This window comes from Dipodomys merriami, unplaced genomic scaffold (genome assembly GCF_024711535.1).
Source record: "Dipodomys merriami isolate MVZ:Mamm:240054 unplaced genomic scaffold, mDipMer1.0.p SCAF_1668, whole genome shotgun sequence".
Taxonomy (NCBI): Eukaryota; Metazoa; Chordata; class Mammalia; order Rodentia; family Heteromyidae; genus Dipodomys; species Dipodomys merriami.
In genome coordinates, this window is record NW_027203013.1 from 1 (window position 1) to 117921 (window position 117921).

At 43.4% G+C, this 117921-nt stretch overlaps 2 pseudogenes; both read right to left on the reverse strand.

The window, feature by feature from the left end:
• Window positions 1-6278: 6278 nt before the first annotated feature.
• Window positions 6279-44557, reverse strand: LOC138828886 (chromodomain Y-like protein; annotated as a pseudogene).
• Window positions 44558-47340: 2783 nt separating this feature from the next.
• Window positions 47341-54689, reverse strand: LOC138828887 (tubulin beta-2 chain-like; annotated as a pseudogene).
• Between the last annotated feature and the right edge of the window lie 63232 nt (window positions 54690-117921).

Genomic DNA, 117921 nt, shown 5'->3' on the forward strand with positions numbered 1-117921 from the left:
AAGACCACACTAAAGCTACCAGCACGACTATGTTTATTGCAGCACTATTTACTATAGCTAAGATATGGAACCAACCCAGATGCCCTTCAGTAGATGAATGGATCAAGAAAATGTGGTATATATACACAATAGAATTCTATGCCTCCATCAGAAAGAATGACATTGCCCCATTTATTAAGAAATGGAAAGACTTGGAAAAAATTATATTAAGTGAAGTAAGCCAGGTCCAAAGAAATATAGGTCCCATTGTTGCCCTTATTTGTAATATCTAGTGTATGTCTGAGTCAAGCAGAAAAGTTCAGATAAGGTGGTGATAGGGAAATGAACCCATTGTTTGTCTTATTTGTAATATCTAGTGTATGTCTGAGTCAAGCAGAAAAGGTCAGATTAGGTGGTGATAGTGAAATGAACCCTAAGATATGTACTCAAATGTGTTTTTTTCTTTCTTGAGATTTTTTCTAACACGTTTATAAGATTATTTCTTTGTTGCTTTGTACGTCCCTTCCCCACAGTATAACTCCTGCTTTCACTGTATTTGATGTTGGTATAATTTGTGGAGGGGAAGGGGAAAAACAAATCGTTTAAATAGGGATACAGGTGGACCCATTGCAAAACTGAGATGTACAAGTCATTATGTCGAAAATGAACTTTACAACTTTGGTGCAGCAGAGGCGGGGGGGGAGCGGGGAGGATTGTGGGGGGGGCTGGGAGGAGGATGGGAAGGGATGGGATGGGGAAACAAAGGAGGAGGCTACAATGCTTGATAAGAAATGTACTCATTATCTTGCCCATGTAATTGTAACCCCTCTGTACACTATTTGCAAAATAAAAAATGGAAAATAAATGAATAAAACAAAAATGCAGTAAATAACCACAACAAACAGGATATGGACTGACCATTTATACATAAGTACAAATCCTACCTTTATAATGTATATAAATAGAATGTTTCCTGGGTGGGTACTTGAATTCAAGCCTAGGGACCAGGCCTTACTTTCTTGTCTTCAAGCATGGTGAGCTTCCCCTTCATCCACAGTGCTTCAGAGTTACCCAGGCCTTAAGTTCAAATTCAAAGGTAGGAGAAACGGCGTGAATTGCAAGCCAGGGAGCTATATATATATATATATATATATATATATATATATATATATATATATATATTGCTTTTTTTGCCAAACACGGTCTTGAACTCAGGTCATGGCAACCGTGCCTCAGCTTTCATCACCATAGTCTGGGGTGCTGCTGCTGGAAACACAGCCTATCCTGAGATCCTAGAACTTCAGGCCTTGTGCGGGGGTTGGGGGGGTGGGGGTGGGGGGAATGCACAGAAAAAAAGTGGCGGGATGGCATTTTAACATTTTCTTCCTTTCCACCGTGGCCATCTGGGTCTGAGTGATCCGGCTCCAAAGGATACTTCATCTTGCATTGCTGAAGGCTTGCAGGCTACTGGGGAAGCCATAATCCTGAACAATGATTAGCCAGGCCTCTTTCCTGGTGACCAATGGGCCATTAGATGTCCCTTGAGTTTGGGCCAACTCCCTGCAGCCTCTGCCTTACCCTACCTCCAGTTTAACCTTCCCGTTGCCCTACAGATGGAGGCCTGAGAGAAAGCCACTTGGCCACCTATTTCTGGTAGCTGCCAAGGCTTTTGAGAGTCAGTATGTCACAAAGAGAGTCATCATTCGCCACATTCTCAGATCTCAGCTTCCTGAGTAGCTAGGATAACAAGCATGAGCCACCAGTGCCCAGTATGTGATGCCTTTTGAAGGCATCTTGGCGAGTCTGTAAAGGAGCCCCAAAGGGCCTGGATAGACCATGACCCAATCAAGGAGCTGGGAGGGGGGAAGGTTGACCTTCTAGCCATTCTGTTCCCCCAAAATTGAAGATGCCAGGTGATGTTGTATGCACCAAACACCTAGGCCAGCAGCCACCAGGCTTAGTGGGGGAAAAGTAGAGAATACTCAAAGACTGTAGTGTTGAAATCTCTGATTTTGCATGCATGGTGTGTGTGTGTGTGTGTTTGTGTGAGAGAGAGAGAGAGAGAGAGAGAGAGAGACAGAGAGAGAGAGAGACAGAGAGAGAGAGAGAGAGACAGAGAGAGAGAGAGAGAGAGAGAGAGAGAGAGAGAGAGAGAGAGAGAGAGAGAGAGAGAGAGAGAGAACTCAGGGCCTAGGCTCTATCCCTCTATCCCTGAGTTTTCTTGCTCAAGGCTAGTGCTGTGCCACTTGAGCCACAGCCCCACTTGCTTTTTGATGGTTAATTGTAGGTAAGAGTCTCAAGGACTTTCCTCTCCAGGGTGGCTTTGAATCATAATGGGGGCCCCAGGGAAGCAAAAGTAAACACAACTCACAAGTACTATCCCTATGGTGGGCTACTCTTGCCCCCTGGTGGCCACACGCGGAACATGCGGCCCGGTGCCATTATCCCCTAGAGTTCAATTTGGGGCAGTGACCAGGGCCAAGCTGACTTTTGCTCACCCTGATTGCTGATGCCAGAGCAGGTCTGTTCAACCCTAGGCCAAGAGAGCTCCAGGAAGCCCAGCTTTCCAGGCTCACAAGGAAGGAAGAGGTCAGCTCCAGGCTGAGCTAAGAGCCTTTTCTCACAGATACCCCAACTTGGCCTTACTTATCACCATAAGACCTGTCAAAGAATAACTCCAAATAAACAAAATTGGAGCTGTGACTTCAAGTGGTAGAGCTCTAGCATTGAACCAAAGAGCTCAGCGACAGAGCCCTCAAGCTTTGAGTTCAAGACCCCCAGCTGACCTTACCCCATAAAACATAGGCTGTCTAAATGTGAACTAGTAGGATTTGTGCAGTGTTTCTGAAGAATGGTGATACTGAAGAAAGCACCCTAATTCTGATGACAGCTGAACTTGTGACATACAGCTATGTGCTGAGTCCTTCACAGGGCGCTATTTACTGGGTCCTTCCCACATGGGGGTTTTGTGCTGTTTGGTGAGTCATCCCAAAGGGTGCTATGTGCTGAGTCCCTGAGAAGAGTGGGCCGTCCTGGGTTTTTCAAAGTGTGCTGTGTGATGAGTCCATTACACAACGCACTGCATGCTGAGTCCTTCAAAAGGTGTGGTGTGCTAATACATCCCAAAGGCTCCTGCTATGTTCTGAGCCCTTGAGAAGAGAGGGATGAGGTGTTTTTTGAGTGCTGTGTGCTGAGTCCTTTACACAGGGTGCTCTGTACTGTCCTTCAAATGGTGCTGTGTGCTGGGTCCTTCCACAGTGTGTATGTGCTGAGTACTTCAAAATTGTTCTGTGTGCTGAGTTTTTTGAAGGATGCTGTGCACTGGGTGTTTTACACGGCGTGCTTCAACACAGGGTGTGATGAGTCCCTGGGAAATAGTGCTATGTGCTGAGTTTTTCAAAGTATGCCATGCACTGAGTCCTTTACCTTGGGGGCTATGGACTCCCTCCTTCAAAGGGTGCTGTGTGCTGAGTACACTACACAGCATACTACATGCTGATTCCTTCAAAGGGAGCTGTGTGCTGAGTCATTTACACAGGGTGCTTTGTGTTGATTTTGGAAGAGTGCTGTGTGTTGAGTCATTCCAAAGGGTGCTATGTTCTGAGTCCTTGAGTGGTGGTTATCCCCAACACACACACACACACACACAAACACAAACACAAATACACAAACGAGTGTCACCATGCACCTTCTTGGTGTGTGGTGTGGAGGGGGATGGAGGGGTGGGGCTGAGGGGAGATTGGATCCACTGAGCCGGTACTGGGGATGGGGGGTAGTGCTTAGCTGAGGTAAGGCTGCAATTGCCATGGTCTAGAAACCTCAGGGCCCAGTCAGTGCTGCAATTGTTGCCAGGGGTGGGGGGCGGGACCCAGAGGAGGAGGGGGCGGGGCCCAGGAGTGTACTTTATTGGCAGCAATGGCCAGGAGCCCAAGGGGGCAGGGGTCTGTGCTCAAAAGGGGCGGGGTGGCCCAGGAGAGGAGTGTGGGTCCAAGAGAGTGCTGGGAGAAGAGCGAGCATGAGCACAAGCACCAATGGAAACGGCTTCAGTGGCTGGTGGCTGCTCCAATCATAGCGTGGGTCCTGGCTGGGAGTGCAGAGCATGTGGAGCCTGCATGGCAGGCACATCGCCAAACGCAGCCCCTCGGAGGCACCCAGCCATGGTCGCCCTGAATCTGAGGTCCCGGTGCGGGGAGCACGGCAGAGGCAGTGGCTGCTGAGGCAGCGGCGGCCACAGGTTAGGAGGCCGCTGAGGCTGCGGTGGTAGTTGAGGAGGAACAGAGTCTGCGTGCAGCCCCACCACTAGCCCGCGCTGCTTTTCAAACATGGCGCTGCTGGCTCGGACCCGCCGAGCTGGTGCGCCCCTGGCCTGCTTGTGCCCCCGACTTGATTCCAGCCCTCGGCTCTCAGACTCCCAGCCCGCACCCGGAGTCCCAACCTACAGCTTCTCGCAGCAGCTCACGTGAGTGGCCAACCTGCACTCCCACACTCCACGACCCCCCTTGTAAATCCCGTCCCCCACTCTACCCTTCCTCCCCACTCTCTCGGACCTGGACCCTTGCCTCTCCCCTCCCAGTCCAGTCCAGCCTGCGCCTCCTCCATGCCCCATAGTATGTCCTGCCTCTGCCACAAATGCACCCCAAGGGTGGGGTTTGGAGGTGGGTGTCCACCCAGGTATCGCACTCTCATCCCTAGTGGCCAGTGTCCCGGAAAAGGGGAGCTGCAGGGATGGGTGAGGAGGGGGCACCACAGAGCCCTAGGCCTGGAGCAGTGGGAGCCACACAGCCTTGCATCTGCATCCTTTCTCTCCCTGGTGGGAACCTGGTGGCTTTAGTCAGAGGTGGGGAGCTGCACCCCACACCTGCCTTCTTAGGTCTTTTCCTTTTTGCTGGGGAGGGGGGTGTTGGATACAGAAGATAGGCCCCCCTTGCTGTGTGAGCCCTTGTCTTCTGTGCTCAGTTACCCTTTCACCTGAGGACATTCCCAGAAGAGCCCACTAGAGAGGTGAGGGCACTGGGGTCAGATAGAAGGTGGATATTTGGGAGAAAAACACACCCCCTCTGACACACATACAACTGGCCTGTACCCCCAACCCCAGCTGTCAACAGTTCTGACTGGGTGATCACATTTCCCAGTTCTGCCAGCTTCTTCTAGTGCTCCCAGTCCATCTGGTCTCCTTGTCCTCGCCAAGAATCTGCCAAGTCACCCAGAAGTATGTAGGAGGGAAGTAGGGAGTCCATCCATGTCTATAGCCTTTAGGACCCCATCAAAGTCCCCAACAACGCCCCCACCCCAGGTCAGATACCTCTCTGGAGGCACCATGACCCCCTGCTTTGTTTTCTGTCCAGGCTCTGAGGAGCCACGTGTCTCAGGACTCCTTCACCCAGAGTCCTAGACTAGGGTTTTGGTGAATGGGTAGTCAAGGCTGGTTGTTCCCAATGGGAAGGGTCTGGCCCTGGAGAAAGGGGGAGGCAGGGTGGTTCTGTGTTATTAGAGCATTGTTCCCCTTGGGTAGTTGCCCCTGGTTCTGACAAGGGAACCCCAGTGCTTGAGCTGGTATATTGCCTAGATGAGAAACCAACAAATTCAGGAGAGGCACTGCTCTGAGTCAGTGTGTATGAGAGAGAGAAAGAGAGAGAGAGAGAGAGAGAGAGAGACAGAGACAGAGACAGAGACAGAGACAGAGACAGAGACAGAGACAGAGAGAGAGATCATCTTTCTCATTGTACAGTCAGTATGTCTAAAAAGAGCAAAAGCATTTTGGGGGGGGGTTCTGGTTGTGGGATCTGAACTCTGGGCCTGTGCCCTGTCCCTCAGCTCTTGAGCTCAAGCTAGCACTCTACCACTTGAGCCACAGCGCCACTTCCAACTTTTTCTTTTTGCTTACGTGGTGCTGAGGAATGGAACTCAGGGCCTCGTGCATGCAAGGAAAGCGCTCTACCACACAGTCACCTTTCTAGCCCAAGCGAAAGCATTTTATTTGTGGGCATGTGTGTATTTGTTGTTCTTTTTTCATTAATGCCCAGTATGAGCCCAGCCACAATTTTAGTTTTCTCTTTCACCGTTTCATGGCTCCTTTAGAGAAGGTTTCAATAGATATTCCTTCCCACCACTTTCTCCCCCTTTCCTGCAGCCCAAAGTAACTGCTGGGCCTGCGTGGGTCTCTTCTAGGAGGCCTGTGTGAACCGCAGACCAGCGTGGATACCTTCCCTTCTGTCTTTAGCCAGAAGGCTCGAGAGGCTACTGTGACCACAGCCACACTCTTCCAGCCAGAGAGTCTGCTCTCATGTGTATAGTTGGAGCTAATTCAAAGTTGGGAATGTATCTGCCAAACATAAATAGGGAAGGAGATAGGGGGAGTAGGACAGGGTCTATGAAGCTATGAGGGTCTGGAAAGTGATGAACGGTGTGACATGGCAGATGGTTCACCACGACCGAGGATGAGAGGGGAATCTTACGCAGGGCATTGACGGTGTCCATGGGCATCAGAGCAGGGGGTGTTGGGCTGCCAATGTTGGCATGGATTTCCTCCCAGGGCAGTGCACTGGTGGGCAGTCCTCCCTGGAGTCCTGCAGACTCCAATCTATGTCCTTCCTGAGCTGTTTCCAGCTGGGCAATGGTAGGCAAGTGTGTTCCCCCTGCTGGAGCCTGCTTGGGATCAGGACATGGCAGTTAGCTAAGGCTCTCTGAATGCCATTTTCTGTAACCTGCTGAAGGCTATCTAGAAGGAAAAGGGGACTACTGATTTTGGAACTCATTAAGTTTGATTGGGACAAGTGAAATGCCAGCTTTTCCAGGGTTTTTTCTTGAAGCTGGCAATTTCTACTAACGCCTGGGATTCTGGGTCAAATTAGATGGACCATTTCAGCCACCAAACAATGACTTTCAAAGCGGCACAGGCAGAGTTTCCGAGACAGATGATTTCCTGCTACGAACGTCGTGCCTTGACTACCTTTCTCCAGCAGCTGCTGATTATTCCCTGGCTCTCTCTAGGGTGACCACCACAGTTGAGGATGTCTTGGGGAGCAGAGATTGTGACCTCACCATCCACAGCCAGCCAGCTGTGAGCAGAGAATTCCCAGCACCTGCACCGGAATCTGGGAGAATCAGAGACCTAGGATGCCTCAAGGATCCTTTCTCTGCAACATGAAACTTGGGGGCCGGATATAGTGGACCATCCTCTCTGCCCCAGGGAGTGGAGTGGAGGTCCCTTGAGCCTGGTGTTTACCTCTCAGCAACCTTGTTCACACCTGAGTGGAGAATGGAGTGCCACAGAGCTGGTCAGTGGCTGGACAGAGATCTTTAAGAAGATAAGCGTCTCAGAGGCCCTGGAATCCAGTGAGGACATCATGGCTCATGTCCTTGGAACCAAAACAGTTAAGTGCGGTGGCACCAGGAGGGTGGGAAGAGGGAGGAGGAAGAACTTTTGGAGAGCTACATCAGGCTTTGCCCCCACCCAGGATGCTTACCTGAATTAGATGGGACTTTTCTGTAGTATTGTCATAGACAGATGCTCATTTATTTATCCAACAAACCGTTATAGTGTGTGCCAAGCCTTGGGGGGGGGGGGATCATACAAGATGAAAGGTTCCAGTGCTGGTTCCAGGGCACATGAAGAAATCTTGGTTTGAGCTGGATACCATTGCTTCACTCCTGTCATCCTAGCTACTTAGGAGCCTGAGATGGGAGGGTTTAGGCTTAAAGCCCATGCAGGAAAGCCTATAAGACTCTTATCTCCAACTAACTACCAAAAAGAAAATGCCAGAAGTGGATGAGTGGCTCAAGCCATAGACTGTTGGCCTTGAGTAAAAAGGCTCAGGGACAACACCCAGTCTCTGATTTTAAGGCCCAGGAGTGACACGAATAGAGTAAAGAGAAAGGAGGGAAGGACGGAAGGAGAAAAGGAGGAAAGGAAGGAAGAAGGGATCATGCAGGCCTTGGTTTGGAGTTCTTGGATCAAGGGAGCCAACCATTCACAATCTCTGTGGAGACATTGTCAGAGCCCAAAGCCAGTATGTAGGAGCAAGCCACTGTTCCCTCAGCAACTTCATGGCATCCAGGATCTGAGTGGTCGCTGACTGCAGAGGGAAACAGCCTGGGGTAGACCCTAGTGCTCAGGGTGGGCCATGGAGTTTCAATCTCCCCTGGCTCACTGAGTTTATTTTCTGATCATTTAAGAAGAAAGTGTCCAAAGGCTAGGGAGGATAGGGAGAGGGAGTGTCCAGAGGGTGGTGGCAAGCGATAAGCAGGAAGATGAAGAGGGAGGACAATCTCAGATCAGGTGTGTCAGGCCATTGAAGCCATGACCTCATCTGATAACCTAGACCATCAGTGATAGAGCTTTCAACCCAGCCCCATGGCTATTAAAAGTCCTGGCACTCTGAGTTCACCGTTGACGACCTTGCTGTCGTCCTCTGCAGTATGCCTGTGCAGTACATCCTTGGGGACTGTAATTTTTGCTGGGTCAATCTTAAGATGACACCCCAGAGCTCATTCCTCGATCAGAGACAGAGGTAACCAGGCCACTGGCACAGGACAGCCTGTGAGGGCAGGAGTCAGACCCGTGTTGCCCCCAGACTTCTTCTATGGGACTCTAGGGCCCCGTGACTGCCATTCTCAGAGGTAGAGGTGGGTCTCCTTGCTGGCTCAGCCTTTAGTCTAGAGGGCATATGTGGGATTTAGAGAAGGTTGACTGAAGGTCGAGGCTGGTGAGAAAACCAGAGGCACTGGGCTCTGAGCAGGGTTGTTTCTTTGAGGATACTCAAACCCAGGAATATTGCTGAGATGGATCAGCCCTTTCCTCCTACCCAAGAGAGAGGGACCTAGAGCCCTCCAGTCTGCATTCCTTGGCTGAGAAATTCATTCATTCCTATATCCTTTGGTTGGATAACTAGATCTCACCTGACTGCCCAGTGTCAAGGCAGGACAGTGAGAGTTCTTGAGTCCTGGATGAGGTCACGGGATTCTCAGTATGAGATTGTACTTGAATGTCCTGACTTGGTGCATGGTCAGTCCCATTTAAGACTGCCATGACCTAGGACATAGAATCTAGAGACACAGAGCAGGATGGGATCTATTCTGTGAGTCTGGAGTATTATGTGTGAGCTTTGAGTTCCCGTGTGCTCACCTGCTTCCTTTTCTTGGGTGGGTCTATGCTAGAAAAAGCTTAAAACTAGGGCCTGGGTCCCATCCCTGGTTTCATGCTCAAAGCTAGCACTCTACCATTTGAGCCAGAGCTTCACTTGCAATGTTTTTGGGTGTTTAATTGGAGATAAGAGTTCTCAATGACTTTGCTGCCAAGAGTGGCATTTAATTGCAGTCATCAGATCTCAGTCTCCTGAGGGGATAGGATGACAGGTATGGAAAAGCATCTTTGGCTGGGTGCCAGTGGCTCATGGCTGTCATCCTAAGTACTCAGGAGCTGAATCTTAGGATCATGGGTAAAAGCCAGCTTGGGCAGGAAAGACCCTCAACTCTTCTCTCCAATAAAGCACCAGAAAACCGGAAGTGGTGCTGTGGCTCAAGTAGTAGAGTGCTGGACTTGAGCCGAAGAGCTCAGGGATAGCACCCAGGCCCAGAGTTCAAGCCCCACAACCAACAAAAAGAAAAAAAGTAAAACATCTTTGCCTGAAAAGGATGGTGGAGGTGTGTTTGTGTGCGTGTGTCATCATTTTAGATGGATTGTCCCAAACTCTTAGTTCACGGCAGCCGATTCTTCACCACAGGTGAAGCTCTGGGTTGGATGTTGACCATCAGCCCTCAGTTTCCTCACGGGACAGTTGTGAGGAAATAAGGAGGGATCTTCGGAGCAGTGCCAGGCACAGAGGGAGCAGGTGTCAGATACAGTTCTCAACAATTCTGTGATTATATGACAGGAAGTTACCAGAAAGGACTCAGATGGAGTCTGTTTTTAATTGTGCAACAGGTGTGGGAATATGAAACAAAACATGTCTCTCTTTCATCATTACCCTATTCCCATGAGGAAGGGGATCCTTCACTGTATTCAGTCTTGCAGCTGGGGAAAATGAGTCATAGTGAAGCCAGGTGAACTACTCATGACCCCCAGCTGACAGGAAGCTTGACCTGATTTACCTGCCATGCTTCCTAGGACAGTGGGTGTTATTCAGTCCACTTCTTGTCGTGCAAAGTCCACTTCTTGTCATTTGTGGGGTTTGAATTCTGGATCTGGATGCTTTCCCTGATCTCCTCAGGTCAAGGCTAGCGCTCTACCACATGAGCCACCGCATCACTTCCGGTTTTCTGTTGGTTCTTTGAGGATAAGTGTCTCACAGATCTTCCTGCCAGGGCCAGCTATGAGCCATGATCTTCATATCTCAGCCTCCTGTGTAGGTAGGATTATAGGCCTGAGCCACAGGCACCTGGTTAAGTGTAAATCTGGTCCTCTCTCTCTCTCTCTCTCTCTCTCTCTCTCTCTCTCTCTCTCTCTCTCTCTCTCTCTCTCTCTCTCTCTCTCTCTCCCTCTCCCTCTCCCTCTCCCTCTCCCTCTCTCTTCCCCTCCCCCCTCTCTCTCCCTCTCCTTCTCTTTCTCTCTCTCCTTCTCTCTTTCTCTCTCTCAGGAACTGGTTGAATGGGTGCTGGAGGAGGTAGCCCAGCATCCCCATGTGGCTGGAACCCACAGTGACCCTCTCATTCTGGGGGTGGGCTGTGATTCAGGAGTTGTTTTGCTCAGCCTGTTGAACCAGCTTCATGAGGTAAGCCCCTCCTTCCCCCGGCTAGACCATGACAGTTATTCATTGTCCATCTCATGAGTCATTCCCCACATCCCTCTGGTACACCATTGAAGTAAAGTGCATGAGAAGGTGTCAACTTGTCCCCCTGCCCAGCACAATCCAGGGCCTCTGACCTATACCCCCACTTATCTGACAAGACCCTGGCTATAAGACAATAAAAACACTCTGAGTGTACTACCCTTTGCTGGAGAGTGTCATTTTGATTAGGGGGGAGGGGTTCAGAGGAAATACCCCAGACCTGACACCTTCCAGGGGACATTTGTTCTTGTGACAGAGCCAAGTCATTGCTGTGGATAAGGATAAAGCCTCCATCAGACTGACCCAGAACAATGCTCAAAGATAGGTAGGCTGTTGAAGTATCAAACCCACTCATGTCTGCTTCCTACTCCCACAAAGGAGGTGTAGTGTGGGTGACCCAGCCCTGGGCCTAAGGGATTATAAATGGATCGTGGCAGTCAGGAGCTCATGGCTCCCACCCATCATCCTGGCTCTTTGGGAGGCTGAGGTCTGATGGTTGTGGCTCAGAGTAACCCGGGCAGGAAAGTGCGTGAGAATCTTATCTCCCATAAACCACCTAGCTCCCCAAAACCACACACAAAAAAGCCAGATGTAGTGCTGAGACTCAAGTGGTAGAGCCTCAGCCTTGAACAAAAGAAGCATCATAAAATAAATGAACAGTGTACACCTTTTATCTGACTATGAAGAAAGATGGATACAGTCTTCTGCTGGTACTTGTAGCCAAAGGTAAGGGGCTCCCCTTGTTGTTCCCCTAAACCTCTCCTTCTCTCCTTTATCTGTCTAGGCTTAGGCTGCAGGACAGAATTCCGATCATCCCCCTGGATGTGACCTTAGGTACCCTGCCCCCCCCCTTCCTTGGGGTCAGGATCCTGGATGCACTCCCTACTAGGAGGATGAGGCACCGCAGAGATGAGGGTAGGTATCCTGGACACTTTTACACACACACACACACACACACACACACACACACACACACACACAAACACATATGAACACACAAACACCCCTAAGCCAACTCAGAGTAGCCTTTTTCAAAGACACTTTATCTCCTTGGATTAACTGACCTAGGAGAGAGTTTTGTTCCCCTGTAACTGATTATTTTAAATTGGGCTTGCTAGTTGACAGGAGATAAACAGGAGCAAAACAAAAAGCCTTTGGTGCCCATCACCTGAGGCTCAGGCTCATGCCTGTCATCCTGGCTACTCAGGAGGCTGAGATCTGAGGGTCACAGCTTGAAGCCAGCCATACGCTGGAAAGCCCGTGGGACTCTACATTCCATGGAACCACCAAAAAGCTAGAAGTGGAGCTGTGGCTCAAGTGGTAGAGCACCAGCCTTGAACAATAAAACTCAGAGAGAGAGCTCCCAGATCCTCAGCTCAAGCCCACATGGAGAAATGGCCCCATCTTATGGCCCACAGATTGCCCTGGCCACGAGCCCCCACTCATGGAGTGTGATACAACACCTGTCCCTGGGTGGTGTATCAGGGCCTTCAGAAATCCGGTGATGGAATCCACGCCTTTCCCTTCGTGCACTATCAACCCACACTGGCTGGAAGGCAGAGCCTGACAAGGCTGGCAGCTCTGCCAAGGTGATCAGAATGGTCTTCTTGGAGGCATCACTTGAAAAGGGGGTCTCGCTTAACAAGGAGGATCTGCCCGGAAGCACAGAGAGCAAAAGTGCTGAATATGATGGACAACACAGCAGAGCATGCTCATTTCCAGCCAGGGCTGCTGGTGAGAGACTCGGTATAGATGTGTGACTTGGGATAGATGTGTGAGACTATCCCGAGATAGTTCTGAGGGGTCATAGAAGAACAGTTATCCAGGGCTGGGATTGTATCTTAAAAGTAGAGGGCTCACCTAGCACGCAGGAAAGCACAGGTTGGATTCCAAGGTCCTGCATACACAGAAAAAGCTGGAAGTGGCACCACGGCTCAGGTGAAAGAGCACTCCCCTTGAGACAAAGAAAGTCGGGGACATCGCTGGGCCCCAATGTCAGGCCCCAGGGCTGTCACCATAAAACAGTTCTCTAAGGGACCTTGGTGACAGGTGGATGGCTATGCCCTGAAGCTCTCAGTAGATCCATCTGTGCTTTGTGTCTCCTTTGACAGAGGGGAGATGGATACTCCTTTTTTCCCTGGGCACCCCTGTGCCCGGTTATCAGCAAACCTCCCAAGGTCTTCCACTGGCACATGGAGCAGCTGGCCCTAGAAATCCTCAGGTATCGGTTGGGTGGGGCAGGAGGATATAGGGCAGGCCCCAGAACTCCTTGTGGGTCTGATCTGCCCTGGAAGACCAGGCAATCAGGAGGAGGCAGATGGGAGCTTAGAGAGGGCTAGTGATGTGAGGGGGCCCTTTAATCCCCATGGCCCCACCCAGATTCTGAGCCTTCCTTTGCTGTCCCTGAGGGAGGTAGAGGGGTGTCTAGGTGGTAGCTTCTAGGAGGAGTAGGTGGAAATTCTGAAGGACTAGACACCTTAAGCCAGTCGCTCACCCCTCTCCTCCCACACCTGTCATCCTGGCCACTCGGGAGGCTGAGATCCAGAGGATCTCATTTCCCAACCCAGGCAAGAAAGTACCATGAGAGGCTCATCTCCAATCCAACTGGAATTGGCACTGTGGCTCAAGTGGTAGAGTACTGGCCTTAAAGAAAAATCGACCTCAGGGATAGTATCCAAGCCCTGAGTTCAAGCCCCTCAAACAAGAAAGAAGAAAAATAAAAGAAAACAGAAAAAAAAAACAGGAAAGAAAGAAAGGCATCCCTTCCTTGCTTGCAAGAGATGTTGAAGCAGTGGGGTTGCTATGGTTGGGAGACCAGATGCTAGCCTCCCTGGGTTTGCTCCAGTATGAAGCTGTAACAGGGTGGGTGGTGCCTTACCAAGAACACCAGAGGTTGTGGCCTGTGGCAGGCATGGAGTGGGTGAATGGGAGCAGGCGTGGGATCGCAGTGTCAATTATATGCTCTCCATTCATGGTTTTGGATGCTGGTGACAAAGTCTGAAATGTAGGGTTACATGTGGTTTATGTCTTGATGAGTTGGGTTTTCCCTTGGTATTAGAAGGTGGCTGAAGCCGGTCGTTGCCCGTGACTCACAACTGTCATCCTAGCTACTCAGGAGGCTGAGATCTGAGGATCATGGTTCAAAGCCAGCTTGGGCAGGAAAATATGTGAGACTTTATCTCCAGTGAACCACTAGAAAGCCTGAAGTGGTACTGTGGCTTCAGTGGTAGAGCGCCCACCTTCAGCTCAAGAGCTAAGGGACTGCGTGCAGTCCCAGAGTTCAAACCCCATGACTGACAACCAAAAAAAAAGTAGCTGAGTTTTCTGCATAGTGGTATGTACATTTAGGAAATACCAAGATGTGTTATGAGCCATTCCAGATGTGTGAGATGTCCTGAGTTTTGTCTACACTTGGTCTGAGGATGGTAGTGCCATCTTCTTGGGTGTGGGATGTTCAGGGTGCTCATGGACTGCTGAGGCCTTGGGCTGTGTGTGTGTGTGTGTGTGTGTGTGTGTATTTTTCCTTCATCTCTCTCTGTCTCCTTCCTGGGTGCCTGTCTGCCTCTTTCTGACCTTGGATGGTGCCCCTCCTCCACACTGACCTTGCCCTTTAGCCCCCTATCAGGGTCTACAATGAGTCCTAAATTGCCAGAGGCCTGCATTCCAGTTTTTCTTTGGGGCCCAAGTCTGGCCTGTCCAAATCTTTGGGCACCTCCAGGGGATTCTGGATTCTGGATCAGCATGGCCAGCTAGCATAGGGTCTCTCCTGCCTCTGGGAGGCCTCAGTCATGCGATGTCTTGCCTTTTCCTCAGCTGGGTCTCTGGCTGCACGTCCCTCCCTGCACGCTGGCAGTAGTGTGGGGGATGGAAGTTTTCCGGTGGATCTGGCCAACTCGAGCTTGATAGCTGATTGAAGGCCATCCAAGCAAGGAGGATCCGGGGCTACATGTGAGGTGAGGCCAAGGTGGCTTGGAAGTATCCATCAGTGTCTAGGAAATATCAACATACCTTGTCACAGGAAAGTCTATTCCCCACCCCCTCCCCACAGCTTGGCTGCTCAGGTCCTTCTAGAGAATTCTGGATGCCCAGAATACAGATGCACACATTTAGATTCTAGGTCCAGGGAACTGGGGCATGAGAGACTAGTATGGCCAATACCTCAATGTTCTGGGTCATTAGCCTTGACCTGGCTATGTCCCCCTTGTTGTACGTTCACTTCTTTTTTAAAAAAAAAAATTATTGTAAAGATACTATACAGAGGGTTACAGTTACATGAGTGAGGTAATGAGTACACTTCCTCTTGAACATTGTTACCTCCCCCATTATTTTCCCCCTACCATCCCCTCCCTCCCTCCCTTCCCCGAGGTTCTTTTTTTTTTTTTGATTGTGATTAAGTGATTACATAATTTCCGGAAATTCACAGTATTGTGGAATAATGATGCTCATTTAAAGTCACAAGTTCATTCTAACTTTCCTGGAGCAAATTGTCTATCACAGTCTGTAATATATAACGGTGCTCACATGTTATATACCATATATGTGATCAGCAGCATGGGGATATTTGGTAGTGGTTCAACCAGATGAGTGGGACTTCTTTGTTTCTTAAGTCCTGTTAGTTTTGACATATCACCTAACATTTTGGATTTAGCATCCACTTATCAGGGAGACCATGTACTGTTTGTCTCTTCGTTCTTGGCTTACCTCGCTCAACATGATTCCTTCTAGCTCCATCCATTTCCCTGCAAATGCCATTATTTTGTCATTTCTAATGGCTGCATAATATTCCATTGTGTATAGATACCACAATTTTTGGATCCATTCGTCTGTGGTGGGGCATCTAGGTTGTTTCCATATCCTAGCTATTGTGAACAGTGCTGCAATAAACATGGAGGTGCACGTGTCCTTGTATATTGGTTCCTGTTGTTCAGGGTAGATGCCTAGAAGTGGTATGACTGGGTCGTAAGGGAGGTCAAACTTTAGCTTTCTAAGGACACTCCAGACTGCTTTCCAAAGTGGTTGTATAAGTGTACATTCCCACCAGCAGTGTAATAGCGTTCCTCGTTCTCCACATCCCCTCCAGCATTTGTCGTTGGCTGATTTGTGGATGTGGGACATTCTGACTGGGGTAAGGTGGTATCTCAGGGTTGTCTTTATTTGCATTTCCTTCACCACCAGGGATGATGAACATTTCCTCATGTGTTTCTTTGCCATTTTTATTTCTTCATTTGAGAAGTCCCTCTTTAGTTCCCTTGCCCATTTAGTAATTGGTTTGTTAGGTTTGGGAGGGATTAGTTTCTTGAGTTCCCTGTATATACAGGGTGTTAACCCCTTGTCTGATATATTGCTGGTAAATATTTTTTCCCAATTAGTTGGTTGTCTTTCTAGCTTGGTTGCAATAGCTTTATCTGTGCAGAAGCTTTTTATTTTAAGGTAGTCCCATTTGTCGAGTCTCTCTCCAACTTGTTGTGACCCTGGGACTCTGTTCAGGAAGTTCCTTCCTGTGCCTATTAGTTCAAGTGTCTCTCCTACTCTGTCCTGCAGTAGTTTCAGAGATTCAGGTTTAATGTTAAGGTCTTTAATCCATTTTGAGTTGATGTTGGTGCATGGTGATAGGCTGGGGTCCACTTTTAGTTTTCTGCATGTGGCTGCCCAGTTTTCCCAGCACCAGCGGTTGAAGAGGCTGTGTTTCTTCCATTGTATGTCTTTGGCTCCTTTGTCGAATATCAGCTGGCTGTAGGCCTGTGGATTTATTTCTGGATCTTCTATTCTGTTCCATTGGTCTTCGGGTCTGTTTTTGTGCCAGTACCATGCTATCTTTGTTATTATACCTCTGTAGTAGAGTTTGAAGTTCGGCATGGATAGCCCTCCCATATTGTCTTTATGCCCTAGAATTGTTTTGGCTATTCTAGGTCTTTTGTTGTTCCATATGAATTTTTGGACTGTTTTCTGTATTTCAGTGATGTACGTCATTGGGATTTTAATAGGAATTGCGTTGAATTTGTATATTAGTTTTGGAAGTATTACCATCTTTACTATATTAAGTCAGCCTATCCAGGAGCATGGGAGGTCTTTCCATTTCCTAGTGTCTTCTGCAATTTCTTTCTTTAACTTTTTATAGTTCTCATTAAATAGTTCTTTTACATCTTTGGTCAGGTTAATTCCTAAATATTTTATTTTTTGGGAGGTTATTGTGAATGGGGTTGCTCCCTTTATTTCCCTCTCTTCCTGTACATTATCAGTGTATAGGAAGGCAACTGATTTTTGTGGGTTTATTTTGTATCCTGCTATTTTGCCGAAGTGATTTATGATTTCTAAGAGTTTGGGGATGGAGTTTTTGGGATCGTGGAGGTATAGTATCATGTGGTCTGCAAAAAGGGATAGTTTAACTTCTTCTTTCCCTATGCGGATCCCTTTAATGTCTTTTTCTTGCCTTATTGCCCTGGCTAAGGGTTCTAGGACTATATTGAAGAGGAGTGGAGAAAGTGGGCATCCTTGCCTTGTTCCTGATTTTAGGAGAATTGGTTGTAGCTTTTCTCCATTAAGTATAATATTGGCTATTGGTCTGTCATAAATGGCTTTTATTGTTTTTAGAAATGTTCCTTCTATTCCTATTTTCTCCAGAGCTTTTAGCATGAATGAATGTTGAATTTTGTCAAAGACCTTTTCTGCATCTGTGGCGATAATCATGTGATTCTTGACCTTGGCTCTGTTGATATGTTGAATTACATTTATTGACTTACGTATGTTAAACCATCCCTGTGTCTCTGGGATGAAGCCTACCTGGTCATAGTGAATTTTTTTTTTATGTGTTTCTGGATTCTGTTAGCTAGAATCTTTTAAGGATCTTTGCATCTGTGTTCATCAAGGAGATTGGCCTGTAGTTCTCCTTTTTGGTTGGGTCTTTGCCTGGTTTGGGGATGAGTGTGATATTGGCTTTGTAGAATGAGTTTGGGATAGCTCCCTCCTTCTCTATTTCTCTGAAGAGCTTGAGGAGTATGGGTATTAGTTCTTATTTAAAGGTCTTATAGAATTCTGCTGTGAATCCATCTGGTCCTGGGCTTTTTTTTGTTGGAAGACTTTTGATAGCTTCCTGTATCTCATTATAGGATATTGGCTTATTTAATTGGTTAACTTCTTCTTTGCTCAGTTTGGGCAACTTGTATTTCTCTAAAAATGCATCCATTTCTGCCCAATTTTCTTCCTTTAGAGAGTATAGCTTTTGAAAGTAGTCTGTTAGAATTGTTTGGATATCTTGGGTACGTGTTGTAATGTTTCCCGTGGCATCCCTAATCCTATTAATATGCGTTTCCTCTCTTCTTTTTTTAATTAATCTAGCCAATGGGCCATCAATTTTGTTTATTTTTTCAAAGAACCAGCTTTTTGTTTGGTTTATTTTGGTTATGGTTTTCTGATTTTCTAATTGGTTAATCTCTGCTTTTAATTTGGTTATCTGGCTTCATCTAGTAGCTTTAGGTCCCATTTTTTCTTGTTTTTCTAGCTGTTTTAATTGCAACATGAGATTATTTACTTGGTTGGTCTCCATTCTCTTGATGTGGGCACTGAGGGCAATAAATTTGCCCCTCAGGACTGCTTTTGCTGTGTCCCACAAGTTTCTTTGTGAGGTGTTTTCATTTTCATTGAGTTGTAGGAAATGCTTTATTTCTTCTCTGATCTCTTCTGTTATCCAGGCATTGTAAAGGAGTGTGCTGTTCAATTTCCATGTATTAGAGAAATTTCTGCGGTATGCTTTGTTATTGAGAGCTAGCTTGATTCCACTGTGGTCAGATAGGATACAGGGGATTATGTCGATCCCTTTGTATTTGCTTAAGTTCCTTGCATGAACTATGATATGGTCTATTTTGGAGAAAGTTCCGTGAGCTGCTGAGAAGAATGTGTACTGTGTTGTTTTAGGGTGAAATACTCAGTAGATGTCAGTTAATTCCGCTTGGAGTATGGCCTCTCTTAATTCGGTGGCTTCTTTGCCAATACTCTGGTTGGTAGACCTGTCCTTTGGTGAGAGTGGTGTGTTAAAGTCTCCTAGTATTATCGTATTGGGATCTATTTTATTCTGTAAGTTTGAGAGCATTTGTTTGACATATCTGGGTGCACCAATATTTGGGGCATATAAGTTGATGATGGTTATATCCTCCTCTTGGATTGTTCCCTTTATTAATATGTAGTGTCCGTCCTTGTCTTTCTGTACTGATTTTAATGAAAAGTTTATTTTGTCAGATATCAGGATAGCTACACCTGCTTTCTTACTGGGGGCGTTTGATTGGTAGATCCTTTTCCACCCCTTCACTCTGAGTTTGTTTGTATGTTTGGCTGAGAGGTGGGTCTCCTGAAGGCAACAGATGGATGGGTCTTGTTTTCTGATCCAATCCTCAGTTCGTTTTCTTTTAATTGGCGAATTCAGCCCATTTATATTAAGAGAAAGTATAGAGAGATGCATTGTTGTCCCTGCCATTCCGTTTTCCTAAGTTTTTCTTCTTTCCTTTCCTCCTGTGCTTGCTCAGTTAGACTTTGAGTAACGCCTGTTTGGGGCAGGCCCCAGTTCCTGGTTGCTTTCTTCAGGTTGTGTCCCCCCTCTTAGAATTCTTTGTAATGCTACGTTCACTTCTTAATCCAGTGCTGTCCCCACACCGACCCTTGTGGCAGTGCTGTGAAAGTGGCAGGAGTGGAAGTGAGATCCAGGGTGCCCAAAATCTGGATTTATGGCCTGATTGGGGGTGGAGTGGGGGCAAAGGGTGTCTTAAAAAAATCTTATAGTTGGAACTCAGGGCCTAGGCACTGTCCTTGAGCTTCCCTTGCTCAAAGCTAACACTCTACCACTTGAACCACAGCTCACCTTTCATCTTTTTTAGTAGTTTAGTGGAGAGAAGAGTCTCACAGACTTTCCTGCCTGGGCTGGCTTCAAGCTGCCATCCTAAGAGCTCAGCTTCTTACGTAGCTAGGATTGCTGGTATAAGACATTGGGACCTACTAAGGATGTTTTTGTGTGTGCTTTGTGTGTGTGTGTGTGTGTGTGTGTGTGTGTGTGTGTGTGTGTGTGTGTGTGTGTGTTTGTGAATTTACCGGGGCTTGAACTCAGAGCCTAGGTGGTATCCTTTAGCTTGTTTACATAAGATTGGTGCTCTACCACTTGAACTACAGTACACTTCAGCTCCCAGAAGACCCTGACTATGTGGAGAGCATAAAGCTCAAACCTGATCATATTTCTTCGACCTCAGGGTAGGATATGACTCCTCTGCAGCCTGGAGGAGTAGGGGTGGAGTAGGAGTGGTAACTGTAGATGGGTGCTAGGCTGGTAGAGAGGTACTCTGTCTTTTGCCAAGAAGGATAGTGATAGCTCAAGCTCTCATTTTCCTAGCTATTCAGGAGGCTGAGATCTGGGCCAGGAGGGGCAAAAGCTGCAAGATGGCACGGCAGGTAATGCCCGCTCATGCAGGGATCACAAGAGTGCAAATCTGTCAGGCACACCTCGGGGGAGGGGATATTGAGTTGGGCTCATGAAAGATTTGTGTGCTTACAAATCCACAGCCAGCTAGCTGCTACTTCTAGAAGCAACCTGGAGTTCCAGGACTCAGAGCCCTTCTTTCCTCACCAGTGTTTGGGGGCAAATGAAGGTCTGCAATCATGGGCCAACTACAAAGGAGCATTTGTAGTGTTCTTTTCCTTGGTCCTGTGGCCCCATGCATGGATGGAGGGGCGGGTTCCCTGGAACTTACTGCCTTGGCCCAGACCCCTCAGCCCAAGAAGGACTTAGGGAGAAACCACATGATCTGGCTTGAGAGTTTACTATGACTATGCCTCAGGACTTCCCCCAGTTCTGACTCAGCTCATCATTACCACCTTCCTGTGTGTGTGGGTGCATCTTGGTACTAGGGCTTGAACTCAGGTCCTGGGCTCTGTCCCTCAGTTTTTTTCATTCAAGGCTAGCACTCTACCACTTGAGTCCCAGAAGAATATGTCTCACCAGGCTCACTTTTTTTTTTTTTTTTGCCGGTCATCAGGCTTGAACTCAGGGTCTGGGCATGCTCCTGAGCTTCTTTTGCTCAAGGCTAGCCACAGTGCCACTTTTGGCTTTCTCTGTTTCTGTGGTACTGAGAAATCGAACCCAGAGCTTTGTGCGTGCTAGGTAAGCACTCTACCGCTAAGCCACATTTGCAGCCCAAGGCTGAATTGTAACAAGAGTTATGAGGGTGGGATTTATTGGCTTACCCCATTTGGCATAGAAATCGCTGACTATTTCATATCTTTGCCGAGATTTGGGACCAGTCTGTGACTCGGCAATGAGGAATGATGAATGAATGAGAGCCACCAGGCCCCACAGTTCTAGGCTCACATACTACAGAAGGATAGATAATATAGATCCAGAACCTTCGACCATTCCTACAGCCTAGGAACTCTGAGGGCTTGTCCCAGCTTGCCCAAGTTGGGTGGGCTGAGCATGGACATCCTGCTGAATGCCCATCATCCATCCATACACAGAGACATGGAGTTACTGCTGCCTTTTTTTGGACAGGGGGCAGGTCTGGGGTTGAACTATGAACCTAGGCCCTGTCCCTGAGTTCCTTTTGCTCAAGGGCAGTACTCTGCAACTTGAGTCATGATCCCACTCATGTTTTTTTTTTCCCTGTGATCTCTTAGAAATAAGTGTCGCCTACTTTCCTGCCCTGGCTGAATTCAAGTTGGCATTCTCTACATCTGAGCCTCCTGAGGAGCTAGGATTACAGGCAGAAGCCGCTGACACCTAGCTTTCTTTTCTTGTTCTTTTTTAACCATGACAATCTGAAATCTTCACTGTGTCATTCCAATGGTTTGCATACGATGTAAACTACCCTGGAGTTCGATTGCTAGGATTGCCACCCACAAATGGAGGGAGATCCTGACAAACTCATTCCTATTCGTGTGAATTCTAATGAAATATTATAAAAGTAATAATTAAATTTGCAGTTAATTCATGATTCTATTTTAGAATGCCACACAAATATTATTGGATTTATATCTTCCATTCTAGCACCATGGTATGATTCCCCTAATTGAAGGATTTTGACTAATTTTTAAGTAATGTGTATATAAGTATTCAACCATGATACTTCATTAAATGGTGGCATAATGTAATAACTAATAATCGATAATTATATATATATAATTTAATATCATCACATTCCCTCTCAGTATATATCTATATCTATATACATATATATACACACACACACATATATACATATACATATCTATTAATGTATATATTGGGCACTACTGTGGCTTGATCAAAGGTCTTCAGAACTTCCTGGCAGCTCTGTTTTCTGGAGGCTGGTGTGCTAAGACTGTGACCCCATTTATGGATTGGGCATTGTAGGCCATGAGTTGAAATCCCAGCATGGCCAAATATTTATTCGTGGAGTAAGAAGCCAACTTTGACACATTTTTTTCCTTTTGTGTGAAAGTCCTGGGTCTCAGTATAATGTATAATCCATATGCAAATATAATCTAGGTGATATGATGTAATAAATGAAGTGTTATATGTGTAACAATACTAAATAAATAAGGGTAGTAAACGTCATATGCAGTAAACCCATGTATGTAAATAGATCTCACATATGAATATTATTTTTTCCAGTGCTGAGGCTTGAATTCAGGCCCTGGGACCTGATTTGAATTTCTTATCTTCAAGGACAATGCCACAGAGTTACCCAGGCCCTGAGTTAAAATCCCAGGCCTGCCAGAAAAATGGTGTAAATTCCAAGCCAGGGCCTTATTATTTATTTTTTTTTATTTTATTTTATTTTATTTTATTTTATTTTATTTTTTTGGCCAAGCACTTAGGTCTTGGCACCTCTGCCACAGCTGACTCTGGGATCCTAGGACCCGAGTTCAAATCTGGGGCTGGCAAAAAAAAAAAATAAAAATAAGGAGAAGGATAAAACTGAGAAGTTCAAGGAGGTGGTTTTACTAATTTTTTTCCTTTGTGTTGTAACCATCCTGGGTCTAAATGACAAGGCCCAGAAAGTGCAAATGACCTTGCATTGCTGATGTTTGGCGGGCTATTAGGGAAGCCATAGCCAAAACTGGCAACCTAGGCCTGGAGGTCAAATCCCAGGACTGCCACTAATGAATGGTGGGAGGTTCAAAGAAATACATTCCAATGATACATCCGTACAAATGGAATGTTATGAAAGCAACAATTAAATTAGAAGTTAGTGTATGATTTTCATATTATAAGATTATACACAATTATACTACATTAACTAATTTTCAATTACTACTTTATTATGTATTCAATCATGATACTTAAAAAAGGAAGGAATAATTTAGTTGCCAATAGTAGTAATATCATATATGCAATTTCATAATATACAGGCATCACTCTTGTTTTATACATATACATCTATCTATCTATCTATCTATCTATCTATCTATCTATCTATTTATCTATCTATCTATCTATCTATCTATCTATCTATCTATCTACCAATCTACACATTTATTTGTTTATAAACTTGTCACTCCTGGGGCTCAGTGGTAGAGTGCTCCCTAGTACATACAAAGCCCTGGTTTCTATTCCTCACTACCACATGCACAGAAAAATTCAGAAGTCGTGCTGTCGCTCAAGCAGTTGAGCACTAGCTTTGAGCATAAAAGCTTAGGGACTGTGTCTAGACACTTACTCAAGACCCAAGACTGGCACCAAAGAAAAGAATGTTCTGAGCACAATGATATAAGGATAGGACTGCAAATACCTCACCACAGAGCAAGCTGGCAGTCTGGTGTTGAGAGCTTCCATCTAACCTGACTTAGCCAGAGATAAACCACTGCAACCCAGCTCCATGGAACCAGATGCTACTGGCTCATTCACTCCTGTCATCTAAGATACCCGGGGTCTGAGATCTGACACTGGTGAGTTTAAAACCCAGCCCTGGCAGGAAGTCTGAGAAACTCTGAGCTGTGGCTCAAAGTGTTAGAGCTGTAGCCTTGAGCTAAAGATCTTAGGACAGTAGCCCCAACTTTGAGTGCAATCCCCATGGCTAACTCCCCCCACACACACAAAACTCCCCACCACTTTAAACCATTAGATGTGAACTTTGTGCAGTTTGTGACATGTTTCTGAAAGAATGGTGATACTGATGAAAACACCCTAATTCTAATGACAGCTTGTGGGATACAGCTATGTGATGAGAACTTCATGATGTATTTTGTGCTGAGTCTTTCACAGGGTGCATTCTTTCATCTGGTCCTTGTAAGAGCTCCACAAGTAAGATGATTGTGCACATGAGAAAGTTGAGGCTCAAATATGTCCCCATGTCAGGGCCAAAATTATGTATGTATTGAACTCTAATGAGTTTTCTCCTGGATTATTTTTCTCGGTTGTGAATGTTGAACTCAGGGTCTAGGCACTGACCCTTCCCTATTGGGCTCATGGCTAGTGCCCTATCATGTAGAGCCAAGGACCCTAGGTATCTGTAGCTGAGGTCTGTCATCCTGCCTACTCAGGAAGCTGAGATCTGAGGATCTGGGTTCAAAACTATCCCGGACACAAAAGGTCCCATGAGACTATTATCTCCTACTCACCACTTAGCAACTTGAAGTGGAAGCCAGCACTGCTGACTCGTGCCTGTCATCCTAGCTACTCAGGAGGCAGAGAGCTGAGGATCACATTCCAAACCAGCCTGGGCAGGAAATTCCTTGAGATAGTTATCTCCAGTGAACCACCAGAAAGCCTGAAGGAGTGCTGTAGCTCAAGTGGTAGAGCTTGAGCTGAAGAGCTCAGAGACATCACCCAGGCCTGCCATGGGAGGTGGCACAAATGAAAACTTCCTGTCAAAACACAGCACTGGGGAGAGAAAGACCTTGGGGTACAAAGAGACCTTTTTCTCCTGGACTTCAGAGCCCACCCATATTCATCCTCACCAATTGCCCCCAGATGAATTGTTACAAAGCTGTACAGGAGTGAGGCTTTTTGTCTGCCTGTTCCAGCAATGAGGCAGACTTCCTCCAGCAGCCTGGGGTGCACAGAAACATTCAGGCTACACTGGGAACAGTGAGGGGAGCCCCGGCACATGCACTGTTTTGAAAGCCCTCTCTGTGCTATGAAATCATTCTATTCAAAGCAAATTTCCTAGCTGGGTGCTTTTCTTCATAGAGAATCTGGATGTTCACCAATAGAAATACGTGCATTCATACACAGACACATGGAGTTACTGGCTCTTTTTTTGTGTTGCAGGTCCTGAGGCTTGAACTGTGAACCTAGACATTTTCCCTGAGCTCTTTTTGCTCAAGGAAGCATTTTATTGTGCCTTAAACCATGATTACTCTAGGCTGGGGTGCAGCTTTTACACCCACAGATGATCCAGGGATCCTAGGACCCAAGTTCAACTCCCAGCACTGGTAAAAAAAATCAAACCAACACAAATTCAGGAGGAAAAAACCAGGAGGTTTTACATAACTGTTTTACCTTGTTTCCTTTGCACTGTGACCATCCTGGGTCTCAATGACTTGGCTTGAAAATTGAACGTGACCTTGCATGACTGAAGGCTGGTGGGCTGTTAATGAAGCTCAACTCACACACCTAGGCCCTGAGTTGGATTCTGGGACTGGCACCTACACACTGCTGAAGATCCTAGGAAAATTGTTCCATGTATAGGAACACTAATAGGATGTTTGAAATGTACTAATTGAATTACTGATTAGCTAGTCATTCTATAAGTTTGTATGCAATAAAAACAGGTCATTGATTAATTTAATATTTATTAAGTTTTGTACTGTGATTAATTAATGGAGGCATAATTTTAGACCAAATAATTGGTAGTAGTAGAATATATAAAAGTAAGATATAGACATCACTTTATATAGAGTTATACACTAGAATCTACATAAATGTCTATCTGTCTCTGCATACATTTATGGATGCATATACATACGTAAATACACACATACACTGAAATCTACACATCTATGTGTTTATATAGTGGCCACTCCTAGGGCTTGATCTCAGGTCCTCAAAGTTGCCCCATAACTTCACTTGCATCAGACTGGTGTGCTAATATTGACCCATTCATAAAGTGGGCCTTCTAGGCCCAGAGTTCAAATCACAGAACTGCCAAAAACTTAATCCTGATGGAAGAAGCCAATTGTCCCACTTGTTTTCCTAATTGGTGAAAATCCGGGGTCTCAGGAATGATGTCTAATACACAGGCAAATCTATGTCCTATGTAATAGGATGTAAAAAATATTATATGTGTAATCATACTCACTAAAATATATAATAAATAAAACAAAATAAAATGAATAACTACACTAACTGCAATATGCAGTAAACATGTGTATGTAAATATAAATCATGTATTTAAAATGTATACGAGTGCTAGGACTTGAATTCAGGCTCTGGAGACAGGCCTGACTTTCTTGTCTTCCAGCATGATGACCTCCCCCTTCCCCCACAATGCTGCAGATTTACCCAGACCCTGAGTTCAAATCCCAGGCCTGGCAGAAAAAAATGGCATGAATTCCAAGCCAAGGAGCCTCAAAAAATATTTTAGATATTTTAATGTATGTATGTATGCATATATGTATGTATGTATGTATGTATGTATGTATGTATGTATGTATATATGTATGCATTTTTATTTTGTCAAGCACAGGGCTTGGACTCAGGTCGCAGCAACTCTGCCTCAGCTTCAATCACTCTAGGCTAGGGTGCAGCCACTGGACCCACAGCCAAACCTGGGTTCCTGGGCCCCAAAGGCTGACAGGAAAAAAAAAAAAAAAAAAAAAAAAAAAAAACACTAGAAAAAAAAAACTCGGCAACTTGCATACGGCTGCAAGTTTTACATTTGTTTTCTTTGCAAGGTGACCTTCCTGGGTCTGAATGACACAGTTGAAAAGTGTTAGTAACCTAGCATTGCTGAAGGCTGGCGGGCTATCAGGGAAGCCATAGGCCAACATGGCAACATAGGCCCTGGGTGGGAAGCCCGGTCCTGACCCTTACCAATGGTGGGAGATCCTAAAAGTCTCGTTCCTATTCATAGGAATACTGATGGAAGGTTATGAATGTCAAGGTTAGAGTGATTTTAGGAGGCCAATGGAGTTTAATGAATATTTTTGGCACACTAAAAGAATACTATTAATTACATGGATGCAATTATTTTGGGACAGTGGTTGATTTAATTAATAATTCATTAAGGATGAAAACAATATTAATTACATGGAGGCATAATAAGTACCCAAGAATTGGTAGGAATGTAGCATATATAACTGAATATTGTATAGACATCTCTGGCACTCTATAAAGATCTATATTTATTTGTGCACTACCATCTGCATGTTAATCTGTTCTTATTTTTCAAACCCTGGGGCTCGATCTCAGGTGATGGAAACTACTTGTGGGCTCAATATGCACCAGGCTAGCATGCTGACACTCACCCATTCATGAATTGGGCCTTGTAGGCTGTGAGTTCAGATGCCAGCACTCACAAAAATTGAATTGTGGAGTAAGAAGCCCATGGCGACACATGTTTTCCTTTTCTGTGAAAGTCCTGGATGTCAGATGTGAAGTTTCATACACAGGCAAATCTATATCCTCTGTAATAAATGTAATAAATATTCCATGTGTAATAACAGTCAATAAAATAAATGGCAAATAGATGAATGAAACAAAAAATTTAATGAATAGCTACACTAAGCACAATATTGAGTCAACAGATGGGGCTCTATTTCAGGGTCTGGCAACTGGCTAGGAGCTGAATTGGCTGCTGTGCTTACTATCACCCATTCATGAACTTCTAGGCCCTGAATTTAGATCCCAGCACTGCCAAAAGTATAATCTTGGAGTGAGAAGCTAAGCATGACATGTTTTCTTTTTCTTTGAAAGTGCTCAGTGTCAGGTAGGATGTATAATTTGGATGCAAATCTATATGCTATGTAATAGGATGTCATAAATGTAATAAATGTCATAGGTGGAATAATTGTCACTACAATAAATGATAAAGGGTTGAATTAGTGAATCATTCTATATTAAATTAGATGCAACAATTATAGGAAGTATATTAAGTTTTATTAATATTTTATTAAGCATTACCAGAATAAAAAATTACATGGAGACATAATTAAATATCGAATAATAGGTAGTGACACATGATGCATAATTTAATTATATAAGACATCTGTCTCATTCTATAAAGTATGTAAATATATATGTGTATATGTACATATATGATAAACAATAATGGGATATTCAGTAATTATTAATTAATGCTTTATTAATTGTTCAACTGGGACACATCATTAAATGGAGACATAATTTAATATCTAATAATTGGCAGTAATCCCTGCAACTACTGCTGCCTCCTTCTTGCCCTCATCGCTGGCCTGTCAGTGCCAAAAAAGGCCTCCAGGAGAACCCCTCCACCCCTGCACCAATGTGTCCTGTACTTCCAGTGACTCCTGGTGGTCTGTATGATCTACATGACCACAGAAGAGCATGAGGATATATGTTACACACAGACATGAAGAACTAGTATGATGGCTTGACCTTCATGGCCTCTGAAAATGGAGCTTTGACCTGCATAAGTTTTGCTTCACTATGAATTTTCTATTTTCACACTGAACACCATATACTTTCCTTGTGATTCCTTTATTGGTTTTTGTCTTATTCTCTCATAGGCTGATACTATGTCTCTGGTGATGGCACCAGCAGATCCAAGTGGAAAAGGAAGTGGGACATAGAGTACCCATCCTTTTCAAAAGAGTCCACCACAGGTCAGAAGAACAAGTCTTAGGAGAATGGGCACAGCTGATGCTTCCCTCTCTGAAGCATGGCTCAAGTTTGGAGAGGAATTTCAAGACATCTGAAATATTGAATTATTGAAATATTGAATTATCTCCAAGACCAAAGAAACAACCACATCTAGTAATTGAGCTCACAAGTATACCATGGAGATCCAGTGAAAATGATCAATCAGATGAAGATAGGACACTGTTTAAAATACAGAGAAACAATGGGATTGGCACTATTGGCAGGAACAATTTGTGTACAGAAAGAAGATAGGGCCAAGGGAGATGAACTGCAGTTGATTGACTAGAAAATGGACAGTGACAGAGAAGAAACCAGTAAAGGCAGTGAATGTGAAGATGGAGAGGGTGCCATGGAAATTTCAGATGGTGCTGCTAGTGCAAGTAGTTATTCTTTGGCAAGTGATAGTAGGAAACCTGAGCTTCCTAAGGCAGGACCTGACTTTATTGCCTAGCTGGACTAAAAGTGAAGATCCTCCTGCCTCACATTCCAGAGTTCTAGGATTACAGTCATGCATTACCACATTCCTGTTTGAAACATTTAACTTCCATGTTAGATTATTTCTTTTTCACCTGTGGCCTTTATAAGCCTGACTTCGACATTTTTGGACCTTGGCGTGAACATTTGTCTGGATTATGAGGAAACAATAATTATTCCAACAGTTTTCCATATTGAAACACCCACTCCTTGGGTACTTGTCAACTCACTGTGTTCATCTGGCCTGTGTGGAGATTGTCCTTTCTGCTCTGGTCCTTAAGAGGTCTGCAAGATTCTCAGCTGTGTACTAGAAGAACACAGAGATGGAGAGTTTTAGATAGCAATGAGAAAAAAGAAATTTACTTCACTGAAACTCTATTATTTGCCTTATTTTTGCCTGTCATATTTACCTTGCTCACAGTTTACATTCTTTTATGGTATAATGAAGTAATAACATTTATTTTCCTCAGCATTTAATTTTAATTCTTTGTTTTCATTGAGACAAACTTCTAAGAAAGAACAACTAATCTCATGTTCATTTCCATAAATGGATGTTTTTATTTTCATATTCCCTTGTAAGACAATAATTCTTGGTGTGGCAAGTCAGGAAATAGAAATAGATTAAAATTTTAAACATGATACATTTATTTGTGATGTCAGTAAGCTTTGGAATTTTAGTCACTAAAATGTGTGTGACTACTACGTTTATTCTTGCCCACTCTGGTGAGAGCATCCTTAATTACTAAGTTATTAACAAGTGAATGGATTGCCAGACAAACTTTGAGAGTTGTTGTTTTCTTGGCAGACCATTAAACATTTCTTTAGAGGAAAAAATACCACACTATTTCTGCTCTTCATTGAGTCTACTATACTTCAGTTAATTCATCTGTAACTATTAGCATACAACTGAATGTATTTGCTTTTGGGTTTATTGGAACATTCTAGCAGCCACAAATAAGGGAAACCATGCAGCTTGTGTTCTCTGGGTCTGGATTACTTCCCATAATATAATTCTTTCCCAGTCTTTCCACATTATTACAAATGGTAGTCTATCATGCTCTCTGATGGATGAGTGGGATTTCTCTCTGTTTGTGTGTGTGTGTGTGTGTGTGTGTGTGTGTTCATACATACATTTATATATATGTATATATGTACATATACACACATATATATGTATATATATTTATATCTATATATACATATATGTATATAAAATGTGGTATACATGTATGTAACCTCATACATACATACATATATATATATATGTATGTAACCTCATACATACATACATACATATATATATATGTGTGTAACCTCATACATGTATACCACATTTTATTGATCCATTCACCATTTTAGGGTTTTCTGGGTACTGGAAAGTGAGAGACAGGAGCCTTATCCCTCTGTTTGTGGGAAGACATGAACTCTTGTAGCAACAGTCCTGAGCCTTGGTACCCTTTTTTATGGCCTGAAGTGGTAAAAGCTGATCGACAATTTGTTCACTTTTGCAATTCCTGGGGCCTGAACTCAGTGCCTGTGCACTGTCCCTAAGCATTTTTTGCTTAAAGCTAGCATACTAACACTTGAGCCACTGCAACACTTCCAGCTTTTTCTGGATATGTGGTTACTGAAGAATCAAACTCAGGGCTTCATGCATGCTAGGCAAGCACTCTACCACTAGGCCACCTTCCCAACCCAAGGTTTTATTTTTTTAAAAACTAACATGTAAAAGAAACAACTACATGAACAACTGTATTACAGGAAGCAAGCTCCATGACTAGAACCATGACTTCCCTGGCCAGAAACCTGGGAGACCAGGCCTTTGCCACAAGTCTCCTGTGAGGTCAGCTTCCAACCACTGAGCATCATTTCATTGGCCTGAAAGGAAGGAGAGTGTTGAGATGTGAAACATGATGCAAGCAGACAGAGGGAGCCTCATCCCCCAATGTCAACAATGAGGATGGTTACTCTCAAACCCCAGATCCTGTGACATATGTGCTAGTAGACACTAATTATGAATTGTGTAGAGTCATGATCCAATGGGCAGATGGGTTGAGCTATTATGAGAAAGACATAACCTCATTCAGAATCATATGGACTCCAAAAATGTGAACTAGAAAAGGTCTACTTTGTGTTTGAGGTTATTGTTTTAACTTCCTTTATCTGCACTCTATCCTCTAAAGCCAGCTCCCATGTGTGAACTCTTCATATGCAAGAAAATGAGCCATAAATAAGGCCAAGTAATTGTTAATCTTATGGAAGTGAGCCAGCCATAGAATGGCTGTCTGGGGTTTCTTTTCCTCTGTGAGTTACAAAAAGTGACTTGTTCCTGAGACAGAGCCCATGTTCTAATGGCTAAGCTATTACTGCTGGATATCACATTTCACCATGTGGATATAACTATAAGAGACAAAGCAGCCAGGACTTTGATGTTCCCAAAATTATTGCCATGCTGAGTGAGTCTGACACATGACTTCGAATGACTGCATGAAGGAAGTGAACATTCTTTTGTTTTTACATGTAATAGTGTATAAATCGATACATGCTTATTCACTTTACACTGACTTTAATTTTGTCCCAGGTTTTCATTTTGGTTTCAGAGGAAAGTGTCTGGATTTACCATTCCAACAACAGGCTCCCAGATGCTCATGCAGGGTGAGGAGGGGAGAATGGGTCGAAATGATGACTTCCTTCTGTGTTTCCCTGGCAGTGCTGAAAACCAGACCCAGAGCTTCTGGGCTCCAGGTAAACAAGCAGTGGGTAGAGTCTCCCTTCTCAAGAGATGAAATCTTCATGAAAATTGCCCACAGGACACTACAGTTTCCACTGCTTTTTTACTTCCACGCAGTGCACATAGCACACGAGCTAATGCTGGAGGGCACAGGTATGGCTGACTCACCACCCTTCAAGAGAGGCAAGAAGGATGAACACAGTGGCAGGGGACCTGTTCCTCAGCAGAAAGCCTTGCAAGGTTCTGAACATCACCCTAAGTGAGGCTGGCATTTGAGCACAGTCTTGGACAGGTCATAAGCATCTGAAGAGTGTGGAATGTTCTGCTAATCCACAGGTTGACTAAGCAGCCTCTCCTGGGGGGAAAAGGATCTACTATAAGTAAACATTTATCAGAAATCTCACTAAACCTTGTTCTTTATATTAAGTCAGTTCTTCAAGGCAGACAAGTGAGAGTGGATAAAGGAGAAGGGCCCTAGGACCACTGAATTTTCCCATCTTAGAGCATCATTTTCTTTCTCAACATATAGTAGGGAAGCCACAGCCTAGTCCTGCTAGCCAATAGAAGTATATTCTCAATGGTATATGCCAACATGTTCAGGTCCAGATAACTCAGTGATAGTGGTTCCACTCTGTTCTCTCAGTAACTTCTCTTTTTTGAGATAGGGTCTAATCTAAGTAAGACTTTGGGCTAAGCTACCTTTGTATGCAGATCATAGGCATGTACCACCATGCCTAGTCTCATTACTTCTTTTTTTTTCTGCCCTTTGAAAGTCAGCCAATAGCTCTAACATCTTTCTCTTCCATTACATTCTATTCATGCCCTTATCTGGTTCTCTCCATCTGGTCTAACTGGAGCCATCTGTCTCTAGCCAGCACACTGTCATGGTGGTCCATCTTCCCAGCTAGCTCCATACACATCTGTTTGTTACTAGGGAGTCTTTCCTGACTTGTGTTTTCACTTTTCCAAATGACTGGATGTGCAAGACAATAAAAGGAGTTCCTGAATTTTGCCAAGAGTGTGAATGACATGACTGATTCAAGGCTGTTAACCATTTTCTTTTCTTTTCTTTTCTTTCTTTTTTTTTTGGTCCGGTTGTAGGGCCTGAACTCTGGGCCTGGGCGCTGTCCCTCAGCTCTTCAGCTCAAGGCTAGTGCTCTACCATTTGAGCCACAGCGCCACTTCCGGCTTTTTTTCTTTTTGCTTATGTGGTGCTGGGGAATCGAACCCAGGGCCTCATGCATGCAAGGCAAGCACTCTACCACTGAACCACCTTCCCAGCCCCCTGTTAACCATTTTCCACTTAAACACACAATCAGTGGGCCAGGATTGGTGGCTCATACCTGTGATCTTAGCTAATAGGTAGGCTTAAATCTGGAGGATGGTGGCTCTGAGACCAGCCTAAGCAGAAAAGTCTTGAGATCCCACCTTCAAAATAATCGCAAAAGAAGGGCTGGAAGTATGGCTTACGGTGAGCATACAATATGAGCAAGAGCTGTCATAGTATAGGTCACCTTGTGCTGCTTGTAGCACAGGTCCTTTAGTCCCAGGTCTGTACTAATAACATCTCTTCAATTCCAACTTTGTGTATGTGTGTGTATGTGTACAACTTCACGTACTCATGCACTTGTTGTGTACACTGATAATATTAAGTTGCACGTGCTTATGTTGCAGAGACTTCAAACCAATTTTTATCTTTCCAAACACAATGAGCCATCAAGAATTCTACCACTGTCAACATTCATTACAAAGATTCCACTTCCAAAATGCCATTTGGTTAGATGGTGTTTACCTATCCATATTTACTTAGTCTTTCCTCTAGTTGACCCTCATCCTCCCATACCATTGCACCTCCACACATTCCCCCAGATTATTGTTTACAATGATCTTAACATTTTCCTGGAAATAAGGATTCTTTAGTGGTAGAATTAGCATTTAATTGCTAGCAAGTCACCTTCTTCAGTAATAACTCACAATGAGCTTAAAGATCTACCCTTAATCAGGTAGGGATAGGTGGACACAGCATAGTAAAATGGACAAAAAAGCATTTGAATGCCAGGTGGACCGCTATGGGACCTGATGCGATACCATCATGTGCTAAACATGGACATCCCAGGTGAGGGCAGAATACTCTCTTGTACGTGTAGGACTCCTGGATATCAGGAAAGTAGGAGGCTGAGACCTGAGTCCAACCCTTACTCTTCTCAAATTGCTGGCAAAGTTTCAGAAAAACTCAGTAATCTGCCCAAGGAAGGTATGCTAGACTACAGGTGAATAAAGACAGGAGCCTAAAACATGGCATGCAATTTCTGAGAAGACACCTTCATACTTACTAAGAACTTATGAGCTTATAGAAATTGATTTGTTGTGGTCAGACAGTGTGGGTATGCAAACCAAGGAGGGGACTGGCCACTTCCTTAGAGTATCATCCTATAGTGACAAGAAGAGGAAAATAACCCCAAATGGGACTGCACTGGTCATCTACTTGATGTCAAAGTATTGGGGCTGAACAGTACTGAGTGTTAACCTGGACTGCTGGTCAGAGAGCTGGAAAAGTAGGGAGTAGGATGTGAATTGAATGATAAATAGAGGGATGGGTTGATGGAAAGAATTGTCAACTGCAACATCACATTCAGATCTACCAGAGATCTCTCATAAAGGGCCAGTACAGTCAACCATATGAACCCATTAGCACTGGTCATTCTTGTTTGCTAGCAATCACTTTCTGACTTATCAGACATATACACACACCAAATGGCCATGGTTTGGTGGACACAGAGGGCTAGAATATAAATGTCAGTAAATGCCTGGCATGTTAGCAGAGAGTATCAAAGTTTAGCCACCCTGCATTGTTCATTCCCAAGATTCTCAGCCTGTTAGGTCCTTGTGGCAAACTCAGTGCTCCAATGGGAAGAGATGCTGCCTCCAGGCCTCCCTTTCTTATCCTCCAGGTCTCAGAAGTCCCCAAAAGGCTGGTCTGGAGGTGTGGGGGAATAATGCAGGCAAAGCCCAAGTGTTGGAGACTCCAATTCATAGCAATGATAGGGTGCTGCAGAGCTCTGGATTGTGTTGTGCCTCCAAGGGAAGGAGGCACTGTTGGCACATGAGTGCATCAGGGCTTCCTGATCCTCCCTGCCCAACAGCAGCTGTTCTGGATTGAGCAGCACACTGGGATGGGGTATGAGGCACCCTGGGGACAAGTACCCACCAGTAGAGGGATGGATAGGGCAGGTAAATCTACAGAGAACAGTGCCAGTACTGGGCAGCTGTGCTCTTTTATCAACTTCTCCACATTTCAGTTTTCAAAAACAACTTAGACTTTAGAGTAAGTTTCAACCTATGGAAAATTTACACAAGTGTGTTTCCCTCACTGCCCTAGCTCTCCCTTGATTCACATGTCATAAAACATGTTAATCAAAGTCAGAACATTTCCACTGAAGCCATATTAGTCATTAAACACAAACCCCGTACCAACCTCAACATTGCCTCCTTCTGCCCTTCTCTCACTCAGGAGTCCATCTGGTCCTGCAGATCGTTGCTCTCCTCCCCTTTGAGGGGCCAAAGTTCCAACTAAACCTCCATCCTTGGCCATCGTGAGGGGTTCTGCTCAGCATTTGCTGTCTTGGTAGGCATAGATTGAGGGATGTCGATGGACTGTTCCTCTTTGGCAGGAGCCTACAGAGCAACAGATGCTGCAGCAATCTCAGTGAATCACACTGGGGCACCGAGGTCACCATGCTTAACCTTGTTCATGGTACTCGTGTTAGAACTCAGAGTATTGTACTTGCTAGGTAGGTGAGCTATATGCCTATTTTGTGCTGGTCATTTTTTAGTTATGGTCTTGCTTCCTATCCAGGTACATGCCTGGGCCTGGACTCACCTATTTTAAGCTTCCTGTTGTAGTGAAGTTGATATTAATTGATAGCTTAAGAGGAGATGTCACCCAGTTTTTGGCTTGGGCTGGCCCTGAATAATGATCATCCAAATCTCAGCATCTTAAATAGTTAGGATTACACATGTGACTCCCAGCTCCAATGTGCCTTCCTTCTCAACCCTACCAACTCAGCAGTGACTGACAGCTTCCTCTCCTCAGTTACTCTTACCCTCTGGAATTTCAGAGAGGAGACACACATTTTCTTCTTCATTGTACTCTAATTGCTCCCAAGATTGCCTGAAATTGTACTATCTCCCCTCATTGTAGGCTCCCCAAGGAAGTAATACCCTTGGATACTGGATATTTCTACATGAGGAAGTAAACTTAGCTGTGAACCCCAAAGGGAGATCCTGTTACTTCAGCTGTGGGCTGTCAGTTCCTTCCGCAACTCCCTCAGCTACAGTCATTTTCCATGACACAATGGTCTTCCTGAACTCCCCACACTGATGGGTACAAAGACAGCATCATGCCAATTGGCCAGGTCAAACTATGGGACACTCAGTGGTGGAGCTGGAGGAGTTGCACTTGTCCCCTATCCAATCTGACATCCAGTCCCTCTCTTCAACAGAATTCAATCTTTGTGGATTCTCCTCTCTGCCAACACTCTCAGTCTGTCTCTAGAACTAAGGAACAAGGTATATGTAATTGAGAAAACACAAACACAATCTCTCATCATGAATGGACCAATTTAAATAGTGAAAAAATGAGCCACAAAATTATACTGAACCCCTCTCCCTGCTTCTTTTATTTGTGCAAGTTTGCTCCCTAATTGCTTTTGTGTGTTTGTTGGGGAAGGTGTGTGGGTACGGGTGCAGGGGATATTGTGTATAATAGGACTTGAACTCAGGGCCTTTGGCTCTTAACCTAGCTCTTTTTTGTTCAAAGCTGGCACTCTACCATTCCAGCCACTGATCCCTAGTGGCTTTTTCCAGGCTAATTGCAATAAGAATCTCTTGGGTTTCTCTGCCTACAATGGCTTCAAACTGCAATTCTGGTATCAGCCTCCCAAAAGGCTAGTGTGTGAGCCACTAGTGCATGGCCTCCCACTGCTACATTAAAAGGGCAGATTTTAAAGTGAAGTAAAAGAAAATTCTTGATTGAAAACTGGGTATCAGTGTGATTTAGGTAAATCTGGAGGCTCCTCATGGGAGGAAAGGCCTTCTCCTGGGAAGTATTACAGCACTACATGAACCAAGTGGGTTTGATGAAATGTCCCCAGAGAACACACAAGATACCCTGAGTGAAACAACACCCAAAGCACAGGTTCTTAGGACATTGTCTAAAATAAGTTTTTAACCAACGTGCTCACAGATGTGCCTCCCATATCCATGGGAAAGATATCAGTAGAGCAGCCATCTGGATTCTGTCCTATGGGGGTACAAGGTGTTTGGAACCAAGCCTTTTCCTTAGTCCAAACCACATCACAAAGAGGCCATGTGGATGCTCCTAGTCCAATGGCTGGGCCTTTTACTGCTACAAAATTAGGCTTCTTAAACTGGATGAAAGTATTTACTAAGTTTCTAAAGTTAAAAAAGTACACAGGGAAAAGTAAAAACATTGCATATGTGAGCAGATGACAAAAATCTATTCTAGATTGGAAGTTGCCAAGCAGAAACTATGCAAATCATAAAAATTAAGATTTCTTAAAAAGCCTCCTCCCAGAAAAGGTAGACTGTGGATCTACCTGCTGCAGGTTGTAAAGGCTTACCTACAGCCTGGATATTACACAGGTGTCGCTGCTACCACCAGTTGTAGGTGACATAGCCAGAAGGGCTTTCATATTTACAGTGGCTCTTGGCCACTCTGACTATTGCATATAGCATTTCCAACTTTCTCTCATTGAAGACCCAAGGATCATACTGACTTTAGGGAGTTCTTGTATCCAAGAAAAGGGAAAATTCAGAGTGAACTTGGCACTAAGATTGTCTGGTACTGACTGAAGGGTTATTGACTAAGGGATATAACCTGCCCCTGCAAGAAGACTTTACACATTGAATTGGAAACACGTATTTTCTTAGGTCTTATAAACTGGACTAAATTAACTTATGGACATGGAGATAAGCTAATTTAAGACATAAGGTTGGAAATAAAGATCAGCAAGCATCTCAATGCCTGTATCCCATTATGTGTTGTTGGATGCTATTGCCACAGGAAATTGGAGAGCAAAGCAGACATGGGAGAGGGAGGCCTTTGCAGGGGACAAGAACTTGCCATAAAACACAACCAATGCTGTGCTGGAGTTTGTTTTATAGGCTTTGTAGTTCCAGGGAGGTTGATGCTATACTATATAGGGAATCTGCTTCTTCCTCCCCACCATACAGCTGATTCTGTTTTCAGAGGTAGTCTCTTGTTCTGATTTCACAGAGTAGATCAAAGCATAAACTTATACCTACATACATATAAAGTGATTTTGTATAGGTAGTTTGAGCCTGACCATTGAAGAATAACTAAAACTTTTCATATACAGAGTTCTAAGCCAGAGCTTGACTGACAACAGCTATTGAGGCACTTCCTACTAGTTCCTCATCCTCTGAATACTATCAAGATGGAATATAGTGCTGCATCTCCCCTCCCCCTCCCTCCCCCCCCCCCCTGTGCAAGTCCTGCAGTTGAATTCAGGGTCTTCTGCTTAGTTGGCTGGCACTTGAATACTTGAATCACACTTTCAGTACTGTTTGTACTAATCATTGGAGGCTCAATTTTAACAGACTTTTCTAATTGATCTGGTCTTAACACAAATCCTCTGGATGTATCTCAGACTTTTGAGTAGCTAGAATTACAGATGTGAGTCACTGCTTCCAGCTAGATTATATTGTAAGGAGGGAGGTTGGGAGGTTTGTAAGGAACACAGGAGAACAGGGCTTGCAGATGCAGATTCCAGCAATTGGTGTGAGGTGTAGTCCATTAGGTGAGGCCAACCTCATCTCAGCCTTGCCAATTGCCCCCAAGGTAAGTAATGTTTTGCATTATGCAAGAATTGATCCTTTAAAAGAATAAGCCACACTAATATCTAAGGTTTCTAAATGAGATGGCCCAAGGCATTATTTGAAAGCTCACAATGGAGTTTAACGATAAAGCTGTGGTACATGAAAACATAAGAATAAAAAAACTGTCCATGATTCCATGCTTCTCCCATGATATATTTGTACATACATAAAAAATTCTCATCTCAAGCCCAAAGAAACACAGGTGCCATGGTTTCCCTTATTTGCAATGACTAGTATATGTCTGAGACAAGCAGAAATGTTCAGAGGAGTTGATGTTAGGTGAAATGAATCCCAAGATAAGGACTCATATTTTTTCTTTCTTGCTATTGTTTTAAACATATTTATAAGATGATTGCTTTGTGTTTTTTTATGTCCCTCCTCCTCAGTATAATCCCTGTTTTCACTGTATTTGATGTTGCTATAATTTGTGGAGGGGAAGGGAAAAAAACAAATTGTTTAAACAGGGATACAGGTGAACCCATTGCAACAATGAGATGTACAAGATGTTATGTCGAAAAATGAATTTTACAACTCTGGCGTGGTATGGGGAGGGAGATGGGAAGGGATGGTAAGGGAAACAAAGGTGGAGGGAACAATGCTTGATAAGAAATGTACTCATTTGGGCTGGGAAGGTGGCTCAGTGGTACAGAGCTTGCCTTGCATGCATGAGGCCCTGGGTTTGATTCCTCAGCACCACAGAAGCAGAAATAAAAAGCTGGAAGTGGTGCTGTGGCTCAAGTGGTTGAGAGCTAGCCTTGAGGTGAAATGCTGAGGGACAGCGACCAGGCCCAGAGTTCAGGCCCACGACCGGACTCCCCACCCCCCAAAAAAGAAATGTACTCATTACCTTGCTCGTGTAATTGTAACCCCTCTGTACTACATTTTCAAGATTAAAAAAAATTCTGGTTTCAAAGTCTTTGAGGAAAATCAATACCAGGATTTCAATAGGATTGATACATTGTTTTATAACTGGAATTTCAATTTTTGCCTGGAATGATAATAATGTCAAATGAAATTATGTCTCTATTTCAGAGGTCCATGCTAAATTCATCAGCAGCCCTGCTCAGAGGAAGGGTGCAATGATGATGTGTAAACTCATTTGTAAACATGAGTTGAACAGAAACTCAGTTTGTTAAAACACAGCCACCCACCAAATCTTTGTAGAAATAACCTGTCAGGAGAGACCTCTCCAGTCCACAAAGCTGTACCATCATGTACTAGCAGTGTGGCTAGTGGTAGGAGATCATGATGGACCTAAAGAGGAAATGTGTACAGTTTTGTTAAGTATACATGCGGTTGTGTTTGCTAGCCATGGGGCTTGAACATAGGGCCTGTGCACTGTCTCTGAGCCTCTTTGTGCTCAAGGCTAGTGTTCTACCAACTAAATCCCAACACCACTTCCAGCTTTTTCTTAGTAGTTTATTGGAGATAAGAGTCTCATGGACTTTCTTGTCTCAGCTGGCTTCAAACTACAATCCTCAGATTTCAGCACCCTGAGTAGCTAGGATTACAGGCATGAACCAGCAGGCTCCTGGTTTTTATACTTATCTTTTAAAACTTAATATTAAAGCCCATAAACATTAATAGGTGTACAATGCAGCATACTCAATTTGTATTTGTTCCCACTGGATTATCTGTGAACTGAGTTAAAGGCTGTCTTAGATATGGAAGGAAAGGAAAGATTTTCCACAAAGTTAGTTTTTGAAGACATTATTATTCAATAGAATTCCTTCTGAGAAGACACTTGACAAGATCAGATGTTAGGTCACACCCTCATGGAAGGGTGTAGGAATTGTCTGGGGAAACCAGGCAACAAAATTTGAATTAGGAGGTAGTGTGCTTCCTTCCTCAGCTTACTCAACTTTATTATCTGAAGAAGAAAGGAATGAGTAGGAAGAGGTCAAGTTCTAGGGCCAGTTTATGGGTTTGTTTTGTTCTCTCTCCAAATCCTGTAATATAGGAGTGATGAGTAATAGCCTCTTCCTTTGGAAAGTCTGCACATTATCTCACTCTATCATGAGAGGAGACCTCACTTCTGTGGAGATAAGCTTGCTCTTGGGTCCTTCAGACACATAGTATGCAGACATCAAAAGTCCAATGCTATAAAGGGAACCCAAAATACTCAGTTTTATCAATGATGTAAGGGCCATTTCATGACAATGAATCTGCAAACTGGGTATCATCAATTCCAATAGTGGAAATAGCAGCCCTGGACAGTGGATGATGGGATGATGTAAGATGTTAATTGATCTCCATTCTGACTTCCCTTTCCTTCCATTCTGAATATTTGCCACAATGAAGATCTTTGCCTCAAAAAGTTTAAGGAATTTGAGTCATGATACCACAGAAACAAGCAAAAATACAATACATAGAAAGATTGTTTTGTGTAATGTCCCTCATAGGCATATAAAGTTAATTTAAATAAACTGAGTAAGAGAAAGGTTAAGTGAAACTGCTTTAAATAAGTAGTTTTTTCTGATTCTCCCATATTCCATTAAGCAAAATTATTGCTGATAAAAATACATTTACTCAAAGCAGCAGCAATGCAGGTTTAACAGAAGCACAATGTTTCAGTTTCCTATAATATCAGCTGAGCCTTCTGTGGAATCCAGGAGAAGGACATGGCATTGGGAGGCTGGGAGAAGTAATAGGAGTGAGGATCTGATGAAAACAAGCATCTAAAATCACCTAAAAGTGCAAGAGATGAGGTTTCTACTTAAATATCTGTATCTATCTTTTCTCTTTCTCTAATCCCAGTACTACAAGCCTCAGCCACTGTCAAGGGCAGAGACTGGACACCTGAGGAGGGAGAAGACTGGAGAGCAGCAAGATTGGTAAGAAAAGCTCTAAGATGCATAAGAGAGGACTCAGGAGGTCTCACAGAAGATGTACAAAGTCACCACTGAAGACAATGGTATGTGTGTGTGTTTGTGTGTATGTGTGTGCATGTGTGTGTGTGTGTGTGTGTGTGTGTGTGTGTGTGTGTGTGTGTGTGTGTGTGTAAAAAGTGAGGCTTAAAGACATGCAACATATCCTGAACTATGATTTAACAATGAGCAGTGTCTACACTTTGATATGAGGTTCTGATAGTCTAGAGCAGAATTATGTCCACTGATGAAGGTTTATAATTTCAAGTCAAGTAAGAAGGCAATGCCTTCTAGCACCACATCTGAGAACTCAGAATAATAATGGGATTATAATATTTCAAACCATAGGTATGTTATTTTGGGGAATAACAGAGATGGGGGGGACTGAGATCCAAGGCTAGTCTAGGCAAAGTTTTAGCAAGCAGACCTTATCTCAACAAATTATTCTGGCTAGGTGGTTCATTCCTGAAATCCCAGCTCTGTGGGAGGTGTATGTGAGGGAAGAGCAAAGCCCAAAAATTACTTAAAATACTTAAAGCAAGAAGGGGGCAGGAGGTGTGGTAGAATGCATGCCTAGCATGTATGAGGCTTTGAGTCCAATCAAACCATAGTACTATTAAAACAACCCAACAGATGTAAGATGTGTTCATTAGCTGATTCAGCTTTTTTCCTCTCTACTAGAAATATTTAGAATTCGGGGAAGCATAGGAGAAGTGTACAGCACAAGTACCATGCAGCTGTACATTATCTATACAGCACTCTTATCCAACATGCCGAGCACTTGCTGGGTTTCAGTTGTTGGCCTCTGATAAGCAGTCATTAATGTCAGACTCATAGAAAGAGCAGATGAGTTAATTGAGTCAACTCACTTAAATGACTGACATTGAAGCCTATGCAGGGCTGTGATCTTCAGTTCTAGTACTTGGAAAACTAACCCCAACCCCGATGCAAACACATTGGCTCTGCAAACCTGATTGCATCTGCCATCTTGGTGCCTTTTCTCTTTCTATCATCTGTGAGATGGTCTATGAAGTAAATTAAGTCCAGGCCACAATAGAAGATGCTGCCGGGTGCACTGAGATAGACCTGCTGTCATTGGCAGTGGCTGTTTTCAGGGCACTCAGGACTTCTTTTATCACCGGGAAGTCACCATAAGTTCCAATGATAAGGACCACTTTGGGTACAGACTACTATAAGCATTTTAAAGACCCCTCTGTATGGTATTTTCACAATAATAATCATAATAATAAAAAGAAAGCCTTTGTTTCTCTGAAGGTTACAAGAAATGGGTATTTCTGCAGTTTGAACAGCAGGTGGCACTTTTAACTTTTAACTTTTAACTTTTAACTTTTACAAGTGAGTCCAGTCTGTTGTTTTTGTTATTGTTGTTGCTGATTTAGCTTAGGATAGAAACCTAAGTGATATGGTGAGAGGGCAAAAAATCATTTAAAATGATCTTGGAAACATTAAAAAACCTCACCAGTGAAGAGCTTGAAGTCTAAAAATGTACCAAAAATCAAGCCCTGAACTGCTTGTTCTGTATGAGTGTAGCTAGCACACAGACCTTCTGTAGGTAGCTTTCCTTGTCTGGAACAACCTACTCAAGCTGTGTACAAAGGAAAAGAAACAACACTAGAACTTAAAATTTGGAAATGCCCAGTGCAAGTTGAGATGTATGCATTTCCAGAGCCTTCCTAGCACTAGGGGCTTTTGAACAACAATCTCTTCAACAACAATCTCCTTGGCCTTTGCAAGCTGCCTTTTCAGGTATTAGTCAATATGCATGCATAGAAAGCCCCCTTGCTGTGTGCTCTGCCACAACACTAAGACCATCAGTGTTGTAGGATGATAGGGAAACTTCTCCCAGGACAGAATGCAGCCATTGTTATGTTTAGCAAATAATTAACCTGTCAAACTGGGCACCAGTGGCCCTTGACTGTAAACCTAGCTACTCAGGAGGCAGAGATCTGAGTATGCCAGTAAAAAACCAGCTTGGGCAGGAAAGGCCTTGAGACACTTATCTCCAAGAAACCACCAGAAAACTGGAAGTGGCACTGTGGCTCAAGTGATAGAAAGCTAGACTTGAGTTGAAGAACAGAGAGACAGCCCCTAGGCCTAGATTTCAAGTCCCATGACCAACAAAATAAAGAAAAAGAAAGAAAGAAAGAAAGAAAGAAAGAAAGAAAGAAAGAAAGAACGAAAGAAAGAAAGAAAGAAAGAAAGAAAGAAAGAAAGAAAGAAAGAAAGAAAGAAAGAAAGAAAGGAAGAAAGGAAGAAAGGAAGAAAGGAAGAAAGAAAGGAAGGAAGGAAGGCAGGAAGGAAGGCAGGAAGGAAGGAAGAAAGAAAGAAAGAAAGAAAGAAAGAAAGAAAGAAAGAAAGAAAGAAAGAAAGAAAGAAAGAAAGAAAGAAAGAAAGAAAGAAAGAAAGCAAGAAAGCAAGAAAGCAAGAAAGAAAGAACCTGTCATGATGAGAGATATGGCAAAGCTCAAGCCTTTGCAGATAAAGACATACTAACCTGGGAGATGGCTCAAAAACAGAGGCACTGTTACCTTCTCCTGGTAAGAACCAAAGCTCCCACTGGAGCCCATACCATTAGAATAGAGCAGATCCCCAGCACATGCCTACAGCCCCAAGTCAGTGTGGCCAGAGTGATTAGCAGCCAAGCTTCCAAGTCCCCTTTGATTCCTGCCTCCTGGGCACATTGTGGGCCAGCTCAGAAGGAGGTTTCAGAAGAGCATAAAGAGCCATGAAGCAAAGCAGTCGTGTAGAAATGCAAAGCACATGACTCTCATCTCTGGGATTCCAGAGTTATTCTCAGATTATTTTGTGGATAAGAAGATGTGAGTGAATCATCTTGCTTCCTGAAAAATATCTCTGTATAGGTAGGTACTCTTTGCCTCACACTGAAAGGCAACCACTTGTCCAAAGGCTGGTCTCATCTGTGGCCAATAAATTTCCTTTTCCCGGCCATCACCCCTTTAACAGACATTTGTATGTTGGCTGATAGCACATCCATGAATGGAGATGTACCTGCAAAGGGTTTGAAACCATAGTGGTCCATGATGTCCTATCACCATTTCTCTCCCACTGTCATCTCAGAATTAGACCAGAAGCTGGTTGCAATCACCGCACATATCAACACAAGACTGTCAATACCAGAACCTTGTCAAAGTCTACTTCAAAGATACCTTTCAGTTTCAATCTATGTCTGACAGAGTATCTACCCCATACTTTTTTGGTCTAGGATATGTGCACCTATAAACTGGGAGACTTTTAGAGAATAAGATTAGAGAGAACGGGTCTCCTGGACAGGATCTGCTATAGGTACGACAAGTTGGAAGGAAAAGGGAAACAGCATAAGGAAATATCATTAACATGGCCAAAGTGGTCAAAAGACATCTCTCCAATGCAAGAATGTCTTTCTGACAAACCTGTTCTTGTTGGGCCATGGCCTGGTATGGTAGTGCCACTTTACACTCTGGTCCCATTAAAGTAACATACATGTCATGGCTTCTTCCTTCCATGGCCTAGGCTGACTACCAGAGGTTCATTCCCTGTTTCTACCTCTGCTTTCTAAAAGGTACACATATCAAGGGGCTCTCTTCTTTCCCCCTACAAATATTCTACCAATGTCCCCTCATTTCACAATTCCTCATTGCCAATCTGGGTGCTGCTTTTCTATGAGTTCTAATGTATCCTCTCCTGAGCCTAACATTTGTTGCCTTTCCTCCTTTTGGTGCTGGGGACTGAACTGAGAGTCATGTGCATGCCAGGGATGTACTCTACCACTGAGCTGCATCTTCACCTCTGAATTTTGTTTATCATACTTGTCAAGAACTCTATTAAGTATTTGATACAATTACTAAGGTACATGAGAATAAGGGAGATGCTGCACTTAGCAATTGGACAAAAAATCACCTATCTATAGGAATCACCTCCACATTAGCTTGTGTGGCAATGAATGCAGAGCTCTGGCTAGGAGAAAACAAAAGTCATGCCTGAGAAATACATGTTGGTCTACTGGTAAAATTATCAACAGGAGTTTTCTAAGGAGTGAGGGATTAGTCATTAATTATGAACCAAGAACTACTTCTTAAAAAGTGTAAAGAAATAAGCCAAAGCCACCAGAAAAGACTCATGAAAAGACTCATAAATGAGTACTTAAGAGAAAACAAAAATGTTCTTAGTCAAACACTGGTAGAAAGGATGGGTGGTGCCTCCATCACAGCTTGGCCTCAATCCTTAACCCACTGAGGAATGAGAGTGCCTTGGCCAGGCCTGCCTTCAGTTCTGACCCAGCAGCCTTAGAAGATTTGAGGTCATCCAACCTGGTCAGTTCTAGGACTAGAGACCCAGGGGTGTCAACACTTCCTCCCTAGAACTCCCACAATGGAAGCTATTTGCACTTTGATCTCCCTGGGGCAAGGACACAAAACAACCTGCTTCTAGTCACAGATCACTCTCTGGGACAGTTTACTTTCTAATGAGTGAGATCAGCTTGGCTTAAAGAGCTCTATCCCACCCCTCCCCACCCTACCCCAACCTCAGGCCTGGTAGAGGAAAACTTACGGAACTTACCATCTCCCAACTTTACTAGCAACAAGGGACTTGCACCTCACCCAGAAGTACCTTTTCCTTAGAGCTTTCTATAAGTTGCAGTATTCCCATAGCCCTGTTTCTGAAGAAAAAGGTACTCTTACAGGTTATTGGTGGCCATGGAGGAATGCTTGGCACAGACAACCTGCCTAGAGCCTCACTGAAAGAAGAGTGAAAGATTCTGGCAAAAAGAACCAGTGACTGATTTGGCCTCCAGTGAAAACAGAAGTGTTTACCCTCTTCCTGGCTATTGTAGATTCTAAGCAATTGAGATTTCTGTTTCACTCATGTAAAGTAAACATACCCAACAGGCTAGATCCATCCATCCCTTATATCCTTACAACACCCTGTGGGCCTCAGACAGCTTTGACTGCTGGAAAAATGAACATGAGAATGGGTAATTGGGACAGGCCATGTTTCCCCTCCTCTCCTTGACTTGGAAGTACTGTGTCAAGCAGTTCTTTATACACTATGGGACTGGTCAGCTTCTCAGCCTCTCACTCCCTCAAACAGCTAGAGTCACTTCTGTACTTAAAGCTGACAGACAACTTGAGAAACTTCCCTGGCAACCAGGAACTTGCACTCATCCTGTGAGCACTGCTTCATTGCCAATTGAACTCTAAACACAGGGATCAATGTTCCTGATACTGTTTCTGGGGAATGTGACTGAAATCCCTCTGATGGGACATGAGATAAGAACCTGTGGTTGTCTGAAGGAGAAGTAGCATCTGGATCTAGTTTTCTTTTTCTTCAAACTGCTTTTTTGCTACTTGCATGCTTTCGAGATATTGAAAACTATAAAACTGGGCCAGGGGGAAAAACAACAACATTGGCACTTGTCATCCTCTTCTTCAAAATAGCAGAAAAACCATGAATTTAATACTCCTCTTCAGTACCAGTCCTATATTGCTAAGATTAAATCCTTCTGGCCAAATTTATATTTCAAATACACTGAAAGAATAAAAAGGATTCTAAAGAAGAAAAAGGGCTCAGGGTATAAAATGTATACTTCTTTATTTATACAAATAGGGTTTTAAAACAATCATTTAAAAGAAATCTGCATTTTTACATTCACCGTCAGTGAGTTCCTGACAGAGAAGGCTGAGCATGATGATACATAGCAAGGTCCCACTGCAGGACAACAGTAGCTCAGGAAAGCACCATTTATTTGAGAAGCAGTAGGCATGCTCTGGCATTCCTGTTGCACTGCTAGCAATGGGAAGTCTTAAACCTCTTCTTCCACAAGACTTCTTCAAATTCCCCCTGTTCATCAGCAGTGGCATCTTTGCATTGCTGGTACTTGGACACTGGGTCGTTGATGTTGCTCTCAACCTCAGTGAACTCCATCTCATCCATGCCCTTGCCTGTATACCAGTGCAAGAATGCCTTGTGCATTGAACTGTTCTGAAGTGTGCTTGAAGGGTTCCTGGATGGCCGTGTTGTTGCCAATGAATGTGGCCAACATCGTGAGGCTATGTGGGGGGATGTCACACACAAGTGTCTTCACGTTGTTGGGGATCCATTCTGCAAAGTAGCTGCTGTATTTGTTCTGCAAGTTGAGCATCTGCTCATCCACCTCCTTCATGGACATGCGGCCTCGGAAGATGGCAGCCGCTATCAGGTAGCAGCCATGGTGGGGATCACAGGTGATCATCGTGTTCTTGGTGTCAAACGTCTGCTGGGTGAGCTTGGGCAGTGAAAGAGCATTGTATTGCTGGCTGGCACGGCTAGTCAGGGGTGCAAGGCCAGGCATGAAGAAGTGCAGGCAGGGGAAGGACACCGTGTTCTCGGCCAGCTTGCGCAGGTCTGCATTCAGCTGGGCAGGGAAGCACAGGCAGGTGGTGACCTTGCTCATGGTAGCCAACACCAGGTGGTTCAGGTCTCCATAGGTGGGCATGAGCAGCTTCAGGGTGCAAAAGCAGATGTCATACAGGGCCTCGTTGTCAATGCAGAATGTTTCATCTGCATTTTCCACCAACTGGTGGACAGACAAGATGGTGTTGTAGGGTTAGGTGAGGATGATAGGGTTAGGTGGATAAAGGCTCAGCCCAGCACTGGGAACTAGTGTCTGGATGTTAGGGAGGAGGGGGTGCCTGTTAGCCATCTCCTATGGACTATGATGACATATCAAATATGAAGTTGTCTGGTCTGAAACTCTGGCCAAATGGTTCCGATCTCACTGAGTCTAAGGTGCCAGTGTCCAACATCTTGGGCAAGGGCATGACACTGAAGGTGTTCATGATGCTGTCTGGGAACTCCTCTCGGATCTTATTGAGAATCAGGGTGCCCATGCCTGACCTGGTGCCACCTCCCAGGGAGTAGGGCAGCCAGAAACCCTGGAGACAGCCACACCTTTCTGCTCACCACTTCCAACACTGACTCCACCAGCTCGGCTCCCTCTGTGTAGTGGCCCTTGGCCCAGTTATTGCCTGCCCTGTTCTGGCCTATCAGACACAAAGACACATACTCCAGGAATAATGACTGTGCTATATACATTGTGCAGACTATAGGCTCCTCTGAGCAACTTTGGCTATTATTTTAGATACACTTTGGTGAAATAAAGGAAATGTTTTCTTTTTTTGGGTCCAGTCATGGGCCTGAACTCTGGGCCTGGGTGCTGTCCCTCAGCTCTTCAGCTCAAGGCTAGTGCTCTACCACTTAAGCCACAGCACCACTTCTGGCTTTTTTTTTCCTGCTTATATGGTGCTGAGGAATCGAACCCAGGGCCTCATGCATGCAAGGCAAGCACTGTACTGCTGAGCCACCTTCCTAGCCCTCAGGAAATGTTTTCAATGTGTCTGGGACCCTACAAATCACCCAGGTTCTAAAGAAAGTAAAGACAATGTGGAGGAAGATACATTTTAACCCAAACCACGTGCGTACTTCTAAAAATGAGCAGAGCCTGGGGATGGGAAGGGGTCTCAGTGGTACAGTGCTTGCCTCACATGCACAATGCCGTGGGATCGATTCCTCAACACCACATAAACAGAAAAAGCCAGAAGAGATGCTGTGGTTCAAGCGGTAGAGTGCTTGCCTTGAGCTGAAGAGCTGAGTTACAGTGCTCAGGCCCAGAGTTCAAGCCCCACGACCGACCAAAAAAAAAAAATGAACAGAGCCTGCCTCAAGACTGGAAAAGTACTTACTTTCACAGGAGGAACAGGAGAACAGAATGGTAAGAGGGAAGCTAAGCTGCAGGCACGTGTCTGCACCTTGCTCATACATAGCTGTGCTTTGATTTCTGGTGTCCTGAAGTGGTTCCCTGTTATTGCCAGGTATTTGAAATGGCCAGCAGCGCTGAAACCTTGTTGGAGGCATTCCCTGCTCGCTGTTCATTCCCTTCAGAGGCTGTTTGCAGACTGGCATTTATCTGTGCTGATTGAGTGGCCAGGGACATGACTCCCATGGACTGAAATAGGTAGGTTAGGTGAGGATGATATCTAGATGGATAAAGGCTCAGCTCAGCTCTGGGAACTGGAGTGCCTGGATGTTAGGAAGGAGGAGTGCCTGTTAGCCATCTTCCATGGACCATGCTGACCTACTAAATATGAAGTGTCTGGTCTGAAACTCTATGGTTCCAATCTTACTGAGTCTAAGGTGCCAGGCTCTACGTCCACCATGATGGCCCGAGGAACATATTTGTTGCCTGTGGGAACAAGAGTTGACTTAGGCCTATACTTGACAAGGAACTTAGGGGCAGAGCTTATGATTCTAAGTGGCTCTCAGCATTCATTACAGAAATTACAGCATTTCAGACATGGAAACAGAAAAGATATCTTGAGAATGAATCACCATGCAAGAGGCTTCAGCAACTTTAAGGACGTTTGCAGTTGTCTATTTCCATGCATTTCATTCCTTTGCTTTGGGCATGGTGGCTGAAATCTCAGTTACTCAGGAGGCAAAGATGAGCATCAGGCTTTGAGTCTAATGGGGCAAAAGAAAGATGACAACACCTTTTCTTGTTGTTGTTGTTCATGGTGGGGCTTGAACTCTGAGCCTGGGCACTGTCCCTCAGCTCTTCAGCTCAAGGCTAGCACTCTATCACTTGAGCCACAGTCCCACTTTCAGTTTTCTGAGTTGTTTATTGTAGATAAGGGTCTCAGGGGCTTTCCTGCCCAGGCTGAATTTGAACCATGATTCTCATTTCTCAGCCTCCTGAGTAGCTAGGATTACTGGTGTGAGTCATCATTGCCTAACAGCAAGAACCTTTCTCTTTTTTTGTTAATTTTATTTTTATTGTAAAGGTGCTGTATAGAGGAGTTATAGTTACATGAGTAAGGAAAAGAGAACATTTATTGTTGAACATTGTTACCCACTCCTTTGTTGTTCTCCCTTTCCTTCCCCAATTAAAAGTAGCTAGGTGCACAGCACCATTGGCTCATGCCTATAATCATAGCAACTGTGGATTTGGAGATCAGAGGATCGCTGTTCAAAGCCAGCCTCGGCAGGAAAGTCTGTGAGACTCTTATCTCCAATAAACTAATAGAAAACCAGAAATGGCACTGTGGCTTAAGTGGTATGGCTGCTTGTCTTGAACAGAAGAGTTGGGGCACAGTGCATAGGCCCAGAGTTTAAGCGCCACTGCCGAAAAAAAAAAAAACAAACAAAACAAAAGAGCCAGGTGTGGCTCTTTTGTAGAGGAATTCAAGTATAATGCTTTCCTAGGGAAATACATAAAATACATATTTCTTGTGTTATAATGTTTCAATAATTGTTATCAAATAGCACATTTCCCTGTATGCAAATACTCAGAGCAACCTTGGGCGATTACTTGCAATTTGCCATTTAACCTGATTTTTCAAAAGGGATATCAGTTAAAATGATATAAACATGAGTTTGAGATTGCCCCCTTCCTAAACAATCACATGAAGAAAACTGGCCATCCAGCCTGATATGCAGGGGTTCCGGGAAGATGGCGGAGGAGAAGCTGGAATCTGAACAAGCTCTCGAATAGAAAGCAGTTTTAGAGTTCCAGTGAACAGTCCTAAGCCAGAGAATCACACCAAGTGTGCCATCACAGGACAGAGAGTTAGACAAGAGAGGGGAAACCAAGGAGACACATCTGAGCCAGCCAGCAGCTGCCGCTGCGGCGGCAGAGTCGCGACGGCGACCACCGCCGTGGGGCCATACCTGAGACACAGAGAGTCCAGGACGAAGGAGCCAGACGCAGCCGACGAGCGGATTCTACTCAACACCAACAAGAACCGACAAGGAGCGGACATCTTCATCCTGCTGTTTGCAGACCAGAGACGACCCAGGATCCAAGACTCGGCGTGAGTACAAGCCCGACGTCCTCACCCCTTCTCAGGGAGCAGAGGAGGGAAGGCCACCCCTCCCCCCCCAGCACCGGTGATCTCCATCTTGGATACCGACAAAGTTCGGAGGAGCTGCTAGCTCCAGCTCAGGCCTTGGAATAAAACGAGTCATTTAGCAGGTCACAAGAACTTAACGGCGAAGTGACCTGCCAGACTCAGCTCCATCCAGGGAAAAGTCACCCAGCTCAGGCGCCAGCCATTGGAGTGGCTCGCCACACTGGGTAACCAGAGCCAGAGGCTGCCCCTCCCTCTAGCAGCCACCACAATCAATTGAAAAACAGAAACCCTGAGAATGGCTCCAGGCTGGGCGCTGTGAGCTTTATCACAAAATAGCCCCAGGGAAAAGCTACTGTTTGTTGAAAGGCCTCAACTCTACTCAGAACCTAGCCTCATCCCCACATCCCCCTCTTTTGTGATTCTCAAAGCAGATCACCCTCCCAGAAAACTAACCTGGGAGGGGGATCTCAAAATCTTGGGTAAAGCAGAGCATTTTTCTGCCTCTTCCAACAAACCAGCCTGATATGCAGGATCTAATAAAGACACAACATAAAATACTGTTCATAGGAGTGACACAATCCCACACAACAACTCTCAACCAAGGAACCACAAGATTAAAGTCTTATATCTTACTTAAGCAATATTAACACAAAATACCAAGGTGAGGACATCCCCAAATGTAGATCCATAAAACTCAAATACATTAAATAGCTCTGTCCTTTTGTTTGCACTTTTTCATTGGTTTATTACACAGGAAAACCAATTATCTACGATTCTGTTTGTATACAATAATGTAGAACGGAAACTCTTTATATAAAATTAAATGAATTTCACATTGACAGTTACAAAAACTGAAAATCTACTCTGTAGACTTCAGTAAGGTTGTTTGTATTAGGAAAGACAATATGAATCATTTAAAAGCAGTGTTTACACATTATTATTGGGTTTTTCTACATCACAACAATGTTTTTTACTTTAAAAACCTTAAAAAGAATTTATTGTTGGCTAAGTATTCATATTCAAAATGCTGAAGTCCAGAAGTGTTATAGATTTCAGGGTGAGACACTTTATGCTTTGTGATTTGGACTATTCACATATATATTAGTGACTGAACATCCCTCTTTGAAATTTTAAAATTTTCAATTTCAAAAAAATTTTTTTTAGAAATTTAATCTGTATTTTAAAGAGGGCAATGCAACTGGGCTCTGGTTGCTGAAGGGTGAAATTCTAGCTACTCAAAAGTCTGAGATCTTAGGATCGCAGATTGAAGCCAGCTGGGGCAGGAAATTCTGGGAGACTCTTATCTCCAAGAAACTACCTGAAATAGTTGGTGCCATGCCACCTCCTATGGAGTCTGCATGAGATCGTGTTAGACAAAGAGCTTTAAGGAAGCATGCCTGCAGGAAGAGGGTGTTGGTTCAAGGCATCCCATACACTTGGCTGCACCTTTATAGCCTCTACTACCTTTATTCTTACTATATTCTTCTTGGCTGTACATTCGTTGCTTTTATTCTCGTTTTGGCTATTTTTCTATTGATCCGTGAACAGAGCATGTTGTTTCTTTCCAGTCCAATGGAGATGACTTCTCTAAATAATAAAGACTAGGACCAAAGATTAAATGTGGCCTTGCCCCAATCAATCTATCATCTGATGTGACGCTGCCTCCAAAAACTCCTACAACTTCACAAGCGGTTTTGCAGCTCACGCATAGTAAACATAAAAACTTAAAATTTCCAAATATGTTACAACAAGCAGAATTAATGAATTAAACTAAGCTAGAAGGAGTTATCCCAGAAGCCTAGAGAGTTCTGAAAAAAGGAACCCCTGATAATAAAAAGAAAAGAAAGATTGAAGAGATGAAGGACAATGCCTATGCCCAGAGTTGAAACCCCATGACAAGAAAAAAAAATCCAGGTGTGGCTAGTCAGCAAGTACAGGTAGGGGGAATTCAGTAAAAGGCTTTCCTGAGGAATTCACAAGTGTATACTCAAAAATTAAAACAAAATATATGGTGGAGTGGCTCAGGTGGATACAGCACTTGACTTACAAGATGGAGGCCCCAAATTCGAACTACAATACCACCCTAAGAAAGGCAGGAACTCCTTCCTTGTCATTAGTATTCCTAGGGACCTATTCTGCCACGGTATTGGAAGCCAGTTGGGAGACACTCACTAGCTGCCTCATTGTAATACACCTCGATTCTCTGCAGCTGTAAGCTGCTGTCTACATAGTAGTTTCCCGTGCAGTCAATGTTGTGCTCATTGCTTAGCATTTCCCCAAACTGAGATGGAAATAGAAGTGTATTATGGCCTAGAATGTTAACTGTCCAAACAATGGATTTTAAAATAACTATGAGAAACCCAAGTCCTGTTGACACAACTATTTTTGTAAAAAAATTAGATTTTTTAAATTAAAAAAGCACAAAAATTGATAGCATTTTAGTTTTGTTAATCTCTTTGCTATCTTGCTGAATAGAAGACATCTGGGTTCTCCTATGAGTATTCTATCTTATGGGATACCATATTCTGTTTGGATTCTATGACCAGAACCTGGTCTTATATGGACATTAAGTTGCCAAAGCAGTAACTTGAAGACTCAGCTAGAAGGGTCTCCAGAACCCCAAGGGTCCTCAGAGCATACACTGATTTAGACAACCACTGATTTAGAAAACACCCAACGTAAGGGAACTGAGTTAGGGCATGAAAACTCAGAGAAATTTGCATTAAGGTGGACGAACTGTTCTCAATTATCTGATACTCATCAGTTGACAAAAAGGGAATCCTCTGTATCTGTCAGCTCAAAGACACTGCACTCCTTTCATTCAAATCAGACCAAAAATGCATTAGTCTATTCCCAGGAAACTAAGTACAATGACTTGAGTCTCAGGTAAGACAAAGACATGCAAGCCTTGCTTAAAAAACCACACCCACCTGGGCCACACAAATTAGGGAAATTGGGGAAACTATCTGGGGGACTTGATTTCCAGGAGGTTAGGGACTACTATGGAGCCCCATCTACCTCAGCCTAGACATGACCACCACCACCTGCACCCTCCAACCCCATCCTCTTCCTCCTCATCCCCCTAAATTTGAGACTAGGATCCTAGGCCAGTGTCATGCTCCCCTTTGCGCCAATCTGGTTGCCACAGTGGCTTGCCTGTATGTACATGATCTCCCTCACAGTGTAGGGCTGCAGTGCAGTTGGATGCGTGTCCTCAGCAGTGGTGTACACAGAGGCAAACAGGTAGGGCTGGGGAGCAGGAATCTGACACAGCCAACTCAGATCCCCATTTAAACCTCTGGTTGTTACAGGGGCAGAGGAGATGGGGTGGACTTGATAGGCAGAGCCAGTAGGTGCTCCAGCTCATTCTCCCTACTGCTGGGTAATCAGAGATAGCTACCTGTTATCACTTAGCCCTGGCATCCAGCTGTCAGCCTCAAGTCAATTAGCACAGCTGCCACTCTATTTGGAACCTCTTGTCACACTGCCATCCACATCCCACCCTGACTCACAAGAGAGGCTGAACCCTGGGATCCAGGAAGCAAGAGGAGGGGCTTCCTTTACACAAGGTACTTGTGCCAGAAGCCAAGAACAAGCCTACCTTCTATTTTTGATAGGAGGGCCTAGAACTGAAGGGGCACGTTCAGCTGTGATCCCAAGAACAAGCACAAACTGTTGGATTCCATGACTGATTTCCATTCTGGGAAGAGTCAGGGGCTTAGGGCCTTGCCTTCATACTCAGGTTTTCTTTTCTTTTCTCTTAAAAGCAGCTTGCTTTATTACTTAAGCCATAGGTCTACAACAGTCTACTTTTTGTTTCATTTGGCTTCTGCTCCGAGCATGAGAACTCAGCTCCTGCTCTGTGTGTGTGTGTGTGTGTGTGTGTGTGTGTGTGTGTGTGTGTGTGTGTGTGTGTGTGTGTGTGTGTGTGTGTGTGTGTGTGTGTGTGTGTGTGTGTGTGTGTGTGTGTGTGTGTGTGTGTGTGTGTGTGGCCGGAGTTAGGCATGTTGGTGTTAGGACTTAAAATTAAGGCCTGGTGACCCTTTTTGAGATTTTTACTATTATTGAGATTAGGTGATTACCTAAATTTCTCTTATTTCAGAATATTGTGGAATAGTGATATTTAGTTGAAGTCACAAACATATTTTAACCTTCACAATGCAAATTGTCATTATTATGGTCGATAAAGTTTGTGAATTCTATAAGCTTTGACAATACAATTCTATAAGCTTTGACAATACAATTATTTCTTCCAGGTGATATATACATTTCTTTCCTTTTGCTTATTGTAAGACGTTCTGTCTTTCACTCTCATTCCTCTCCTCTCTTTCTGAGGTTTTATTGATTTACTTAGTTAACTGAAGGGTAGGTGGCTCTACTACTTGAGCCACAGCTAAACTTCTGCCTTCTTTAAGTGATTAATATGAGGCAAGAATTCCATGGGTAGTCCAGGGCAGTACAGAAAGGCTTGAAATCTGATGATCAGAGTTCAAAGTCAGCCTGGGCAGAAAAGTCAATGAGACTCTTATCTCCAGTCAACCTAAGAGGTGGAAGATAGTAGAGCTGTAGCCTTGAGCAAAACACTTCAATTTTAAGTCCCTCAACTGAACACACTGAAGCAAGTTTCATGGACTTTCCTGTCCAGTATGGCTTTGAACCATGACCTACAGATTTCCGTTTCCTTAGCATTCAGAATTATAAGTGTGAGTCAACATTTACAAATCTTTAATTACCTCTTCTTTCACCTTTTCAGTTATTTATTCTTTCTTTCTTTCCTTTTGACATTTGTTATTAGGCGCTAGCTCTTATGCTGTTTTTTTGTTTCCCTTGAAACTACCATGCCCTACAACTTTGACCACAGGTAAACTACAGGCTGTTTTTCTTTTTTGCAGCTCTTTTTCTAGGGCTTAAACTCAGGTCACAGTGACTGAGGTTCTATTTTTTTTAATTGAGTGGTGGTTCTTAGATCTTGAAATTAAGTCAAGATGACTTTCCTTGAGGTTTATTTATTTTTACCTTAATAGTAGCTGGTTTCACTACTTGAGCCACAGCTCAACTTTTGCATTTTTTGTGGTTAATAGGAGATTAGAATATCAATAGAAAGTCAAGAGCATTACAGAAAGGACTGAAATCTGAGAATCATGGTTCAATGCCAGTCTTGGGCAAGAAAGTCAATGAGACAATTATCTCTAATAACCACCAAGAGGTTGGAAGAAGTAGACCTGTAGCCATGAGCAAAACATAGCAAGTTCAAGCCCCCATACTGAACACAGTAAAATATGTCTCCTGTACTTTCCTGCCTGGGCTGGCTTTGAACCACAGTCCTCAGTTTTCAGTAATCTGAGCAGGTAGACTTACAGTTTTGATTTAGAAAGCCTTAATAGCTCCTTTTCCACCTTTTCACTTATTTGATTGTCCCTTCCCCCTTTTTCAAAGTTCATGTCCTTTATTATTAGGGCCTACTCATTTATGCTCAGTATTTAATTAATTAATTTATTGATATTGTCAGTTGGGGGCTTGAACTCAATGCCTAGGAACTGTCTGTCAGGGACACAGCAGGTACACTACTATTTTCAGACACAGTGCCACTTAGTTGGAAAAAAAAAAAAAACAGTCACCAGGGGACATTTTAGCCGAGGCTGGCTTCCAAATGTGATTCTCAGATCTAAGCTTCCTGAGTAGCAAGGATTACAGGCATGAGCCAGAGGCACCTGGCTTGTTTTTTTTTAGATCAAAACTAGCAGGCTCTACATTTAGGCCACACTACTTCACTGTCCATGAGATTTTTGGCCTTTTGTTTTTTGCTCAAAGCTAGCAGGAACAAACACTCAACTCCTGAGGGTTTTTTTTTGGGGGGGGGAGGGGAGGCTTGAATTCATGGCCTAGTGACTCTCTATGAGGGTTGTTTTGTTTTATTTTGGGTATTTTGTTTTTCATTTCAAAGCTAGCAGGCTCTACTACTTGAGCCTCAGCTCAACTTCCGCCTCTATTTTTCTTTTAGTGGTTAATAGTAGATAAGAGTCCCATGGGAACCAAGGCACTACACAGTATCCTAAAATCTAAGGATTACAGTTTAAAGCCAGCCTGGGCTAGAAAGTCCATCAGACTCATCTCCAATTAACCACATGAGACAGGAAGTAGTATTTTTAAACTTGAGTAAAAACCCTCAAGTTCAAGCCCATGTCTAGCACACTCAAAAAGAAGTTAGTTGGACTTTCCTGCCCAGGCTGGATTCGAACTGTAATCTTTACATTTCAGCTTGGATTAAAGATATGAGTCTATATTATAAAAAACTAATTGGCTCTTTTCTTCTTCACATACATTTATTTATTTGTTGGTTCTCTGTCTTGTTTTTAGGGCCTCACCAATCTTGCTGAAGGATAGAATGCTCTAAAAGTTTAGTAACAGTTGCAATTTGGTTCATTTTTTGGTTTTGGTGGTTAGTAGGAGGTAAGTATAGACACTCCCACAAGGTCCTGAATTATACTGATTGCGGTTCATTGTCAGAGGACAAGGAAAGTTCATGAGATTCTTATCTCAAATTAACCTCCAAAAGATTGGAAATGGTCAAGCAAAAACTTCTAGATCATATCCCAGAAAGGAACACACACACACTCATACACACACACACACACACACACACACACACACAGACACACACACACACACAATGGGCTTTTTACACACACACACAAACACACACACACACACAAACACACACACACACACACAATGGGCTTTCCTGTCCTGGCTGGCTTGGAATAGTAATGCTCAATTTCAGTGTTTTGAGTAGCTAGAATTTCAAGTGTGAGCCACCAGTTTCTTGTTAATTTTTATCATTTTTAAGACTCTTTGTGCTCTCTTGTACTTTTTTAAAAATTTATTTTGTGGTTGTCTTAGTGCTAGATCTGTTTTTCACTTACCTTTTTTAAAACTTTTTTTTCTTAGCTTTATCTTAGCTTTTTTTATGCTCAAGGTTGCTGCTCTGCCACTTCAGCCACAGTTCCACTTCTTTTTGCTGATTAGTTGGGAATAGGAGGCTCATTGACTTTCCTGCCCAGGCTGGCTGTGAACCACAGTCCTCAGATTTGAGGATACTGTGTAGTGCCCTTGAATTCCTGTGGGACACTTCTGTCCTATTTACCACCAAAAGATAAAGAGAATGGGGCAGAAGTTGATCTGTGGTTCAAATAAGAGAGCCTGCTAGCTTTGAATTTAAAAACAATACTTGGAAGTCTAATTCTGGTACTAATTGTACACTATTCAAACAAAACAAAACAAAACAAAAAACAAAAACAACTTATGCGCAGTGACCAGGTAATAAGGATTCCTAACTGATAACCTGAACTCATTTCCCAAAGCCTTTTTAAGATATATATGGTCATTTGTGTCAGCTGAGGAGAGATTAAAGAACAAGGCTTTACAGGCCAGTTACTCAGGACTTGGAAATCAGGATCCATTGGCAAAGCTTTTCAGAAAATGACTAATAACTCACTCTTCACAATTCCAAATGGTTCTTCCCTCTGTGCAAGGGAAAGAGGGATGAGAAGGAAGAAATATGGGAACTAAGAAACCTCAAACAAGGTACGTTATGTTAACTTTATTAGATAAAGTAAAACATAGGTGTACGGTGTGCAATCCAGAAAAGGACATGTCACCTCTGTGTGGATCCCAGTTAATTTAGTTAATCGATGGTAAGAAGTAAAACCCACTATTGTATTTATAGAAAGGAGGTACATGGCAGGCAAGTCAGTTCACTAACTTCAAGGATTTTGAACATAAAGGAGTGAAAGTGTTTGACTCTGTTTGGGCAACAGGAAGGAACAGAGCTGAGGAGGACTGAGATGTGCAGACATTCCCCAAGAAAGATCTCACTGACATCAAGTCTTCAGATGCCTGCTGGTTGCCAGTGGCTTATGCCTGTAATCCTACTCAGAAGGCTTAGATCTGAGGATTGTGGTTTGAAGCCATCTGGGATAAGAAAATTTGTAAGTCTTTTATGTTTTACAACTCAAGAATATTCATATTTGTTGCTAATTGCAACCCAAGGCAGTGCAATAGGATACCAAGCTGAAGAAAATTAGAAAATACCAGACAGGTATAGAGAAAAAGAAAAAAAAATCAATGAGGACCTTGGGTCCCAAGGCTTACTGGCACCTGGGCCCCAGGTCACACAAGCAATCATATTTATTTGAATTCACACTGGGAAGGTTACCATGGATACATGCAAAAATGAAGCTTCTATATTGCAATCAGAGCCACCACAGTGACTGAGAAACACTGGTTCCCTTTTTGTTTTGAGAAAGGAGAATGCAACCCAGAGAAAATCCAGACATTTGGTCTATTTTATCTAGATTCCTAGGTTAAGTTGTCAATTCTTTTACCTCCCAGGCTTAATAGCTTAACCCTCTCCAGAGCTGTGCTTTTTTGTAAAATTGTGAAAATACCATACAGAGGAGTTACAATTACATTGGCAAGATAGTAAGTACATTTCTTATCAAGCATTATTACCTCCTCCTTTGTTTCCCCTTACCATCCCTTCCCCTCTCAACCCCCCTTCTCTCCCTCCACCCCCCACTGAAGTTGTAAAGTTTGTTTTTCAACATAACATCTTATACATATACATTTCATTGTTGTAATGGGGTCACCTGTAACCCTATTTATATATTTATTTATTGATTGATTTTTTTATTGTGAAAATACCATACAGAGGAGTTACAATTGCATGGGCAAGATAATGAGTACATTTCTTATCAAGCATTGTTGCCTCCTCCTTTGTTTTCCCTTCCTATCCCTTTCCATCTCCCATCCCTCCCCCCGTTCCTCCCCCCACCCCTCCCTCCCGCTCTTCCTACCCCCCCCAAAGTTGTAAAGTTTGCTTTTCGACATAATGTGTTGTACATCTCATTGTTGCAATGGGTCCACCAGTATCCCTATTTAAACAATTTGTTTTTCTTCCCTTCCTTTCCACAAATTAAACCAACATCAAATACAGTGAAAGCAGGGCTAATACCATGGGGGAGGTACATATAAAGCAACAAAGAAATCATTTTATAAATATATTGGAAACAATCTCAAGAAAGAAAAAAAATTTGAATCCTTATCTTGGGGTTCATTTCACCTAACATCAACTTGTCTGACAGTTTCTGTTTGTCTCAGACATATACTATTTATTTCAAATAACTTTGGGCCTGGCTTACTTCACAGAGCTGTGTTTTAACCTTTGCATGGTCAGCTCTCAGCTTTCTGAGTACTATTGAGGTGGTGTTCCAACCTCTCAAACCTTTTCCAGGTTCAACAGCTCAGCTCGAGTCTCCTACACCTATTAATATTAATAGTATAGATTACAAACAGTAAAAAGAGAAAAATAACATTATACATTTAAACAGAAATAACTGACTGCATTCATTTATCCAGGACAAAAAATTTAGCACTGCTGTTTAAGTCACTAATAACACTTTTTTAAGATATACTTTGATGGATTTCATAAAACTTCCTATATACTCCTTAGAGTGTCTTTTTACCTCCCATTTTTATTTATTGCATTTGCATAGTAGTATAACATCCTTAAAATCATATCACCTCATAATTAAAGTTTACCTTGTAAGTAAATACTTATGAGACTCCAATAAAATATCAAAAAAGCTGAAAGTGAAGCTGTGGCTTAAGAGCTATAGTACAAGCCTTGAGCAAAAGAGGCTCGGGGCACTGTCCAGGCCCAGAGTTGAATCCCTAGTGTCCACACATACACCCTCCCCACCCCAGACCCCACACACAATCAGATGATAATGTCTATGAAGTTCTTCCTTAGGATGATCTTGGTGATGTCAGCAACTGTATCAAGTTTCTATCTCTCTTCCATGAATTTGTGGTAGTAGACAGCAGAGTAGCTGTAGTATAACACGTGTCTAAGATGGCATTAGCAAAGGCTATCATGTAACATATCCAACATAATGTCCAGCTCTCTTGATGGTAGATCTGCACATCTTGGGACTTGATGTGACCCATGTACTCCTCAACTCACTTTCCCATCCTCTGTGCCACCTGCTGCAATGATTCACTATCCACACCAAATAGGCTTTCATAACCTTTCCCTAATTATCTGAATACTGGATGCCAGAGATGTCATGGAGACACTCTGTGGCTATTCCCCTCCCCTGACAGTCCATTTTACCTCCTATGCTCTCCTCACAGATGTGGGCAATGGTCTCTGAGAGACTTCGTGCATCATCTTGGAGAGATTTAGTTTCATTGTATCCATAATCTTTGGGAAATCATGCAGTGAAGGGTCCAGGTTAGGAACATAGCTCCTCCTTCTGCAGGTTTTCCTGTATGTTTTCTTGGCCATTGAACAGAAGGGGGGTCTCTGAAAGGGAATTTATATGGTGTTCTCTGTCTGTCTTGGTCCATATAACATAGAACCACTTTCCCATCCCTTTAATGATTTAGACATGCTCCATGTGATTTGTGCTGCACTGCTCTAAATGTAGTAACAATGTAGAGGACACAACTGGATATTGTGTGGATAGCTGTCCATACTTGGGCATGAGTCCCCTGACCGGCAGGGCCCATAACTCCATGCTGGGAAAGTGAGAGGAAGATTAGCTGGCTTATATCTATGTAGTCTGAATGACCCCAGGAGGCATTGAGGCCTCCTCTTCATGTACATGGCCCCTCAGCATATTGATAAAGAATGACACACCATGCCCAATCATCACCAAAATGTTCACCTGGTCCTGGGCATTATCACCATCATCTCACCCACTTCTAGAAAATTCCCTTTTTCAAGGCATTGCCAATCCTCCTCCTTGCATTCTCAGTTAAAATACTGCTGTCCATGAGTAAAGAGCAGAAGACAAGGAAGCAGGTACCCTAGGGAAAGTAAATACTGGACCTATTCCATGGTGAGAAGATAATGCAACCTGCAACTATAGAATAGCGAAGGACTTAAGATGGTTGTGCACACAGTTTGTGCAGAAAAAATGCCAGACCTAGTATGCCCTGTTCAGAGTTTCAGTCCATAATTGTCTCTAACAAAGACATCTCAGGTACAGATAAACCAAGTTCATAGTGTCTTTCTTTCTTTTATTCTGTGCCTTTCTGGGGCTTGCAATCAGGAAATGGATACTATACCTGTAGTTTGTTTTTCCCCTCAAGTCTACTGCTTTACCACTGGAGCCACAACTCTACTTCTAGATTTTTTTTTTTGTTCATAATTTGAGATAAAATTCGTATAGGCTTTCCTACCCAAGTTGGCTTCAATCACTGATCCTCAGCCTCATGAATAGCTAGGATTACAGGCTTGGCCACTGAGCCTGGCAGCAATACTCTTCCTTTTTTATTGCCTTTTCTTTATTTTTTTGTCAGTTATGGGCATGAATTATGGGCTTGGGCACTGTCCCTCATCTCTTCAGATCAAGGCTAGTGCTCTACCACTTGAGCCACAGCGTCCCTTCCAGCTTTCTTTCTGCTTATATGGTACTGAGGAATTGAATTCAGGGCCTCATGAATGCAAGGCAAGCACTCTACCATTGAGCCACCTTCCCAGCCTCATCTTTCATTTTCTTAAAAAATATTATTAGGAATATGATATTCAGAGGTGTAACAGTTAAGTCAGTTAAATTAAACAGTTGTCAGGTAATGAATACATTTTTGGGGGATAATTACACCCCTTCCCTTGCTCTCAGTTTATCCCTCCCACTGTGGCTTTTTTGTGGTTAACTGGAGATAAGGGTCTTCCAGACTTTGCTGCCCAGGGTGACTTTGAACCACAATCCTCAGACATCAGTCTGCTGATGAGCTAGGCTTGAGCTTTAAAGTCAGGATGACTGTTCTGAAGGTTGTTCTATATTTCCTATGGGCTGTGGGCCTGAATGGACTTAGGCAGGTCTGTCATCCGGAAGCATGTGTCCTACTTAAGCCTGACTGGCTCTCAGAACAGATAGGTGATGCTTTCAGAGCAAGAACCAGTGTGTACTAGCTCAACAGAAGTCCTCACTATATTTATCTCATTCAACAACTACTGGGTTGCTTATCTTATCAACACTTTTTCTTTCTTAAGAATATATGTATTGTAAGATTGCAGTAACTACAGATTTGTAATGGCCTAGGAATATATGTGTGTTATCATATTTAATATTCAAACTACATAACTGCTCCAAATCATGTTTTATTTATCTTAAAGTAGTTCTTGAATAATACTCTTTATTAGTAATGATATTATTAATATAAGTATTAAAGTTCTTCAAACATGTTTCTCTTATTAGATTAATCCTTACAGTGACATTGAAAACACCTTCTGGAGCAGCAATGGAAAAGATACTTGGTGAATACTAAGAATGAGGGATGAGAAGTGTGAAAAACTAAGAGACTTACAAGTGTGACTGGGAAACATCTTCCACAGAGCAGAATCCCAGACTTTTGAAGGTATGTCAGTGTGAGAATAGGTCTTCAACCAGTTCACATGACCACATGGGTGATTCTCAATGTTGCCACATAGATTCCTATATGAAAGACTCATGTCTGATGGGCTTTCACAACGCCAGATTTATGAAAGTTTGCTGTTTTCTTTCCTTCAATATTACTTCATACTTTAGTATTGAGTGCATTTTTTCTTTTAAAACATGAAAACAACACCATCTTTTGGACTGAGGTGTTTCCTTTCTCCCTAAGAATAGCTCTGGTATTTAAGAGGATTCCTGACAGGTTCCAGTGCCTCACTTCTTTAATACCAGCTACTCATGAGGCTGGGATTTGAATATCACAGTCGAAGCCTGCCTTGGTAGGAGAGTCCATCAGAATCTCATCTCCAATCAACTACCAAAAAAGCCAGAAGTGGAGCTGTGGATGAAGTGGTAGAGAAGCCTGAGCCCCTGACCAGCCTTCAGGCACACACACACACACACACACACACACACACACACACACACACACACACACACACACACGTGTCTTCCTGCCAGGCTTGTCCATGGGGTCCCATGAAATTGTTGGAGACCTCTCTTCAAATGGACTCACCCTTGTATTCATGCCTTTAATGTGGAAATTGACTCGCAGTCACCTATAGATCTATTGGTTCAGATTGTGTATTTTGCATCCCACTTCCTCTGCTTGTTTTCTGAGGTGAGTCTTGTAGCTCAATACAGCTGTCCATACACTTCAAGATGCTGCTTATGATCTCAGGGCCTGCATTCACACTCCAAATGGAAAAATAAAATATAACCTGAGGGTCTTGTTTAAATAGGGATGCAGGTGGACCCATTGCAACAATGAGATGTACAAGTCATTATGTCAAAAAACGAACTTTGCAACATTGCTGGGGGGGGGGGAGGTTCTGTTAAGGGGTAAGGGAAGGTATGGGAAGAGATGGGAAGGAAAACATAGGAGGAGGCAACAATGTTTGATAAGAAATGTACTCATTATCTTGCCCATGTAATTGTAACCCTTTGTACAGTATTTTTACAAAACAAAAACCAAAACAAGAACAAAAAACAAAAAAACAAATCAGCAACTTGCAGATGGCTGCCGGTTTTACATTTGTTTTCTTTGCAAGGTGACCATACTGGGTCTGAATGACATGGCTGAAAAGTGTTTCTAACCTGGCATTGCTGAAGTCTGGCAGGCTACCAAGGAAGCCATAGGCCAACACGGCCACATAGGCCCTGTGTTCGAAGCCTGGTCCTGACCCCTACCAATGCAGGGAGATCCTAAGAGTCTGGTTCCTATACATAGGAATACCAATAGAAGGTTATGAATGTCAAGGTTGAATTAGTTGTTCCTTAATGATAATACTATAAAATTAAACAGAGTGATTTTAAGAGGCCAATGGATTTTAATGGATAGTTTTTGACACATTAAAAGAATACTATTAATTACATGGACACAATAGATTCAGGACAGTAGTTGATTTCATCAATATTTCATTAAGGATGGAAATGAAAATATTAATTACATGGAGGCATAATAAATACCCAAGAATTGCTAGGAATGTAGTTTATATAACTGAAGAATGTATAGACATCTCTGGCACTCTTTAAAGATCTATATTTATTTGTGTAGTACCATCTGCATGTCAATCTGTTCTTATTTTGTCAACCCCTGGGGCTTGATCTCAGGTGCTGGGAACTTCTTGTAAGCTCTATATGCCCCAGGCTGGTGTGCTGACACTCACCCATTCATGAATTGGGCCATGTAGGCTATGAGTGCAGATGCCAGCCCTCAGAAAAATTGAATGGTGGAGTAAGAAGCCTATGGTGACACATGTTTTCCTTTTCTGTGAAAGTCCTGGGTGTCAGGTGTGCAGTTTATACATAGGCAAATCTATATCTTATGTAATAAATGTAGTAAATGTTTCATGTGTAATAACAGTCAATAAAAATAAATGGTAAATAAATAAAATAAAACAAAAAATAAAATGAAGAACTACACTAAGTGCAATATGGAGTCAACATACAGGGCTCGATCTCAGGGCCTGGAAACTGCCTGGCAGCTGAATTGGCTAGAGGCTGCTGTGCTGGCAGTCACCCATTCATGAACTGAGCCTTCTAGGCCCTGAGTTTAGATACCAGCTCTGCCAAAAATGTAATCATGGAGTGAGAAGCCGAGTGTGACACGTTTTCCTCTTCTTTGAAAGTGCTCGGTGACAGGTAGGATGTATAAATTGTATGCAAATCTATATGCTATGCAATAGGATGTCATAAAGGTAAGAAATGACATAGGTGGAAGAAAAACAGATTGAATTAGTAGTGAATCATTCTGGGATAAAATTCAACGCAATAATTATAGGACTTGGATTAAGTTTAATTAATATTTTATTGAGCATTAAGAGAATAAAAATTACATGGAGACATAATTAAATACCTAATAATGGGTAGTAACACACGATGCATAATTTAATTTGTCTCATTTATAAAATATGTGATTATATGTATGGATGTATGTACATATATGATAAATAATAACAGGATATTGAGTAATTATTAATGCTTTATTAATTGTTCAACTGGGACACATCATTAAATGGAGACATAATTTAAAACCTAATAATTGGTAGTAATATTATCTATAATTCAATAATATACAGACATCTATCTTTTTGTGTATATAATACTTATATACAGGAAGCTCTACCCATTTATACCTCGTTCACTCCTGGGGCTCGGTGGTTGAGTGCTCGCCTAGTAAGCAAGAAGCCCTGGGTTGGATTTCTCAGTGCCACATAAACAGAAAATCCAGAAGTTCTGCTGTTTTTCAATCAATTAAATGCTAGCCTGGAGCACCAACACTTAGGGACATTTTCTAAGCCCTTACTCAAGCCCCAGGACTGCCGCCAAAAAAAGGTAGAATGTTCTACCTGCAATGATATAAGGACAGGACTTCAAATACATCAGCACAGAGCAAGCTAGGAGTCTGGTGCTGACAGCTGCCACCTAACCTGACTTAGCTATATGTAAACCGCTGCAACCCAGCTGCATGGAACCAGACGCTGAAGGCTGGCTTAACCCCATCATCCTAACTGTTTGGGAGCTTTAAAACCCAGCCCTGGTAGGAAGTCTGTTAGACTCTTTAAAATGTGGCTCCTAGTGGCAGAGCTCGAGCCCTGAGCAAATGTTATTAGAACAGTATCCACATGCTTTGAGTTCAAGCCCCATGGTTAACCCCCCACAAAAAAAAACAGCCCTCTAAACCATTAGATGTGATCTTGTGTGGTTTGTGAAATGTTCCTCAAAGAGGGGTAATACTGATGAAACCACCCTAATTCTAATGACAATTTGTGGAATAGAGCTATGTGCTCAGCCCTTCATAGGGTGCTCTGTGCTGAGTCTTGCACAGGGTGCTATGTGCTGAGTCCTTTACAGGTTGCAGTGTGCTGAGTCCTGCATTGGGTGCTGTGTGTTGAGTCATGCAAAGATTGTCACGTGCTGTGTCCTTCATAGAGCACATTCATTCATCCGGTCCTTGTAAGATCTCCACAACTGAGATGATTTTGCAGACAAAAAATGTGATATATATATATATATATATATATATATATATATATATATATATATATATATCACATTCTATGCCTCCATAAGAAAAAATGACATTGCCACATTTGTTAGGAAATGGAAAGACTTGGAAAAAATTATATTAAGTGAAGTAAGACAGGCCCAAAGAAAGATAGGTCCCATGGTTTTCCTTATTTGCAATAACTAGTATATGCCTGAGAAAAGCAGAAAATGTCAGATATGTTGCTCTTAGGCAAAATGAACCACACCATAAGGATTCAAATGTTTTTTCTTTCATGTGGTTGTTTCTAACATATTAATAAGATGATTTATTTTTTGCTTTGTAGGTCTCTCCCCCACAGTATAACCCCTGTTTTCACTGTATTTGATGTTGGTATAATTAATGGAGGGGAAGGGAAAAAGCAAATTGTTTAAATAGGGATACAGGTGGACCCATTGCCACAATGAGATGTACAATTCATTATGTCTAAAAACGAACTTTACAACTTGGGGGGTGGGGAGTGAGGGGGAAGGGATAGGAAGGGGAAACAAAGGAGGAGGCAACAATGCTTACTAAAAATTGTGTTCAATATTTTGCCAATGTAATTTGACCCCTCTGTACGGTATTTTCACAATAAAGAAAAACAGGAGTTTGATTAAAAAAAGAATATTGTGGCTCAGATGTGTCCCCATGGCATGGACAAAATTATGTATTACTGAAGGCTAGTGAGTTGTCTTATGCAGACAATTGTTTTGTTCTATTTTTACTCAGTCATGAACCTTGAACTTGGGGCCTAGGCACTGACCCTTACCTCTGGGCTCAGGATAGCCCTCCACCACATGGAGCCAAGGAACCGCTTGCAGCAGAGTGCCACTGCCTAGGGGTCTATAGCTGAGGTCTGTCATCCTGCCATCTCAGGAAGCTGAGATCTGAGGATCTGGGTTCCAAACTATCTCAGACACAAAAGGTCCCAGGAGACTATTATCTCCATTGACCACTAAGAAACCTGAAGTGAAGTTTGGTGTTTGTGGCTCATGCCTGTCATCCTAGCTACTCAGGAGGATGAGATCTGAGGATCATGGTTCAAAGCTAGGCTGGGCAGGAAAGTCCTTGAGAAACTTAACTCCAACGAACCACAAGGAAACCTGAAGTGGTGCTGTGGCTCAAGTGGTAGAGCACAAGACTTGATCTGAAGAGCTCAGGGACAGCACCCAGGTCCAGACTTTAACTGCTACAACAGACAACAACAACAACAAGAAAAGCACAGAAACAAACTAACAAACCTGAAGCAGAGGGCTGGGAATGGGCCTTAGGGGTAGAGTGCTTTGCATATATGAAACCCTGGGCATGATTTCTCAGGACCACATCACTAGAAAAAAGCCTGAAGTGTCTCTGTGGCTCAAGTGGGAGAGAGATATCCTTGTACAAAAGAAACTAGGTACACTGCTTAGGTCCTAAGTTCAATCTCCAGGACTGGTGTATGCACGAATGCACATGGACACACACACACACACACACACACACACACACACACACACACACACACACACACACACACACACACACACACACACAGACCAGAAGTGAAGCTGTGACACCAAATGGTAGAGCACTGGGCTTCTGCACTGAGCTCATGTTCAGCACTCAGTCCCTGTGTTCAACCCCAAAACCTAGCCACCCAGAGCCCAACTAGGACAGGTCAAATATTTCAAAACCTGATGAGTTTCACCAGCCCTAGATGATAAGAAGCGTTGTGATATCCGACATGTGCTTGATTTCCCAAGGTTCCAGAAACTTAGGAGAGGCATCATAGGCCCATCATTGCCTGCAATTAAACATTTCAATAGGTTCAGTGCCCTAGTTGTCCGCCAGAAGGACTCCTGAATTATATTGAACAATGTATCTGAACACTAGAATTTAGTCTCACAAAGGCAAGATAAGTGCAGGAAATTTGGCCTGCCAAGGGTGGTGGCATAAATGAAGGCTTCCTGTCAAAACAGAGCACTGGTGAGCGAGATAGCTTGTGGTACAAAGAGGCCTTTTTTTCCCTGACTTTCAGAGCCTACCCACACTCATCCTCACTAATTGGCCCAGATGGAGTTGTTTGTTACACAGCTGTACAGGAGTGAGGCTTTTTGTCTGCCTGTCCAGACAATGAGAGACTTCTTCCAACAGGCCTGGGATGCAGAGAAACCCTCAGGCTACACTGGGAACAGTGAGGGGAGCCCTGGAACATGCAATGTCTTGAAAGCCCTGTCTGTGCTATGAAATCATTGTACTGAAAACAAATTTCCTAGTTCAGTGCCATTCATCATAGCTACTCTGGAGATTCACCTATAGGGATACATCCATCCATATACAAATACATAGAGCTACACTGTCTTTTTCTTTTTTGGTGGGGGGCAGGTCCTGGGGTTGGACATTAACCCTAGCCATTGTCCCTGAACTCCTTTTGCTTAGAGGTAGTGCATTAAAATTCACAGCCCCATTTCTGGGTTTTTCTCTGATCTCATAGGTATAATAGTGTCAAATTTCCTACACTGGCTGGATGCAAACTAAGGTTCTCTACATCTTAGCCTCCTGAGGAGCTGGAATTACAGTCAGCAGCCACTGGCACCTGCCTTTCTTTTCTTCTTCATTTTTTACTCTGGACATCTGACTTCTTAACAGGGTCATTCCAATGGTTTGAATTTATAAGTAAACTACCCAATGTTCTTTATAGCTGCCTTCTCTGAGAAGGATTTTCTCTCCTTATCTTCCCCTCTGGCTACAGGTTTGAAGCCAAAAATGAGAAATGAGTGTCCCAGGATTTTGGAGCAAATGTCCACAGGCCATGCCAGTTCAGTCACTTAGCATTGAGCTGCAGTGAACTTACTGTCTCAGGACGAGAGGACTGAAAACTTGAGCGATTTTCATACTGTCTGCATTGCTCCTTTTGTCTATAAAATTATGAATGTTTTTTTTTTGTCTACACTCTTAAGTATCTAGAACACACTAGAAGCATCTTCCTGTTTCTGTTTTTCTCTAGAACCTCTTGAGATTTAGACTAAAGGTTTGTGTGGAGCGGCTTCTCAGTGAATCCCTAAGGAAAGCCGCTTAATCCTCCTCAGGAGATCACCATTCAAAGCCAGCCTGAGCAGGAAAGTCTGTGAGCCTCTTATCTCCAATAAACCACCAGAAAAACAGAAGTGGAGCAGTGGCCCAGAGGCTAGAGCTCCAGCTTTGAGAGATAAAGCCAAGCAGGAGATACTGTCCAGAGCAGGCAGTAAAGCCTGGGATGCGCTTATGTTCAATTATCAACCTGATGGCTGGAAGTGGAGCTGTGGCGGTGGTAGAGCCTCAGCCTTGAGCAAAACAGCTCAGGAATGCATTGGGCCCTGTGTTTAAGCCCTGGGATGCCCACAAGAGAAGGCCAAGTTATGTATCAGTGTCCTCCTACCAACTTATGTGTGTATATTACTTCCCTGAGTGCAAACAGACCCTATGCAATGCTTCTGCTTTTACTGACTGATTTATTTTTCAGATATGCTCATTGCGCATACTGCAGCATTCTCTTCATTTCAGGCCCACATCACTTTTCTCTTCCGGGGCTCCCTGCCTGCATCCTTATATGATGCACACTTAAGCTCTCAGCAGCCTTTATTTACATTTTATTATGAGGCCAACACAGGAACAGTCACAAATCAGGCAGGGGAAGAGAAGAACAGGGTTCATAGTTATTACAGCCATTCAGAAAAATTAACTTGGGGACGAAAAATGATAGCATACTTATGTAAAAACTACCATTAAGAAAAAGATGAGGGGGCTGGGAATGTGGATTAGTGAGAGAGTGTTTGCCCAGCATGCAAGAAGCCCTGGGTTTGATTCCTCAGTAGCACATACACAGAAAAAGCCAGAATTGGTGCTGTGACTCAAGTAGCAGAGTGCTAGAGACAGTGCCCAGGCCTTGAGTTCGGCCCAAGAACTGCCAAAGAGATACCAGGTAGGTAGGTAGGTAGGTAGACAGACAGACAGACACATAGACAGACAGACAGACAAACAGACAGACAGACAGACAGACAGACAGATAGATAGATAGATAGATAGATAGATGATAGATAGACAGAGAGAGAGAGAGAGAGAGAGAGAGAGAGAGAGAGAGAGAGAGAGAGAGAGAGAGAGAGAGAGACAGATAGATAGAGAGATGATAGGTGAATCTGGTCTTGGATGTCAGTAGGAAAGAAGGGAACACTTCCCCACCATGAGGCCTTCTGCAGTATGCCAGGAAACCAGCATCGCCTTCACATAACCACAGAGCAGGAAGACTGTCTCTCTCCCACTTCTCAGGCAGTGGAGGGCCCGAGAGTCAAGAGGGCAGAGCCAAGTTTTAGCTCACATGCTTGGAGGCAGAAGAGAAAGGGCCCTGCCTCTCTTTGGACTGGGGATGTACATTAATGATGTGGAGAATGAAGGAAGGAGAATGGACTGGCAGAGGTAGAAGGGCCTTTAAATCTGACAGATAGAGAGTCAAGAACCTTACTCCCTAAGACCAAAAAGCAGTATTTTTCTACTCTGTTCCTCCCCTCTCCCCTACTAAACTGGCTCTCTATTGGTAACCTAAAGATAACCTGAGGCTCCCTTCACCTGAGGGAGGAAGGATAATTAGTCATTGTTTGAAGAGGCTGAGAAAAGCCTGACCCTGGTGTGACTCTAACAAATATTTCAGGTTTCCCCCCATTGCTGGCTGTGCCTGGAATGAATGAAGTGGTTTTGCAGCTCACTTCCCTGTTGAGTGTATACATTCTGCCTTCTAATCCTGCAGGCCTAGGTCTCTGCACCTAGCCAGATTTTTGAAACTGTTTCCTGTCCTTCAAATAAAGTGTTACATTGGAGTTCTTCCTGCTAGCAGGATGGGTCAATGATGTTTCTTTCCTGCTTTTATAGCTTGAGAACTCTAAGAACATTTAGAATGCAAGTAACTTCTCATCACCAAGGGAAACCCAGGAATTCTTGAACATGTGATCTTTCGAAAGCCCACTGGAGGACACAAGATGATTACAATCTTCACGTGAGTGGCTGGGCAGATGGATCTGCTACACTTGAACCTTGAACTCGGCCTGCTCTCCTAGTCCATGTCCTTCTTTGGTCCTTGTCCTGCTAGCTCCTCAGGAGCTTCCAAGACAGAAATAGATTGATCAAACCCAAAGGGAGTTACTGGCTTTTTTCTTCTTTTTCTGTCCTTTGCTTTAAATGTCTTGCAGGTCTTTGGGCTTGAATTGTGGATCTAGGCTCTGTCCCTGGGCTCCTTTGGCTTAAGGCTAGCGCTCTGCCACATGAGTCCCTTTCTGCTTTGTCTGTGGTGAAGTGGAAGTCAGAGCCTCATAGACATTCCTGCCCTGGCTGTCTTCACCCTGTGATCCTCAGACCTCAGACTGCTAAGCGAGGTTGACAAGCATGAGCTTCTGTTGCTCTGCTAAGTTCAGAACTGTAATGACATTGAAAATACAAGTCAACTGCTCATCATAAAGGGCTTGGGGAGCATATTAACCTTTTCAACATTGGATCTTTCAGAACCCTGTAGAAAGCAAGGTTATAATGCTAAAGACAGAGAGCCTGAGCATATGAATCTGCTATACTTGAACATTGAGCTCTGACTCCAATTCTGATGTACACCAGCATTCATTTTCCAGAAAATGTTCTCATAATTAACAAATAGGAAAAGTACTTTGATTAACCCTCACTTTTTTTCCCAGATATGTGTCTCGAACTCAAGCCTGGGCACTATCCCTAAGCCCTTCAGCTCAAGGTGAACACTCTACCACTTGAGTCACAGCTCCATGTGGGGTCTTTTGATGGTTCATTGGAGGTAAGTGTCTAACAGGCTTTCCTTGGCTAGGCTGTCTTTCAACTGTGGTCTTGAGGTCTCAGCCTCCTGATTAGCTAAGGTTGTAGGTGTGAGCCACCGGCATCTGGCCTATTGTTTTTGCCAGTGCTGAGGCTTGAACATAGGTCCCGGGGTACTGTCTCTGAGCTTCTTTTTCTCAAGGATAACACTCTACCACTTGAGCCATTCCACAGCTTCTGGCTTTTTCTGGGTATGTGGCACTGAGGATTTAAACCCTGGTATTCATGCATGCTGAGCAAGCTCTCTACCTATAAGCCACATTCCCAGCTTCACTCTTACTATTTTATCCCTCAACTTGCCTATCCTCAAGAAAAAGCTTCTGAGTATAAATCATCTAAAGAAATCCCTATAGGAAGTTGTCCAAAATGAATAAGACAAAGCTCATACTGGGGACACATTGTAAACATGTGATGACTGTGACAAATGCCTCCATTTCATTATGTATCATATTTCAACACTTAAAAAATTATTAATGAAAAATGACTCAATGTCCTAAATTATTGTGTATAATTTTATAATAGATGTACAAAATGTAATAAATATTATGTATGTATGTAATAATACTAAATACATTAATCAACGAATAAATGAATAAAATAAAAATAAAAAACAATGACAATAATAATAATATGTAATAAACATACATATGTAAGTATATATCGTAAATATTTTTCCATTGCAGGGCCTTACTGCAGGCCTTGGGAACTATAGCCTGAATTTGTTTTCCTCAAGGACTGTAAGCTTTGCCTTTACCCATGGTGCAAAAGAGTTACCTGGAATGTGAGATCAAATCCCAGCAATGGCAGAAATACTGGCCCCATTTCCAAGACAGTGACAATTTTTTTTGATGAAAGCACTTATGTTTATTCAGTTCCATACTGAACATTTCAAAAAAAAGCAGTGTAGAATTTTGTACAGCTATTCAGACATCTTTCCCTTACCCCCAAAGTCCTTCTCTGAGCACTAAATTGTTTATTTTTTGTATGATGCCTCTTCCTTTGTTTTCCCCCTACTATCCTTTCCCTCCCATTTCCACAACTACCTCCCCCTGCCAAGATCAGTGACTTAATTTTAAATTTTGGCTTGGCACAGGGTTTGAACTAAAGTAGTGGTGACTCTGCACCTTGCCTCACATTGGTATGGATTTACCAAGACCCTGAGTTCAAATCCCAGGATAGAAAATAAAACTAGCAGAAATTCCAAATCAGGAAGCTTTATTTTTTAAATTTAGTTAAATAAATAAATAAATAATTTATTTGTTTGTTTGTTTGTTCTTTTTTTGCCAACCACGGGTTTTGAACTCAGATCATGGCAACACTGCCTGAGCTTTGATATCCCTAGGCTGGGCTGCAGCCTCTTGACCCAAAGCCAATCCTGGGATCCCAAGCCAAGAGGGCTTGCAGGAAGAAAAAAAAAGTGGAACAGCACCAAAAGTAGTGAGCTGCAGAGGGTTGGGGGGGGTTATAATTTTTTTCTTTGCAGGGTGACCCTACTGGTTCTGAATGACACAGCTGCAAAGTGAACCTGACCTGCCATTGCTGAAGGCTGGCGGGCTATCAGGTAAGCCATAGGCCCACCTGTCAACATAGGCCCCAGGTTCAAATCCCTGTCCTGACACCTACCTACCAGTGGCGGAGATCCCAAGAGACTCGTTCCTATGCATAGGAATACTGATTGAAAAAGTAGTTCATGCATTGGTTTAGTCTAAAATTGGATGCAAGAATCCTAGGATTCTGATTGATCTTAATTAATAGTTTATTAAGCATGAAAAGAATAATATTCCTTCAATGGACATATAATAAATACCTAAGAGTTCGTAGGAAAGTAGTAGATGTTATTCAATAATACATAGTCGGCTCTGGCACTTTTTACCAATATATATTTATTTGTATATCACCATCTGCCTATCCATGTATCACTGTTTTGGCCAAACCAGGGGCTCATTATGAACACCTGGGAACCACCTGACAGCTTCATTGGCTAGAGGCTGCCAGGCTCACACTCACCCATTCATGAATTGAGCCTGCTAGGCACTGAGTTTATATCCTAGCACTGTGAAAATTTAATCTTGAATTAAGAAGCTGGGTGTGACACATGTTTTCCTTTTCTGGGAGAGCCCTGTGTTTCAGGCATGAAGGAGAACACATCTAAAAATCTAGATACTATGTGATAGAATATAAACAATATAATAAATGGTATAGGTGTCATCAGAGTCAATAAAATAAATGGTAAATAAATGAATAAAACAAAAAATAAAATGAATAATCACACAAAACACAGTATGGACTGAACATCTATATGGAAGTATAAATCCTACCACACCAAACATGATATGGACTGAACATCTGTATGGAAGTATAAGTGCTATCTTTAAAATGCATATAAGGAGTATGTTTTCCAGGCCTGAGGCTTGAATTCAGCCACCATATTAAAACGGTATGGAGGGAGATCCCTAGATATTAGTTTATGGAACTAGGAAGAGTCATGGAATGCGATTGATGTCATCTTTGAACCAGTAGTTCATGCGTGATGGGAGTAGGAAATGACAGGCAAGAATCATGGGGTATTGCTTATTTGCAATGAAGATTTGATGAAGCATGACAATAATCATCAGTTGTGAAATGGAGGCATCAGGAAAGATCCAAGAATCGGTAGTCACACAGCAGATTCGATTCCATCATAGGTGGCCATCTCTCCTACTCTATACAAATATGTACTTATTTGCATACTATCTTCAGCTTATAAATGGATGACTGCTGTGCACCCTCCCCCTACCCTCCACCTGGGGGCTCAATCTCAGGTCCTGAGAACGGCCTAGCTCCTTAGTGGCTCACAGTCTGGTGTGCTCACGTGGACCATTCACCTCTTGGGCCTGCTAGGCCCTGAGTTCAGACCCCAGCACTGCCAAAAGACTCATCCTGATGTCAGAAGCCAATCGTTGCACCTGTTTTCCTTTCCTGTGCAAGTTCTGGGTCTCAGCTAGGATGGAGAATGCATGAGTCACCCTGTGGCCATGGAAATTGGTTGTCATCCATGTCAGCACAGTTATACCTGTCATCATATACACAAGAAAATACACACTACATCCATGAATAGCATACAAAATAGAGAGAATAACTACACTAAATGAGCGATGCAGTCCACACACAGATGTGAATGTACATCCCATGTTTCAATGATGCATTGATGTCTATTGTGGTATCCCTGGGGCTCGATTTCAGTTCCTGGGAACTGCCTAGTTCCTTCATGGATCACAGGCTGGAGTGCACACGTGGACCCATTGGACAGTTGGGCCTCCTAGGCCCCAAGTTCAAATCCCAGAACTGCCAAAAATTCACCCTGATGTGAGAAGCCAGTCTTTGCACCTTTTTTTTCTGTGCTGTGCATGTTCTAGGTCTCAGCTAGGATGGAGAATGCATAGGCAACTCTCTACTTATGTGAATAGGTTGTCATCCAGGTCAACACAGTTATATTTGTCATTCTATACTCAAGAAAATACACACCACATCAATGAATAAGGTAAAATAATAAGAATGACTATACAGAACGCAAGGTACTGCCCACCCATGTATGGAAATAGAGGTCCTCTGTTTAAATTGGGAATTTATGACTATATTGGCCCCTACCCTGGGGGGCTTGATCTCAGGTCCTGGGAACGGCAAAGCTCCTTAGTAGCTCACAGGCTGGTGTGCTCACCATGTCCCATTCACCAATTGGGCCTGCTAAGCCTTGAGTTCAAATCCCAGTACTGCCAAAAGCTTCACCCTGATGTGAGAAGCCAATTGATCCATCTGTTTTCCTGTCCTGTGAAAGTCATGGGTCTCAGCACAGATGGAGAATACTATATAGTCAGCTCTATAGACATGGGGATAGGTTGTCATCCATGTCATCACAGTTATATCTGTCATCATACTCAATAATCATGAATAAGACACAAAATAAAAAGAATAACTACACTGAATGCAAGTTGCATAACACACCTGTTGGTAAAGAGAGATCCTATGTTTAAAAAAGGTGGGCTTATTATTTTGTCCATTGCTGGGGCTTCAAATCAGGCCTGGGACCTGGCCTGACATTCTAGTCTTGAAGAATGGTGAGCTTCCATTTCCACCAAAATTCAACAGAGCTACCCAGACCTGAATTCACATCCCAGTACTGACAAAAGTTTCATCCTGATTTCAGAATCCAGTCATTGCAAATATTTTCCTCTCCTGTGAAAGTCCTGGGTCTCAACTAGGATGGAGAATGAATTCATAGGCAACCCTATAACCATAGGAACAGCTTGTCATCCATGTCAGCACAGTTATACCTATAAGCAATAAAATACACAGTACCTCCATGAATTAGGAACAAAATAAGGAGAAGTGCACTGAATGTCAGTCTTGACATTGATCACATTCCATTGGTAAACTTATGGATAAGAATGAGTTTCTTACAGATGCTGGAGGGGATGTGGACAGAAAGGAACCTTACTTCATTGTTGGTGGGAATGTAAACTTGTTCAACCACTTTGGAAAGCAGTATGGAGGTTCCTCAAAAGACTTCACATAGATCTCCCCTATGATCCAGCAATCCCACTTTTGGGCATTTACTCAAATGTTTACAAACAAGACCACACTAAAGCTACCAGCACAACAATGTTTATTGCAGCATTATTTACCATAGATAAGATATGGAACCAACCCAGATACCCCTCAGTAGATGAATGGATCAAGAAAATGTGGTATATATACACAATGGAATTCTATGTCTCCATCAGAAAGAATGACATTTCCCCATTTGTTAGGAAATGGAAAGGCTTGGAAAAAATTATATTAAGTGAAGTAAGCCAGGCCCAAAGAAGCATAGGTCCCATGGTTTCCCTTATTTGCAATATCTAGTATAGGTATGAGTCAAACGGAAAAGGTCAGATAATGTGATGTTAGGAAAATTAACCCTTAAATATGTATTTTAATGTTTTCATTTCTTTCATGCATGTGTTTCTAATGCATTTATAAGATTATTTCTTTGTTGCTTTGTATGTCCCTCCCCCACAGTGTAACCCTCGCTTTCACTATATTTGATGTCAGTATAACATGTGGAGGAGATGGGGACAAACAAGTCGTTTAAGGATTCAGGTGGACCTGTTGCAACAATGAGAAGTACAAAATGTCATGTCAAAACCAACTTTACAATGTCGGTGTGGGGTGGGGAGGGGGGTATAATTGGGTGGGGGGAGGGGGGAGGCTGGGAAGGGATGTGAAGGGTAAACAAAGGAGGAGGCTGCAATGCTTGGTAAGAAATGTATGCATTATCCTGCCCATGTAATTGTAGCCCCTCTGTACAGTATGTTCTCAAATAAAATAAAATAAAATAAATAAATAAAAAAAGAAAAAAAAAAGAATGAGTTTCTTAGGTTCCCCTGCCATTTGGAGGTGGCAGGACCAGGATTCCAACTGTGAGCTCCAGCTCCCACCACTTCAACCCCAGGATAGGGAACTCACAGGTCTGTGCCAGAACATCAGCAAGACCAATGATTAGGCAGGCACCAGTGGCTCTCAGCAGTCCTCCTTGATACTTACAAGGCTGTGATAGGAGGACAATGGTCAAAGTCACCGTAGGCAGGAAAGTCCTTGAGACCCCTGTCCAATTTCAATGCCAACAAAGTCAGAAGTAGAGCTGTGTGGCTCCAGAGGTTGAGGGCTAGTCTCGAGCAAAAGCAGCTTACAGACTATGCCCAGATCCTGAGTTTAAGGTCCAGGACTGGCAACAAACAGACATACACAACGATCTAAAGCCGGTCACCCTCTTGTCCCCAACTGAATTAGACACAGTTCCCTGGGAAACGGGCTGGGGAGCCACTGTCATCTTCACTCTGCCCATTCTGCCTGCATCACTGGATTCCGGCCATACTCCCATTCTTTCATGGTTCTTTCTGACCAATGGGATATAAGAATGGTGGTCACACCCCATTCCATGCTGCCTGATAGCACTGGGATTACTCTGTTGGTTGACACCACTACCAACAGTTGAGGAAGGTAGAGGTGGCTGAGTGGTCATCAAGACTCAAGCTGTAAGAGGAGAGGCCTTGCTCAGCCCTGCCACGCACCTGCCCATGCCCCGGTCCCCTTCAGCATTCCGCGGCACTGCATTTCAAACCTAGCACTGCTTGCTTGGACCCATGGTACCTCTTCGAGTCCTCAGGTGATGGCACACCACAGGCAGGCTTGTGGCCCTGACCTGGTCAAGGCCCCCTGTCTCTGCTCCAGGCCTGAGTATTTGCCATGCTACTGCCTTCGCTGCTTGAACCCACCAGGAGCTGCCTCCAACAGCTTCTCCCAGCAGCACATGTGAGTGGCCTCCTCCTGGGCCCATACCCTATGACCCCCACACCATGTGATTTCCCCCCCCCCTTCCCGACTGGACCTCCAGCTCCCTTATGCCCTACAGTCTGACCAGGGCGCTGCAACAAATGTGCCCCAGGGGTGGGGGTGGGAGTGGGTGTTGACCAGGGGATCCCACGCCCATCCCTAGCTGCCAGTGTCCCAGGAAACAGGGAAATGCAGGGATGGGTGAGGAGGGGGCACCACAGAGACCCTGGCTTGGAGCAGTGGGAACCACACAGCCACGCATCTACACCCTTCCTCTTCCTGGTGGGAACCTGGTGGCTTTAGTCAGAGGTGGGGAGCAGCACCTCTACACCTGCCTTCTTGGGTCTTTTCCTTTTTTCTGGGGGCTGGGGGTGTTGGATGCAGAAAATAGGTCTCTCTTGCTGTGTGAGCCCTTGTCCTCTGTGCTCAGTCACCCTTTCACCTGAAGAGAGGGTCCCAGAAGAGCCCAGTAGGGAAGTGACAGTGCTGGGGGTCAGAGCAGAATGTGAATATCTGGGAGGAACACCCCCCCAAACTCACATACACATACACCCAGCCTGTCCCTTCCCCCCAACTGTCAACAGTTCTCACAGAGTGATCACATTTCCCAGCTCTGCCAGCTTCTGCTGGTGCTCCCAGTCTATCTGGTCTCCTTGTCCTTCCCAAGAATCTGCCATGTGGCCCAGAAGCATGTAGGCTGGAAGTAGGGAGTAAGTCCATGTATGTAGCCTTTAGGACCCCATCCATTTCCCCAACACCACCCCCACCTGGGGTCAGACACCCCTATGGGCTCACCATGACCCCCTGCTTGTTTCCTCCCCTGGCTCTGAGGAGCCGCTTGTCTCGGGACTCCTTCACCCAGCGTCCTGGACTAGGGTTTTGGTGAATGGGGAGTAAAGGGTCTGGCCCTGGAGAAAGGGATAGGTAGGGTGGTGCTGCATCATTAGAGTGGTGCTCCCCTTGGGTTGGAGCTCCTGATTCCTCCAAGGGAAGCCCCGTGCACTAGCTTGTACATTGTCCCAGATGAGGAACCAACAAACTCTGGAGAGGCACTACTCTGAGTCTGTTTGTGTGTGTGTATGTGTGTGTGTGTGTGTGTGTGTGTCTGTGTCTGTGTCTGTGTGTGTCTGTGTCTGTGTGTGTGCATGAGAGAGAGAGGGAGAGAGAGATATCATCTTCCTCCTTGTATAACCTGACTGTGCTCAGGTGAGTGATCATTTGGAAAATTGCAGGTGCTGCATGGACGAGTCTTCTGTCACTGGTCTGGATTTTTGTGTGTGTGTGTAGAAGTGGGTTGTAATAAGGTGGCTGGGTCCTTTGGTAACTTGTGCCTGATCCATTTGGGGGATGCATGGGCTTTGTGGCTGAGGTCTGGGGGCCTGGAAGTGGTGTGAGACGCTTGAAGGGGACTCAACAACATTAAATTATAAGACCAAGGGAACTGTGTGCCTTCGTGCTCTCTACTCCTTTGGGCCTGGTTGGTGGCAGCTGGAGCTTGGGAGGACCTGGGTATGGGGCCCACAGGGGTTGGCTTCCAAGGGGGACAGAGAGCATGGCCAGCACTTAGTAAGGAGGTGAGCCCTGCTGGTATGGAGTGCACCAGCATATGTCAGACTCCGGGTTTTCTCATCTTGACTTCTGATGGGTGAGGCCAAACCTATTTTAAATCTTTTGCTGTGATCTTCATATCTCAGCCTCCTGAGTAGCTAGGATGATATGCATGATCCTCTGGCACCGGGACTCTCGTTCTTTTTGGTGTATTAGGGTTGAACTCAAGGTCTTAGGCTTGCCAGTCAGGTCTTCTACCACGGTAGCCAAGCCTTTCTGTCTTGGGCATTTCCGAGATAGAGACTCACTCAATATGTGCTCAGGCTGGGCTGGATCGTGGTCCTCCAATCTGTGACAGGCATGCGCCATGAGGCCTAGTCCTCCTTAGTTGGGATGGTAGACATATAGCGCCATGCTCAGTCATCCGTTTAGATGATTGTCCTAAACTTAGTTTACAGCAGCCGTAAAGCTCTGGGTTGGGCCTCCACCATTGTACCTCAGTCTACTCCTGGGACAGTTGTGAGGAAACAAGGGATCAATATAGGGGGATCTCTGGAGCAGGGCCTGGCACAGAGGGAGCGGCTGTCAGATATGGTTCTTGGCAATTCTGGGAGCATATGACAGGAAGATAACTGGGAAAGGGCTCAGATGGGGCCTGTTATTAGTCGTGTGACATGTACGGGATTATGAAACAAAACATGGTTCTCTTTCATCCTTATCCTATTCCCATGAGGAAGGAGATCCTTCACTGTGTTCAGTTTTGTAGCTGGGGAAAATGAGGCACGGAGAAGATAGGTGACCAACTCATGACCTCCAGTTGACAGAAAGCTCAGCCTGACTTCTCTGCCATGGTCCCTAGGAGAATGAGTGGTATTCAGTACACTTCTTGTGGTGGGAAGTCCACTTCTTGTCAGTCGTGGGGCTTGAACTCTGGGCCTGGGTGCTGTCTTTGAGCTCCTCAGCTCAAGACTAGCATTCTACCACTTGAGCCACAGTGCCACTTCCAGTTTTCTGGTGGTTCTTTGGATATAAGAGTCTTATGGACGTTCCCGCCTGGGCTGGCTATGAACCATGTTCATCATATCTCAGCCTCTTAGTTAGGATTATAGTCCTGAACCACCGGCACCCGGCTTAATTGTAATTCTGGCTTTCTTTCTCTCTCTCTTTCTCTCACAGGAACTGGTTGAATGGGTGCTGAAGAGGTGGCCCAGTGTCCCCATGTGGCTGGAACCTAAGGTGGCCCTCTCATTCTGTAGGTGGGCTGTGGGTCAGGAACTGTCTCACTCAGCCTGTTGAACCAGCCCCATGAGGTAAACCCCTCTGTGCCCTGGCTAGACCATCCAGCCTTATTGTCCATCTAGCCCTATTGGACTTAGTATTGTTTTCTATGTCCTTTTCTAGCAACTGGCCAAAATTATGATACATAGTTATGGAATGAAAATATAATACCATCTCAAGAAAGTCATTTAGAACTCTGGGAATGTGGCTTCATGGTACGGTGATTGCCTACCATGCATGAAAACCTGAGTTCAATTCCTCAGTACCACATAAACAGAAAAAGAAACACTGGAAGTGGTGCTGTGCCTCAAGTGGTAGAGTGCTAGCCATGAGAGAAAGAAAAAGCCCAGGAATAATTCCCTAGCCCTGAGTTTAATCCCCAGGACTATAGGACTGGCAAAAAAACCCCAAAAAACATAAAAAAACATTTAGTTAGTAAATGCAAAATAAATAATCCATACTTGGAATATATGTTGCTCCTTCCATACTAATACCTGACAATACTCCCTAATTCATGTACTTTACCTATATTAGGATACTGTGTTAAAAAAAATGTTTTGTTCATTAGGTCACAACAATTAATGCTAGGAATGTGCTTAGATGTCAGGTGAAGATTTTTTCTGGAAATTCAAAGATTCCAGGCTTTTGAGTGGTCACTGCTAATCACAATGAGAAGGATAGTCTAAGTGAGATTTGGAAATCTTTTTGGTCAGTCATGGCACCAAAAAGGCAGAGGCAAATTATCAGTTGGGACAAGAGAAGGAATAACTCTAGATGGAAGGAACAAATGATAGTAACTAATGCATACCAGAAATCATTTTAGGGAACCATTTTTGGTTATTGAAGAACTAGTTATCAACCAGGCTTATTGTTCATTGCCTTTAGCATTCTAAATCTCTTAGGCTAGTTCTTAATCTCTGTGTGATAAATGTATCTCCTCTTATGCTGTTTTTCCATACCTGATCTCTTTTGCTTTGTAAAAATCACAGTCTTTCCTGATACTAAATACACCTACACAGATGGCAAGGGGTTGCTAATGTAAGGGTCCCATAGCTCATGAGTCATTAATGTAACAAAATGGAATAGGAGGACTTATTTATTGCTACCTCAATTTTTCTGAAAGCTGCCATGGATTTCAAAAGGCCTCTTTTTTACAACCTGATGGGGCACCAGATAGTATTTTTGATTTTTCCATTGCTAACCCCGATTATGATTATGCCGCCTACTTAAAACATAATTCATGAAAGTTTAATGGCTAAGCTCCTGATACGCCTGGGGAACCCCTGAAAAGATGGCTCACTCCAGGGTGGGTGGCTTCCATTTTGGTGAGTCACTCTCCCTTTCACAATAAAACTAGCATTCCGCTGGATTTGTTCAGACTTTTTGCAGCAACAAACATGATTTTACTGAAAAAGCCCAAAGAAACTAAGAGTACTGTAATTGGAGTAAGAGCATGTGTGAGTTATCCTGTGGAAATTTTAGCTGGAAAACTAGATAATTTAATCATTATTAATCAAGGAAAATCTTATTATATTAGCTGTAAGGGTTGTATTTTTACTAATTGTCTTACTTCTTCTCTGGATAAAACATATTCTGTAATTTTTATTTTAAAAAGACCTTCATATGTAATGTTACATGTAGATCTTTAAAATGACCCTTGGTTTAAAAATTCTGCTTTACGAATGCTGAAAACTGTGGATATTATGTTGCAGCCAAAACGCTTTGTTACGGCCTTGATTTTAGGAATAAGTTCTTTAATAACAATAATTAGCTCTTTAGCGATTTCTACAGCAGCCTTAGTAAATGAAGTAAACAATGCTCATTTTGTTACTGATTTAAGCAAAAATGTTTCATTAGACCTAGCAGAACAACAAATTATAGATAAAAAGTTAGAAATGAAAATAAATGCTCTGGAGGAAGTGGTTCTGGCTATAGGTCAGGAAGTTCAAAATTTAAAAACACAACTCTGTTAAATGTCATGCTAATTTTAAATATATCGGTGTTACTGCTTTAAAATATAACTTTTCTTTTAATTGGAATGCTACCAAAAATCATTTGTTAGGAGTTTGGAGAGATAAAGATATCTCTCATGTTATGGAGGCTTTACAAGACAAAATTACATCAATTAGTAAAGCTCATTTAGATGTAAAAAATTTACAATCTTTGGCAGAGTTATTTAAGCATAACTTGGAGGCCCTCAATCCTCTGGATTGGATTCATGTAATAATTATAATTGCCATTGTCAGATCAATTCTCTCAATTCTTATTCTTATAATTTGAGTCATTTTCAGGATGATCTTTGGATTTGTCTCTTCTGTGCACCAAGACATTCATGAGCTTCAATTAAAAAAAAAAAAAAATAGGAAGAAATGCCATGACACCTCCTGCTGAATCTGCGTGAGAGATCATGCCAGACAAAGCATAAGCCTCATGGAAGCATGCCTGCAGGAAGCGGGTGTTGGTTCAAGGCTTCCTATACACTTGGCTGCACCTTTATTGCCTCTACCTTTATTCTAACTATATTCTTCTTGGCTGTACATTTGTTGCCTTTATTCTTGTTTTGTCTATTTTTCTATTGATCCACGAACAGAGCATGTGAAGCCACTTCCCCTTGTGCCTGAACTCGCTCCTCTCTGCTCTCTCTACCTCCACTCCTCTCGCAGGCCGCCTCACACCCTCTGCGCATGCACACCTGCCCCTGCGAGACCCTGGCCACTGCTGCCTCCACAGTGAGGCCCCTGGGCCCTGCCTCCTCCTCCCCTCAGCCCAGTCCCCTTTTCCCCTTGGCTCCGACCCCTACCCTTGCCCACAAGAGCAGCCCTAACTGAGCCCTAAGGCTTCCAGGCCATGGGAATTACAGCCTCACCTCAGCTCAGCACTCCCCGCCAATCCTAGCACTTGCTCAGGGGATCGAATCTCCCCTCGGCCCCACCACTAGAGGAGACTCTCCTCCAAGCCTCTCCACTCTACATATCAAGGATGTTCACAGTGACCCAGTGAGAGAGAGAGAGAGAGAGAGAGAGAGAGAGAGAGAGAGAGAGAGAGAGAGAGAGAGAGAGAGAGAGAGAGAGAGAGAGAGAGAGAGAGAGAGATTGAGAGACTGAGAGACTGAGAGACAGAGATTTAGAAAGATTGTTGGGGAAAACTACCTCTCAAGGACTCAGAACATAGCACCCTTTGGGCTGACTCAGCACACAGCATACTTCAAAAAACAGCACAAAGCACCCTGAGTAAAAGACTCAGCACAATGTGCCCTTTGAAGGACTTAGCATATAGTAGCCTTTGGGATGACTCAGCACACAGCACCCTTTGAAGGAGTGAGTCCATAGTACGCAGTGAATAGGACTCAGTGTATGGCACACTTTGAAAAACTCAGCACGTAGCACACTTTCCCAGGACTCAGCACATAGCACCCTCTGTTAAGACTCCATACACACTATCTTTTGAAGGGCTGAGTATATACCACACTTGGTAAAACACTCAGTGCACAGCACCCTTTGAAAATCTCAGCACATAGCACAGTTTTGAAGGACTCAGCACATACCACCTTGTGGAAGAACTCAGCACAGCACCATTTGAAAAACAGTACAGAGCACACTGTCTACAGGAGTCGGCACACAGCACTCACCTCATCCCTCTCTTCTCAAGGATGCAGCACATTGCACCCATTGGGATAACTCAGTACATAGCCATCTTTGAAGCACTCAGGAAAAGTACCTGTGTAAAGGACTGGGCCCACAGCACCCATTGAAAAACTCATCTGTCCCTCCCTTCTCAAGGGGTCATCACATAGCACCATTTGGGATGAATTAGCACACCGCACTTTTGAAGGACTCAGCATAAAGTACATTGTGTAATGGACTCAGCACACAGCACCCTTTGAAAAACCCAGCACAGCCCACTCTTCTCAAGGACTCAGAACATAGCACCCTTTGGGATGACTCAGCACAACAGCATGGTTTATGAAGACAGAAAAACCACCCTATGTGGGAAGAAACCAGAAAACAGCATACTGTGAAACACTCAGCACATACCTGTATGTCACAAGTTCAGCTGTCATTAGAGTTAGAGTGCTTTCTTCAGTATCATCATTCTTCAGAAACACTTCACAAATCCTACTAGTTCACATTTAGCTAATGTGTGTTTTATGGGGGAAGGTGAGCTGGGGGTCTTGAATTCAAAGCTTGGGCCCCTGTCTCTGAGCTCTTTGGTTCAATGCTAGAGCTCTACCACTTTGATTCACAGCTCCAATTTTGGTTTGTTTTTTTGGGTTGTTCTTTGACAGGCCTTATGGTGATCAGGAAGGCCAAGTTGGTGTGTCCATGGGCAAAGGCTCTTAGCTGGGCCTGGAGCTGACTTCTCACTTCTTGTGCCCATGGAAGCAAGGCCTCCTGGAGCTCTCTTGGCCTAGGGTGGAACAGATCAGCTCTGGAATCAGCACTCAGGGTGAGCAAAAGTCAGGTTGGCCCCTGTCTCTTCCCCAAATTGAACTCTAGAGGACAATAGTCCCCCACGATGGCACAGGGACATATGTTCCACGTCTGGCCACCAGGAGGCAGGAGTTGTCCACCATAGGGATTTTATCGAGTTGTGTTTTCTCTTGTTTCCCTGGGGACCGCATCATGCTTTGAAGCCACCCTGGAGAGGAAAGTCCTTGTGACTTACTTACAATTAACCATCGAAAAGCAAGTGGGGCTGTGGCTCAAGTGGCAGAGCACTAGCTTTGAGCAAGAAAACTCAGGGATAGAGCCTAGGCCCTGAGTTCACACACACACACACACACACACACACACACACACACACACACACACACACACACACACACACACATACTCCACATGCATGCAAAATCAAAGATTTCTACACTGCAATCTTTGGGTATTCTCTACTTTTTCCCCACTGAGTCTGGTGGCTATTGGCCTAGGTGTTTGATGCATCCAACACCACCTGGCATCTTTAATTTTGGGGAACAGAATGGCTAGAAGGTCAGCCTTCCCCCATCTCAGTTCCTTGATTGGGTCAAGGTCTATCCAGGCCCTTTGGATCTCCTTTTACAGACTCGCCAAGATGCCTTCAAAAGGTATCAAATGCTGGGCACTGGTGGCTCATGCCTGTCATCCTAGCTACTCTGGAAGCTGAGATCTGGAGGATCACGGTTCAAACCCAGCCTGGGCAGGAAAGTGTGTTAGACTCTTATCATCGATGAACCATCAGAAAACAAGAAGGGGCCCTGTGGCTCAAGTAGTAGAGTGCTAGCCGTGAGAGAAAGAGCTCCGGGACAGTGACCAGGAAAAGATTTGAAGCCCCAGAACTGGAAGAACAAATCTTTATTGGAGGCTTCTTTTCCCTTTGAAAACGATTTTTTCTTTGTGATAAGCATAACATGGGCCTCTTCCCTGGCCACCAATAGGCCATTAGATGTCCCTTGAATATGGAACACCTCCCAGCAGACTTTGCCCTACCCAACCCACAGTCAACCCTTCCCAAGACCCAGAAGATGGAGGCCTGAGAGAAAGGCCACTGGCCACCTACTTATGGTTGCTGCTGAGGCTTTGGAGAGTCATTATGTCACATAGTCATCATCTGCATCAGTCTAAAGAAGAAAGGGAGGGAGCACTCCTCACCTGAGCCCATGAGCTGTGGGTGGATCTGGATGTGGGGTAGCTGCAGCAGGATGTGCTTTGTGGGGGAGTCCTCTATGGGGTTGTGAACCTCGATCTCTCCTCTGGCAGTTTCCACACTGTGTTGAAGTGGCAATTCTTCAAAACCTTTCTGCTCCTCCCTCATTTCACCCGCCCTGGAGCCTGGAGGCATTCAAAGAGGTGGCAGTGACAGAAGGCGCAGCCTGTGCTGGCATCTGGAGCCCGTTGTCCATGTCTTCCCCTGTGAGGAGTGACAGTGGCTCCCGCAGCTCTCTTCTCTTCTCCATCTTTTCCTAGGACAGCTGGTACACACGCTCATGTTTCTTCTGTCACAGCTCAGCCAGAATGAACATCTGCTCTTTACATGCCATGAGGGACTCCTCAACAGTGTGATGTGTGCCAACAGCTGGCTGCATCTATGTTGAAGATCACCCGCTGGACTATGGAAGTCCATCTTATCAGGCAGGTCATAGACAAAGTAGATTTTCTTCTCGGACACCCACGTGTCCCGCTTCCCATCCTCACACAGGCTGTGGTGCCAGCTCATGGGATGGAGGGCCTGTGGCTCGAGCTTTCTCTGGCACTGAGCTGCCAGGTGCACCAGTTACCCACAGTGGGCCTGCCACTCCTGCTGCAGGAGTTTCCCCCTGTGGATTTCAGCCACTAAGAGTGCTCACAAATCCACATCCCTCTCAGTTTGGGGAATGTCTCCATCCTCTGCAATGGTCATGTGGGGTGGGGGGGAGTTGACTCCTCACCTTGTGCTTCTCCAGGGTTTTCAACTTCACCTTCCCCAGGGAAAGCCAGGAAACTCAGCTGGACCTGCAGCCGCTCCTCCTGTGGTCTGATTGTTTTCAGGCACTTGAGAGTGTCCTGCCACTTTGGGGACACCACCTGGTCTCCCAGTTGGTCAGGCCATGCACTTGCTTCAGCTGCTCCAAGAGTTGGGTCTGCCTCTCTAGGTGCTGCTGCAGGGCCTCCTTCTTGGTGCTCAGCCGCTAATTGGAGGTGATGTGACACTCACAGGTGGCTCTGAGCTCCTGCAGCTGGGCCAGGGACTGCACCTGCTGGTCCTGAGATTCTTGGCTTTCTTTCTTTCTCAGCCACTTCTTTCCATTCCTCTATCTTCTCCTCTGTGTGGACCAGATGTTCCCGCTAGTGTTTATTCACCTGCTGCTCTGTGTCCAGGATGCTGGTGAGCTCCTCCTTCTCACCGCTCACCCTCTGGAGAGCGTCCCTCAGCAGGACCAGCTGTTCCTCCAGTTGTCCATCACACACATATGCACATCATGGTGTCTCAGGGATCTCCTGCCAATCCTTGTCCTTCTTCTCCAGTCTCCACAATTGCGCCTGCTGCTCCACATTCTGGAGATGGAGAATCTGGTTTTCCTGGTCCGGGATGTGAAGTTATTCCTCCAGGTTTTTCAACTCCATCTGCGTGCATTAGGCCTGGGCCTGCAACTGCCACTCGGCCTGAGCTGGGCCATGGTTCCTCCAGCCTGTTCTCTAGGCCAAACACCTGCCTCGCCCCCTCGCTCCCTCTCCTCAGTCAGTTGGTTCACCCGCTGGGTCAGCTGCTGGGCCTCCTCCTTCCACGTAGACCTCTCAATGCTCAGGTCTTCTGTGAAGGTGTCTTTCTCGAGATTGGCTGTGCTCACCAGTCAGCTCACGTTGTCCAGTAGTCTCTTCAGTAACTCATGCCCTACCAGTGCTTGTTGGACCTTGCAGATTCCTTTCTTCCTGTTGTCCAGAGCACTTCCAGCTTCTCCTGTAACTTTGAGTTCACTTGCTCCAGGTCATCGAAGCTTCTGGCATTTTACTTGAGCAGAAGGGTCACATCATGCAGCTGTTCAAAGAACATTTCAGTCTCATTCTGTGATCAGTGACCACAGAAGCCGACATCTCCAGCTCTGCCATGCACTGATCTGTGGCCTGCAGGCAGCTGGTGAGAGCTTCATGCTCCCTTTCTGTGTCATCAGCCACCTGCTGCATGCAAGCGAGTGCACATTGTAAATTGCTCTCTGCCAAAACCAACCTCTGTATGGGTGCCTTGTGGATCTCTAGCTCCATTTTAGGTGCTACCTGCACCTAGGCTATCTTCTCCCTCTCTTTCTCCCGTTGATCCTGCAGGTCAGTCTTTTCCTGCTTCAGTGGTTGGATCTTGGCATAGAGTGCCTGGTTTCTTCTTTTGCTGGGGTCCAGGGTGGGCACCACGTGTCGGTAGCACCTCTACAGATCCTTGGTGGTATCAGGACCATTGACACTCTGGAACCTCGTGGCTGTGACTGTGTCCAAAGGCACGGGAGGCCCGTGGTGGGCATCACCTTTGGCCAGACCCTCCATTGAATCACTCTCCCTAGTGGTGTTTGTCTTGTGGATCCTTCCCTTTTTCATGTTCTTTGTTTTCTTGAATGTGGCAGGTCTGTCAGGAGGATTCTTCTACCGGTGTTCTGGCAGCAGTTTCATGCCCACAGCTTTCTCATGGAGTTTTACTGCTTCAGACATCTGAGCGCTGGGATGGGAAAGATGGGCTGGACATGTTCCCAGGCTCTGGGAAATCCTCTATTCTCCCACTCACTGATTAGGATGTCAATTTCGTACTCTACTCCAAGGTCGCCTGGAGTCTCTTGCTCACCACTTAGCCACCTCTACCTTCCTCAACTGCTGGTAATGGTGTCAACCAACAGAGGGAATCCTGGTGCTTCCAGGCAGTATGGAATGTGGGTGTGGCCGCCATTCTTGTATCCCATTGGTCAGAAAGAACCATGAAAGAATGGGGGTGTCAAATGTTTACAAACAAGACCACACTAAAGCTACCAACACAACTATGTTTATTGCAGCATTATTTACCATAGCTAAGATATGGAACCAGCCCAGATGCCCCTCAGTAGATGAATGGATCAAGAAAATGTGGTATATATACACAATGGAATTCTATGTCTCCATCAGAAAGAATGACATTGCCCCATTTGTTCGGAAATGGAAAGACTTGGAAAAAATTATATTAAGTGAAGTAAGCCAGGCCCAAAGAAACATAGGTCCCATGGTTTCCCTTATATTTGCAATATCTAGTATATGTATGAGTCAAGCGGAAAAGGTCAGATAAAGTGAAGTTAGGAAAATGAACCCTTAGATATGTATTTTAATTTTTTTCTTTCATGCATTTGTTTCTAACTCATTTATACGATTATCTCTTTGTTGCTTTGTATGTCCCTCCCCCACAGTATAACCCCTGCTTTCACTATATTTGATGTCAGTATAACTTGTAGAGGAGATGGGGAAAAGCAAGTCATTTAAGGATACAGGTGGACCTGTTGCAACAATGAGAAGTACAAGTTGTCATGTCGAAAACGAGCTTTACAATGTTGGTGCGGGGGGTGAGGTGGGGTGGGGGGGAAGGCGGGGTGATTGGGTGGAGGGGTTGGGAAGGGATGTGAAGGGTAAACAAAGGAGGAGGCGTCAATGCTTGATAAGAAATGTATGCATTATCCTGCCCATGTAATTGTAACCCCTCTGTACAGTGTGTTCACAAAAAAATAAAATAAAATAAGATAAAAATTAAAAAAAAAGAATGGGGGTGTGACCAGAATACTGTGATGCAGGCAAAATGGGCGGAGTCAAGATGAGAGCAGCCGCTTTCCCAGGAAAGTCTGTCTAATCCAGATGGGGACAAGAAGGTGACCTGCTTTAGCTGGATGGCTGCACAGATTGTTCTGTATGTCTGTTTGTTGCCAGTCCTGGACCTTAAACTCAGGATCTGGGCACAGTCTGTGAGCTGCTTTTGCTCAAGGCTAGCCCTCAACCTCTGGAGCCACATGGCTCTACTTCTGGCTTTGTTGGTACTGATGTTGGACAGGGGTCTCAAGGACTTTCCTGCCTAGGGTGACTTTGACCATCATCCTCCTATCACAGACTTGTAAGTATTAAGGAGGACGGCTGAGAGCCATTGGTGCCTGCCTAATCATTGGTCTTGCTGATGTTGTTGGACAGACCTGTGAGTTCCCTATCCTGCAGATTGAATGGTGGGAGCTGGAGCCCACAGTTTGAATCCTGTTCCTGCCACCTCCAAATGGCAGGAGATCCTAAGAAACTCATTCCTATCCATATGAATACCAATGGAAAGTGATATATGTCATGAATGAATGGGCAGTTCTTGAACGATTCTAGGATAAAATTATACACAATTATATCCTAGGACTCTGATCGATTTTAAGTAATACTTCATGAAGTATTTAAACAATCATATACATTAAATGGAGGCATAATGAAATATCTAAGAATTGGGTGTCACATAGAATGAAGGTGCCATTTTTTCTGCCAGGACTGGGATTGGAACTCATGGTCTGGGTAACTCTGTTGCACTGTGTGGGAAGGAGAAGCTCACCTCTGAGAAGTCAAGAAATTCAAGTCTGTTCCTTAGGCCTGAAATCGATCCCCAGCACTAGAAAACATCTTTTTCATGTATATTTTATATACATTATTTATATTTACATACATATGTTGACTCTTTATTGCGTTCAGTGTAGTTATTCATTTTATTTTTTGTTTTATTCATGTATTGGCCATTTATTTTATTGATTATTATGGCACATAGAGCATTGATTACATTGATTACATAGGATATAGGTCTGCATATGTATTCCACTTCATACCTGACACCCAGGACTTTCACAGAAAAAGAAAACATGTTACCATCAGCTTCTTACTCCATGATTCATTGTTTGGGAGTGCTGGTGTCTGAACTCAAAGCCTACAAGGCCAAATTTATGAATGGGTGAGTGTCAGCACGCCATCCGGGACAAATTGAGCTTACAGGCAATTCCCAGCATCTGAGATCGAGCCCCTAGGGTTGACAAAATAAGAACAGATTGACATGTAGATGGTATTATGCTAATAAATATATATCTTTACAGAGTGCCAGAGATGTCGATACATTATTCAGTTATATATACTACATTTCTACCAATTCTTGGGTATTTATTATGCCTCCATGTAATTAATGTTATTGTTTTAATCCTTAATAAACTATTAAGTAAATCAAGGTCCTGAAATTATTGTATCCCTGTAAGAAATAGTATTCTTTTAATGTTTCATATTAAATAAAATCAGTCTACTGAAATTATGATGTCTAATTTTATACGAGTAGCATTCACGATTAGCTCATTCAACTGTACATTCATAACATTCCATCGTTATTCCGATGGATGGGAATGAGTCTCTTAGGATCTTCCACTATCTGAAAGTGGCATGACTGGGATTCGAACTCTAGACCTATGTTCCTTTGCGGGACTATGGCTTCCCCAATAGCCCGCCAGCCTTCAGCAATGCAAGATGAAGTACCCTTTGGATCTCTGTCATTCAGACCCAGATGTTCATGGTGCAAAGGAAGAAAATGTAAAAATGCATTCATGCAACATTTTTTTTTTTTTGGTCGGTCATAGGGTTTGAATTCTGGGCATGGGTATTGTCCCTGTGCTCTTCAGCTCAAGGCGAGCACTCTACCGCTTGAGTCACAGCGCTACTTCCGGGTTTCTAGTGGTTTACTGGAGATAAGATTCTCATGGACTTTCCCGCCAGGGCTGGCTTTGAACTGTGATCCTCAGATCTCAGCCTCTTGTGTAGCTTGGATTACAGTTGTGAGCCACCGGCGCCCGCCTCTGTCACTTTTACTCTGTGCATATTTTTCCCACTTGCAAGGTTTGGAGATCTAGGATCCTAGTATCTGCTCTGGCTCCAGTGGCTGCACCCCAGCGTAGGATGATGGAAGCTGAGTCAGAGTTGCCATAACCTGAGTTTAAGACCTTGTTTCTCAAAATAAATAAATAAATAAAAATAGCTCCCTGGCTTGCAATTCACGCTGTTTTTTTCTACCAGGCTTTGGATTTGAACTCAGGGTCTGAGTAACTCTGTAGCACTGTGGAAGTTCACCATGCTTGAAGACAAGAAAGTCGGGCCTGGTCCCTAGGCCTGAATTCAAGCCCCAGCCCTGGAAAACATACTATTTATATTCATTATAAAGATAGAATTTGTGACCTCAGGACCAATGGAATAGAATTGAAAACCCAGAAATGAACCTACAGACCTATAGCCATCTAATCTTCGATAAGGAAGCTAAAACAATAGAATGGAAGAAAGACAGCCTCTTCAGTAAATGGTGCTGGCAAAATTGGTTAACTACATGTAGAAAACTAAAGCTAGATCCTTATATATCACCCTGCACCAGAATCAACCCCAAATGGATCAAAGACCTTGAACTCAAAGCAGACACTCTGAAAACATTACAGGATGGAATAGGAGAAACCTTAGGTCTCCTTGGCTCAGGCCGAAATTTTCTGAATAGAGACCCGGAAGCACAACAAATCAAAGAAAGGTTGGACAAATGGGATTGCATACAGTTGCAGAGCTTCTGCAGGGCAAATGACATAGCTAGCAAGATCAATAGAAAGCCCACCGATTGGGAGAAGATCTTTACTAGCCATACAACGGACAAGGGTCTCATATCTAAAATATCCTTGGAACTCAAAAAATTAAACCACCCAACAACAAATCCTCAAAGAAACAACTGCCCAATAAATAAGTGGGCGAAAGACTTAAAGAGAAGCTTCTCTGAAGAAGAAAGAAGGATGGCCAATAGACACATGAAGAAATGTTCAACATCCCTAGCCATAAAAGAAATGCAAATCAAAACAACATTGAGATATCACCTCACTCCAGTTAGAACAGCAAAAATCAAGAACTCTAACAACAACAGATGCTGGAGGGGGTGTGGACAGAAGGGAACCTTACTTCATTGTTGGTGGGAATGTAAACTTGTTCAACCACTTTGGAAAGCAGTATGGAGGTTCCTCAAAAGACTTCACATAGATCTCCCCTATGATCCAGCAATCCTACTTTTGGGCATTTACCCAAATGTTTACAAACAAGACCACACTAAAGCTACCAGCACAACTATGTTTATTGCAGCATTATTTACCATAGCTAAGATATGGAACCAACCCAGATGCCCCTCAGTAGATGAATGGATCTTGAAAATGTGGTATATATACACAATGGAATTCTATGCCTCCATCAGAAAGAATGACATTTCCCCATTTGTTAGGAAATGGAAAGGCTTGGAAAAAATTATATTAAGTGAAGTAAGCCAGGCCCAAAGAAGCATAGGTCCCATGGTTTCCCTTATTTGCAATATCTAGTATAGGTATGAGTCAAGCAGAAAAGGTCAGATAATGTGATGTTAGGAAAATGAAGCCTTAAATATGTATTTTAATGTTTTCGTTTCTTTCATGCATATGTTTCTAACGCATTTATAAGATTATTTCTTTGTTGCTTTGTATGTCCCTCCCCCACAGTGTAACCCCCGCTTTCACTATATTTGATGTCAGTATAACATGTGGAGGAGATGGGGGCAAACAAGTCGTTTAAGGATTCAGGTGGACCTGTTGCAACAATGAGAAGTACAAAATGTCATGTCAAAACCAGCTTTACAATGTCGGTGGGGGGGTATAATTGGGTGGGGGGAGGGGGGAGGCTGGGAAGGGATGTGAAGGGTAAACAAAGGAGGAGGCTGCAATGCTTGGTAAGAAATGTATGCATTATCCTGCCCATGTAATTGTAGCCCCTCTGTACAGTATGTTCTCAAATAAAATAAAATAATATTAAAAAAAAATAAAGATAGAATTTGTATTTACCTATAGATGTTCAGTCCATATACTGTTTGTTGTGGTTATTGATTGTATTTTTGTTTTATTCAACTATTTACCATTTATTGACTGTGAAGATATGCATTCCATTTATTATACTGATGACATCCCATCACATAGTATCTCAATTTGTAGATGTGTTCTCCATCATGTCTGACACCCAGGACTCTCAGAGAAAAGGAAAACAGATGTCACACTTGGCTTATTATTCCACAATCCAGTTGTTTGCAGTGCTGGGATCTGAACTCAGGACCTAGCAGACCCAATTCAACACAGCATCCTCTAGCCAAGGAAGCTGCCAGGCAGTTCCCAGACCCTGAGATTGAGCCACAGGGGTGGACAAAATAGCCATACATGGATAGGCAGGTGGCAGTATACCAATAAATATATATTTGTATAGAATTCCAGAGACATCTACTTAAGATTCAATGACATCAACTACATTCCTACCAACTCTTAGGTATTTATTATGCTGCCATTGAAGGAATAGTATTGTTTTCATGCTTAATAACCCTTCATTAAGATCAATCAGCATCCTAGGATCATTGCATCCCATTTTAGATTAGATGATGCCCGCAGAAACTTATTCAATCATGAGTTTCCAAATATTCCATCGTTATTCCCGTGCATAGGAACAAGTCTCTTGGGAAGTCTCCCCACTGGTAGGTGTCAGGACCAGGATTCAATATTAGGGCCTTCGCTCACATATGGGCCTGTGGCTTCCGCAATAGCCCGCTAGCCTTGGCCAATGCAAAGTGAAGTAAACTTGTAGCCTTGTCATTCAGGCCCAGATTGGTCACCATGCAAAGGAATAAAATGTAAAAAATCCATTCTGCGGCTATTTTTCAGTGAGTGTTTTTATTTTCTCCTGCAAGGCTTCAGGGCCTAGGATCACAGGGTCGGCTATGTGCCCATGGCAGCCCACCAGCCTAAAGTGATCAAAGCTGAGGCAGAGTTGCCATGAACTGAGTTCAAATCGCTTGGGTGGCAAAAAAATAAAATAAAAAAATAATAAACCATCCGAGCTCAGAATTCACATCATTTTCTCTGCCACAGCTGGGATTCCAACTCAGACCTGGATAACACTATAGCACGATGGGTGAAGGAGAAGCTCACCCTCCTTGAAGACTACAAGGTCAGGTCTGCTTCCAGGGACTGAATTGAAACTCCCACACTGGCAAAAATCATATGCCCACCTAATTCAAACATAGGATCTCTATTTACATACATGTGTGGAATGCATCATGCATTCAATGTAGTTATTCTTTTTATTTATGTCTTAGTAAGGGATGCATTTTGTATCTTATTGATTATTATGACAGTTATAACTGTGCTGGCAGGGATGAGAACTAATTCCCATGTCTATAGCATTGCTTAAGCCTTCTCCATCCTAGCTGAGACCCAGAATTTTCACAGGGCAGGAAAACAAGTGGACATATTGGATTCTCACATCTGCATTCCTCTTTTGGCAGTGTTGGGGTTGGAACTTAGAGCTTAGCAAACCCAATAGGAGAAAGGGTCAAGGTGAGGACACCATGCTGAGAGCTAATAAGGAACTAAGCTCTTCCCAGGACCTGAGATCGAGCCCCAGGAGTGGGAGAGGGAAAGCACAATACTCATCCATTCATAAGCTGAAGGTAGTCAGCATATTTGTATACAGTAGGAGAGATGGTGACCTGTGATGGAATCCAATATACTCCATGACTACCGATTCTTGGATCTTTCCAGATGCCTCCATTTCATGACTGTGATGATTATGGTCAAGCTTTATCAACTCTTCATTGAAAATAATCGATACACAAAGAATCTTGCCTATCATTTCCTGCCACGCCTACTCTGGTGGAGTCTGCTTAGCATGGGAAACCTGCTTTTAGATCTGAGAATGGGGCTTTAAAGAGGCCTACCTCCTGGAAAGGCTGGCAAGCCCCTGGGAAAGATGTGTTCCTGTTTTCCTTTTCCTCGCTGTATAGGAGCGCCTATTAATCTTTTACTGTTCCTGCTGCTTGTTCTACTTACTCATGTTCTACGTTCCCTTATTCAAGGCTCTTTTGTTGACGACTCCAACATCCGATGAGTGTCTTGAGAATATGACTAACTCACCAGAGTTAAGTGCTACCCTGAAAGCCCCTCTTATGGAGGCTAGTAGACAAGTCATAAGTAAATATAAAAGTATTGGGGGTTTCATGATGTCACTTCAGCAGAAGGAATTGTAAGAAATTTACAAGAAGCTGTAGGCACGGCTAGAGCAGAAAGAGTGTATGGCTGTTGGAGACTTCCCTTTAATCCTGAAGCATATACAATAGACTCATATAGATATCCTGTGGATAAGAAAGATGTAGAGGGATATGTAGACCAAAAGCTAAATAAGATTCCTAAAAAGTCGGTAGATGGAAGGTAGCAATAGCTTATCAAAGGAAAATGATGGGATCCTCCATTATCTAGAGGACCCCAGAGACTTCCCCCAGATCCATAGCCTTTTACAGGTGTGTATGATAAGGATGGCAATCATTGGGAGAACTACTTAGGAGAAAGAACTTCCTATTACTCTCTTCCATTTACTGAGAGACTTGCTAGATCTAGACCTCTTTGGTGCTTACTATCAAAGAAGGAATAAGAAAGATCTTATGAGCCAGTTAAGGCCTCTATGGAGAAGAGTAAATGATTATGTGAACGGGTTACAGAAAAGACACTGTGAGCTTAAATTTGATATATGGCCAGATTTAACTAAGTATACTAAATATCATGATTTGGGCCACAAATTGGGGACCCTCTAAAGAATGGCAAAGAAGCAAAATTGCTTAAAAAAGATTTGAAACATATAAAGTACAAAACTAAACAAAACTAACTATGAAGTACTAGAGTTCATGCCTTTCTGTTCAGCCCTTGCCCATATGCTCTGGTTAATGGTTAATAGTTGATAAACATTGAAACCAATTGTATTTCTTAAAAATAGAGGTAAAGCCAAAAACAAGTGCCTATCGTCATAGTTCGTCATCCAAAAAACAAGATCAGGTGACCAGCTGGTGACCAATCACCCAAGAATGAAGCCTTACAACAAGATTGTGTAACCTTTTGCCCTTTCTCATGGAGACTTTTGCTATAAAAGCTTGTTATCCTCTGCAATAAATCCCACTCAGCACTCACTCCTCTTGTGTGTGAGTTTTCTGTTTGCCATCTCCCCACCTATTCCAGTTATCTCCACTTGGTGTCCTCAGTTGTCCCGACAGAGCTGGTCCGTGGCAATTTCCTAAGTGCATCCTGCAGAAAGTACTCATTCAAAGATGAGAATTCAACGACCCTTCCAAGTGCCGGAAACGAGTATATCAGGATCTTCCACCATTCCCTCAATGGAGGGGGACTAACCTGGAATCGACCTTGAGGTCTCCGATACCCCGTTGCCCTTAGGCTTCCCCGAGAGCCAGCAGACCTTCAGTCACTCCAGGTCAACTTCACTCTGCAGGCCGCTGAGTTCGGACCCAGCATGGTCACCATGCAAAGGAAAATGAACATAAAAGGGCCAGGTGGAACTTCCTGCCACTTTTTTTTTCCCCTAGCGGCTTTTTTTTTTCCTGCAAGCCCTGGGGTCCTAGAATCTGATGATGGGTTGTAGATCCAGAGGCTGCAGCCTAGGATGATTGGAACTGAAGTAGAGTTGCCACGACTTGAGTTCAAGATCTGAGTCTGTTAAAAAATATTATGAAGGAAGCACCCCAGCTCTGAATTCGCCCCATTTTACTGCCAGAGCTCGGATTTGAACTCAAGTCTGGGTAACTCTGTTGCACTGTGGGGGAAGGGGAAGATCACCATCCTTGAAGACTACAAGTTCAGGCCTGCTCCCAGTGCCTGAATTGAAGCCCCAACACTGGCAAAAATCATATGCCCACCTATTTTACACATAGGATCTCTATTTACATACATGTGTGGAATGAGTCATGCTTTCAGTGTAGTTATTTATTTTATTGTGTGTCTTAGTCAGAGATGCATTTTGTATTTTATTGAGTATGATGACAGATATAAAGGTGCTGACATGCACGACAACCTATTCCCATGTCTATAGAGTTGCCTGTGCCTTGTCCATCCTAGATGAGACCCAGGACTTTCACAGGACAGGAAAGCAAGTGAACTGTTATACTGCTCACATCAGGATTCATGTTTTGGTAGTGTTGTAATTTGAACTCAGAACCTAGCAGGCCCAATTGGCGAAAGGGTCAAGGTGAGGACACTGGCCTGTGAGCAACTGAGGAGCTAGACTATTCCCAGAACCTGACATTGAGCACCAGGGAGGGCCAGTATAGGCATAAATTCATAATTTAAACATAGGACCTCTATTGATATACATGTGTGGAATGCATCATGCATTCAGTGTAGTTATTCTTTTTATTTTGTGTCTTAATCAGGGATGCATTTTGTATTTTATTGCATATGATGACAGATATAACTGTGCTGACATGGATAGCAATCTATTCCAATGAGTATAGAGTTGCCTATATAGCATACTGTGTCCTACCTGAGACCCAGGACTTCACAGCACAGGAAAACAGGTGCAACAATGGGCTTCTGAAAGAAGCATTCATGTTTTGGCAGAGTTGGGATTTGAACTCAAAGCCTAGCAGGCCCAATTGGTGAAAATGTTAAGGGAAGGACACTGGCCTGTGAGCAACTGAGGAGCTAGGCCGTTCCCAGGACCTGACATCGAGCCCTAGGGAGGGCCAGGATAGGCATAAATTCATAATTGAAACAAGATCTGTATTGATATATTTGTGTAGACAGCATCTTGCGTTCGGTGCACTTCTCCTTAACTTGTGTCAAATTCATGGAGGTATTGTGTATTTTACTGAGTATGGTGACAGATATAATGTGCTCACATGGATGGCAACCTGTTCTCATGGTTATAGAGTTGCCTATACATTCATTCTCCATCCTAGCTGAGACCCAGGACTTCCACACGAGAGGAAAACAGATGCAACGACTGGCTTCTGACAACAGGATGAAACTTTTGTCAGTGCTGGGATTTGAACTCAAATCTGGGTAACCCCATTGCAATGTGGGGGAAGGGGAAGCTCACCATGCTTGAAGACTAGAATGTCAGATCTGGTCCAAGGCCTGATTTGAAGCCCCAGAACTGGACAAAATAACAAGCCCAACTCTTTCAAACATATCTCTACTTCCATACTGGGGTGGTATGCATCTTGTATTCATTGTAGATTTTTTTTTTATTTTGAGTCTTATTCTTGGATGTATTGTGTATTTTATTGAGTTTGGTAACAGGGATATCTGTGCTGCCCTGGATGCCAACCGATTCCCATGAGTAGAGAGTTGCCTATATAGCATTCTCCATCCTAGCTGAGACCCAGGACTTTCACAGCACAGGAAAACAGGCAACAATGGGCTTCTCACATCAGGATGAATCTTTTGGTAGGGTTGGGATTTGAACTCAAGGCCTAGCAGGCCCAAGTGGTGGATGGGTCAAGATGAGCACACCAGCCTGTGAGCCACTAAGTTGATATGCCCTTCCTGGGACCTGAGATTGAGCCCCAGTGGGGGCCTTAATAGTCATCAATTCATAATTAAAACAGAGGATCTCTATTTCCATACATGGGTGGGCAGCATCTTGGGTTCGGTGTAGTCATTGTCTTTACATGGTGTCTTATTCATGACGTATTCTGTATTTTACTGAGTATAGGATGACAGATACAACTGTGGTGACCTGAATGACAACCTATTCCCATGAGTCTAGAGTTGCCTATGCATTCTCCATCCTAGCTGAGACCCAGAACTTGCACAGCACAGAAGAACAGGTGCAATGACTGGTTTCTCACATCAGGGTGAATTTTTGGCTGTGCTGGGATTCGAACTTGGGGTCTAGGAGGCCCAAGTGCCCAATGGGTCCATGTGAGCACACCAGCCTGTGAACAACTAAGGAGCTGGGCCTTTCCCAGGAACTGAGATCTAGCCCTAGGGAGGACACAATAATCGTCAATGCATCATTGAAACATGGGATGTCTATTCATATCCATGTGTGGACTGCCTCATGCAATGAGTGTAGTTATTCTCTCTATTTTGTGTGCTATGCATGGATGTATTTAGTATGTTCTTGAGTATATGATGACAGGTATAACTGGGCTGACATCGATGACAACCTATTCCTATGGCTACAAGGTGGCCCATGCATTCTCCATCCTAGCTGAGACCAAGGACTCCCACAAGAAAAGAAAATAGGTGTAAACACTGGCTTGTCACATTAGGATGAATCTTTTGGCACTGCAAGGATCAGAAATTAGGGCCTAGTAGGCCCAATAGGTGTTTGGGTCCACGTAAGCACACCAGCCTGTGAGCCACTAAGGAGCTAGGCCAGCCCCAGGGTGGAGGTCCTGGGGAGCACAATAGTCATCCATTTATAAGCTCAAGATATTATGCAAATAAGTACATATTTGTACAGAGTAGGAAAGATGGCGAACTGTGATGAAATCCAATCTACCCTGTGACTACCAATGGTTGGATCTTCCACTATGCGTCTATTTCATGACTGTGATGATTATGTTCATGCTTCATCAACTCTTCATGAACAATAATCGATACCCCATGAGTCTTGCCTACCATTTCCTACTCGCATCCTGCAGGAACTACTCATTCAATCACATTCCATGACTCTTCCTAGGTCCGGAAACAAGTATTTCAGGATCTCCCGCCATTCCCTCAATGTAGGGGGGCTGTCCAGGATTTGAAATTGGGGTGTCTGTTGCCTGGTCAGCCTGGGGCTCCTCTGATATCCAACAGGCCTTCAGCCATGCCAAGTCACCTTCAATCTGCAGGCCACCAGGTTCAGACCCAGCAAGGTCACCATGCAAAGGAAAATAAACAAAAAAGCATCAGGTGGAACTTCCTGCCACTTTTTTCTTCTCATGTCCATTTTGTTTGTTTGTTTGTTTTTTTCCTGCAAGCCCTGGGGTCCTAGGATCCAAGGATGGGCTGTGGGTCCAGAGGCTGAATCCTAGGATGATCAGAGCTGAGACAGAATTGCCAAAACTTGAGTTCAAGCCCTGGGTATGGAAAAAAATTAAAAATTAAAAAATTATGAATGAAGCACCCCCGCTCAGAATTTGCGCCATTTTACTGCCAGAGCTGGGTTTTGAATTCAGGTCTGAGTAACTCTGTTGCGCTGTGAAGGAGGGGGCAGCTCACCATCCTTGAAGACTAAAAGGTCAGGCCTGCTCCCAGTGCCAGAATTTGAAGCCCCAACACTGGCAAAAATCATATGCCCACTTATTTTACACATAGGATCTCTATTTACATACATGTGTGGAATGCATCATGATTTCTGTGTAGTTATTCATTTTATTCTGTCTTAGTCAAGAAAGCATTTGTATTTTATTGAGTATGATAACAGATTTAACTTTGCTAACATGGATGACAACCTATTCCCATGTCTATAGAGTTTCCTATGCCTTGTCCATCCTAGATGAGACCCAGGATTTTCACAGGACAGGAAAACAGGTGGACTCATGTACTGCTCACATCAGGATTGATGTTTTGACAGTGTTGTGATTTGAACTCAGATCCTAACAGGCTAAATTGGTGTAAGGGTCAAGGTGAGGACACTGGCCTGTGAGCAACTGAGGAGCTAGACCATTCCCAGAACCTGACATTAAGCACCAGGGAGGGCCAGGATAGTCATAAATTCATAATTTATACATGGGATCTCTATTGATATACATGTGTGGACAGCATCTTGCATTCGGTGTACTTCTCCTTAACTTGTGTCTAATTCGTGGAAGTATTGTGTATTTTACTGAGTATGCTGACAGCTACAACTGTGCTGACATGGATGTCAACCTGTTCCCATGGTGGTTGAATTGCCTATATAGCATGCTCCATCCTAGCTGAGTCCCAGGACTTTCATAGAACAGAAAAAGTGGAGGATTGATTGGATTCAGACATCAGTATTCATCTTTTGGCAGTGCTGGGATTTTAACTCAATATCTAACAGGCCCAAATGGTGAATGGATCATGGTGAGTACACCCGCCCGTGAGCCACTAGGGGGTTAGGTTGTTCCTGGGATCTGAGATTGAGCCCTGCTGGGGGTCATTATTGATATAAATTCAAAATTTACACAGATGATCTCTATTTACATACATGTGTGGCATGCATCATGGGTTCAGTGTAGTTATTTTATTGTGTGGCATAGTCAGCGATGCATTATGTATTTTATTGGGTATGATTACAGATATAACTATGCTGACATGGCTGGCAACCATGAGTATAGAGTTCCCTATATAGCATACTCCATCCTAGCTGAGACCCAGGACTTTCACAGCACAGGAAAACAGGTGCAACGATGGGCTTCTCACATCAGGATGAATCTTTTGGTAGGGTTGGGATTTGAACTCAAGGCCTAACAGGCCCAAGTGGTGGATGGGTCAAGATGAGCACACCAGCCTGTGAGCCACTAAGTTGATATGCCCTTCCTGGGATCTGAGATTGAGCCCCAGTGGGGGCCTTAATAGTCATCAATTCATAATTAAAACAGAGGATCTCTATTTCCATACATGGGTGGGCAGCATCTTGGGTTTGGTGTAGTCATTGTTTTTACATGGTGTCTTATTCATGACGTATTCTGTATTTTACTGAGTATAGGATGACAGATACAACTGTGGTGACCTGGATGACAACCTATTCCCATGAGTCTAGAGTTGCCTATGCATTCTCCATCCTAGCTGAGACCCAGAACTTGCACAGTACAGACAAACAGGTGCAATGACTGGTTTCTCACATCAAGGTGAATTTTTGGCAGTGCTGGGATTCGAACTTGGGGTCTAGGAGGCCCAAGTGCCCAATGGGTCCATGTGAGCACACCAGCCTGTGAACAGCTAAGGAGCTGGGCCTTTCCCAGGAACTGAGATCTAGCCCTAGGGAGGACACAATAATCGTCAATGCATCATTGAAACATGGGATGTCTATTCACATCCGTGTTTGGACTTCCTCCTGCATTGAGGTTAGTTATCCTGTCTATTTTGTGTGCTATGCATGGATGTATTTAGTATGTTCTTGAGTATATGATGACAGGTATAACTGGGTTGGCATGGATGACAACCTATTCCTATGGCTACAGGGTTGCCCATGCATTCTCCATCTTAAAGGAGACCCAGAACTCACACAGGAAAGGAAAACAGGGCAATGATTGGCTTCAGACATCAGGATGAATCTTTTGGCACTGCTGGTATCTGAACTTGGTGCCTTGCAGGCCCAATAGGTGAATGGTTCCACCTGAGCACACCAGCCTGTGAGCCACTAAGGAGCTAGGCCCTTCCCAGGACCTGAGATCGAGGCCTGGAGTGAAGGGGGGCACAATCGTCGTCCACTTATAAGCTGAAGGTAGTATGCAAATAAGTACATATTTGTATAGAGTAGGAGAGATGGCGACCTGTGATGGAATCCAATTTACCCTGTGACTACCAATTCTCAGATCTTCACCAATGCCTCCATTTCATGACTGTGATGATTATGGTCACGCTTCATCTACTCTTCATAAAAAAAAATGGATAGCCCATGAGTCTTGCCTATCATTTCCTACTCGCATCTTGCAGGAACTACTCATTCAAGGATGAGATGATCACATTTCACACTTCCTAGGTCGGGAAACGAGTATTTCAGGATCTTCCACCATTCCCACAATGTAGGGGGTTTGACCGGGATTCCAACCCGTGGCCTCCGTTGCATGGTTGGCTGTGACTTCCCCGATAGCCAGCAGGCCTTCAGCCATGCCAGGTCACCTTCACTCTGTAGGCCAACGGGTTCAAACCAACATGGTCACTATGCAAAGGAAAATACATTTAAAAGCATGAGGTGGAAATTCTGGCTACTTTTTTCCCCTTCTGGTCATTTTTTCTTTCCTGCAAGCCCTGGGGTCCTAGGATCCGAGGATGGGCTGTGGGTCCAGAGGCTGCAGCCTAGGATGATTGCAGCAAAGGCAATGTTGTCTCGACTTGAGTTCAAGGCCCAGGTTTGGCAAAAAAAAATTAATAATAATAAAAATAAATAAATAAATAATTATGAATGAAGCACTGTCGCTCAGAATTCATGCCATTTTACTGCCAGAGCTGGGATTTGAATTCAGGTCTGGGTAACTCTGTTGCACTGTGGGGGAAGGGGAAGATCACCATCCTTGAATACTACAAGGTCAGACCTGCTCCCAGGGCCTGAACTGAAGCCCCAACACTAGCAAAAATCATATGCCCACCTATTTCACACATGGGATCTCTATTTACATACATGTGTGGAATGCCTCATGCTTTCAGTGTGTGTCTTGGTCAAGGATGCATTTTGTATTTTATTGAGTATGATGACAGATATAACTATACTGACATGGATGGCAACCAATTCCCATGTCCATGGAGTTGCTTATGCTTTCTCCATCCTAGCTGAGACCTAGGACTTTCACAGGACAGGAAAGCAGGTGGATCGATGGGCTTCTCATATCATGATTCATGTTTCCGTACTGTTGTGATTTGAACTCAGAACCCAGCAGACCAATTGGCAAAAGGGTCAAAGAGAGAACATGGGCCTGTGAGCAACTGAGGAGGTAGGCCATTCCCAGGACCTGGCATCGAGCCCCAGAGAGGGCCAGGATAGGCATAGATTCATCCTTGAAACACAGGATCTGTATTGACATATATGTGTGGACAGCATCTTGCATTCAGTGCACTCCTTCTTATTTTGTGTCTAATTCATGGAGGTATTGTGTATTTTACTGAGTATGGTGACAGATATAACTGTGCTGACATGGATGATGACCTGTTCCCACGGTTAAAGGGTTGTCTATGCATACATTCTCCATCCTAGCTGAGACCCAGGACTTCCACATGAGAGGAAAACAGGTGCAACGACTGGCTTCTGACATCAGGATGAAAGTTTTGTCAGTGCTGTCATTTGAACTCAGGTCTGGTTAACTCCATTGCACTGTGGGGGAAGGGGAAGCTCACCATCCTTGAAGACTAGAATGTCAGGCCTTGTCCAGGGCCTGATTTGAAGCCCCAGCACTGGACAAAATAACAAGCTCATCTCTTTTAAACATAAGATCTTTATTTACATACAGTTGTGGTATGCATCTTCCATTCAGTGTAGTTTTTTTTTTTTTTTCGAGTCTTATTCATGGATATATTGTGTATTTTATTGAGTATTGTGACAGGTATATCTGTGCTGCCATGGATGACAACCTATTCCCATGGCTATATAGCATTCTCCATCCTCACTTAGGTGCAGGACTTTCACAGGACAGGAAAACTTCTCACATCAGGATGAATCTTTTGGCAGTACTGGGATTTGAACTCAGGGCCTAGCAGGCAAAATTGATGAATGGGTCAAGGTGAGCATATCAGCCTGTGAGCCACTAAGGTGCTAGGCCATTTCCAGAACTTGAGCTTGAGCCCTGGAGTGGGGCTGGTGCATGATATTCATCCATTCATATGCTGAAACTTCTGTGCTAATAAATACCTATTTGTACAGAGTAGGAGATGTGGCGAACTGTGTTGGAATCTTATCTACCATGTGAGTACCAATTCTTGGATCTTTCCCAATGCCTCAATTTCCTGAATGTAAGTATTATTGTCACACTTCATGAAGTCTTAATTAAAAATAATCATTGTGCCAAAGATCTTGCATATCATTTCCTATGAGAATCATGCATTAACTTCTCATCTCCTCCCTAGACCTAAATTCAAGCACCAGCCCGAAAAACGTAACATTTATAGACATTTTAAATATATGATTTATACTTACATCTATATATTCAGTCTATATCATGTTTGTTGGAGTGATTCATTATATTTCATTATTGATAGATCGATTTAGCATTTATTTTATGGACTGTGAGTGCACCTATAACATTTATTATATTTATTCCAATCTATTCCATAGCATGTGGCTTTGCAGATATATTATGTACATCATACCTGACACCCAGTACTTGCACAGAAAAGGAAAACAGGTGTCACACATGGAATATTACACCAGGAAGAAACTTTTGGCAATGATGGGACCTAGACTAAGGGTGAGTGTCATCATGGCAGCCGCTAGCCCGTTCAACTGCCAAGTGGATCCCAGTATCTGGGATTAAGCCCCAGGTTTGGCCAAAATAGCAATAACTCTCTATGCAGATGATGGTATATAAATAAATATAAATTTAGATATTTAGATACTGTCAGAAATGTCTATCTGATATTCAATGATATATACTACATTCCTACGGATTCTCAGGTCTTTAGTGAGGACCCTATTTAATCGATAGTAGTCTTTTAATGCAAAATAAACTATGAATTTTAATCAATCTGTGTCCTGTGATTATTGGGTCTAATTTCATGCTAGACTGATTCATGAACTACTCATCCAACCATGACATTGATCACATTCCTCTGGTGTTCCTAGGGACAGGCAATAATTTTGTAGGCTCTCTAGCCCTTTGTAAGTGGCATAACCGGGATTCAAATTCAGGGCCTAGGTGTCCAGGTTAGCCTATGGCTTCGCTGACAGCCTGACAGCCTTCAGCAATGCCAGGTGAACTACAGGTTGCAGCTGTGTCACTTGGACACGGGAATGGTCACAATGAAAGGAAGGGAAACCTGAGAAACTACTGACCATCTGCAGTTCACAGTTTTTTTGTCAATGCCATTTTCATTTTGATTTCCTGTCAGGCCCCGAGGCCTAGGAACCCAGGATGGGCTGTGGGTCCAGAGGTTGCACCATCCCAGCCTAGGGTGATGTTAGCTGAGGCAGAGTTTCCACGACCTGAGTTCAAGCCCTGTGATTGGCAAATAAATAAATAAATAAATAAATAAATAAATAAATAAATAAATAAATAAATAAACCTAAAAATAGTAAAAGGACTAATGAAGCTCCCTGGCTTGGAATTTGTGCCCCCCTTTTTTTTCTGCTAGGCCTGAGATTTGAACTCAGAGTCTGAGTTAATCTGGAGCACTGTGGGGAAAGGGGAAGTTTACCCTCCTAGAAGATAAGAAATTCAGGACAGTTCTCTAGGCCTGAATTCTAGCCCCAATCCTGGAGAACGTAACATTTATAGTAATTTTTAGTATATGATTTATACTAACATCCATATGTTCAGTCCATATCATGTTTGTTGAAGTGTTTAATTATATTTTAGTATTTATTTATGTATTTACCAATTATTTTATTGATCCTGAGTACACCTATAATATTTATTACATTTATTCCAATCTATTCTGTAGCACATAGCTTTGCAGACATACTATATACATCATACCTGACACCCAGCATTTGCACAGAAAAGGAAAACAGGTGTCACACTTGGAATCTTACTGCAAAATGAAATTTTTGGCAATGCTGGGACCTGAACTGAGGGCCAACGAGGCTCAATTCATGAATGGGTGAGGGTCAGCACAGCAGCCTCCAGACCATTCAGCTGCCAAGTGGATCCCAGGACCTGGGATGGAGACATAGGTTTGGCCAAAACAGCAATACCTTTCTATTCAGACAGTGGTATACAGATAAATATATATTTAGGTATTTAGATACTGCTAGTGATGTCTATCTGGTATTAAATGACATATACTGTATTCTTACGGATTCTCAGTCTTTAGTGAGGACTCCATTTAATGAATAGTATTCTTTTAATGCATAATAACTATTAATTAAAATCAATTTGTGTCCTGTGATTATTAGGTCTAATTTTATGCTAGACTTATAGATGAACTACTCATCCAGCCATAACATTGATCACATACCTCTGGTGTTCCTAGGGACAGACAATAGTTTCTTAGGCTCTCCAGACCTTTATACTGGCATGACTGGGATTCAAACTCAGGGCCTAGGTGTCCAGGTTGGCCTATGACTTCGCTACCAGCCTGCCAGCCTTCAGCAATGCTAGGTGACCTACAGGTTGCAGCCTTGTCATTTGGGCCCAGAATGGTCACAATGCAAGTAAGGAAAATCAAGAAACCACCATCCATCCACAGTTTGTAATTTTTTTTCAGTGCCATTTTCATTTTGTTTTCCTGTCAGCCCCCGAGGCCTGGGATCCCAGGATGGGCTATGGGTCCAGAGACTCCACCTTCCCAGCCTAGGGTGATATTAGCTGAGGCAGAGTTGCCACGACCTGAGTTCAATCCCCGTGCTTGGCAATAAATAAATAAATAAATAAATAAATAAATAAATAAATAAATAAATAAATAAATAAATAAATAATTTAAAAATATTAAAAATAGTTGGGCACCAAAGGCTCATGCCTGTAACCTTAGCTACTCAGGAGGCTGACATCTGAAAATCACGGTTCAAAGCCAGTCAGAGCAGGAAAGTCCTTGAGACTCTTGTCTCCACTAAACCACTAGAAAACCGGAAGTAGTGAAGTAGCGCTGTGGTTCAAGTGGTAGAGTGCTCTCCTTGAGCTGAAGAGCCCAAGGACAGCTCCCAAGGCCAGAGTTCAAGTCCCATGAACAATATATATGTATATACATACATACATACATATATATGTATATATATGTATATGTATACATATGTATACATATGTATACATATGTATATGTATACATATGTATACATACATATATATATATATATATATATATATATATATATATATAAACTAATGAAGTTCTCTGGCTTGGAATTCATGCCTTTTTTTTTTTCTGTCATGCCTGGGAATTAAACTCGGAGCCTGGGTAACTCTAATGCACTGTTGGGGACAGAGAAACTTAACTGCTTTGAAGACAAGGCCTGTTCCCTAGGCCTGAATTCATTCCCCAGCCGTGTTAAAGTAATATTCATCCACATTTCAAATAATGATTAATATCTACATGTGTTTATTGCATATTGCTTTGAGTGTATTTATTTTACTTTTTGTATTATTCATTCATTCATTATTTTTATTGACTATTATTATACTTATGTATTAACTTGATTACATCTTCTGAGAACTATACAGATTTACATATGCATTATATATCTTACTTCAGACGCAGGACATTCACAGAAATTCTATAGTAGATCATCCCATGCATAGAAAAACAGAATAAATACACCAACCAAAGTCTAATTTATCCCTAGGTACCCCAGTGGCTCACATCTGTAATCCCAGCTACTCAGAGGTGAGAAGTGGAAGATTAAGTTTTAAAGCCAATCCAAGCAGAAAAGCCTGAGAGATATCGTCTCCAAATAAATTGCCAAAAACCAGGCTACAGGGATGGCTGAATTGGAAGAAAATCAGCTATGAAAAACCAAGCCAAGAAAGAGCAAGCTGAGTTCAAATGCAGGGAAAGGGGGTTTGGGGCATAAAGGGGAGAAAACTCCTCCAAAAACAGAAAACAATCAACAGTACACAAATCCCACCTAATTTAAGGTACCAACCAAAGTGAAAAAAAAAATCAACTTGTGCAGTTGAATAACTTTACATGAGCACATATGTTCTTAGGTACACTTCAAAGCTATGTTTTTAGTAATATATATGTATTTGTTAATAATGTACATATTATGTGTATATATATATATATATATATATAATGTGTATATATATGTGAATAAACTAAGAAACCAACCAATGAATAAATACTTCTGAATTAGTGTCTTAATCATGGCATTATAAATTATTTGTACTAAAATTATATTCCAAGTTTCCTTCTTCAGAATCAATCTTTAAGACGTTTGTTCATGTGCTAGGCGTTGGAGGCCCATCCCTATGATCCTAGTTACTCAGGAGGCAGAGATCTGAGGATGGTGGTTCAAGGCCTGATCTGGCAGGAAAGGCTGTGAAACCCTCATCTCCATTAAACCACTAGAAAACTGGAAGTGGCGCTATGGCTCAAGCGGTAGAGTGCACTCCTTGATCTGAAGAGCACAGGAATAATGCCCAAGACGAAGAAAGAAGTTTGTTCATACAAACTTCTAACATTCTAAGGTTAAGAAACTTTTCTTCCAGGGTCTTATGCTCTTTAGGCAACTACTCCACTGCTTGGCTACATCACAGTCCCAATGTTTTTGTTTTTCATTTTACAATCCAGTTTATTCCCAAAATGCTTACAAGTACCTACTCTCTTCACAGAAATGAGATTTTATTCACAAACCCAACCTTTTGTGGTATGACACCCCTAGTGTATTTCATGGTAGGCACTGAGGAAAACTCACACAACACAATTGCAGACAGTTTATAATTACAGAAATAACTCTAAATAGAAACAACATCAATTGCCAGGTGCTGATGACTCAGGCCTGTAATCCTAGCTACTCAGGAGGCTAAGATCTGAGGGTCACGGTTAAAAGCCAGCCCAGGCAAGAAAGTCCATGAGGCTCTTATCTTCAATAAACCACTAGAAAACTGGAAGTGGTGCTGTGGCTCAAAAGGTAGAGTACTCGCCTTGAACAGAAGAGCGTAGGGACAGTGCCCAAGCCCAGAGTTCAAGCCCCAGGACCAACTCCCCCCCTCAAAAAAAAGAAATAACATCAACTCTCCCAACCTTCTAGGGAGAAATGATGTCCTTATTTTCATTCTCACTCTTCATGGCAGATGGCCAAAATAGAAACACCAATGTGCTATGCTAAAATGTAAAAGTTTAAACCCCTTTTTTGAAAAAACTCTCATGTTTTAAAATCAAAATGTATCAAATAAAGGCAAAGTGAACTTTAAAAAAATATTAAAAATGCTAATGAAGCCCCCTGGCTTGGAATGTATGACATTTTTTTGTCTGCAAGACCTGTGATTTGAACTTGGGGTCTGGGTAACTCTGTTGCACTGTGGGGAAACGGGAAGCTCAGTGTGCTTGAAGACCAGAAAGTCAGGCCTGTTCCCTAGGCCTGAATTCAGGCCCCAGCCATGGAAAACGTACTCCTTATATACATTTTAAAGATAGGATTGAACTTCCATACAGATGTTCATTCTATGTTATGTTTGGTGTGGTTATTCATTGTATTTTTTTGTTTTATTCATTTATTTTCCATATATTTTATTGACTCTGATGACACCTATACCATTTATTACATTGTTTACATCCTATCACATAGCATCTACATTTGCAGATGTGGTCTCCATCACGCCTGACACCCAGGACTCTCCCAGAAAAGGAAAACATTTGTCACACTCAGCTTCTTACTCCAAGATTAAATTTTTGGCAGTGCTGGGATCTGAAGTCAGGGCCTAGCAGACCCAATTCATGAACGGGTGAATGTGAGCACGGCAGCCTCTAGACAATGAAGCTTTCAGGTGGTTCCCACATACTGAGCTCGAGTCCCATGTTTGGCCAAAACAGCGATACATGGATCGCCAGATGGTGGTATACAAATAAATATATATTGGTAAAGAGTGCCAGAGCTGTCTATCTATTACTGAATGACCCTTACTACATTCCGACCAAATCTTAGGTATTTATTATACTGCCATTGAAGGAATATTATTCTTTCCATGCTTAATAAACTATTAATTAAGATCAATTGGGGGCTGGGAAAGTGGCTCAGTGGTAGACCGTTTGCCTTGCATGCATGAGGCCTGAGTTTGATTCCTCAGCACCACATAAGCAGATAAAAGAAAAAAGCTGGAAGTGGCACTGTGGCACAAGTGGTAGAGCACTAGCCTTGAGCTGAAGAGCTGAAGGACAGTGCGCAGACCCAGATTTCAGGCCCCATGACCCCCTACCCCCCAAAAAAGATCCATCAGCATCCTAGGATTATTGCACCCAATTTTAGACTTGACTGATGCACAAACTACTCTTTCAATCAAGTCTCTTGTGATCTCCTGCCATTGGTAGGTGTCAGGACTGGGATTTGAAAATGAGGCCTATGTTGACAGGTCGGCCTATAGCTTTCGTGATAGTCCACCAGCCTTCAGCAATGGCAGGTCAGGTCCACTTTGCAACCGAGTCATTGCAGACCCAGGATTATCACCATGCAAAGAAAAAAACGTAAAACCCCCAGCCTTCTGCAGCTTGTGACTTTTTGTGCTGTCCCACTTTTTTTTCATCCTGTAAGCCCTCTGGTCCTAGGATCCCAGGATCGACTATGGGTCTAGAAACTACACCTCAGCCTAGGGTGATCACAGCTGCGAAAGGGTTTCCACGACCAGAGTTCAAGCCCCATGGTTGACAAAAATAAAAACAATAAATACAAAATTAATTAATTATTTAACTAAATAAAAAAATAAATCTCCCTTGTTTGAAATATCTGCTAGTTTTCTTTCCTAGCCTTGGATTTGAACTCAGGGTCTTGGTATATCTGTAGCAATGTGAGGGAAGGTTCAGAGTTGCCAATACTTGAGTTCAAACCCCATGCCAAGCCAAAAATAAAAAATTAAGTCACTGACCATGGCGGGGGGAGCAGTTGTGGATATTAGAGGTCAGGGATGGTAGGGGGAAAACAAAGGAGAAGGCAACAATGCTCAATAGGAAATGTACTCATTACCTTGTACATGTAACTGTAACTCTCAGTACAACATTTTTACAATTAAAAACGTGCAAAAAAAAAGAAACAATGTAATGATCAGAGAAGCATTTGGGGGGTAAGGGAAGGATGTCTAAATAGCTGTACAAAATTCTACACTGCTTTGCTTTTAATGCTCAGTATGAAACTGAATAAACATAACTGCTTCCATTAAAAAAATCAAGTCACTGTCTTGGAACTGGGCCAGTATTTCTGCCATTGCTAGGATTTGATTGCATCGCCCAGTAACTCTTTTGCAACAAGGGTGAAGGTGAAGCTCACTGAACTTGAGGAAAAGAAATTCAGGCTAGAGTTCCCAGGAACTAAATGAAGACCCTGCAATGGAAAAAATACTTCCATACATGTGTAATATATGATATATACTTACATATGTATGTTTATTACATATTATTATTTTTATTATTGATTTTGTATTTATTATTTGATTCATTTATTGTTTATTGTATTTAGTGTTATTATACACATATTTTTACATGTTGTACATGTATTATAAAAATATACAAAATAAATTAGGACATTGACTCATTTTTCATTAATACTACATTAAGTGTTGAAACATAATACATAATTAAATGAAGGTATTTGTCACAGTCTTAACATGTTTAGAATCTGTTCCCAGTATGAGCCTTGTCTTATTTATCTATGGCCATCTTCCTATACGGATTTCTTTACATGACTTATACTCAGAAGCCTTTTCTTGAGAATAGGCAAATTGAGGGATAAAATTGCAAGGGTGGGGTTAAAATATGGCTTAGTGATAAAGAGCTCACTCAGCATGCATGAATGCCAAGGTTTGAATTCTCAGAGCCACATACTCAGAAAAAGCCAGAAACTGTGGAGTGGCTCAAGTGGTATAGCGCTAGGCTTGAGAAAAAGAATCTCAGAGACAGTACCCAGGCCCTAATTTCAAGCCCCAGGACTGTCAAAAACAGTAGGCCAGATGCCAATGGCTCACTCCTGGAAACCTAGCTACTCAGGAGGCTGAGATTTGAACACCACAGTTCAAAGACAGCCTATGCAAGGAAAGCCTGTTAGACTCTTGTCTCCAATGAACCACCAAAATACCTCACATGGCATTGTGGCTCAAGTGGTAGAGTGTTCACCTTGAACTGAAGTGCTCAGGGACAGTGCCCAGGCTTGATACAAGACACACAACTGGAAAAAAAGTGAGGATTAATTAAAGTACTTTTCCTACTTTCTAATTATGAGAACATTCTGTGGAAAATGAACACAGATGTACACTAGAATTGGAGTCAGAGCTCAAGGTTCAAGTGTCCACATCCATATACCCAGCCTCTCTGACTCTAGCATACTACAGGGTTCTGAAAGGTCCAATATTGAAGGGATTAATATGATCCCCAAGCCCTTTGTGATAAGCAGTTGACTTGTATTGTCAATTTCATTACAGTTCTGAAGCTAGCAGAGCACCAGTAGCTCACGCCCATCACCCTAGCATAGGAGGCTGAGGTCTCAGTATCACAGGCTGAAGCTAGCCAGAGCAGGAAAGTCTATGACACTCTGACTTCCTCTTCTGAAAGGTTAGATGTTCAAGAGCTTCCTCTGTTTCGCTTGGTGATGAGAAGTTACTCACACTCTAAATATTCTTAGAATTCTTGAGCTATAGAAGCAAGAAAGAAACATCATTGACCCATCCTGGGTTCAAATGAAGTTCTCAGGATCCAAGCCTTAGCCCTGTTGGCAGGAAGAACTCCAATGAAATGCTATATTTGAAGGACAGAAAACAGTTTTAAAAGCTGGACTAGGTGAAGAGTCCTAGGACTGCAGGATTAGGAGGCAGAATATACACACTCAACAGGGAAGTGAGCTGCAAAACGACTTCATTCATTCCAGGCACAGCCAGAAATGGGGGGAAACCTGAAATATTTGTAGACTTACACCAGGGTCAGGCTTTTCTCATCCTCTTCAAACAACAACTAATTAACCTTCCTCTCTCAGGTGAACCGAGCTTCAAGCTATCATTAAGTTCATAATAGTGAGCCAGTTTAGTGGGGGAGAGGGCAGGAACAGAGTAAAAAAAACATGCTCTCTGGTCTTAGGGAGTGAGTTTTTGACTCTCCAACTGTCAGATTTGAAGGCCCTTCTTCTACATCTTCCAGTCCATTCTCCTTCCTTCATTCTCCACATCATTAATTCAAATCCCTAGTCCAAGGAGAGGCAGGGCCCTTTCTCTACTGTCTCCAAGCACCTGAGTTAGAACCTGGCAGTGCCCGCTTGGCTCTGGGGCCTTCAGCTGCCTGAGAAGTGGGACAGAGACAGTCTTCTTGCTCTGTGGTTGTTTGAAGGTGATGCTGGTGTCCTGGCACACTGTAGAAGGCCTCACGACAGAATTGTTGCCTTCTTTCCTTCTAACGACCAAGACCAGCTTCATTTATCATCTATCTATCTATCTATCTATCTATCTATCTATCTATCTATCTATCTATCTATCTATCTATCTATCTATCTATCTATCTATCTATCTATCTATCTATCTATCTATCTATCTATCTATCTATCTATCTATCTATCTATCTATCTATCTATCAATCTCCATATCTACCTACCTACCTACCTAGCCAGCTAGGTATCTTTTTGCCAGTTCTTGGGTTGAACTCAAGGCCTGGGTACTGTCTATACCACTCTACTACTTGAGCCACAGCATCAATTCTGGCTTTTTCTGTGTATGTGCTGTTGAGAAATCAAACCCAGGGCTTCTTGCATGCTAGGCACTCTCTCACTAATCCACATTCCCAGTCCCCTCATCTTTTCTTAATGGTAGTTTTTACCTAAGCATGCTTCCATTTCACGTTTAATTTTACATTTAATTTTCTGAATGCCGGTTACTACTATGAAACCTGGTCTTCTATTTCCCTGCCTCATTTGTGGCCATTCATGCATTGGCCTCATAATAAAATGTAAATAAAGGCTGCTAAAAGCTTAAGTATGCATCATATAAAGACACAGGCCAGGAACCCTAGAAGAGAAAAGCGATAGGCCTGAAGTGAAGAGAATGATGTAGTATGCAAAATGAACATATATGAAAAATAAATCAGTAAATAAAAGCAGAAGCATTACATGTGCTCTGTTTGCATTCAGGGAGGTAATTTACACACATAAGTAGGTAGGGCACTGATTCATAAACTTGGCCTCCTCTTTTTGAATTTTCTTTTTGGCCATCCCAGGGCTTAAACTCAGGGCCTGATGCGTTCCTGAGCTCTTTTGCTCAAGGCTGTGGCTCTACCTCCACCACAGCTCCAGGCATCTGGTTGTTAATTGGACATAAGCACCTCCCAGTCTTTCCTGCCTGGTCTGGACTGTATCTCCCACTCAGCTTGTTCTCTTAAAGCTCGAGCTCTACCCTTTGGGCCACTGCTCCACTTCTGGTTTTCTGGTGGTTTATTGGAGATAAGAGTCTCACAGACTTTCCTGGTCGGGCTGCCTTTGGATGGCGATCTCCTGAGCGGGTTTCCAGTGGCTTTTCTCAGGGATTCACCGAGGAGCCTCTCCATACAAACCCTTAATCTAAATCTCAGGAGGTACTAGAGAAAACAGAAACATGCAGTTGTTTCTAGTATGCTCCAGATACTTAAGGTTGGAGACACAAAACACTCATAATTATTAGATCATTTTATAGGCAA